Consider the following 144,179-nt stretch of genomic DNA (forward strand, 5'->3'; position numbering starts at 1 on the left):
GTCTACAACACAGCCCTTTCAACAGTTCCAAGAAGGCTCCACACCTATTTGCACCACTTGGGTGACCCCGATGACACAGGTAAACCTCCAGGTGACCTTAACAATCTGCTAAAATAATGCAAATGTCCAGCTGTCTGCAAGGAGTATAAATCCTTCCATTCCCCACCATCCAGTCAGAGCTGAAGAAGCTCTTTGGGTGAGAAGCAAAATGTCTTCAAAGAAAAACCAGAAAGTCCAGTTGCCTCTTGAAAATAAAGCAACTTTGGGACAACTGTGACATGGATGACTGAGAATCTCCATAGACAAACTGAAAATCAGTTTTTCTGAGAATGATACTTGTAGCAGATTATAAAGGGATATAATTGCATGCATCTACAGAATCATGCGGCAATTACCAAAAATCAACAGAGGTTGCTCCAGAGGAAATCTTGCCAAATAGATTATGGTAATGGAAAATGATGATTCCATGAGAGCCTTGAAGCTGCAGAAAGTTCTTGCTCCAGATTTAGGCATACTCCGTGGAAGGATCCATTTTATTTGACCGAAGGGCCCAAATGACCACTTCTAACTCTGTAGTTCTATGATTCTAAATATGCCACGGGAGAGCACGTTCACCTTGATTTTCAGGGAATGTCACATTTATCTTGTGTAATCCCAAATGAAGTTTATTTATACTTCTGCCATGCACTTTTGTCCGTCTCGTCTCCACTCTTCTGCCCCTCCAAGTGTGACAATAGCTTATGACTGGAAACCCAGTGTTTGAATTACACGAGTAATAAAATGTGTCTTCTAGTTCTTATTTCGGTATCTTTTCTTACAATTTAATTGGTGCTGGGCACAATCTGACAAGGAGCATTCCCTAGCACTGTGCCCCAAATTTAGCCAGGTTTATTTATTTATTTTATTTAATTTGATTTCTTAGTCGCCCCCTCTCCCCCCAGGGACTTGGGGCGACTTATGTGTTAAATTTGTGGTAATGGCGGTAGTCTTAGACACCCACAGAAGCGCATTTCACTGAACACAATATAGGTAGTCCTCAATTTATGACCTCAATTGAACCCAATTTTTGGGTTGCTAAGTGAGACAGTTGTTAAGTGAGTTTTGTCCCATTTCACAACCTTTCTTGCCACAGTTGTTTAGTGAATCACTGTGGTTGTTAAGTTAATAAACACAGTTGTTAAATAAACCTGTCTTCCCCATTGACTTTGCTTGTCAGAAGTGATCACATGACCCCGGGACACTGCAGCTGTCATAAATAGGAGACAGCTGCCAAGTGTCTGAATTTTGACCACATGACCATGGGGATGCTGCAATGGTCGTAAACGTGAAAAAGAGTCATAAGTCACATTGTAACTTCAAACAGTCACTAAATGAACTGTTGCAAGTCTGTCTACTGTATAGATGGGTATCTGACTGCACTACGACTACATTTCTTTCTAAATGCCTATTTAGGGTTTGGGCTTTAAGCCCCAATGCAATGGTGGCTTTCAAATGATGTTTAGCTTGCATCCACAATGTGGATTCCACATGCCCCAAACAATATGATCAAGGATGAGAGACGCTAGGATGCCTTCTTCACAGCATCAGCAGGGCCACATGTTCCCCATCCCCGCTTTATGCCTGCATTTAAGACTCCACTGGAACTATGAGATTGGAAGTATTGAAGATGGTTTGTTCCATTATTTTATTTTTTAATGTATTTGCAAAATGTATTAGCCACATGGTCAATCTGGGCGGCTTACAATATTATTGCAACTGCATCTGTGGTCACTAGCTCACCCAAATCCTCTTATGTGCCTTTTTCCTCATTCTGTGCTTTCCTCTTTCATGTTCCTCAGATACCGATAGATGTTTTGACAGCAGCTGGATTTAACCAAGGGGGAAAAATGTGCTTTGTCAAGCTAGCAATAGCGAAGGCCCGGCATCTCTGACGGAAGCTGGAGGTAAGCGGCGGTCTCTTGGGCAGGCTTGATCTCTCCGTGTGTTCACACAGTTCTTAAAAAACCTAGACGATGTGACTTAACATATGGCAAGAATGTTTTTTTATAATCCAAGCAGCTCTTAAAGAGACTTTGGGGAGGATCAGCTTACAACTCCAAGCGCAAGAGAAATCTTGCCTCCGCACTAATCGGATTTTCAAAACTTCATGATCGGAGTTGGTCCTTTTCAATCATTATGGGAGCTGCCCCAACTATTTGATATGTACAATTGAGAAATATGTTTGCTGAGATGATGTATGTATGTATGTATGTATGTATGTATGTATGTATGTATGTATATGTGTATACACACACACACACAAACACACACACACACATACATATATACATACATTTAATATATATACCAGGCTGATTGCCAACATTTTCTGTACGTCAACAAAATGCACAGATAGGAAGTTCTCTCCACTCTAACAAAGGCTGTCCCAAAGATGGGAAATGAGGATATCCCCCACTTAACTAAGTCATAGTTTATTGCTTAAAAGACCCATCTCTGGTTTGTGAGAGCTCTTCAATTGGTTCTATATATAGATTAATAGCTACCCATAAATGGGAGGAAAGGGCCAGCAGCTATCCTTTAGACATTATTTTTGTTTTCCCTTGACCAGAGCTGAGCCAGACTGCCTTCCACTCAGCTCTGCAGTCTTGACATCTAATTAAGTAAGTAAGCTTTTCTTTTCTAGAAAATATACATATATTATTATTATATATAATATAATATAATTGTGGTCCAAATGAGGAGACAACACAGGTTGTCTAAGGGGATTTTTTTTTCTGTTTCTTCATTGAGTGACTTTTTTTATTTAAGGGTAGAAATAGAAAAACAACAACAACAACAAAAACATAATGTGTGTGTGTACCTATTGAGGGCTTAATTAAAGCCAATGGGATGTGAGGAGCTTTAGAGCTGCTACCCAAGAGTCCATCAGGAATTTAACAGGCAAATCCCTGGAGGAGCCTTGAACTCTAGATCTATTAGTGAAGCAAGCAAGCAAGCATGCAAGCAAGGAGAAATTGTTTTTTTTGTATCATGGAAAAGCATGGCATTTATTAAGTGATTCAGCACTGCTTCATTCACCATTCCTTTATTCAATCTACAGACCTTTTAAGGCCAAAGTTAGCAACTGAGTGAAGGCATAATTTTTTTCCCCATTTGAATTCATCTAGGAATCCTTTTCAAGTAACAAGTGAAACTTATTGAAACTCAGCAACAGTTTCCCACAGAAACATCCCGATTCTTCCTCCATCGCATTTGAAGTCTTCTTTTTGAAAAGATGGATTTCTGATTGTTGACGTATTCTAGCGTTCACTCCATGATACAGTTTTGTATTTTCTAAAAAAAAAAAAAAAAAACCACCCCAAAACCTTAATCTCCTGATGGGTGGAAAAATTTGATATATTTTTCTTTTTGCTTCTTAAATGATGCCTGCTGCAGAATAGAATTAGGTGGGAAAAAAGGCAGAGGGGCCAATGAAAACAATGCTCTCCTCGTGAGGAATAGTATAAATGGGGAATGTGTGGCAGTGATTTCCTTTGATTAGCACATCCTTTAGTGTCTAACCCAAAGGATGCAGAATATTCAGAGTGCATTTGGGATCTGCATCTTGAACTGCTCTGGGCTTTAAGCCTATTTTTATACATGGGATTTGATGGGTCGTGTTTTCAGCTGAATCTAAATTATGTTGCCGGGTAGCCTAGTTCCAGGGCTAATTAAAACACATGAGTATGGTTAGAATAATATTGCCTTTTGTCAGCATGTTTAAGTTTAGTGGAAGCGTTCTAAGGGTGTCTATCCATTGGTCATAATTCTTAAATGAAACTCCCGGGATATGATGAAAGGGCAGCTGCATAACTTTTTCCTACAGATGTGATTAAAATAAAGTGCCTCTATCCATGAGTTGGAGGCAACGTTGGGTATACCAGACTTGCATGGTTATTGTGCAGCAGTGACAACTTCATTCCACAATATTCTTTTCCATGAGATAGTAAGCATTTCATCCTCATTAAACGTACCCTGTGGTAAGATGGGCGGCCAATAAATTTAATAAATAAAAATAAATGGCAATTCAGCAAAATGTATCTAATCGTCATCTATTCGTTTATCTGGGCCGGTGTGTTGGGTGGAATAGGTGATCATTTAAACATCAGGAACAATTAAGAATCCATACCTGTGAGCACCAAAATGTGGTAGGGAACCATCCTGCCCCATTCTATGTAGCTGGTAGAGTTAGAAGGAGGGTTTGATTAGGATCCTATTCAGCGGTGGGATTCACTTACCTTCCCTACCGGTTTGCAAATGTGAGCGCATGCCTACTCCGTTCACATGTGCCACATCTGCACATGCACAGGAGGTCGCGCATTATGTCGGGCAGGTAGGCATAGCCTCCTGCAGCCACTGCTAACCATTTGCCTAAACCGGAGAGAACCGGCTGAGTACCACCTCTGATCCTACCGATAAATATTGGGACTGTGACCCACACTATGTTTCCAGGGCTCTTATCAATCCTCTCCCTGGCCATCTTGTGAATCTAAAAAGTTTTATTTATTTATCGGTAAAGGAGAATATTTGTAGCACAGGGTCGAACTGTGGGGTCCTTGGTGCTCTCTGAGCTTGGCTGTTTACTTGCAGAATTTCATTACCCAATTAAGCAACATCGTCACTGCTAGCGAAGGATAATGAAAGCTCTCCAAGAAAACAAACAAGCTCAGGGAGCACCAAGGACTCATTTATTTATCACCTTATTCACTTACCACAAATTTATCATTTTGGAACACCCAAAATCCCACGGAGAGGGATTCTGGGTGGTATACAATAAAACATTAAAAAATAAAAAGAGTATGCAAAAGTTAAAATTTAAAAAGAGGCAAGGATAAGTAAAAATAATGTTAAAATTTGTTTAAAAAGCAAAGAGAGGGCACTCAGGTTATTAACCAGCCCCATGAGGGTGTGCTCCTCTGGGCTCCCCATGTGAGGCCACAGAGGCAGTCATGTTTTCACACTTTTCTGGAAGGCCAGGAGGGTCAAGGGCAAAGGTGGTATTCAGCCAGTTTTGACCAGTTCTGGAGAACCAGTAGCGGAAATTTTGAGTAGTTTGGAGAACCAACAAATAGGCTGGCCCCACCCCCACTGCCTCCCAGCTGATCTTCTTTTGTTGCCCTGAACAGGAGAACGGAGCTGGAAAGCAGGTTAGTGGGGTAGGGAGGAAATGGGGATTTTGCAGAGTCCTTCCCCTGCCACACCCACAAAGCCACACCCACAAAGTCATGCCATGGCCAGCAAGCCACGCCCACAAAAGTGGTAGTAAATTTTTTTGAATCCCACCACTGGTCAGGGGGCTGCCTCACCTCTGGGTGGAGAATATTCCACAAGGCGGGGGCAACGGCTGAGAAGAGTCACTTCCTGGACTCTGCCATTGGAATTCTTTAAATGACGGAGTCCGTAACATACCTTCTCTGCTTGGCTGGTTGGTACAAACCAGTGTAATGTGACAAAGTCGGCTGCGTAGATAACCTGGCCTCATGCTATGTAAAGCTTTAAAGGTCATAATCATCACCTGGACTTGGAAGCAAACTGGCACCCAATGTAGCTTGCACAGCAGAGGTTTTCTTTGGGAGCACAAAATGACCCATGGGATCACATTCTGTACGAGCGGAAGTTTCTGGCTACTTTTCAAGGGTAGCCCCATGTGATGTGCATTGCAAGAGTTCATATTCATGGTAAAGGAACTGAGTTCCCTCTTTGATTCAGTTTTTATGTACTGAAACATGGCAAATCTCTCTCGCTCCCTAGGTAGGCGTGAATGCATAAAATCAATGAATATTTAATCTAATCTCTTTTACCAGAAAACATACTTTATGCATAGTGCATTTTTCGGGTGCATTTATATGTGATCTGATTCTTGCATTTTTACATGCTTTCGAACTACTAGGTTGGCAAAAGCTGGGACATGGCAGGCCTGGGTCACTGCCAGTTCCAGCAACCGAGGCTGCTAAGTTACTACCAGAATTTATAATCCAAGAAGTAACCAATGACTTGTTTAGGCCATCACACTATTAACTTAAATGTTTTTAAATATTAAAAAGAACAGTTTAAAGAAACACCCCAAATGGCCACTAAACAGTTGCACAGGAATTAATTAACACTGTTTTGGTAAGATTCCAAGCCTTGGCATCTGCCCAAGAGAAGCTGTTTTATAAAATGGTCCCATGGATTTCCTGCACTGTGTTCCTCTTTTGAAAGAGGTTTTTGTTCTCAACAGTTTTCACCATTTGTAAGTTTAACAATCATTCTTTTGGTTTTAATTCATTCAAAATATGGACTTCTAAATGCTGCAGGATCTCTGCCTCGATGGCCTCTATTGATAAATATCTGGATTTGATCTATTATAATTTCATATTTTTTCACTGTCATAGCTCTTTAAAAATCAACAACCTAGGACTATGCTTTTTCCTCCCACTTCCTCAGCTTCAGTCAACCAAGTGGATGCAATGCATGATGAGCCTGTATTTTTTTAAAAAAAATATTTCATCAAGATGTGGGCAGATTAAAGTGAAAAATCACTGTGTTTCAACTGTCCCTGAAACTGTGTCACGTTGGCCCTACATAATTGGCCCTTTCAGACATGATCTGAAAGTACCAACTGTCTATCAGCTTTTCCTTGCATTAGGAAGAGTAACTTGCATTTGGCCATGTTTGGTCATAGCTGGTGGGATTCATTGCTTGAAGACACAAAGGTTAGCATCACAGCAGACTTCTGTAGTGAGAATACCAAACATGAATTCTTGGTTTTTATCTACGTTTGCTGAAACCTTCTCTCCCTTGCTAATTGTCAACTTGGACTGTTGCAAGGGAAAATGCCTGCAGGTAACTTGCTGGTGAACATTGTAGAACGTTATACTCTGCATTTTAACATCAACTTCATCTTTGGATTGTGGCATGGCAATTAGAGCGTCCCTTGCAATTAATGCCACTGGATTTAAAGACTTCCATAATACAGGTAGTTTTCAACTTGCGATTGTAATGGAGCCTGTGCATCATGGCCATAGGTTGTGACGGTTGTAAAACAAGTCACCTGTCCCAATTTTATCCCTGCCAAAACAAATGCTCCAGTCATTAAGCCAAGCGATGGTTCACTATGGGCTGTTTTTGCCATCATCCAGAAATAAATGCCAGGTTTTTTTTTAGCAAAAGCATCCTAAACCATGGTCACATGACTGTGGGATGCTGCAAATGACCATAATTACTGGGTTGGTTGTTGAGTGTCCAACATGAGGTCATGTGACCGCAGATAGTGTCTGGCCATCAGAACTTCGAAACCAGGTTGAACGTGCCCGTTGAAAGTTGAACGTACTGAATGGGAGATCCATTCAGTGGTGGGATTCAAATTTTTTTACTACCGGTTCTGTGGGCATGGCTTGGTGGATGTGGCAGGGGAAGGTTACTGCAAAATCCCCATTCCCCCCCAATCAGCTAGGACTCAGAAAGCAGGGAATAGATGGGGGTGGGGCCAATCAGAGGTGTTTTTTTCTGGTTCTCCGAACTACTCAAAATTTCAGCTACCGGTTCTCCAGAACTGGTCAGAACCTGCTGAATGCCACCACTGGGTCCATTGTAACTTTGAACTAAGTGACCAGCTTTAAATCAAGGACTATCTGTATTTGAAATATTTCTAGATATTTTCCTACACTAATACCAACTGCATAACAGAACCCTTTGTTTGCATGACATTTTCTCCAAGACTGTGTTTTTAGATATGATAATTAACATCAATACACCAGGTCCATTCTTCTCCTAGAATAAAAAGTTTAAATGTCTAGGTAGTAATTCCTTATCTTTTTCCAAATTAGGTAAGGGCTGGATAAATATATGTTGTCCTGAAGGCTTGCATAGAGTTTATTTGTCTCTCAAAATTTAGAATGAGTCAGTGGTGTGGACATTCTATTTCATTGTCTCCTTTACTTGGTGGTTTGTAGAAGACTCAGAGAAACATCTGGTCTTCTCTTTTCCTCAGGTGAACCAATAGGAATTGTCGTTCATGATCTCTTACTGCTTGGAAATAAAATTAGCCTTTGTCTCTCATAAAGAGGAAGTCAATTATTATGTTCTATCAAAGGGACTAAGTCTTAATTTTTAGTGGGAACACGATCCAGCTCCAATATCTTTGTAGAAGCTGATCTATGGAAAGCTTCGGCAGCCACCGTAATTTGATCACCTTAAGTGCAGAATGTAATGTATGCCATGCTGCTTGTGGCAGTACAGTCTAACCATTTAGGACAGGAGGTGAAGTAGTTCATCATTCAATGAAACGTACAGGTTGAATCTGGAGAGTGTGATGGCATTTGCAGGTTCTCACTGCTTTGCTGGCAGAATGTAAGCGGAGTCTCATCTCGGTTTCCATATTTTTGGGAGATGTGGGCCACACCAGTCTGCAAATAGAAAAGAGGTGTGGCCTGTGTTTTGATATGCAATGCTGCTTATGTCACCATCCTTGATCTCATCTGCTATCAAAGCTGGAATAGCAGCTCGTGAGGAAGTTCAGAATAATATAGTTGGAAGGGACTTTGGAGGTCTTATAATCCAATTCCCTGCTCAAGCAGGAGACCCTTCTTCAGACAATAAATCCAGAAAAGAGGCACCAACCATGAGTACTACTATTACTTTTAGTACTCAGAGTAACAGAACCTTGCAAGTCTGAAAGTACATTCCCCCTCGCTTACCTAGTTAGAAAACTAGGAAGGGTCCCTTTTAAGGTACTTATTCCATTCCAACCATTATTTCAGGCAGGGGTCCTCAAACTATGGCCTGGGGATTGAATATGGCCTGCTGAAGCCATTAATCTGGCCCGTGAAGGACCACAAGGTTGTCCAACCCACATCACCCCACATACCCACCATTCCCTACCCACCTTCTGGAGGCCCAGGAGCCCGAAAATGGGCCCATTTTTGGCTTCCCCAGCCTCTGGAGGGAGGGAGGGAGGGAGGGAGGGAGGGAGAGAGAGAGAGAGAGAGAGAGAGAGAGAGAGAGAGAGAGAGAGAGAGAGAGAGGCAGCTACATCCCTTCACTAACCAACTTTCCACATCCAGGAGTGTATTGTTTAATAGACTGCTAAATTGGCCATGCACACCCAGTCACATGATCACCTAGCTATAGCCACCCACCCAGTCTGGCCCCCCAACAATCTGAGGGACAGTGAATTGGCGCCCTGTTTAAAAATTTGAGCACCCCTCGTCTAGGCTGTGGCTCTTCCTCTTGTCTCCCAAGGCTGTTCTCATACACCATTACAACAGCCAAGATCTAAGTTGCTCTCTGCTTGAGATAATGGCAAATAGTACTCTTTTTTCTAATTCAAGGTGGCTGGTATTCATAGCTGGTCATGTAAGTGAAGCAGAATAATCCTCAGGTGCCTTTATATCTTTCTGGAAGTAAATCTACAACAGCAGCAAGTTAAATAACAAATATTTTGCTATAGGTTTGAGCCATTCCTTCTGATAAACAGTAGAGCTGCTCTTGTTATCTGGGATTTGGTGATAATACCACATCCTTAATCTTCCCATAGTATACATATATATATACACATACAGTATGAAAGTAGGTATGCAACATTGGATTTGACTCTACAGAAATAGGACTCATGCTAGCAAAGTGAATTCTTCTAATGCTTGGGAATTAGCTTATGTCTAATTCAGTGAATGTCTGTCGTCAACATAAAACAGTAAAGTTGCCTTCCAGATGCTTCCCCATCTTAGACATGATCACATCCAGTCATGCTTGATGCTAATGATGACAATGATGGTGATGAGTTATACAATATTTAAAACAAGCCAAGCAAATATTTTACAAGCATTTCAGAAGACAAGGTCCATCATCTTAATCCAGATTAGATATAAGTAGGAAAGTTTGGCAGCAGAATATGTGAAACGTTTCATTTTTTTTAATACTATGAAGACTTATCTAGATTTATAAAAAAAGATTTTGCTTTATAAAATACTTAATCTGTCCGTGAAACAAATGATAGATTATAGGGAGGTTTTGGAAGAAACAACTTTTAAGGGACCTGCCATATATCAATAGATGAGAATGTTTATAGCCCAGGTTGAACTGTGAGTCCTTGGTTCTCTTTGAGCTTGGTTGTTTTCTTGAAGATGTTTCAGTACCCAAGTAGTGTCAGGATTCCAAATAGCATCCAAAATTAAATCAGAGTCCAAGGCAAAGGATTGCTCAAAGTTCCAATTTATTGAAAGAGCCATGTTGGCACATCTTGGAAAACCCAAATCTGAAAGCTTCCAGGTTTTCCCACCCAGTTGAAAGTTCAAGATTCTGCCCCCACACACTCAAATTCATCACATGGTCCAATCTTCCACTGCCTGGCTGGCAGTTTCCACCCATTCAGTTCCGGCCAGGTGCAGAGACCAAGATGACCTTGATTTTCTAAGAAGAATGTTATTATGGCTATATATCACCCAACTCCGTACAATCCCCCCTCCCATTTTCCCAGAATAGAAAATAGACAGTAGAAAGTGTGACAGGCCTGAAGTCCAAAAGAAAAGATGGCTTGCAGGCATGACACATAGGAACTTCATCAGTGATGAGGATGATAATTTTCACTGATGATATTATCTAGTTCGGTAATGAAAAGTCTACAAAAAACAACCAAGCTCAGAAAGCACCAAGAACCCCACAAATCAACCATGTTTTTCTAGACATTGGTTGTGGACCCCATCTAGCCAATGTACCTAATTCCTGCATCCAGTAGGAGAAAGAATTGTAGATGCACTTTAGATATAGGACCTCTTGGTAGAATAAAGCAAAACAGTATTTATTGAAGGGCTGTGTATTGGCACACTTGAAAAACCTTTTGAAGGTTCAGAAACTTGTGGATATAAGTAAAGGGATGAAAGGAATCTTAGCTATCCCATCAAATACATTAAAAAAACACAGTAAAATAAAAATGACAAAATGATGTTGATGATACATCTTTTCATTTTTACAGTGATTACAGAAAGATATGTCGGTTATTGTTTGGTGACCATAACTAAGTGAGGAATTCTTTAAGTGAACTATATAACATGTAGATGCCATGTTTTGCAGGGAAAGTGATTGAGTGACAGTTATACAGCAAACCACACTATTTCGAAAATTGTAAGGAATAAATCTTGTGCAACTGTGAATAATGATTTCAGTTCTATAATCTTGGAAAAGATTATATCGCTCCTACATGGAAATTAATTGTGGACAAAAGTACAAAACTTGTAAAGAGGGATTTTTGACTGTGGATATCAATTCCTAGGCCAAATTTTGGGGACGGTAAATATTATATGATTAAATGGTGAAATGAAGTAGATTGGACCTAAGACATCACTATTATGCTATGTCAGTTGAAGATCAGCTTGACTGATGGATTTATAAGCATTCTGAGGATTGAAATGCACATTTCCTAAAAAGTGAAATGAAACATTTAATCTAATATATTTTGATGGCATATTTTAATTGCTGCAGCCACTGGCATTCAACAATGAATGTTTTTACATAGTGCATTTCAGTTTGAAGGATGTGATGAAGTGGCCAGAAAGCTCTGATCAAATTGAAATGTAATGTTTTTAATTTACAGGAATAGTGAACAGTGGCAGATTCCATCATGTCGTCTAAGAGAGTACCATTCTACCAGAAATCGCACAAGCATTTTGATCTGTCTTATCGCAACCGTGATACTAGATACATGCTCCAGGAATATTCAGCAAGGAGGTAAGGAGCATCACTGTTGTTCCCATATGAAAGTAATTCACATCTGCATACCTTTTGATTTATAAAACTAATCAAAGTGAATAATGACAAGAGCTATGGTATTATTACATTCTACAATCAGTTTCTTGTTCCGATGTCTTTCATGGGAGCATTGAAATTGACTTCCCAAAGATATAACCGGATGCAACTGACAATTGTGAGCTAACTTAGTCTTGGAAGGTTCCAATCAATTTATTTACTTCCCATATGTGTAAGGTTTAACCGTAACCCACTTTCTCTTCTGACTCTGAGTGCATACAATCTTGAAAGCAAGTTAATAAGAACAGTAAAAGCAAATGTGACACATTCAGAAACAGTAATACCAACACTGTCTCAATTCACAACATTCTCACCAAGGACCCACCACCAACTTAACCTTAACTCTAACCCTAACTCTGGGGGAGTAGCCAGGTTTTAAGAATGAAGGTCCAGGGTAGGGTCCATGCATTTACCCAACAATTCATAGTATTGTCAGGTTTACATTTGTGCCCAAAAAATAATAATAGAATCATAGAGATAGAAAGACATAGTCCACTACAACATCTCTGAGAAATAACTATCAATTCTGTAGTTAAAGATTTCTCCCGAGAAGAATGCACTACTTCAGGTAGCAGCCTGTTCTACATTTTGCCTTATGATGGAAGGATGACATTAGGAGATGTATGTGCTAGTATTGGGGCCTAAAAATTTCAGGGTGATGAAGTGCTGTCATAAGAACAATACAACATTTTTTTTTAAAAAAAGGTTTTTTTTTTAAAAAAGCATATTTTGAAAAGGATTTGCCCCTATTTGCAGTCTGACTATCATTTTGAAAGGGATTATCAGCTTCGTCCTTCTACTATAACAAGGAATTATTTTAGCAAATTGAATAGAGAAAACGAAACTTGTGTTTTCTTTTGTAGAACACAAACTTTACCATTTTCACCATAGAGACGTTAAACTTATTGTTTTTAGTATAGCGAAGTTATTGATACATTATTCTGAATGTTCATGGATTTTCCTATTACAGTGATACCTCAATATTTATCATTAATTGGTTCTGGCAGGTGTGATGATGTTGAGTGCCAAAAATGTTGAGTGCCAAATATTTTTCCCCCCCATAAGATATAATGTAGTGAGTCACAAGTAGAGGTGTATCCTCACTATATACCCTTGACTGCATGTGGGAATTACTGAGCCTGAAAGATTCCTTATATTCAGAAAATCTGAGACATATGGAATAAGTCTTCTGGGGGATATGAACTCCAACAAAAGAAAGAAATATGCTCTGCCAGTTTCAACCTTCACAAGTTACTCTGCTTTAGGTGGCAGTTCAAGAGACCCCAGGGTTTCAGCTGATTTGCCCCTCTTGGCCAAACCTCCATGCAAGCACCACTTGGGCTATTGCAAATTCCAAGATGGAGAATGTTATTCCAGATCCAGAATTATGCCTTGAAGAAAGCTCATGGGAGATACGTGAATTATTCTCTCTGGGAATGATTTGCTTGAAAAGAGGAACAAGTTGGATTATCATTTCAATCAAAACGAAACCTGGATTTGGGAAAGTGTTGTTTCAGATTCCTACAACTTTCTTTATAGATTTTGAATATTAGTGTTTCTGACCTCCTCCCTCTTCCTCTTCCATATCAAAGCTCAAATTTATTATTTGAAATAATTTCAGTACCAATTTGATTGTTGTGGAGTAGGTCAAAGACTACACTCCCCAAAATAGTAGCTGGTGCTAGGGCCAAACTAAAATGCAATTTACTTTAAAATTTAATTAAAACTAATACGATTGAAGTTGTGCAATTATTATTCTCTTTTTATCAGAGTAAACTTGGTAACAATTTTGCAGACATGTAAGAATTATATCTAAGACCTTTGAAGGATGCAAGATTTCAGTTTCTACCTTTCTGCTCTATGTGATCTAGAACCTATCCATGTCCTAGATTAGGATCAGACTAAAACATTTTATTAGATTATCTTCTCCTGCTTAAAAGATGTGAAATGTAAGAATAGGTGATATATACAAATTTGTCAACCATCAGTTTTTTCTTTGCCTGAAAAGTTATAGAAAGCTTATACTTGTTCAGCGCTTTGCTACCATTGTTATTATGATTACTGCTACTGGAAGTATCATTCTGTATTTTGAAGGGCTGCTTCTAGACAGGCCTACCAAACATCATCATCATCCAGCCTAGGCAGAACAACATGCGTACTTTGCGCCCGAAAAGTCCATACGACGTCGGAAGAGGCCTCGCAGGAATACCAGGAAAGGTAAAACTTTCTTCAGCTACAACCATAAAGATATCCAGGGTCAAACATTTGTCTGCTGATTGGTTAAGCAACTTTAGGGAACCAGTATGTGATTGAACTGCTTAGTTCTAGCAAGGGTGGGTGAAAAAGAGGAAGAGTTGGTCCATATGAAGTAGAAAGCCAGAGGGGAGGAACTGGGAAGGACATCTGGAAAAAGAAACAAGACGGATCTTTATTGTCAAGAGTTGCTGAAAAAGCAAAGGTCACGTTTACATGTTGAGTTGGAATACTCAACTGGATCTTGGACAGCTTTTTTTAAAAAAAAAATTCTTGTAACATTCATGGGGAGTGATGCTTATCTCTATAGCTTTTTAAAAAATTTCTTCGAACATTCATGGGGAGTGATGCTTATCTCTATAGCTTCATAGACATGGAGTCTGCTGGCTGAGGAATTCTGGAAGTTGAAGTCCACAAGTCTTAAAGTTGCCAAGGTTGGAGAGCCCTAGCTTAGAACATTGTTATAAAAACTGGCTAGGGCCCTCTTGCTCTTGCTCTTGCTCCTAAAGGCCTTCAGAAAAGAAAGAAAATTAATTATCTTGATAATTTTCAAATCCTCAAAGCTCTGGTGGATTGGCTGGCGAGAGATGTCAACACACGTACATATGCAGCATAGCAAGTTCTTCATTAATTTATTAGATCGAGAATACCAAAGCATTGGGTGTCTCCTAAATCTCATACTTGATACGTTCCCATGCTAGAAATAGATTTTAAAATTGGGTTAAATGCAAGTCAGTTTTTCGGTTTAAAACAAACATGCAAGGTTTTAGCTAAACACTGAAAGGTTGAACAACTTACCTTGAGTATACCATGTTTCCCTGAAAATAAGATAGGGTCTTATTTTCTTTTGACACCCCCTCCCCAAATAAGAGCTTGGCCTTATTTTCGGGGAGGTCTTATTATTTATGAGGTGCAGGAAGCTGTGAGGGTGGTCACCTCATGGCTGCTGCTGTGTTGTGCATCACTGGGCCTGCCGCTCTTTTTGTGGAGGCCATTAGCGTGACAGAAGGGGCCCGGTGGCTAGGGTTGTGAAAGCGGCTGTTAGGTAAGGGCATGTGGGGTTCATGGGGCATGTTCCCCTCCCTTTCCCCCCTCCAGCCTCACCTCCTCACCTTGTGTTGTTTCTGTGGCAAGCAACCAGAGGAAATGGTGGGGACTGGCTGCGCATGCGTTTAAATATTTTTTGGGGGAGGGCTTATTTTAGCGCATGCACTCAGAAGCTCAATTGGGCTTATTATCCGGGGAGGTCTTATTTTCAGGGAAACAGAGTAGTTGTCTCTTAATCATTGGGGAGGCTTAAGGTGATCTCTCAGTTGAAGCAAGGAGATGTCCTCCGGCCAACTTTATTCCTATTTGTAGTGAATGGCTGTTTGCCCACTGACGTTCTGTAGAGCAAATATATCAGTGACCTGCTCCCACTGTGTTATGAAAAGTAAAGTTATGGCGATCCCTTCATCCCGTTCCTTTGCAGTTCAGTTGAGGATCCTCATGTTTCCTCTTGGCAGTCTTACTTATGCAAGGAAGGTGAATGCTGACCTTGGTTCAAGTGACCAATCTATAGATAGTGATTTGGTCTACTATGAGGAACTGGGTCCAGAATGTACAAAAATCGGCTGGTATTCCACATGAGGCAAAATTGTTTCCATGACAGGGAATGTTTAGTTCTCATACTGCCTCGGTACCACTAGTATTAGAAAAAAGAGAGCTGGCATTCATATTAGGAATACCCCAGAGAAGAAAGTGGTGTGTGTATGTGTGTGTGTATGTGTGTGACTTATCTGACCACCTCACCTCACCTCGCCAAATCATATTAGCACATCTGTCATCAATCTTTTATATTGATAGCCATGACAGTAGGGTAGCATCAGCTCTTCAAATATGCTGCATAACTAACTACGCAGTAGAAAAGGTGACAATGTTGAAGATATTTTCCTCTTCCTGCCCGCCTTTTGCTCATTTAAATTCATATTTCTTTTAGAGATGGTTAGGCACACATGCACACAGGGTATGGCTTAGAAATAAGTTGGATAGGCTGGGCTATTTTTCCAGATATCTGAATCGTGTCTTGCTATTTGAGAAATCTGAAATGGTATTTTTAGTACTGAAAATACCCCTCCAGTGCTTGAAGCAATTCCAAGTTATTTATGTAGGTGTCTAAATGTTCTTCTTATCGGTTTCATTTCTTTAGAGATGGAACAAGGTCCCCTCCCTCCCTCCCTCCCTCTCCCTCCCTCCCTCCCTCCCTTCCTTCCTTCCTTCCTTCCTTCCTTCATTCCTCACTCTTTCTTTTTCTTCTCTCCCTCTTCTTCCTCCCATAGTCAGTGATGTCATGATGCAGGTAGTGACATCATGACATTATTGGAGTAATCAGCTTTGAAAGGATGTTAGAAAACTTCAGGGGTAAAATAGATGTACCCCTCTTCTCCCCTTAAATATATTTAACCCCTACCCCAAACAGGCTCCCAGAATCACCAAAGAGATGCTGGACCTGTATTTTATTCCATTGGAAAGAAGCTTATTGTAGACATTGATGTTATCCCAATCCATTTAGTCCTACCTAAAGTTGCCCTAGTCTATTGTATTTATCTGTATATTTGTTGTTAAGTAAAGCAGAGGAAGGCTGCACATAGGTTTTTTGGTGTCAAGAAAGATGGTAGTGTGGGAGATAGGAGGAGTTGTTGCCTGAAAGCTGTTTTGTGTAAACCACTCCTTAAAGACAATATAAAGCATCTTTGTTTAAACTAGGGACTTTTTAATGAATTCCTTCCCTGTGATGGTGGATTCTCCACCAAAGAATGTCAAAATGGTCTGATGTTAGTTAGAGCTTTAGATTAAATCTGGACAATACTATGTCCACCAGATGGATTCGTAACTGGCTGACCAACTGCGCTCAATGTGTAGTCCTCAATGGAACTGCATCTATATGGAGGGAAGTATGCAGTGGAGTACCCCAAGGCTTTGTTTTGGGGTACTCCAGTACCCAATACTGTTCAACATCTTCATCAATGATTTGGATGAGGGAATAAATGGGGAACTCATCAAATTTGCAGATGACACCAAGCTGGCAGGAATAGCCAACACTCCAGAAGATAGGCTTAAGATACAGAAGGATCTTGACAAACTTAAACATTGGGCACTATCTAATAAAATGCAATGCAATGGTGAAAAGAGTAAGGTTCTACAATTAGGCAAGAAAAACGAAATGCACAGGTACACTATAGGTGGTACCTTGCTCAATAGTAGTAACTGTGAGAGGGATCTTGGAGTCCTAGTGGACAACCATTTAAATATAATACAATAATACAATAATACAATAGTAGAGTTGGAAGGGACCTTGGAGGTCTTCTAGTCCAACCCCCTGCCTAGGCAGGAAACCCTATACCGTTTCAGACAAATAGCTATCCAACATCTTCTTAAAGACTTCCAGTGTTGGGGCATTCACAACTTCTGGAGGCAAGCTGTTCCACTGATTAATTGTTCTCACTGTCAGGAAATTTCTCCTCAGTTCTAAGTTGCTTCTCTCCTTGATTAGTTTCCACCCATTGCTTCTTGTTCTACCCTCAGGTGCTTTGGAGAATAGTTTGACTCCCTCTTCTTTGTGGCAACCTCTGAGATATTGGAACAATGCTATCATGTCTCCCCTAGTCCTTCTTTCTCTTAAGCTAAACATACCCAGTTCCTGCAACCGTTCTTCATATGTTTTAGTCTCCAGTCCCCTAATCATCTTTGTTGCTCTTCTCTGCACTCTTTCTAGAGTCTCCACATCTTTTTTACATCGTGGCGACCAGAACTGAATGCAGTATTCCAAGTGTGGCCTTACCAAGGCATTATAAAGTGGTATTAACACTTCACGTGATCTTGATTCTATCCCTCTGTTGATGCAGCCTAGAACTGTGTTGGCTTTTTTGGCAGCTGCTGCACACTGCTGGCTCATATTTAAATGGTTGTCCACTAGGACTCCAAGATCCCTTTCACAGTTACTACTACTGAGCAAGGTATCACCTATACTGTACCTGTGCATTCTGTTTTTGTTGCCTAAATGTAGAACCTTACTCTTTTCACCATTGAATTTCATTTTATTAGATAGTGCCCAATGTTCAAGTTTGTCAAGATCCTTCTGTATTTTAAGCCTGTCTTCTGGAGTGTTGGCTATTCCTGCCAGCTTGGTATCATCTGCAAATTTGATGAGTTCCCCATTTATTCCCTCATCCAAATCATTGATGAAGATGTTGAAGAGTACTGGGCCTAAAACAGAGCCTTGGGGTACTCCACTGCATACTTCCCTCCATGTAGATGCAGTTCCATTGAGAACTACACGTTGAGTGCGGTTGGTCAGCCAGTTACGAATCCATCTGGTGGTGATGCTGTCTAACCCACATTCTTCTACTTTATCTAGTAGTAGGTTATGGTCTACCTTATCAAAAGCCTTACTGAAGTCCAAGTAAACTATATCGACGGCATTCCTCTGGTCCACTAATTTTGTCACATTATCAAAGAATGCAATAAGATTAGTCTGGCATGATCTGTTTTTGACAAATCCATGTTGGCTTTTGGCTATTACTTTGTTTGCTTCTAGGTGTTCGCAAATTCGTTGCTTGATTATTTTTTCCAGAATCTTTCCTGGTATTGAGGTTAGGCTGATAGGTCTGTAGTTTCCTGGGTCTAATTTTTTCCCTTTTTTGAAGATGGGAACCACATCAGCTCTTTTCCAGTCCTCTGGTAGTTCCCCGGTGTTCCAGGATCTCTGAAAGATATAATTCAGTGGTTCTGAGATCTCGTCTGCTAGTTCCTTCAGAACTCTGGGGTGTAATCCATCCGGTCCTGGTGATTTGAACTCGTCTAGGGTAGACAGGTGCTCACTTACCATTTTCTTCCCTATTTCAATTTGAGCCAGCAGCATGCAGCAACTGCCAAAAAAGCCAACACAGTTCTAGGCTGCATCAACAGAGGGATAGAATCAAGATCACGTGAAGTGTTAATACCACTTTATAATGCCTTGGTAAGGTCACACTTGGAATACTGCTTTCAGTTTTGGTCGCCACGATGTAGAAAAGATGTGGAGACTCTAGAAAGAGTGCAGAGAAGAGCAACAAAGATGATTAGGGGACTGGAGACTAAAACATATGAAGAACGGTTGCAGGAACTGGGTATGTCTAGTTTAATGAAAAGAAGGACTAGGGGAGACATGATAGCAGTGTTCCAATATCTCAGGGGTTGCCACACAGAAGAGGGAGTCAAACTATTCTTCAAGACACCTGAGGGTAGAACAAGAAGCAATGGGTGGAGACTAATCAAGGAGAGAAGCAACTTAGAACTGAGGAGAAATTTCCTGACAGTTAGAACAATTAATCAGTGGAACAACTTGCCTCCAGAAGTTGTGAATGCCCCAACACTGGAAGTCTTTAAGAAGATGTTGGATAGCCATTTGTCTGAAACGGTATAGGGTTTCCTGCCTAGGCAGGGGGTTGGACTAGAAGACCTCCAAGGTCCCTTCCAACTCTGCTATTGTATTGTATTGTATTATTGTACGTCCTCATTGGATGTTTCATTGTTTGCTGTATGATCTTGATCACAGTATTACCACCCACAAGGGATTTTTGTGAGGATAAAATGGGATGTACATAGATGCATCTTAGAGGAAAGGTGCAACTTACCTGTAATTAAAGAGAGCTTGCAAAGTTCTCAGCCACTTCTATAGAGTTGATTTATTTATTAGATTTTGATCCCGTCTTTATTATTTTTGTAAATAACTCAAGAGGGTAAACTTACTTGATACTCCTTCTCTTCCTATTTCCCCCACAACAACAACCCTATGAAGTGGGTTGGGCTGAAAGAGAGAGAGTGACTGGCCCAAAGTCCCCCAGCCGGCTTTCATGGCTAAGGCGGGACTAGAACTCCCAGTCCCCTGGTTTCTAGGCCAGCGCTTTCACCACTATACCAGAATGCAGTTTTTCCAACTTAATACTTTCAAAGGGATAACTTTCATAACTTTCCTTAACCTGCTGCAGTATTTTGGTAACTTCGATACTAGGTGAAACCTAATTAGTTTTCCCTCTGATGTTGCAGGAGTCAGGAGCAAAAGTCTCTGCACTGGAGTGAACAGAGGAGGATCCGATATGTCAAGAGTTTGATTGCTTTAGAGGAAGAGCTTCGCATAGCCCGTCTCCTTGCTAGAGAACAATTGGATAAAGTTGCCATACAGAGGATGGTATCTTATTTTCATTTCCTTTCAATTAGTAGAAAATAATCTCCATCCATTACCTGTTTTCCTATCAGAACAGGCTGAACACCGGGGTTCATAACTCACATTAAACCGTTATTTATTTGAACCATGATTTGTTGAATAAGTCAAAAGGGCTGGATTGCCATGTTATACTGTGTTCCAGGGTCTCCCAACTTGGCTACTTTGAGTCTTGTGGACTTCAACTCCCAGAATTCCCCAGCATGCCTGGCTGGCTGGGGAATTCTGGGAGTAGAAGTCCATGACTCTTAAAGTTGCTAAGTTGGGAGAACCCTGCTGTATTCCATAATTTATAAAACATCATTGCTAGCATAACATCAAGGCAAAACGAAACAAGCCAACCTCTTTATGACAACAGTTGAAGTTGGCCTGAAGTCACACCTGCCATTCACAACTCTGGTTAACTGACACCATTGCTTGATTCTTTCTGGAGAATATTCCTTTCCAGGGTCTGTGGAATTTGGAGGTTTTAAATGCGTTTATTAACATTCTAACTATTTATTTAGCAATGGTTTGAATTAAATAAACTAATTTCGGTTAATAAATAACACATCTTACTTGAGTCATGTCCTTGGGGATTATTAAAAAAAAACATGAACGTGTGGGCTATAGATTTTTCAATTTTTTTAAAAAATGCTACAAGATTGTAACTTAGCTTAATGCATGAACTCAAGTGTTTTCCTCACAATTACTTTACAGGTAGAGGAAAAAATGGCCTTGGAAAGGTATGCGGTTGAAGAAAACATCTGCCGAGCACCGGAATTTTTAGTGCGGCTGAGATCTCATACTGTGTGGGAAAAGATGTCCGTCAGGCTTTATTGTACGGTCCAAGGATTTCCCACCCCTGTTGTACAATGGTAAGCCTTTGACTCTTTCCAGGAATCTCAAGATGGTGCTAAGTGTTATTCATGTAATAACCCAGCTATTAAATGTCACTTTTATATTGGCTATGTTTAAGAACCTTTTATAATCCTCAAAGGCATTCTGGATGGATGCCGTTGCTTTGACATGAATGACAGAGAAGCTTCCGACTTTATCCTTGAAGGCATCGATTGGAGACTTCAGAGCTTGAAATGGGTTGCACTCTGAGATGTTCATTGAGAAAAGTTCAGGGGGGCAGAGTGCTAGATGTCCTTCTAGACAAAGCTGAATAACTCTTCAATCAGCCGTTAAGTCCCAAAGTGATTTTAATAGCATTTCTTCATTAGGATATGAAAATATAAAAGCTTGAAACTCAACAGAGAAAATGATATTCAACTGAAACTATGGGCATATACAGCAAGAATCATACTGTAAATCTAATCTCGGGGTACCTCAAATCTAATCTCAGAGGACCTCTGTGTGTAACCTTTGCATAGCTCCCAATGAAATCCCACAATGTCATCCATATTTGGCAGCTGATGTAATTTACTTCTAGCTCAGGTGAAACTAATGGAAAGCTAGTTTAGATTTTGAAACACTGCTCTGGGAAGTTATAATTGAGCTACTTCCCAATTTATGGAAATGTTAGCTTCATCCCACCTCAGGTGTCTGGGACACAGCTTTCCTAGCAGGTCTTCAAGAGAGAAGTTAACTTAATGGCTTTTCAGAGTGCCACCTTCCCTTGTGGAGATGTATGTGTGTGTGTGTGTGTGTGTGTGTGTGTGTGTAAGTATGTATGTATGTATGTATGTATATATGTATGTGTGTGTATATATATGTATGTAAATATGTATGTAAACCCCAAAGACAAAATCCAGCTAGAAAACCAAGGAGTCTACAAAATACCATGCAAAATCTGCCCAGCAATATACATAGGACAAACAAACAGGAGAATAAATGCACGCATCACAGAACACAAAAACGCAGTAAGAAAAAAAGAAAAAACTTCTTCCCTTTTCCAGCACCTTAAAGCTACAGGACATGAAATCAACTTTGAAGGAGCCAGGTTAATCTCCAAAACAGAACACCTCCACAAGAGAATAATCATGGAAGCCATCGAAATAGAGAAACACCCCCACAGCATGAACAAACGTGATGATACCTCCCGCCTACCAAACATCTGGAAACCAGCCCTAGCCAACAAACGAACACCACCCACCACCCAAGCCGTTATAATACAAAACAACAATGCACATACAGCCTGCACCAATCAGCACCAATCTACCAATCATGATACAACCACACAACCAATCATTCCACTTACTGAAACAAAGCCAGCACCCCATCCCCTCCCACCAAGACTTACAGAAAGACGGCAGCTCCGATCACATTTTAAGCCCACAGCTTGAAGATGGCAGGTGAGATCCTGCCGAAACGTTGCAAAGACAATCTCAACCTTACACGGGAAAAGACCCGAATACAACAAAAGTGTCCCTTTATTTATTATCAGTACAAATACAACACACACACACACACACACACACACACACACACACACACACACATATATATATATATATATACATACATACATACATACATACATACATACATACACACACACACACACACACACACACACACACATATATATATATATAGCATTTGTGCTGATAAATAAATAAATAAACAAATAAAGACTAGTATAGATCTATTTCAAGCTATTTAGCTCTCATCAGCTAGCCATACCCTTACTAGGATTCGAACCTGGGCTGTTTTTACATGTTATGCAGTTGTATTAGCCTCTAAGCCACAAGTTCTCCTCCCTTATCAGCTGAACCAAGGGACCTAACATGTAAAAACAGCCCAGGTTTGAATCCCAGTAAGAGTATGGCTAGCTGATGAGAGTTTGAAATAGATCTATACTAGTCTCCCTTTATTTATTTATCAGCACAAATGCAACACAAAAATGGTTTTCTGCCTGAAAGGCTCCTAGGGTGGAAATGAAAGGCAAAAGGGAAGCAGGATGCTCCCTCCCATATTTGGGCATACCAGGTGCTTTGACATAACACTTAATATATACTTATCCCAGCTTTTGCTAACCTAGAAGTTCGAAAGCACATTAAAAAATGTAAGTAGAAAAATAGGGACCACCTTTTTCTGGAAAGGTAACAGCTCTCTGTGCGCCTTCAGCACGGGGACGTCTTTGGACAGCATTGGCTCTTTGGCTTAGAAAAGGAGATGAGCACCACCCCTCGAGCCAGAAACGACTAGCACACATGTGCAGGGGAACCTTTACCTATAATAGATCAAATCCCAAGACATGCTGAATCTTGTAGTTTTATCCAAAAACTTATGGTGATTTTGATATTTTGCTTGTTTCTGCAATAGTTTTCTAATACCACTTCTATTTATGTTGATGGTCATCGAAAATGAAGCCAGCAGCGAGTGCCTTTCCTGTCAAACTATGGAGTGCCATCAATTTTGCCTGAATTACATTGCAATTTGCTTTTCAGCATAAGCTGAGAGCTTTTGATTTTTGTGTTTTTGGTTTTGCTTCTCAGGTACAAAAATGAAGAATTGATTACTCCTGCAAGTGAGCCTGGGAAGTACACCGTCGAAAGCAAATATGGAGTGCACATGTTGGATATAAACAGGTAAGGTGTCTGTGATGGAGCAGTTATTAAGGCAATTTTGATACTTGTTTTACAAAAAATAAGTTCCATCAGAATCCACAGGACTGATTGCCAATTACAGAGTATGGGATATCTGCCTACAGTTGAATGCATATTGTGGTTTGGATTCTTTATGAAAATTAACTTTCTGGCCAACTCTTTGGTCTACCTAACTCTTACATCCAAATGTTTATCACCCATGAAAAAGGCACCATAAGAAACGGGGATCCTGACTGGGTCAGATCTACCCACTCTGGACAGCAGTGTTTCCTCAACCTTGACAATATGAAGTTTCTCAGTCATCCAGGTAGAACTGGAAGTTGAGTAATGGCAACTGGACATCTTTTCTTTTTGACTATATGATAGTTTGAGAGGGAAGTGAAAGAACTTTTTAAAATGCCAAATGGAAAATCCTTCCGTCAATAGAGGTGGAGCCTCAGATGAAACTTGTCCTCGTTTTATAGGCTACTTTTGCATCAGTTCCCAGGAAGATCAAGATCACATTATAGGCTCACCAGGAAGGACACACTTAATGACCCACTTAGGAGAAAGGACTCTTAAAGACTTTCTGCCTAATCACCTAATGAACCTGTCCAGAAATGAAATCAACCTGGAGCAGGAGAACATATATAGGGTCCTCCTAACCAACTTATTCAGACTGAAGAAGCTTCTTGGATAAGCAGTGAAACATTTCAAACCAAAAAGAAATGATGTCTAGTTATCATGACTCAACCTCCTATCAACCTTTGCCACTTCAAGATATGTGGACTTCAAACTCCCAGAATTTCCTAGCCAGTACAGAGTTGCAGTCCACAAATCTTAAAGTGGCCAAGGTTGAGAAACTTTGATCCACGGTATATCCTTCCTCAGGTAAGCTCTGGAAAAAGGTCTTTGTTTGGTTCATAGGGAGGGTGGGTTGGAACTCTTCCTTCACTTCTTTAGCAACTTTGGGGATGAGGAGAGGTGCTGCTGGGAGGCCAAAACAGGCCTATAAATTCACAATGCAGATGGCACCGACACACATTCACAAAGTGTACACCACGTCCCAATCCATTAAACCAATCATTTACATTCACTTTTGTGAGATTTATTTATTTATTTGTAAAAGGAATCCCTACGTATGCCCATGTGTGTGCGCGCTAGTTAATGGCATTCATTTTTTCAATTCAAACCTTGATTGTCAGAGTACAACATTTGTACAATGAGATTGGCTGAGCCTTCCTTTGTGCATCCCAACACAATGCAACTCACAGTGAAAGACAAAAAAATCCCTAGCCCAGTGAATCCTACTAACAAACACCCAGTTCTATTGTACCGTGTGAACTTTTTGCTCGTCGCGCTGGCCCCGCAAGTCAATCGTACTACGTTGTTGTAGAGTTATTTTTCATTCCGGAGTCTGACAGCCCACGGATAAAAACTGTTCTTCAGCCTGTTTGTGCAGCTGCCTATGCTTCTATATTTCCTTCCAGATGGTAGGAAGGTAAAGATTTCACCTGGGATTTTTATCAGAAAGTGCCATGATTTCTCTTGCGCTTTCTATTCTCTCTTTCATTATTTCTCTTTCCCTTTCCGAGTTTAGTTTTGACTGCCTTTTATTATATAAAAAACAATAAAAAACAATAAAATATATATCTTAAAAAAGGAAGTGCCATGCCTCGAGATTGAGTTCTCCCTGTTCCAGTGCAAATCTGATGAAAATCTCCCTATCTTTCCCATATCAGAAACCCCAAAGAGACGGGAGTGTGCTTTCCTTTCCATAGGGACAATGGGCAGTCTGGGAGAGGAGACTTTGAAAAGCATGTGATTTTAAAAGAGTTTGACCTGCTCTCCCGAGCTGTGCATTATATGATTCTGAAGTAAGTTGTCCTCCCTTTGGCCCATTATTACACTCAAATCCAGTTGCAGCTTGCTACACATTTCATGGAGTGGCATTCATCCCTGGATCTTTGCCACAAACAACTTGGCTTCCAAATGCCCTGCAGAAGAAAAAAATGGATCCTAGATGCGACATTTCTTCTACTTGGTCATTGTTTATTAATTATTATAAATCAAGGTCCCTGGAATTAGCTGCCAAATCAGCTAATCAGCTACAAATCAGAGGACGTGATTTAGTTGAATGCTAATAGTCGAACGACTTTTCCTTTAATGGGGCTCTTTTCCTTTTATGCAAACTTGTTTTGGGGGCTACACCGAATGCTCCTGATCCCCCCCCACTGCACTTAACAGAGGGTTATTAAATATCTGAATAACGGCCTGATATTTTCAGGATATCTAACAGTTAAGATTCTCCACGTATTTCAGTATTCTTCTCAGCTGTTCATGCCACTGAGCTGAGTTTCAAGTCATCTGATATGTAGCCACTTAAAGCCGCTGAGCAGTTTCTTGGCTCTCATCTTCCCGGGTCTCTGAAGCTGAGGCTAAGAAAACCTTTCCATCTGATGTGAGAGTGACATTCATTCCTAGGAACATACAAGTGCTCCTTGGCTCCAGTGGAAACATTCTTTAGGAGCCAAAGAGATGGCATCGTCTCATCATTTTAAAGTGGCAACTGGGTACCTTTTTATCTGCGCAATTGGATGTCTCAGTTGACTTTTACATCTGCCCCAAAGTCTAAAGCTTTTAAACTTTGGTCAGTCTGATTTTATGTATCTGTATCTATCTCTATCTCTATCTCTCTACCATCTATCTATCTATCTATCTATCTATCTATCTATCTATCTATCTATCTATCTATCATCTGTCTATCTATCTATCTATCTGTCTGTCTGTCTGTCTGTCTGTCTGTCTATCTATCTATCATCTATCTATTTATATATCATCTATCCATTTCTATATCTCATCTCTCTCTCTCATCTCCCTCTCACACCTCTCTCTCTCTCTCACACACACACACACCTACAGTATATTTATCTATCTATCTATCTATCTATCTATCTATCTATCTATCTATCTATCTATCTATCTATCTATCTATCTATCTCTATCATCTAGCTTTATCATCACCTACCTATCTACCTATTCTCTCTCTCTCTCCCCTCATTTTCTCTCTATCTATCATCTACTTCCTACCTGTTTCTCTATCTCTCTCCTTTCAAATATGGGATCTTATTTGACTCTCCAAAAATGTTCATGTACTTCCTTCTTGAATGTAAGCAAGAGGACAGAATGGCTTCCCAACTCTTACTGTAATTCTTCCTTGTTTCTACAGAAGGGACACTATGTGTATAGATTCCAGTACAATTTCTTTTGCCCTGGTTTATAAATCTCTGGCATCCATTGATTTCAGCGTGCATCTCATTATATGGTTGCATTTCAGAATGGAACATATTTGCCAAAGCAACATACACTAACAGTTGCAACTGTAGAAGTTCCCTGGTTATAAATTGGATAGCTGCCATAAAAAGAAAAAGATAAAACTATTTTCTAGCACATATATGTTTGTGTGTATGTGTGTGTGCATGCATAATAAAATAAGTGGGCATGGAGCCTAACAATCACCAAGGAGGGTGCCTATAGGTACATATATTGCTGTTGAACCATCTAGTCAGATCCTCATAGTAACTATATTTACTGAATGACACAAGTGGCACGCGGAGCCATTTGTCAGGGCACGCGAGGTGCTGCCCTGTCAGCTGGCCAGCGTGCATGCGCGCGCTGGCCAGCTGAATTCACCTTTTTAAAGCTATTTTTCGCCTTCCCCAGGCTCCAGAGGCTTTATAGGAGCCTGGGGAGGGCGAAAAAAGCCTCCCCCGCCTCCCGGGAGGCTTCAGGGAACGTCCGGAGGCTTCCCTGAAGCCTTCGGAACACTTAAAACCACCCTTCGAGCAACCCGGAAGTGACTTCCGGGTTGCTCGGATGGTCGTTTTAAGCGCTCTGAAGGCTTCAGGGAAGCCTCGGGACGGTCCCTGAACAGGTACGAGACGTGCGTCTCCATCGCCTGGGCCCGGATCGCCTCCGCCGCGCGGCACCTCAGGCTCGGCGTCCTTGTGCCTTGACATCGCTGTCCTTGCGTCCTTCACATCGCTGCCGCCGCCGCTCAGCGCTCGGCGCTCGGCATCCTTGCGTTCGGCGTCCTTGCGTCGCTCGCCGTCCTTGCGTCCTTCACATCGCTGCCGCCGCCGCTCGGCATCCTTGCTTCGCTCACATCGCTGTCGCCGCCGCCGCCGCTAGGACGGGCTCAGCCGAAGGGAAGTCCGTCAGGCCTCGGCCACGCCGCCCTCGCCTCCTCCTCCTCCTCCTCTAGCCGCGCCATCGCAAGGATTAAGGCGAAAGGATGGGGAAAGCGAAGGGGGCTTTGTTGTCCTCCTTCTCCTTCTCCTCCTTTCCCCCTCTGGCTCGAACGCGGCGCCGGGGCCCGGCAGGCAGGCAGCGAACGAGTCGGAGCCTGCCGACTGGAGGAAGAGGGTGAGAGGGGGGTCCTGTGAATGGCGGTCGCAACTCGGCTGCCTGCCACCTTTCCCCTCTTTTGTCTGCCAGCCGGGGTGGCCCGCCGCCGAGTTGCAACTATTGCCGCTGCTGCTGCCACTGTTCACAGGATCCGCCTCTCACCCTCTTCCTCCAGTCGGCAGGCTCCGACTCGTTCGCTGCCTGCCGGGCCCCGGCGCCGCGTTTGAGCTGGAGGGGGAAAGGAGGAGAAGGAGAAGGAGGACAACAAAGCCCCCTTCGCTTTCCCCGTCCCCCCCCTTTCGCCTTAATCCTTGCGATGGAGCGGCTAGAGGAGGAGGAGGAGGAGGCAAGGGCGGCACGGCCGAGGCCTGATGGACTTCCCTTCGGCTGAGCCCGTCCTAGTGGCAGCGGCGGCGGCAGCGATGTGTGCGAAGCAAGGACGCCGAGCGGCGGCGGCAGCGGCGGCGGCAGCGATGTGAAGGACGCAAGGACAGCAATGTGAAGGCGCAAGGACGCCGAGCCTGAGGTGCCGCGCGGCAGAGGCGATCCGGGCCCGGGCGATGGAGACGCACGTCTTGTACCTGTTCAGGGACCGTCCCGAGGCTTTCCTGAAGCCTTCAGAGCGCTTAAAACGACCATCCGAGCAACCCGGAAGTCACTTCCGGGTTGCTCGGAGGGTGGTTTTAAGTGTTCCGAAGGCTTCAGGGAAGCCTCCGGACGTTCCCTGAAGCCTCCGGGGGGGCGGGGGAGGCTCTTTTCGCCCTCCCCAGGCTCCTATAAAGCCTCTGGAGCCTGGGGAGGGCGAAAAAATCATGCAAAAATGGGCGCGTTGTGCGCGCATGCGCACTGGGGGCGCGTTGCATTATGGGTGCGGCACGCCCGCACATGACCCCCCCGCGCTCCCCCCACTTGTGGCACGCGAGCCAAAAAAGGTTCGCCATCACTGTTCTATACTGTCATGGAATTCAATTATTCTCTCACATGAATAATCTGATTTCCTTCCTTCCTTCCTTCCTTCCTTCCTTCCTTCCTTCCTTCCTTCCTTCCTTCCTTCCTTCCTTCCTTCCTGCCTGCCTGCCTGCCTGCCTGCCTGCCTGCCTGCCTGCCTGCCTGCCTGCCTGCCTGCATATTCTATCTCACTAATTTGCTTTTATGAATGTAATAATTTAGGGAATTAATGTTAGAGAAGCCCTGTGCTGTTTTCCCAAGAGAAACCCCCTCCCCACCTCAGTTCTAGTAGTTCCACTTGGAAGCAAGAAAAGACAGAAGCTCACTATGAGAACAACGGTGCCCACGGAATAGACTTCTGGAAATCCATAGGAAGTCTCTGTGGCCTAGTGTGGACAATTGAAATCTATGTGGTCTTTTTCATATTCTTCCTCTTCTGATACACATTCTTTACTGTTCTACTCCTTTAGCCGCAAGATGTTTCAGGTGTGATAACTGCAAGAACTGCTTATCATCAAGGCCATTAGTTTTTCCTCAAGGAAATTGGAAATTTAACATGTCTAGGCTGAAGAGAGTTGGCAGTAAAAAGGGCTCTAGAAATATTGATACCGTAACCACATGAGGCTTTCTGTTATCCTATTTTTAAACCCCAGAATCTCCTCTACCTTCTACCATCCCGGCAACATTAAGTTGAAAAATTCACTCCAAATGGAGTAAATGTAGCACAAGGCAGCCCCAGGCTCAGGCTTGGATTAATTCCCAGCTATGTTGAGTCTCCTGGACAAGATTTTTTTAAAAAAAGAAATCCTTTTAATTCAAACTTTATCCCTCATGCTTTTTTAAAATAGCGATCGTATCATGTACTTTTGTAACATAAAGACACTTTTTCTGAGGTTTTGTGACTTTGAATAGAACGCAGTGCAGTGCACAAGTAAAGATTTGCCCCTAGGGGGAGCTGTAGTCCTTAGATATAACTAAAGCGAATCAAAAATGAATTCTCAAAAATGAAATGAATATGCCATTTCTGAGTGGTGTCATAATGCCTAAATCCTCTGACTATGTGGTCTTTCCTCAAGTTTTTTCCCCCGTCTTCTTCCTCTTCTTTATGTGCCTTCTTGTCATTGAAAATAGGGCTGTGTTAAGCCTTCTCTCTCTTGTAGAAAATAACCTTGCCTGCGTCATAAAATCTCCAACTCTGTGACAGACTCTGTGCTACTTTTTGTCCTTCAAACAATTTTGCGTAACATCCCCAGTCAAGTATGAAAGAAACATTACATTCGCTTTCCTGGACGTTCTCAAAAGTCCTTTCCTCCCTCCACTTGAACTTTGGAGAGGAAATCTGATGCTTAAACTTTCAATCAAAGGGGCGGAAACTTTAAAGAGGCACCCACAAAGATGATGCCTATTACCCAGCAAACAATTTAGTAATATGATTCCAGATGCGCCCACATCTTCTCATTTATATCAGTAGAAGAATTAAGGAGTTTAAAAAAGTATTATTATTATTTTTTTTGCAGGAGATTAGGTGCTTGGAGGTCCACTGAAAATAGAATTCTAATATGAGTCTCTATCAGCTTTTGCTATTGCTTGGACCTATATTTTATATTATTCTTAGCAAGTCACTTGTTGCAGTGGACAATTTTGATTCTAATATCAGATGTTAAGGCACCGGATGAAAAGGCCTTGCCTTTATGAATAGAATTCTAGTGGGTCTATACAGGATTCCTAATAAAATGGTTTCATTCAGCCATTAATATGTCTGGGAGGTAAAAAAAACTTCAAGACACTTAACTGTCCCACGATGCTAATTTAACAAAGAACAGAGTCCCCCCCCCCCCCCTGGTGCTGATATTTCTGGATGCCATCTTGTACTCTCATCAAAACTGTTTTTATCTGTACTTGCAAGGTTATTTTAAGTTGCTGGGTGGGGGCAGGAGCTACAGTAACTCACCGCCCGAGAAGTAATAGCTTGACCTACGGCTGAGCCGGTCCTGCTCAAAGGTGACTTGAACCCATGGCCTCTCATTTTCAGAGAGAGAGAGGGACTGACAAAGGACAAAAGGGAGAGTGATGGAAGCAATTGCACTGGCCATTTGTGACATACTTTTATTGAACAGAAAGAACCAGGGGAAATGACAGGAAAGGGAGAGGATAGATCTCATTTACTCTGACAAAGGGAAAAAAACACAGAAGAAAACGTAGTTCACACATTGCCCACATTTCTCTACTATTATAAAGCAAGCATAGTGTTTTCCTTTTCCTTGGTTTGATGAAAGCCTGCTCTCTGGTAAATTGAATCTCAGTTATGGAACTAATGTAATAAAATACAGAAGAAAGCAACTACCTGTTAGCAACCAACACAATCACAGCCACTAAACACTAAATTGTCTCTCCAGATGCTTGACAATTGTCCCTCCTGCATGCAGACCACAGAAAGGCTCTGTTGAGTCCATAGTGGGATTGCATAGTGGCAAAATCCTGTTTGCCTCCTAGATTAACTCCCCCTCCCCAACTCACATGTATCAGCATTTGAATGGATATGTCAATTATTTTCTTTGATACGATCCATCGTTTGCTCTTTTTGCTGTTTAGGGCTCACTATGATGACACTGCTACCTACACTGCAGTGGCAACAAATGTACATGGACAAACCTCAACCAATGCCGCTGTGATTGTGAGAAGTGAGTAAAGCCGCACTGATGATGTGAAACACATACAAACGTGGGGATACTTGAATGACTTGGTTCACAATGTTGTCGCTTTCTTCTAGGATACAGAGGGGATGAAGAACCGTACCCTGTTGGAATATTTCCCTATCGCTGTAAGTTCTCCTTGTAGTTCAAAGCAACTCTACACCTGTCATAAGACGCAAAGATGTTCCTCCCAGGGGTCACCTGGTACAGGTTCACCCGGGTTCGGGAGAACCTGTAACTAACGTTATGGCAGGTTCGCAGAACCGCCAAATCCCACCCCTGACTGCCCCCACAGGAGTCTCCACGCGGCCCGTTTTGGATGTGTAAGTGCAGGGCCCGCGTGGAGGCTCGAGGAGGGGGAAAAATGGGCCTCCTGGAAGTTCCAGAAGGGCCTCCGGAGCCTGGGAGAGGCAGTTTTCGCCCTCCCAGAGGCTCAAGGAAAGCCCAGAGAAGGCGAAAATCCCTCCCCCCCTGCCGCCTTGGTACAGGAGGATGACTAGGCCATGCCCACTATGGCCACACCCACCCAGCAACCGGGCAGAGAACTCATTGCTGAATTTTTTGAAGCCACCCTGGTTCCTCCCCCTAGAATCTTAATAAAAGACGAGCAGAAAAGTTCACTACAGTATTAGACTCAATTCAAGGTGTTGGTTTTAACTAGACACTCAAACCAGTGGATCAGAAGCACTTGACCTGTTGTTAACTTGCACTCTGCTTTCAGTTTCAGATGGCTCTCTCTCTCCTGGAGAGAGGCTCTTTCTAAATAATGTCTCTAAGGATTAAGAGCAGGAATGTCTTATCCACTTGACTGTATTTTTTATGCTAAACTTTTTCCCAATTCTGAAAGAGGGTCTTGTGAAATTCCAACCTCCCAAACCACTTATTTTTAAGCACTTAAAAGCAAGTCTTACATTTCAATTAAAAAGCAAGCATATGGTCTTTAGAATCTATCTATCCCCCCTCTCCCCACTCTCTCTCATCCATTCACCCGCCCATATAGAGAAAAAGAAAGTCTACAGCCGTGGTGGCGAACCTATGGCACGCGTGTCACAGGCGGCACGTGGAGCCCTCTCTGTGGGCATGCAAGTTGTTGCCCAGCTCACCTCAGCTCCTCTATGCATATGTGTGCGCCAGCTGATTTTCCGGTCTCAGGAGGCTTTAGAGACGCCTACTTGGCCCAAAACAGCACGCCCCATTTTGTGCCTCCCTGGCCCATTTTTGGTCCCAGGAGACTTCAAGGAGGTCTGTTGGGCCCAAATCGGGCCACGGGGTGGTGGTGGTGGTGTCGTATGCATGTGTGAGGTGCATTGCATTGTGGGTGTGGGTGTGGGCACATATTTGCATGCTATTGCACGCATGCATGCGATTTCAGCACACAAGGACAAATGGTTTAGCCATCACTGGTTTAGAGTTTCTAGTATTTATTTGTGATATTACTTCAAAAGGAAATATGCATATTTAATGCATTTTAATCTCTGGATTCAAACTTGAAAAGAGAGATGGCATTTTTACATACCAGTAATCTTTAAAATGGCACATATTAGACACATGTAAAAATCTTTGGTTTCCTGAGTTCATTGTTCTAACCCTGGCTTTGGGGTCATTGGTGCTCCCTGTGAATTGGTTGTTTTCTTGCAAACATTTTACTACTCAATTAGGTAACATCTTTTAATCCAGGCTTTGTGCATATCCCTTTGAAACTCCAAGCATATCTGACATAGTCTGCAGGGGGGATACAGAAATCTCTTTAGACTAGACAGGTAAAGATATTTTCCGGGAGTTTATAGGAAAGCTTGACTCCTAATGCTAACCTATCTCGCCTATTGAATCCATAGGCTGGAAATAGAGCACAAGCAATAATCATAATAAAAATACAAATGACTGTCAATCTTTCCAGCTCAAGCACAGAATAAAAATCTCCTTTCAAAAATCTTGAAAGAAAGAGGATTTTAAAAAACGAGGGCTATTTTTTTAATATTAACTTCATCCCATCTGTCCCACAATGTAGCAGAACCTGGCCAAGTGTATAGAGTAGAAAGCTGCAAGTATTGAACTACCGTATTATTCGGAGTATAAGACGCACCATTCCCCCCCAAAAGAGGGTGAAAATCTGGGTGCATCTTATACACTGAATACAACATTTTAAAACCCCTTCCCCTTTGCAAAAATGGACATGCAGAGGATTTGAGAGACTTGCAAAGTGCTCCTGAGGGCAAAAATGAGCAAAAAAATGGGCTGTTTTTGCCTCCCCAGCCCCCAGGAGCACTCTACAAGCCTCCCAAAGCTCTGAATTCCCCCCCCCCTTTTGAAATAAACAAGGCATGCAGATGGTTTGGGAGGCCTGCAGAATGCAGAAACTTTTTTAAAAAAATTACCTCTTCAAAATCGTGGTGCATCTTATAGTCCAAAAAATACGATATGTAGTTACATCAGCTATTTAGGTGTCCATGAGTACTGTGACAATAGTGTTGTGTCTTGGTAATTCCTGCTGCCATCACCAATTTTCCAGGGGTGTCTTTCTCCTAACCCTGGAATTAAGGCTCTCGTAACAGTATTTTGAGTAGTTTGGAGAACCAGCAAATAGGCTGGCCCTGCCCCTCTGCCTCCCAGCCTCCCAGCTGATCTTCTTTTGTTGCCCTGAACAGGAGCCGGAAAGCAGGTTAACGGGGTGGGGAGGGAATGGAGATTTTGCAGTAGAATTCCTCCGCCATGCCCACCAAGTCATGCCCACAAAGCCACACCCACAGAACCGGTAGTAAAACCGGTACCTGCTTTCTGGCAATAAAAAGGTAAATGAATGAATGCAAATAATTTCTGTAATGCAACCTCCTGGCTATGTAACTTAGAGGTCTCTGAATACATAACCCTTCCTTTGGAGATCATCAATCTCACAAGAGATAAAGTAAATCAAGTGTTATTGTTTAAAAAAAGAAGAAATAAAATTTCAAAACAATGTAACATTAACTGCCCCAAATACACAATTCTAGTAATGAACAAGAGTAATTACCAAGCTATTCAGATGGTAGAAAAACAGCAAGTTGATTAAAATAAAATTTGCAAAAAGAAACATTTCTTGTAGATCACAAGTCTAACACATTGGTCTAGTATACATAACCGATAATAACACAAAGAAAATGATTAATATTATAGATCACAAGAAATTTAAAGGAAAGAGAATGTCTTCATGCATATCCTATTTACACTATAAGGCTGACATAAAACCCAAGTTCTTAATCTATGCAGAGAAATAGAAACAATCTATATCAGTGATGGCGAACCTTTTTTGGCTCGCGTGCCACAAGTGGGGGGAGCGCGGGGGGGGATCATGTGCGGGCGTGCCGCACCCATAATGCAACGCGCCCCCAGTGCGCATGCGCGCACAACGCGCCCATTTTTGCATGATTTTTTCGCCCTCCCCAGGCTCCAGAGGCTTTATAGGGAGGGCCTGGCAGGCAGCGAACGAGTTGGAGCCTGCCGACTGGAGGAAGAGGGTGAGAGGCGGATCCTGTGAACAGTGGCAGCAGCAGCGGCAATAGTTGCAACTCGGCGGCGGGCTGCCCCGGCTGGCAGACAAAGGAGGGGAAAGGCGGCAGGCAGCCGAGTTGCGACCGCCGTTCACAGGACCCGCCTCTCACCCTCTTCCTTCAGTCGGCAGGCTCCGACTCGTTCGCTGCCTGCCTGCCGGGCCCCGGCGCCGCGTTCGAGCCAGAGGGGGAAAGGAGGAGAAGGAGAAGGAGGACAACAAAGCCCCCTTCGCTTTCCCCGTCCTTTCGCCTTAATCCTTGTGATGGCGCGGCTAGAGGAGGAGGAGGAGGAGGAGGCGAGGGCGGCGCGGCCGAGGCCTGACGGACTTCCCTTCGGCCGAGCCCGTCCTAGTGGCGGCGGCGACGGCAGCGATGTGAGCGAAGCAAGGATGCCGAGCGGTGGCGGCAGCGATGTGAAGGACGCAAGGACGCCGAGCGACGCAAGGACGCCGAACGCAAGGACGGCGAGCGCCGAGCGCTGAGCGGCGGCGGCAGCGATGTGAAGGACGCAAGGACAGCGATGTGAAGGCGCAAGGACGCCGAGCCTGAGGTGCCGCGCGGCGGAGGCGATCCGGGCCCAGGCGATGGAGACGCACGTCTCGTACCTGTTCAGGGACTGTCCCGAGGCTTCCCTGAAGCCTTCAGAGCGCTTAAAACGACCATCCGAGCAACCCGGAAGTCACTTCTGGGTTGCTTGAAGGGTGGTTTTAAGTGTTCCGAAGGCTTCAGGGAAGCCTCCGGACGTTCCCTGAAGCCTCCGGGGAGGCGGGGGAGGCTCTTTTTGCCCTCCCCAGGCTCCTATAAAGCCTCTGGAGCCTGGGGAAGGCGAAAAATAGCTTTTAAAAAGGTGAATTCAGCTGGCCAGTGCACGCATGCACGCTGGCCAGCTGACAGGGCAGCACCTCGCGTGCCCTGACAAATGGCTCCGCGTGCCACTTGTGGCACGCGTGCCATAGGTTCGCCATCACGGATCTATATCATACATACACAAAAAAGAAAAAAAAAACCTAACACAAAATCCGACTTTAATACTATTCTTCCAGAAATAATACAATCTGAAGCATCTGTTCTTTTCTTTTGAGCTAGATGCCCATCCAACTTCCTGATGGACCCAATATTAATAATTTTCAGTTTTCTGTATCTCTTTGCTGCCATCTAATGGTCATCCAATTTTGGCAGCTCTGATGTCTGCACCCATTTTCCTTTTTTTCTTACTTCATAAAAAGAGGAAGAAAGCGGTCAGCACAATTCCCAGAGAAACTGCTAAGCTAAGCCCTCGGAGGGCTCTGCTTCTAGGTTTTATATTCCTGTAGCAGTGAAGTGTCAGTGGACTATCAGCAGAGGAGGAGATTGTCCTAGCAGCAGCAGCTGTTTTCACACATGCTCCTTTTTCTGCACCATATTTCTGCTATAGATGCTCTGGGTACTTCATTTTGAGTAACCATAGGAGGCTGCAAAAAGCCAGATGATCTTAAAAGACAGCAGGAACAGATTCAAATAGTTCCAACTACTTACTTCCCTCTAAATGGAATCTGGATTTTTGCAATCCAGCTACGCCAGTACCAAGGCCATGCTATCTAGTTCAGGGGTGGGTTCTGGCAGTCACTACTGCCAGTTTGCTCATGGCTGCACCGCACGCGCAGGCGCAGTGCAATAAAAATTGTTCTGCGCCTGCACATAATAATAATAAAAAAAAAGATGGCAGTGCCGTTGGTGCTGCCGGGAGAACCGGTTTGGGGGCATGGCAGGCCTGAGTCTATGCCGGTTCCAGCGACCCAGGCCACCAAACCACTACTGGTTCAGGCGAACCGGTCTGAACCAGTAGGAAACAACCACTGATCTAGTTGCTGAAGGCTTGAGAGAATGAGGGGTCTGCTAGGAGGAATCTGTGGTCGCTTTTGCTGCCTTGAATTGGCTTTGAAAGGGAAGTAAGGAGGAGGAGGAAGTCTATTTTCAGCTTTAGAGCCAATGCATTAATATTGACTCCTGTTGTTTCACTTCAAAGACACCTAAACATATCAAGGCATGTTGATGGATGTTAAATAATTTCCAAGGCTGATCTCAATAATTGTCTTTTCAATTCACCTCATTCTTGTTTGCTTCCAGTGCCACTGCCAGATGAAATCTGTTTCACACATTTTGAAGTTCAGTTTTTGGAGAGGTTTGGAGTCACCTTTGGGACGGAGGGGGAAACACTTACTTTAAGGTGTAACATCTTGGTCACACCAGAACTGAAGCGTCTCCATCCTCGGGTTGAATGGTACAGAGATGGTAAGAACCTTAATTATTAATGTGATTTGCAAAGTTTCCTTTACATTTCTGAATTTTCCAAGGATTGCTGAAATTCGTGACAACTTTCCATGAGCTCTGCATCCCAAATACAATATTTGTCACTTAACCAAATAGGTTTTTTATATTTCTTAAACAGTTTTGCATATTTCGTTTAGTATGACTGGAAGATGTCTGCAGAGCTCTGAACCTAAAATTTAAGGCTCATTGATTAAGTGGTATCTAAGCAAAACAGTTGTTGGGGATAAAAACCCTGACCTCCACAAAAGACCTAACACTGACTTTAAGTCATTTCTTTTGCCTCTTTCCAGTTTTAATGTGATGTATATTGCAGTTAGCAAATTTTATTGGAAAGGATCAAAGTCGTGTAAAAAAATAATTCTTGATTCTGACTACAATTTGAAACCAAACCAAACGTATTTAAATCCTGTTGACTTAAGTGAGGAAAAATAACCAAGTGATCTATCCCATCTCTGTTAATCAATAGAGATCGGAAGGTTTTAATGTTGGCTGAAACAGGTGCTTGACAAAATTTCTTGTGACGTGGCTTCAATAGAGTCCCCCCAATACACAACTTGTAAAGTTTCAGATTAGGTAACATTAATACAGATTAGTGGATCCCTCACAATGTCTGAGGACTACACCAAACATTACAAAACTAGCCTACAGGTGCATATGTTATTAGAAATAGCATCTATCTGAAACATGATAGCTTTTTCCTAATATACTTGCTCTAAAATGGCTGATTTGGAGAGTCCAATGCAGAATACATCTTTATCGTTGCTATCTTATTAACATGTACTGAAGTGCAACCTGTCTTCCAGATGTGCTAATCAAAGAATCCAAGTGGACAAAACCCTACTTTGGTGAAGGACAAGCAGCACTGTCTTTCTCCCATTTGCACAAAGATGACGAAGGCTTGTACACCCTGCGCATAATTTCCAGAGGCGGAGTGCATGAATATACTGCATTTCTGTTTGTCAGAGGTATGAACAGCCTTGCTATTTAGGAGCTGATCTTGCTTGATTCTTTCTGAGGGATGATCAGAAGGGGTAGGGAGTTGGGAAGTTCTGGCTTTCCAAAAAGGTTGAATCTGTTCCTTTGAAACGCTTGACTATGTTGCTTGCAATTGTTCTGGTGATTGTAAAACAGATGGGCAAAAGTTTCGGGTCGACAACTTAAAGAGGGCACTCATAGTTAGCATTCATTTTGTCATATTTGTACCATGAGAATGAAAAGAATGGTTGTCTTTCTGGTTTGACAAATAAAAAAAGGGAAATGACTATATAAGATGGAACAAGGGTTGTAATTTGATCTCATCCTAACATTGGCAAATCCCTAGCAACTCTGGGATGGATTACACCAATCGTTAAGGCCAGAAGTGCAGCTGAAACATCTTCCTGTACAGACTTTTAGTCTGAGCTAAATAATGTTCAGCTAGCGTTCTCAGCAAATGAAAGCTACAGAGGTGAGCTGATTTATATTCCTTGACATTTTGACTCCAGTGATAAGCTCACCATCTTGTAAATAAGTCTAGTTGGTTTCAGTGGAATTTACTGAAGCTCACCTACTGACACACAGTGGCTTGTACTTGCAAGCTTTCCATGCTGTTCCATTTGTTTTTGCATGGGTGAATGGTAGGACTGTATTTTGTCCTTTCTCGCTCTGCCTGAAGCACCAATGTTCTCAGTGAAAAAGCTCAACCGTTCTTGTTTCTGCCTTCCCTGGAGCTATGCTGTCTTTCTCTGCAATATTGCTCCATGCTCTTCAACAACAGGAAGAAACCAGCCTTGGCAGGATAAAGATGGCATCAGGAGAATTCAGCCAGGGAAACCAGAGAAAGCTAACATTGCCCACTGTTAACTTCAGTCAAATGTTTGGTAACACAACTCCTAAAATATCTTCCTATTAGATCTATTGGCCTGGGTTAATGGGCGTTGGAATCCAAAATATCTGAAAAGGGTTAGTGTGCTAATTTCACATATCCATCCATTAATCCTTAGACTATTGGTATATGAGGCCAATATGAGTTGTGAAAATGCTTTTATGTTATGGGCATGCAATATGGAAAGTGGTGGATATGGAGGCCATTTCCTGGTATATGTAGATTCCTCTTTATGATATTATCATTGTTTTAATGTTCTGTATTAGCAGCCTTTTTGATTCTGCTGAATAATTCAGACTGAACCTTCAGCAAACTTGGCTGAAGGCAACTTAATTTACATAAAAAGCCACTGAGAATTTAAGAATAAAGTTTGAATTAGGATATAACATCTTTTAAAAATGTCCTGCTGCTTACTTCCATAAAGGAATCCTCAGGTTTTGTTAAGAAGATGCCTCACTAAATATTTTTAAAGGACATGTCCTTATAGGGACGCGTGGCTCCATGGCTAAGACACTGAGCTTGTTGATCAGAAGGTCAGCAGTTCAGTGGTTCGAATCCCTAGCGCCTCATAAGGGAGTGAGCTCCCATTACTTGTCCCAGCTTCTGCCAACCTAGCAGTTTGAAGCAGGTAAAAATGCAAGTAGAAAACTAAGCATCACTTTGATGGGAAGGTAACAGTGCTCCATGCTCCTTGGTGTTTAGTCATGCTGACTACATGACCACAGAGGCGTCTTTGGACAGTTTTGGCTCTTCGGCTTAGAAACAGAGATGAGCACCGCCCCCTAGAGTCGGGAACGACAAGCATGCATGCGCGGGGAAACTTTTACATTTACCTTATATAATTACTTTTGTCTCATCTTCAACCTACCATGGAGACAGTAATATTTAACTATTCCAATTTGCAGGTCTCTTGCAAATTTCCAGCAACAATTATTATTTTTTTAAAAAACCTCACATGCTTCTTGTTCCTATTTTCACCCTATACCTCAAAAGGAACAACTCAGTCAAGAAATCCAAATGATTTTGACAATTAGGAGGATAGAAGGTAAATTTGGGATAGAATTTTCACTATACTCTGCAACCTTCTTTTCAGCAATCCTCCATTTTGGTCTCTTTTTAAACATGGATATGGAGTTTTTTCAGAATACCACTGCTTTGGAACAGAACTGTTCCAGAATTCTATTTCAGAATAATGTTATTCCATACACATAACCTAGAGCAAGATTTGATAGATGGCTAAATTCACTGATGTAGCCATTGGTTAGAACTCACCAACTCTCCATTCCCCCAACCCGGTCTTTCCTTTATAAAGGAATGAAGAGTCGGTGATGAATGTTTTTCGTGAGAACCTGTGACATTTGGTAGAAAGGAAAATTCAGTCTGGGGAATCCCCCAATCATTTCCCCTCATATGACTCACACTAAAACAGTAAGGACAGTATTATTCTGTGTCTTTATTACTAAAACTGAATAGGGATCAGCAATGAAGACAGTGAGAGGTCTTTGGTGCTCTCTGAACTTGGTTGTTTTCTTGCAGATGTTTCATTACTGAAACTAGATAACATCATCAATGCTAGTAAGGCGTGGAGTTTGCTCTTAATTTAAAGTCTATTGGCTTGCCATGCCAGTGTTGGTGAGAGTGGTCTTGAAGGTTCTTAGGTTCATCTGGGTGTTGATCGTTCAGACAAATTGGCTATCAATGGACACATGTACATAAACAACATCTACATACTAGGGAAAAGAGATAATCAACAAGTCAAAAGACCTTCTCCGTAGCAATCACATGAGCATAGACTAACACCAAGATCAATATCAGACCAATAATCAAGAAGTAAACAATATCCAATCAAGGAACTGCCAAGCAAGCCAGCATTAAACAACCCAACCAAAAAGCCTCCAAGACCACTCCTGCCCAAGAACCAACCAAGCTCAGAGAGCACCAAGGACCCCTCAGTTCAACCCCACCAAGCTACAAATATTCTCCCTTAATGAAGACAGCACAATCAATAAATTATTAATTATTATAATAATTGATGCTGGTGTGCTTTTCTCCTAGCTCAAGAATGGAAAAAAGTGAATTCACTTGTTTGTGAGGGAAACTCCACTGTCTCCCACTAGTGTGTCATATTTATAATAGCTGAATTATACAAGAGTAATTGTATCTGCGTTTTTCTTGGGGTTTTAGATGCTGATGCCCTAGTGATGGGGGCCCCAGGGGCACCAATGGATGTGAGCTGTCATGATGCTAACAGAGATTATGTTATTGTTACTTGGAAACCACCAAATACAACCCATGAAGCTCCAGTGATCGGCTATTTTGTGGACAGGTATATATGGAAGGAATAGCATTTGATTCTTCTATATTTCAAATAAATTATCAGTGCTCAAAAGACAGTTTTTTGAATTTGATGCAAGTTTTGCTTTCTGTGGTAAGTTAGTATAATATTGTTTTTCAGTTGATTCAAAATGTAAAAGAGAAAAGGTGAGTGCTGAGGTGAGGCTTAAAAAAGCCTCTAAAAAGGAAGGACTGTGACAACTTTGATCTTTGCAAGCGTGCAAGCAAAATACCCCAGGATCACGGTGGCAGGGACAGCAACTCCTTCTGCTGCGCTGCGGAGAAGAGCCATGCTGTGCAGAAGGCTCCTCAGCGCTAGCCTCAGATCAGTGTGAGTCGCGGTCCCCTTCATGTTGGCTGAGGAAGGAGGGGAATGGGACCGCGGCTCACGCTGATCTAAGCTAGCACTGAGGAGCCTCCTGCACACGCGGTCCCATTCACCTCCTTCCTGAGCCAACATGAAGGGGACCGCGGCTCGCACTGATCTGAGGCTAGCGCTGAGGAGCCTCCTGCACAGAGTGGCTCTTCTCTGCAGCGCAGCGGAAGGAGTTGCTGTCCCCACCACCGTGATCCTGGGGTATTTTGCTTGCATGCTTGCAAAGATCAAAATTGTCACAGTCCTTCCTTCATGATGATCATTTGATGATGTCAGTGCCTCACCAGCCATAAACCTCACCGTACGTCACTGCATATGTATATATATATATATATAAAGTGTTATGTCAAAGCACCTGGTATGCCCAAATATGGGAGGGAGCAACTGCCTATCATGTAAAAGCAGCCCAGGCTCGAATCCCAGTAAGGGTATGGCTAGCTGATGAGAACTAAATAGCTTGAAATAGATCTATACTAGTCTCCCTTTATTTATTCATCAACACAAACACAACACAAAAATAGTTTTCTGCCTGGAAGGCTCCTAGGGTGGAGCTGAAAGGCAAATATGCTCCCTCCTATATTTGGGCATAGTAGGTGCTTTGACATAACATTTAATTATTTCCTTGGCTCAGCTGGTAAGGGAGGAGAACTTGTGGCTTAGAAGCTAATACAACTGCCTAACATGTAAAAACAGCCCAGGTTCGAATCCCAATAAGGGTATGGCTAGCTGATGAGAGCTAAATAGCTTGAAATAGATCTATACTAGTCTCCCTTTATTTATTTATCAGCACAAATGCAACACACATACTTGTGTGTGTGTGTGTGTGTGTTTTTGTGTATTCCAGCATAACTCTGGAACTCCTTGAGCAATTTGAACCAAACTTGGTACACAGATGACTTACTCTCTGGAAAAATATACTGTGGCAATAAAACACCACTAACACCCCTCAGGGTGTGTGTTCTGTTAAGATACAGCCTGTTGTGCCTTAAGATGGCTTCTACTGTACATCGCAATGGAATTGCCATGGTACTTCACATACTCCACAAGGGGTGGGGGTCCCTTCTGGTAAGGGGGAAAATCCAACATTAGAAATTACATTTGGTCCAGACATTTTCCCCCTAAAAATAAATACCCGGGCAACACTGGATTATTGGCTAGTAGGTGATAGCACTAAAAATATTATTCCATTGAAGAATCTTTTAGCAGAGATGACCAGAATGCCTGTTCTGGGTAGAATGACCACACATCTTTAAAAAAAAAATAAAGGTCAGTTTTTTATTTCTGAAAGCTGTCCTTCTAGCTTTATTTATTTTTTAAAAACTCATTTGAGTCCTTTATTTTGGTCATTTAAATTTTACCTTGCAAATGAGACCACTTAATGTACTCATGTGAAAACTATAGAACCTGAATTGCATTTTTAAAAAATAAATTTACACGTACTGTTTGATTTTAGATATTTTTCATTCGAATATACATTTTTGTATTTTTTTGTTTTGTTTTGCTCTTGAATTATCTTTCATAAAACAAAGTTTAAACAATTACAATTCTTACCTAATGCATGTCTTTCAGATTTACCCCTGTTTCAGGTCTTTCTTTTATTCTTTCTGAGAAAATACAGTCACTGTAATTCTGCATTAATAATTCATAACGATTAATAATTAATAATAATTGGGCATGATCTGCACTACACATCCCTCCCTGCAAATTGCCACAATTGCCCAGTGAATCATTTCGTTCCTTACTTCTTGGCTTACTACTTGTTCGGTTAATATGTTCATTTCCCTTTTTTATTAGGTGATAGTGGGATTATTTTAGTTCATTTATTTGATTTTTTTATCCTGTCTTTATTATTATGTTTTTAAATAACTCAAGGAGGCGAACACACCTAGTACTCCTTCCTTCTCCTATTTTTTCCCACAACAATAACTCTGTGAGGGTGGGTTGGGCTGAGAAAAAATGACTGGCCCAAGATGTCCATTCCACATAATCCTATGGGTCAAATTGTCAAATATTCCTGAGTCGCATTCACTTCCTGGGAAATATGTCATTTTCAATTTATGTAACAGTGGTCCTACTGTTCGGATCAAGGACCAATTTAGTTTAGCATTTTGCCAAATGCCCGAAGGGCCAAGTGGGACACGGAAACATACCCCTCTCTTGCCATTGCTGCCCTGCTATTATTATTTCAAGGCACACAATCCTTTATCTTGAGTCTCAAGACTCCCATCCCTTGGTGGATCATCCATTAAGTTATCCAAATCCCCTTTAAAGCTATTTATGAGAATGCCTAAGCTAGTGGTTAAAGCACCAGTCTGGAAATATGGAGACCTTGCTTTTAGCTCCATCTTAGGCACAAAGCCAGTTGGGTGACCTTGGGCCAATCATTCTTCTGGGCCCTAGGAAGGAGCCAAGGACAAACCACTTTTGAACTCTTGCCAAGAAAATTTCAGGGGCTTGAAGGAGGTGTGTCAGATGCACAGGAGCCCTGGTGGCCCAGTGGTTAGAACGCAGTATTGCAGGCTAACTCTGCTCACCGCCAGAAGTTCGATCCTGACCAGCTCAAGATTGACGAAGTCTTCCATCCTTTTGAGTTCAGTAAAATGAGGACCCAGATTGTTGGGGGCAATAAGATGACTCTGTAAACCATTTTAAGGAGGGCTGTAAAGCGGTATATTAGTCTAACTGCTATTGCTATCCAAAGCAATAGTCACTGGCCAAACCAGTCCGAACTGGTAGGAACCCATCTCTGAAGCCAATTAACATCATTGTAGTTGCCCATATTCATGAGCTATTCACAACAATTTCCTTTTTCCTCACTGTATATCTGTGAAGTTACAGTATTTTATCCTACTGCCTATTGTTTTATACTTACTTCATTTCAGCTCTATTTGGCACCTGATTCACAGTCAGTCAGTTTAAAGAAATCATTCTCGCAGCTAGACTAGATTGATAGAAAATCTTGAAAATAAAGTTTCTCTTTCCGTCTTTCTGTTATTTGCAGATGTGAAGTGGGTACCGAAAACTGGGTGCAATGCAATGATGCTCCTGTAAAAATCTGCAAATATCCGGTGACTGGATTGTTGGAAGGGCGTTCCTACATGTTCCAAGTGAGGGCCGTCAACCAGGCAGGGGTCAGTCGGCCCTCAAGATCCTCTGATGCCGTGGCGGCTCTTGACCCCGTGGACCTGAAGAGGTCACAGAGTAAGAAAAAAGAATCACCATATTTCTTCAGGGGAAATTATAAGCAGACTCATAAAAGAGGAATCTTGCTACAAAATGAGTGGGGCAGACTAAATTTTGTTTCTGAGCTGGCCATAAATCGAGTTTGCAGGCAGCTTACTTATGGCTACTTAAAAGAAGTGTTATGATTTCAGCCTATGTATGCTTGCATGGCAATTTGTATGCATCATCATCATCATCGCCATCATCATCATTTTAGCCATTGTCTACCCACTGCAGGATGAAGGCCTCTTCCTTATCTATCTGTGTATGTATGTATACAGAGAGAGAGAGAGGGAGGGAGGGAGGGAGAGAGGGATGGAGGAGAGAGGGAGGGAGGGAGAGAGAGGGAGCGAGCGAGCGAGAGGGAGAGGGAGGGAGAGGGAGGGAGGGAGGGAGAGAGAGGAGGGAGGGGGAGAGAGAGGGGGAGAGAGGGGGTGAGAGAGGGAGGGAGGGGGAGAGAGAGGGAGAGAGGGGGTGAGAGAGAGAGGGGAGAGGGAGAGAGAGGGAGGGAGGGAGGGAGAGAGAGAGGAGGGAGGGGGTGAGAGGGAGGGAGGGGGTGAGAGAGGAGGGGGTAAGAGAGGGAGGGAGGGGGTGAGAGAGAGGGAGGGGGTGAGAGAGGGAGGGAGGGAAGGAGAGAGAGAGGAAGGGAGGGAGAAGAGAGAGGGAGGGAGGAGGTGAGAGAGAGAGAGGGAGGGGAGAGAGAGGAAGGGAGGGAGAGAGGAGGGAGAGAGGAGGGAGAGAGGAGGGAGCGAGGGGGAGGGAGGGAGAGAAAGAGAAAGAGGGAGGGAGGGGGAGAGAGAGGGAGGGGGAGGGAGAGAGAGAGGAAGGGAGAGAGTGGGAGGGAGGGAGAGAGAGGGAGGGAGGGAGGGGGAGGGAGGGGAAGGGAGAGAGAGGGGAAGGGAGAGAGAGAGAGAGAGAGATGTGGCAGTCCCATTGTGAACTATTATGGCTAATAACTTTCAACAGTTATCCTACACTCTGTGTACAGCAGGGGTGGGTTGCTGCAGGATTACTGCCGGTTCGCTTCTGCTTGCTTCACTCGCCCGCAGGCGTTGCTTACGCATGTGCATTTGCCTTTAGATTGTTCTGCGCATGTGCAGAACGTTATAAAATGACTAAAAAACATGCTGGCAACAGCATGTTTGACTGGGGAATTGGTTTGGGGGTGTGGCCAGCCTGCTGTCCCTAATGGTTTGGCGACCCAGTCCCAATTTCCACTACCGGTTCACTTGAACCGGTGCGAACCGGTAGCAACCCACCTCTGGTGTACAGGTAGTCCTCGACTTACAACCATTCGTTTAGTGATTGTTCAAAGTTATAACAACACTGAAAAAAGTGACTTATGACCATTTTCCACGCTTAACGACCATTGCAGCATCTTCATGATGAAAATTGAGGCATTTGGCAACTGGCATATATTTTTGACAGTTGCAATGTCATGAGATCACTCTTTGTAACCTTCCTAGCTGGCCTCCGACAAGCAAAATCAATGGATCATTAAGCCAAATTCACTTAATGACCGCATGATTCACTTAGCACCTGCAGTGACTTGTTTAACAACTGTGGCAAATAAAAGGTGATAAAATTGGGCATGATTGACTTAACAACTGTCTTGCTTACCAGTGGAAATTTTGAACTCAACTGGGGCCATAAGTCAAGCATTACCTGCAGTAGTCCAGCTCTTTGATATGTCATAGATACGTATGGAAAAGATTCCACTAAGAACTATATTATTATGCCTAACACCGGCTTCCTTTTTGTCCTGAGTGACGGGGATTTCTGGTCAGATGATGAATTTGTTCAGAATTAAAAGGTGATCTTTTAAGGGTTTGTTCACCTTTAGCATCATCTGAATCAACACATGTCAGATACTAGAGCTATCAACATCTACCTTTACCTAATGTTGCTGATATAAACACCCATGATAGCTGAGAAGCAATCAAATACTACAAAGAAGGTGATTCAATGTAATTTTCAAAAGGTTCTCTTAGTACAGAAACTTAAATATAAACAATGTGTTTTTTTCCCCACCTTCAGCTATTCACATGGATGGAGGCAGGGACATTATCCTCCATCATGACGACTTGGAAGGTACGTGACTTCTACAGAGACAAGATAATAACCATACCCACAGTACTTCTGTGACTGTTACTAAAACTTTAGTCTTCTGGACGACATTCAAATTTCTTTTTCTGGCTAGACTCCTTTCTTTATGCATTTAATATGGAGTTAAACATGTGCATCTCTCTTGCTACCTACATGAGGAATTTAGTTAGGAGGAGAACCCGAGAACTAAGTTAATACATTCTTGAGTGATTATTGTTTTGAGTATCGGGAAATTCTATTTTCATTTTGTGCATGTAAGCATTCTACGTGTTTGCATTATCAGGCTAGTTCGGTATTGCTACTTTAATTTTTCTGATTTTTCCACCAGAATCTTAAGAACTGTCATTTGTTGAAGCCCTTTAGAGTTTAAAGCACAATAAATCATACCTGCTGATTAAGATCCCAGTGTAAATATATTTGAACATTTGTCTTCCCAGAGCAGAAACACCTGGGTTTTTTTGCTCTTTTGAATAGGGAATTTAGAGAGCCAGAAAAGTGTAGTTAATCAATACGGAGCTTATTTTCTTCCAAATTCAAATTGCAGTGCAAAATGCATAGGTAAAAGGTAAAGGTTCCCCCATGCATATGTGCTAGTCATTTCCGTCACTAGGGGGCAATGCTCATCTCCGTTTCTAAGCCGAACAGCAGGCGCTGTCCGGAGATGTCTCTGTGGTCATGTGACTAGCATGACTAAACATTGAAGGCGCACGGAGCGCTGTTACCTTCCCACCAAAGTGGTCCCTATTCTTCTACTTGCATTTTTTACGTGCTTTCGAACTGCTAGGTTGGCAGAAGCTGAGACAAGTAACGAGAGCTCACTCTGTTACGTGATGCTAGGGATTCGAACTGCTGAACTTCTGATTGACAAGCTCAGCGTCTTAGCCACCAAGCCACTGCATCCCTAAAAATGTATAGGTACAATGTGCTAAAATGCAAAGTGATATTTCTTTTGGTGCCTGGACAATGCTCAACAAATCAAGTCACAGGTTTTATCCCCCCCCCCTCCTTTTGTGATAACCCGTTTTGCCTACCATTTTGCTTTTGAAGGAAAACAGGTGTGGAGAGCCTACAAGAGCGGCCCCAGTAGTGATAATATTAAAAAAAAAAGTGCTGGGGATTTTCTCCGACTAGGATTAACATTAAACCAGCTCAGGCAAGCTGAGCCATTCCAGATGGGTCTTAAAACTCCCATCCTCTCTTTAAACTGCTGATCTTCGATGAGAAATGGAGGGCAGCCACAGTTGTTACAGGAAAATGACAATTCATTCCTGTGTCATATATTACCCCAGTTCTCATTGTCATTCCTAAACTAGGATAATATTTGACACCATCCCCCCCCCTTTTTTTTCTTTGGCTGGTATGATTTTATATTTAATTGCTGTGATCCTCCATGCAATTTTTTTTTCCCTTGCTCATTTTTCAGAGGCAGAAACTTTCGGGCTGCACACTTTGATCAACCTGTCTCCTATTTGCATAAAGCATAAAGACTTTATCAGGGCATTTAGTACTGCGCATGAAAGCGATTCAAATATGATCAAAGTAAAACAAAAATCTTAGGAGATGAATGCAGAATTTCCTCCTTCCCCCCCTTCAATTTCTTTCTTTCTTTTTTTAAAGCCAGCTGTGAAAAATAACTGCTAGTGCTCTTGCTTGGCTTTCACAAACTGGAAACAAATTAGCTTTGATAAATCACAAAGCTGATGCAGAGCCCTTAATAGCTGAGCAATGCGCTCTAATGAGATATTTTGGAAAGACAACTTTTTGCATCAATGCTAGCCTGGGAGATTAATCTGGTGCTGAATAGTTATTGAGTGTATTGCTCTTCTAGGTGATGTTAAAATCCCCGGACCTCCCACCAATGTGCATGCTTCAGAAACCAGCAGAACATATGTCGTTCTCAGTTGGGACCCATCTGTTCCTCGTGGCAGAGATCCATTATCATATTTCGTTGAGAAGGTACCATGCTTTATAATGACATTTGGCCAAGCTGAGGGGAAAAAAAAAGCTCTGCCAGGCAGGGGAGCGGGGTGGGTCACTCCATGATCGGAGCCTTTTATTATTTTTTTCTCTTCCCCTCAAGAGAGCAGCGGCAGGAGGAGCAACAGCCTGGCGTGCGCTCCCGATCCGGGCTGCCTGAGGAACAGGAGGGGAATTCGTCTGTTTAAAAAGCCCCGCGTGGAACTCCTCTTCTGTTCCTTCTTTTGCTGTTTGAACAGCTACATGGGGCATGCTGCCTTGTCTTTCACAGCCCCCTTGTTTCGAATTGGGGTGGGGATCCATGCAGAGGGACAGAAAAGATGGATTTCTTCCTCCCACACCAATTGGAAATGAGGCGGCTGTCAAAGCAAAGGAGCGCGCCCCACATGGCTTGTTCAAACAGAAGAAGAATTAACAGGAGGGGAGGATTCATTGGACAAGCCAATGGGAGCGTGCTGCCCTCTCCTCTGACAGCCGCCTCGTTTCCAATGAAGGGGGTGGGGAATCCATGCAATTTCCTACCTCTACATGGATTCCCCACCCTCCCTACATGCCCCTGCCAGCCAAAACCTCCCGGAAGGCTTCTGCTGGCAGGCGAGCAGGGGGGGAGGGGCAGGCCAGGGGAGGGTCCGTTCCGGTACCGAGCCCCCAGAAGCCCCAGTATGGAAAGGCACGCTAAATTCTTTCAACGTTTACCGGACAGAACCGGCTGAAACCCACCTCTGCCCTGAGTAGATAAATTAGTGTAACCCCATAGACTTAGAGGAGTGCAGATTTAGGAAAGGTCTTTAGACATGCCTATCTGAGACAGAGTCCCCATGCAGCTTTTATATCTGGAAAAATATACTCAGGATTGGCCTCGAATGAACTAATGACATCTTCTAGAACAGCGGTCCCCAACCTTTGCAGGTTGGCAGCCTGGCAGGGTGTGTGTGTGTATAGAGAGAGGATGTTTCTGTGTGAGTAGCAGTCACACACACGAGTGCATGCAGCTCCATTTAGAAAAACAGCAGGCACATCCCCCCACCACTCACACAAATGGAGCTTCATGTGTGAGCACAAGCACCTAATCTGTGCCCCCCAAAATAAGACCTCCCTGGATAATAAGCTGTGTCAACTTTGGCCACTTTAAAATGGGTGGACTTCAACTTCCAGAAAGCTGCCTGGGGATTCTGGGAATTGAAGTCCACCCATCTTAAAGTAGGCAAGGTTGAGTATCACTAATCTAGAATAGCTAGGCTAACAAAAAAAAAATCAAATAATAACCAGAATTGAGCAAGACTCACAATATATTTATTTTTCAGATAGTTCTAAATCAGTGGTTCTCAATCTGTGGGTCGGGACCGCTTTGGGGGTCGAATGACCCTTTCACAGGGATTGCCAAAGACCATCAGAGGAATGTATTGTCTTAACTGATTAAAGTCAAACACAGTCACCAACTAGAGCGGGCAAATCCATGCTCCTCCCTACCACGTCTGGCAGATTATCTAAGAAAAAGAGGAATGTGCAGCTATTGTTCATTAATTCAAGTACTTTGAGGACATTTGCAGCTCTGTACATGCGGTAATGATCTTGTTCTTTTCTTTACAGTCTGTTGTTGGCAGTGGGACTTGGCAGAGGGTCAACGCACAAGTGCCCGTCCGATCCCCTCGTTATGCAGTATTTGATCTTGCAGAAGGGAAATCCTATGTTTTCCGAGTTTTGTCAGCCAACAAGCATGGGATTAGTGATCCTTCTGAAATAACAGCACCTGTTCAAGCAAAAGAGGCCATTGGTGAGGAATGTCCCATGTTGGATCACGGCTAGGGTGACTCACGAACAAATCTATCTCAAGTTCTGGCTGACCTTGGGGCAGTCCCCCACTACCAGCATTGCTTAATTTTTCAGGATTATTATTACAGAGGAAAATGGAAGGAAAATGTTATTTACAAGGCCGTCTGTAGACATGTTGGCACCCTAGACAGAGTCATAAACTGACTCATCCTCCCATTTTGGTCAAAAATTGCCCTCTTGTTTATTTCTTTTTTCCCCCTCTCTTTTGAGTTTTTGAATTTTATGATTTTCAGGTTTGGAAAATGGTTTTATTTTTCTTTTCTCAGACATTTCCACCCTATTATTATACAATAAATAACAGAATAAGAGTGTGGGAGGGGACCTTGGAGGTCTTCTAGTCCAACCCCCTGGGTCAAGCAGGAAATCATTTACCATTTCAGACAAATGGTTGTTAATATTACATCAGTGCCCATTTTTATCTTATGGTAACAATGCTGTGAAATTGCAGACGTTGGCTACTACTTGGTGGTTTGTTTGTTTTTTTGCCTTTTTTCGATTGTGATTTTTGGAAGTCTTCACCATTTTTGGTACTCCCCTTATAATTTGGTGCCTCTGGGCTGGTGCATACTCATCCTTAGCTTAGAGCCAGCCCTGGTTATTTGAAATCTTGGAAGGAAGGCAGCATATAAATCTGTCAAATAAATGCAAATATACTCAAAATATGTGATAGATAGAAAACTCTTGGTGGCCAAGGCCAGACAGTTTGATTGTTTTTGAAGGGAGAAAGAACACAGCTGGGCAAAGCAGGGGTATAAAGTGCAGAAGACCTAATTTTCCAACTTCTCTTTAGGTTGAAAAAGTTTGGAGCTTTCCTTATTTTTTAAAAAGCTCTAAACTTAGTTACATAAAATGCAGATTTTGGATGTTTCCCATTCAAAAAGATTCTAAACTACCTGATTTTCAGCTATAGGTTTCAAATGGGGTTTCAGAAACCATGAAAAAGAGAGTAGGGGAATATTTCATCCTGAGCCCTCCAGATGCCTAGTTCTCGTATAGAACAAGAAACAATGTTGAAAAAAACCTGGCTCTGTGAGAATTCATCTAGTAATGAACAGCCTTGTGTTTTCCAACATAAAATTGACTGAGAAACTTTGAGATAACTTGTCAAAGCTCAGAGTAAAAATCATGTATTTTTACTCGTATTTCCTAGGAACTATTGCTTTCCAAAACATATACTTGATTTGCTTTGACTTGTGCTATACAATGGCCAGTGAGTGCGTCAGCCACCTAATGAGGAAGAAAGAGTCACTGGAGAAGAGCCTAATGCTGGGATTAGGGCAAAAGAAGAATGGGACAACAGAGAATGAGGTGGCTGGATGGAGTTACTGAAGCAGTAGGTGTGAGCTTAAATGGACTCCAGAGGATGGTAGAGGACAGGAAGGCCTGGAGGAACGTTGTCTATGGGGTCACGGTGGATCGGACAACAACATCCAATGGCGTTTCACAGGGACTTTGATTAGTGCATTCCTGTGTGGGAGACATGGACATTAGCACAATGGGTTTGAAGATTTTAGGGAAGGAGACATACGCTCCAAATGTGTCTCAGACATTAGCACTTTTGAAACCAATAGGACCCATCCAGCTGCCACTGAAATGGGTATTAGTTGTCATGGAGAAGCTCCATCTTCTTCTCCTTCATCTTTCTTGTGTGCAAACAGAAGCAGATCCCAGTGAATGAGGGAGGAGGAATTTTAATGAGTTTTCCCCCCCAAGATCAGCCTTGTGGATTTCTCCAAAGGTCACATTTACATAATTTACATTTTAGTGCGATCCTGGACTTATTTTCAACTTGGAAATCCCTAAACCAATTGATAGTTCAAAGATTTTTTTTTGAAAATTACATCCCCCTACCTTAGAAATGTTTAGACCAATTCAGGAATCTAGTAATAGGAAGCACTTGATAGGTGGACAAAAATGCCAGATCCAGTCTAAACATCTAGCTAAAAGTACAACCAACTGTAAAATATTATTATTTTGAATTTTCTTCTAATATTTGCTAGGAAAATTGCATGTAGACTTGAGAAAAATTAGTTATATTACTTACTTATTTATTAAACTTATATGCTACCTATCTCGTCTAGAGAGACTCTGGGTGGATTACAAACATATACCAATGCGTTCATTGTTATGAAGAGAGTAAGAGAGTAGGAGCAGAGCCTTCTCTGTGGCGGGCCCAGCCCCGTGGAATGACCTCCCCCCGGATATTAGGACTACCTCTGACCTCCGCTCCTTCTGTGCAAAGCTCAAGACCCACCTTTTCCAAGTAGCTGGCCTGGCTCAACCATAGTTTGATCATATCACTCCTGACGGGTTTTTAATCTTGTAATTTTATTTAGGGGATTTTAAATTGCGATCTTAATTTTGTTTCCATTTATTTGTCTACCTCCTCCATGTATACGTCTATATTTTTGTGTATGTATTGTCTATATTTGTATTTTATGTGTTTTTTACTGTACGCCGCCCCGAGTCCTTCAGGAGAGGGTGCGGCTAACAAATAAAATATTATTATTATTATTATTATTATTATTATTATTATTATTATTATTATTATTATTATTATTAAGTGCCTTTCTTTGTGCTGCAGTGGCACCATCAGCCCCTGGACGTGTTGTTGCGACAAGAAACACAAAAACCTCTGTTATTGTGAACTGGGACAAGCCAAAACATGAAGAAGATCTGATCGGCTATTACGTTGATTATTCTGTGGTAGGATCAAATCATTGGGAAGCCTGTAACCATAAGCCAATCAAGTATAACAGGTAAAAGCAATATAATATGTTTAACAAATTCCTTGACCTTTCGCATATGCCTGCATATATTTTGGTTAGTCCTTTCTACAAGCATAGCTGGTGGGGAATTCCTAGAGTTGAAGTCCACAGAGTTGCCAAGGTTGGACACCTCTGTTCTAGGATGAGGATAATCCATCGATTTAAAGGGTCCATCATTGGAGCAACCACGAGATTCTGAATTAATAAATAAAGAAAGAAAACAGCAAAGAACATAGCAGGAGGGCTGCATAGGAAAGTGACTGGCTGCTGGTGGGAAGGAGTTGCCAGCTTTGCAGCCAATCAGAGGTGGGCCTCTTACTGAAATGGAATGACATGCTAGGGATCATCTACATCAGGAATGTCAAACTCATGGCGCCATGTTGTCATCACGTGACGTATCAAGACTCCCTCCCTTTGCTAAACCGGGAGTGGGCGTGGCCAGTGCATGATGCATCTGGGCTGCGGGCCATGAGTTTGACACCCTTGATCTATGCTAAAGGGCTGAAGACAGCGCAGGTGAAAAAACAGTAAATTACATTGAATTAAAACAGGAAAACAAAGGCATTTGCAATGGTGTAGGAGAGGCAGAATATCCCTGAAAAGCGGTGAGTGAATTCCCCGTATCCACAACGCAAAATTGTGGGTCTGTCTTCTGTCCCAAAGACAGAAATAAAGCAATCATCTCTGAAAAAACCAAGTACAGTTTCTCTAACCGTCCATTGTCTGTGTAAGCAGGAACCTGATCAACAGTCAAAAATCAGAGTGTAAAAATCCCAATGGGCATATCAGAACGGACAACCTGTTCAGGATTAGGGTTAGCATGGGCAAGTTTCTAGATTCATAGTTTTTCACCTCACGGCTGTTTTGCGCAGATAAATTGTTTGTTGCATGGATAGGAGAAGCTTTTCCATTTTGTAACAGTTGAAGCAGATGCCTTTAAATTAAGCAGCAATAGCAGCTCACTTCCCTGTTTCTTCAGGTTCACCATGCATGGCCTGACAACAGGAGAGAAATACACCTTCCGTGTGAAAGCAGCAAATGCAGTGGGGATGAGTGAAAATTCGCAGGAGTCTGACCCCATCACAGTACAGGCGGCCCTCAGTAAGTGGGACTTGGTCAAGCATACGCTTTGAAAGGTTAAGGAGGAGTCTGATCCATTAGAAGCCATTTCTCCATAGTAACACCCAAGTAACCTCATCCAGTAGCAACAGTCATTATGGGTAGTAGTCTTACTTACAGCCATTCATTTAGTGACCATTTGAAGTTACAACAGCATTGAAAACAGTGATTTATGCCCATTTTTCACACTTACGACCATCACAGCATCGTCCTAGTCACACGATCAAAATTTCGGGTGCTTGGCAACTGGAATGTATTCATGACGGTTGCCGAGTTCTTTCGTGAACTTCCTAGTCGGTTTCCGACAAGTAACGTTTATGTGGGAAACCAGATTTGCTTAACAACAATATGATTCAGTTAACAATAGTAGTGATTAACTTAATAAATGTGACAGAAAGGTTGTGAAATGGGACAAAAATCATTTGGCAACTGCCTTGCTTAGCAACAGAAACTTTGGGCTCAATTGTGATAATAAGACGAGGAATATCTGTACTCTTAAAATGTAAACTTTTCCCATCTTGATGCCACCATACATTGCCAGCAGGGGGACTTTTCACATAATTGTAAACTTCCACATGATAAGACATTGTTACTAGTGGTGGGATGCTGCCAGTTTAACAACTGGTTCGGTGAGCCGCCACTTTGCACCTGCATGCGTATGTGCCTAAAGCGTTGGTGCAGAACACTGAAAATGGAGCATTTAGAAGCTCAGCTGCTTACTTTCCAAGTCAGCAACAGTAAGTAGAACAGTGAGGGGGGGGGCGGAATCAGCTGTGCCGTGCGATTGAGATGAGCTAGAAAGCAGGAAATAAAGGACAGGATAGGGCAGGGGCGGGGTCAACTGATGATCGGAGCTACCGTTTTTCCCAAACCGGTCCAAACTGGCTGAATTCCACCTCTGATTGTTACATGAAAATGTGAGTACCTGCTATGGGGAAAGGACTTGGCTTATAAAAGGAGAAGAATACCAAAGAAGAATATGTAAATTGAAGTTGGAGAAAACAGCCTTATTTTGGTATCTACAACTTTGGGGTGAATTATTTTGGCAAACAAAGTCATAGACACAGAAGGAAGAAAATATTGTTCAGAGAAAGGCACAAGTAATGTTTTGGTTAAGTTTTCTTAACTTCTAATATGCTTAGATTTAAAAATGCTGCTCTGTATATTTATTATGGATAATCCCCATTGATTATCAAGGGTCCTAACTCTTACAAAACATGCACTGTAAATAATTTTTTTTCTTAGACTAGTCAGTCTATAAATTCATCATAATGTAATCGAAGTATAAAAGAAAACAGTGTGATGTTATTGCTTTGTATGTGAACTATTTAGATATTTGCTTGACTTTTATAGCTTGCCCGTCCTATCCTTATGGAATCACCCTTCTCAACTGCGATGGCCAATCCATGACCATTGGCTGGAAGCTTCCAAGATACAGCGGTGGATCAAATATTCTGGGTTATTACATAGACAAACGGGAGGCAGAACACCACAACTGGCATGAAGTCAACTCTTCTCTTGTTAAAGAAAGAATTTATAAGGTCTGTATTGTTGCATATTCTAAATACTTGCAGCCAATATTGCTTGATTCATTCCCAATTGCTTGAATATTGCCAATTTCATATCAGCTGTGATGAACCGATCCAGACCAGATTCCATTATATAGACTAAGCAGCAGAGGTGGTATTCAGCCAGTTCTGACAGGTTCCGGAGAACCGGTAGTGGAAAGTTTGAGAGTGGGGAGGGAATGGGGATTTTGCAATATCCTTCCTCTGCCACAACCACAAAGCCATGCTCACAGAACCGATAGTAAACATTTTTGAATCCCACCACTGCTAAGCATATCTTATTTTGGTGTATCTTTCACACTATACTTTTTAAAAACATATTTAACAATATTATTTTTCTTTTTTTAAGTACAAATCCAATATAAACTATATTGATGAGCATACCATACACATAGAAATAATATTATCACTAGTGCTGCACGTCAATCTGTTACACTTTTTTTTACAAACTTGTGTCTTCCCAATGGTTTAACTGTCACATCAATGTGGCAGTTGTGGTGCATAGCAGAGAAGTTCAAAGTGCAGTGGTCTATTTCATTATTATTATTATTATTATTATTATTATTATTATTATTATTATTATTATTATTATTATTATTATTATTACTATTCTTATTACTCATGCTTTGAAGTATTTTGCAGCACTATCTTATACTTTGTCAGCTAATACGAAACTTTTTAATGTGTAAATGCTGTAAGACTTTGTATATATTTCAGTTGTTACGAGATCTTTAAGAAAAGTGTTATGCTAATAAATAGCTATTGTTGCAGCTAAAAAAAAAGAAATAATATTATTACAATAATGGCTGTTTATGTGCATACAAACATGCACACTTATTTTAAGAAAAAAAATGAAATGTTCGACACTTATTTCTTTGCTTATTGATTTGTCTGAGTCTATTCTATTCTATTCTATTTTCTATTTTCTATTTTCTATTTTCTATTATTTTCTATTATTTTCTATTATTTTCTATTATTTTCTATTATTTTCTATTATTTTCTATTATTTTCTATTATTTTCTATTATTTTCTATTATTTTCTATTATTTTCTATTATTTTCTATTATTTTCTATTTTCTATTTTCTATTCCTGTTCTTTCATTCAATGGTATCAGTTTATTTTGCAAATAATGAATTCATATTGGTTTGATCTGAACAAAGTGGACACTTTGCTTGTGGGAAAATGCAAGGAAGGAAAAAAAACACACCCTATAGAAAGTTAACATAATGCCATTTAATTCCTGCCTGATTTGAAACTAAATGATAATTATAGGTCCTATGATGACCTAGATTATCAAAATTGTCTCTCATGTATCAACCTTCCAAATTAGCAACCTCTCATTGAAATCTTGGGTCATCTGAGTGTAATATAAAGCAATTTTAGGTTACCATCTATAAAGGCTCATGATGCCAAAAGCTATCTGACCCATTAAGGAAGGAGTCCCCAACTTCCAGTCCATTGACTGGCAGCAGTCTGTGGCATGCCAGAAACTGGACCATGCAAACAAATAAAGCTTGTGAAACCAGGTTCCCTCTGGAGAGAAAAACCTCTCTCCATGGACCTGGTTCCTGGTACCCAAAAGGTGGGGGCCACTGCACCACAGCTCGCTTTTCCATTATTACTTCTGAGTTGCAATCAATCTTCCCTTTTAGGATTTGTATTTTATTTTATTTATTTTTATTTACTGAGCGCTTGTAGACCGCCCCCTCTCCCGAAAGGGACTAGGGGCGGTGTACAGTCCATACAAGAAACACATCCTACAAAAACTAAATAATTGAAACAGTTAAAATTGTTAAATAAGAAGATAGATATGGAGGAGGTTAAAAAGAAGGTTAAAAAGAACTGTACAGCTGAGTAAAGTATATAAATATAGTTTTAAAACCCCTAAAAATATCCCATAAAATTAAATTTAAAAACAATTCCCCTAAAATACCAGTTAAGAAATATGTCTGCCAGGAGGTAACAGTTATGATTGTGCCAGGCCAGCCAATCGGAACAGGTGAGTCTTCAATTTTTGTCGGAAGGAGCGGAAGTCGGTGGTGGTTCTAATGTCGGGGGGGAGGTCATTCCAGAGGGTTGGGCCCATCACAGAGAAGGCCCTACTCCTTGGTGTCGCCCGTTGGCATTGCCTAGTGGACGGCACCAGGAGAAGTCCCTCCCTGTGAGAGCGAATTGGCCGCAGGGATGTGTGTGGGAGGATGCAATCCTGCAAGTAACTAGGTCCTGTGCCATGGAGCGCTTTAAAGATGGTGATCAAGACCTTGAAACGCACCCGAAAAACCACAGGCAGCCAGTGCAGCTCGCGCAGGAGAGGTGTTACGTGGGAGTACCTAGTACTCCCGATGAAAGCCCGCGCGGCTGCATTCTGGACTAGCTGCAGTCTTCGGGCGCGTCCCAAGGGAAGCCCCATGTAGAGAGCATTGCAATACATGGGGCTTCCCTTGGGATGATTCCCTTGTAATCATTTTTATTTTCTTTTTTTAAAAATCTTGTTTATTTAGCTTTGCAGGAGTTAAGTCCAAGTGAAATAAACAGTTCTCAATTGGTTTGCTCTTATTATGAGATCATATGGTTATTACCTACATTAATTTTGGATTCTTTTTTTTGGGTAACGCTAACTCTTTTGTAAAGGTAGAGGATTTGCAAGAAAATGCATACTATGAATTCAAAATTGCTGCTGCAAATATTACTGGTGTAGGGAAATCGTCTGAATCCAGCGAGCTTTTCAAATGTGAGGCTTGGAACATGCCAGAACCAGGTAAGTAAATTGGATATGAAAATAATTACCATCTTTAAAATCGATTAGTGTTCGAACATGTTTGCATCTTAGTAATAATCTAACATGTTTTGTTTCTTAACCATGCTTCCTATGTCTTCCAAAGCTGGACAAGTTTTCAGGATTCTGAAACTTAGAAGCCAGGGGAAGATACATCTGGTTTAGCATCTGTACAACCAAGGAAGTTGGTTTTGAGGAGCAGCCTTTATGTTCCAAACAGAAGTGTCTTGGGATAGGAATGGGGAATTAAGAAGTTAAGATGGCACCTATGACTGCATAATTGAAACTTTGCCTCTTTTTTACATGTATCACATACATTAAGAAGGGGCAGGAGTTCATCCACAGCAGTGGCAGATTAAGGCTCACTGGTGCCCTAAGCACTGACAAATCTTGGTGGCCCTCCTTTGTACATACTGTAGAAATCTTCATTGTTTTTTTCTTCCTTTCTCAACTTTGTGGTGCCCCCTTTGGGCCTGGTGCCCTAAGCATGTGCTTAGTCTGCTTACTGGTTAATACACCATTGATCCACAGGGTCACTGCTGTGTTCTTGAGTTCTTTAACCTCCCACCCACAAATGCCCCTGGTTCCAAGTTTGCTTTGGATTGACTCAAAATCAACCTACCTGCCTACCTACCTTCCTTCCTTCCTTCCTTCCTTCCTTCCTTCCTTCCTTCCTTCCTTCCTTCCTTCCTTCCTTCCTTCTTTCCTTCCTTCCTTCCTTCCTTCCTTCCTTCCTTCTATTTCACCATTCCTTCCTCCCTCCTCTGATTTCACCTTTCCTTCCTTTCTTCCTCCTCCTCTGATTTCACCCTTCCTTCCTTCCTTCCTTCCTTCCTTCCTTCCTTCCTTCCTTCCTTCCTTCCTTCCTTCCTTCCTTCTCCTCTGATTTCACCTTTCCTTCCTTCCCCTCTGATTCCTTCCCTCCTTCCCTCCTTCCTTCCTTCCTTCCTTCCTTCCTTCCTTCCTTCCTTCCTTCCTTCCTTCCTTCTTTTCCGTTTCTCTATCTTTATTCTGCTTTTACCTTCCCAAGCTCAGTGAGCCAGTTCTTGAAACCCCAGAGCACACACTTGGCTTTCAAGTATGAGGAACAGGAGGAGGCCAAGAAGAAATGTTTGTTTCAAGGTTCAAAACACCAAAGGAACATGGGAGATATAGTTTTTGAAGGGAAAAATTATCCTCTGTTTCTGCTTTGTTTTAAAAGGTTGAAGGTAAAATTTAGATAATTTCCAAGTTTAATCCAAGTTAACTTTGGATTGCTTGTTTGTCTCTATAATTAAGCAAAGTACACATCAATTTATGCTTAATGTTTGCTTGTTTTGTTTTGGGGAAATATTCCTTCAGGCTCCAGTTTTTGATCCAAAACGAATGAAGCTGTCAAGAAAACAACAATTCTCATGCTGATAGGGAAGGAATTGTTGTTTACCTCCCAGAATCCTTTCTCTCACCTTCTACTATAGATTATTGCCTTTGTACATGTTTGCAAGGCGTCTGTTGAATTTCAAGCAGTCCCTTTGTCTACAATGGATGCATCTGGAACAGAGAAAATGTTTGGTTTATATACAGCCCGCTTTGTCCTGCATTATTTGAATAAAAGTGATTGAATAATGAAATAGAGAGATTGGCACAAATCTGTTCTTGTTCTTTTAATAGGATGCTATTTTAATGCTGAGATATAAATATTAATATGGAGAGCTGGCTGCAGTGGCATTACTAGGTTTGCAACCAGAAAGACTCAAAAGATAGTGCCAGGTTCTTCCTTCCTTTTAAGGCCCCCTCCCTCTGTCAATGGCCTTTCTACCAATCAGCCTTGCATGTGGTAGGAAGGAAGGAAGGAAGGAAGGAAGGAAGGAAGAAAGAAAGAAAGAAAGAAAGAAAGAAAGAAAGAAAGAAAGAAAGAAAGAAAGAAAGAACAATATTGTTCTTCTACCTTGGCAGTGACACAGCTCACAGTGCAGAAGTTTCACGTAGCAATTTGTGAAGTTAGAGTTCCAAGGCTTTGGCAACAGGAAAGTTTCCCATTTGCTGGGACTCTGGTTTTATGTTGTCTACTGCTACATGAGCTGGAGTTTTTCAGCTGGATTGCACAGGCAATCTTGTCAATGTCTTCATAGTATGGGCCTTCCTTCCTTCCTTCCTTCCTTCCTTCCTTCCTTCCTTCCTTCCTTCCTTCCTTCCTTCCTTCCTGTCATTCTCTCCCTCCCTCCCTCTCTCGCCTTCCTTCCTTCCTTCCTTCCTTCCTTCCTTCCTTCCTTCCTTCCTTCCTTCCTTCAAGCAGGAAATCCTGAAACTTTTCAGACAAATGGCTGTTCAATCTCTTCTAATCCTAACATCTCCACATGGAAATGATTTGAAAAATGCTGGAATAGCTGTACCACCCCTTTTGTAGCTTACAACGAGGTGGTCACCTTTAGTTGTCTGCACTATTAACCCAAGATACAATCTAATTATGACATAAAACATGCAAACAAAGATTATGTAGTTGTGGAAATAATGATGGGTGCTGAAAGACCATTTCTGCAAAATTTATATATAAGATCTAAAAGATTATACAATGCTCCATAAAATTCATATATCTTCTTTTTGGAGAAAAGAAACCTTGGTGGTTTTTTAAAATTGTGTCCTAATATGTAAATTACTCTCTTCTTAGATCTGGGCATTATAACATTTAATTAACATGAATTATTTAATTGATATTAAAGTGAAGTTAAGCATTAGCCATTTGTCCAAAGTAAGGAACTGCTTCTATGATTTGATGGGAGATTTAGATCTAGATCATCCATTAAGATACTCCACATTTACATACCAAAATTGTGTTTGGATTAAAAATGGGTCAATATATACTTTTGATCTCCCAAACTGAAATTGTAATAAAAAGATCATATATCCTATGTACCAGTGGTGGGTTGCAGGCGGTACACCCTGGTATGGGCGTACCAGAGCCTGCCCGGAGCACTACATACCATTCCAGTATGGTGCTCTGGAGGGCCCACCTGCCTGCCCAAGTTCCTTACCAGTCTTTTAAGTCTTCGGCGCTTCCGCGTATCCGCAAGGCATGTACAGCGCCTGTGTGACGCTCCGCTGAACAGCTGGAGCATCGCGGAGGCACTAAGACACATGCACGCACGCTCCGTGCATCCATGTGGACACCGCCGGGCTTGTTTCAACCATACTGGTTGGAACGGGATCCGGAACCCACCACTGCTATGTACCATCTACAATATGACAGCCACATGAACAGATTTCAAGCTTATGCATATTTTAATTTGAATCTACTGATTGGTGCCTAGTGAAAAAGTCTCAAGTTAAGATTAAATAATTTTTAATGCACTGGAGGTTTTCAGAACACCATTCTTTTATGCAAAGATGTGTTTTATCATTCAGCCATATTGTGGAGGGTGGTAGGTATGAAACATTTTGTGACTTGGATTGCTAAACCAAAGGTTGGCATTCAGATGCTCAGAGGCACCATTTTCCTGCAGACAATTTCCTTTGGTAGCTAGCAGATTTGTGCTTTTAGTTGGCTTAATTTTTTTTTATAAAAAGAATAAGATGCACTATCCTTTATCTGTTTAGGTCCTCCCTATGATCTTACATTTTGTGAGATTAGAAATACCTCCCTTGTAATGCTCTGGAAAGCTCCTATTTATATTGGGAACAGTCCTGTTACTGGATATTTTGTTGACTACAAAGAGGAAGAAGAGGAAAATTGGACCACATTCAATGAGAAACCAACACCGCACCATTACTTAAAGGTACAAAAATGTTCTGTTGGCTATAGTTTTGGTTTAATTTTTTAATTTCACCAGAAATAAGTATATTGACAACAATTTGCTTGTTTTGGTTGGGTTCATTTGAGCTCCAGGGTTTAGTAATTATGATCTAAACAACAGATTTCCTGACATTTCACCAAAATTATGCTTAGTATCATCAGAAACAAGATGGTCTGCTATGATCCCAGGCAGTTGAATAGGGGCTGACTGGGGTCCTATCTTTGTAACCAGATGTCCTAACTTTGATTGGTCTTCGCTGAGCTATTTTCCAATTGGTGCAGATGGGTGAAGGCTCATCTCTTCTCTATTGATTATTTCTTTGTGCCCAATCCTGATTGGTCACTTTGATAGTCTTGGTTCCTGACTGGTCCTTTGTTCATGGTGACTTCTAATTGGTCATTTTTGAAGTGCAGATTCCCGATTTTTTTCTTTTGTACATGCTGGGTTTTTATTGGTTAATCTGAGCAGCTGCATCCTTAATGAGTCCTTGTCCAGGCAGGTTTCTAATTGGTGTAGCACAGGAGTCCCCAACCCTCAGTCTGTGGCCTGGTGCCAGGCTGCAGCTCAATTTGGAATTGGGCCATGGAAGTGGTGGGCAAGGGTGTGTGTGCATGCATGCAAAGTGGCACTCATGTGTGTTCGTGAAATCATCCCCTTTCCCCCTGCCACTGTCACCAGCGCCACCTCCACCAGTCTGCTGAGCCGGAAAGGTTGGAGGCCGCTGTATAACAGACCATCTTGCTATGGAAGAGGCAAGACACAGTTCCTAGTGAAACATCAGGACATCTGCAGTCCAGAACATGGTCACTAAACCTTTGAAACTCAATACTGTCTAACAGATGCAGCCCATGAAAGCCAATGTCAACTGACTTTTTTATTTGTTATTTTTTAAACAATAAATTTAACTGCCAAATATTCATTATTTCTCCTTCATTACTATGGCTCTCCTAACCCTTTGTTAATCAGCATTGTGTTTGCTTTTTCTTGTTACAATTTTTTTTTTATGTGCAAGATAAAGGAAGGGAAGATTTTGGATTTCCAAGTTTGCAAAAATGCATTTGATGGAGGCCCCAAATCAAGAAAGACATGTGGTGATTGTTCCAAGCAGATTCCTTTACTGTTCCACACCTGCAGACAGAATCTTGCCAAAATGAACACCATCTATCTGCATCTACTGCATATACTCTGAGAATTATTAAAGAGGGGCTGTCTTCACCCTCTTTCTTTCACATAAAACATATGGACATCTTACTCCCCTCCCTCCTGGGAATCTAGCTCCTCACTACATTCCATTACAGTACAAGAGGAAACTCTTCCACTATCTCTTAAGTTTTATCGACTACATATGTGTCCTATTAAATTTTCCTTGTGTATCTTCTTTCAGGTCACAGAGTTACATGAAGGCAAACGCTACTTGTTTCGAGTTCGCCCAGTGAACAATGCTGGCATAGGGAAGCCGTCTGATATTTCTGAAGCTGTCCTTGTACAGGCTAAGCCTGGTAAGAAATAGGTTCTTTTTTTCCTGAAATGTAGAGCTCACACTGTCAGATTTGTTTTCTCCTAAAGCAGAGTTTTAAAAATCTTTCATTCTTTTCCAGCCATTTAAAGTTTGCAAACGTTGGTAGGTTGATATCAGAATTGATCAGGACCACATTCTCACCCAGATGTTCCCACAGCCACATATAGTAGAAACAGCTAATCATGTAAAAGACCATAAATATGACCACCTGCCATGGAGTACCCAAAGTTGAGGAGTTTTCCAGAAAACAGAGCTGCTACCCAAACTTTATCACCTAAAACATGGCTGAATATGCAAGGATTAAGAAATCCAAAACACGGTATTCAAAAGCCTCCATCTCCCCTTCAGCTTTTATTTTAACCTTGGGTTCCTTCTGTTCCAACTTATCAAGAGATTTGTGGATCCATTTCAAAGAAGAAAATTACCCATTTCCCCATTCAAATTTGTCACAGGGCACATTAGGACAGGGAATTTGCTGGGAATGATACCTTCAAAAGGATGAGGAGCCACAGCAAGATGCAAAAATCCATACTGTGTAGCACCCATAATTTCTTCTACCTGCACAGATGATGAGATGATGGGTCACTCGGTATGGCAGCGGGTTAAGCGTGCTGGTAACTATGGCAGGCACTGAAGCTGTTACGAGGCTAACAAGACTAGGAGTATTGCAAGGACACTGAATCAAGCAATGTCACAATTCTTTGCACTCTGCCTGTCTCTGGCATTTGATTCTGTGAATATGCTGGATGAAGTATTACCAGCTTCAGCAGCTCTGTGTTTTATTTATTTTTCTGTAAAGAATTCTAAAATTAAGTTGCCTTTCTTTTTTGATTTGTGATTTCTATGAATTCTTTCAGATTACAGCAGGAATGTGAAAAAATTTAGAGAAAGTTTGGACTAATTAAAGTCAATAAGGCCTTCATGGATTCAATACAATACAATACAATAGCAGAGTTGGAAGGGACCTTGGAGGTCTTCTAGTCCAACCCCCTGCCTAGGCAGGAAACCCTATATCATTTCAGACAAATGGCTATCCAACATCTTAAAGACTTCCAGTGTTGGGGCATTCACAACCTCTGGAGGCAAGCTGTTCCACTGATTAATTGTTCTAACTGTCAGGAACTTTTTCCTCAGTTCTAAGTTGCTTCTCTCCTTGATTAGTTTCCACCAATTGCTTCTTGTTCTGCCCACAGGTGCTTTGGAGAATAGTTTGACTCCCTCTTCTTTGTGGCAACCCCTGAGATATTGGAACACTGCTATCATGTCTCCCCTAGTCCTTCTTTCTCTTAAGCTAGACATACCCAGTTCCTGCAACCGTTCTTCATATATTTTAGTCTCCAGTCCTCTAATCATCTTTGTTGCTCTTCTCTGCACTCTTTCTAGAGTCTCCACATCTTTTTTACATTGTGGCGACCAAAACTGAATGCAGTATTCCAAGTGTGGCCTTACCAAGGCCTTATAAAGTGGTATTAACACTTCACGTGATCTTGATTCTATCCCTCTGTTGATGCAGCCTAGAACTGTGTTGGCTTTTTTGGCAGCTGCTGCACACTGCTGGCTCATATTTAAATGGTTGTCCACTAGGACTCCAAGATCCCTTTCACATTTACTACTGTTGAGCAAGGTACAATCTATACCTGTGCATTTTGTTTTTCTTGCCTAAATGTAGAACTTTACTTTTTTCACCATTGAATTCATTTTGTTAGTGCCCAATGTTCAAGTTTGTCAAGATCTTTCTGTATCTTAAGCCTATCTTCTGGTCTGTTGGCTATTCCTGCCATCTTGGTGTCATCTGCAAATTTGATGAGTTCCTCATTTATCCCCTCATCCAGATCATTGATGAAGATGTTGAAGAGTACTGGGCCTAAAACAGAGCCTTGGGGTACTCAAGATTCAGATTTGGGGAAAACAAACAATACTTACAGTATATTCTGAACTACAATCCTGCCTTATAGGTACAAAGGAGATCAATGCTGGTGTGGATGAGGAAGGCAATATTTATCTTGAGTTTGACTGCAAAGAAATGACAGATGCTTCTCATTTTACCTGGAGTAAATTCTATGAAGAGATAGATGATTCTGATAAATTTAATATTGACACTATTGGAGATCAGTAAGTGCATCAGATCCTTTATGAATGTTTTTAAATGTATGGTTTGTTTTAGAAAAATTACTAATCTTGCTTTTAAAAAAAACACATATATTTCAGCTCTAAACTCTATTTTAAAAATCCTGACAAAGATGATTTGGGAACTTACTCCGTTGCTGTTAGTGATACTGATGGGGTCTCATCTAGTTTCATTATGGACGAAGAAGGTAAAAACAAAATTTATATTTTCTTATTAACCTGCACATTTGAGTAAAGCTGCCATCTGCATTTTCTTGTTTCTTTGCCTGAAAGGATTTGAAACTTCTTTAGAGGAAAAAAAAAACTCTTTACAAAATAAATAGCCTATGGAATTGGCATTTTTGCTTTGTAAATATGCCGTAATATTTTACAATCAAAGTCTTCCATAGGGTTTCCTTGTTATAACCACAAAGTTTTAAAGGATTATTCCTTCAAGACATTACTGTATTGAATAGAATAGAAAATAGAACAGAACAGAAATAGAATAGAATAGAAAATAGAACAGAACAGAAAATAAAATAGAATAGAATAGAACAAAACAGAACAAAGAATAGAATGAAATGGAATAGAATAGAATAGAATTCTTTATTGGCCAAGTGTGATTGGACACACAAGGAATTTATTTTTGGCATATATGCTCTCAGTGTACATAAAAGAAAAGATACATCTGTCAAGAATCATAGGGTACAACACTTAATGATAGTCATAGGGTACAAATAAGCATTCAGGAAACAATCAATATCATTATAAATCGTAATGAATGCAAGCAACAAAGTTACAGTCCTGCAGTCATAAGTGGGAGAAGATGGGTGATAGGAACGATGAGAAGGCTAATAGTAATAGTAATGCAGCCTTATAGTAATAGTAATGAAAGCCAACCTTTACCAACTTCTGTATCTCAGAGGGAGTAATATCTCTCTGTTCCTATAGATGAGTAAAACTTTTAAATGGGCTGGCTTGCTTCTAATAAAGATAGAAATGAGAGCAAAACATTTGTGTGTTTCACTAGTTAATTTTGTCATTTCTTTGTTATTTGAAAATTGGCACACCCTGCAATTGCTTCCATTTCCCGAGACTTGATTAGCAATTCTAATATGTTAAGTCTTGCTAATCCTGGTCTCCGGTGCTTTGCACAATTTTTGTGAGAGCTTACTGACAGTTACTACATATACTACAAAAACATTTTCTCTCCACCAGATTCCATGTTTTTGCTGGAATGAGACCCCCTTTTAAAAAAATGATACGCTATGGAATTATGCTGGCAGATAAAACAAGATATAGATAACATTACTGAACCTGTGGATATTTTACCTCATATTTACATTTTAGTGCATTTCTTTATAATTAAAATATGGGTCATTATTTTTAAACTCTTTGTGTTGCCTTTGACTATTATGATAAGCTATGATTTAGCACAAGAATGTGTCTACATTTCCTGGAAATGGTATTTTCTTCACTTTTTATTGGAGCTGTAAGAAGTTCAAAAATTATTGCTTCGTTATCTGAGCTATAACCAACATCAATTATAGTTGCTTTAATAACCCAGTTTTGAAAACAGTGGTTGAATGGTAGTTTGTTTCTATTAGACCATAATTAAAATAAAGCATTCAGTGGTTGGTTGATACAACTAAAATGAAGTCGTAATGGTAGTGCTTCTTTAGGTTTTATCCAAGGGGATGGCTACACATTGGGGATGCAGCTAAGCTGGATTCTATTGCAAGATAGTTTATCATGAAGGTTTGATCCTTTCATAGGATGGTTTGTCATGATATCAGAATCCAAACTTTGCCTCTTTTTCAAGACTTGAATTTTCACACTTGTGTTCCTTTATTGAGCTAAAGTTTCTTGGTATTGCATAGATTCGTAATTTTTTAAAACTAATGTTTAGTTTGACGATCTACATATATTAAAACAATAGGTTAAAATTTGCTCTTCATTTCAGAGCTTGAACATTTGATGACACTAAGCCGTGAAATCAAGAATCCAAGTAAGTAGGAGGCTTGAATCTAATGTGCAGTCCCCGAAGTAATGCATTTGTACACGGTGATTGAAGTAAAGCAATAAAAACCTTTTTGGTAGAACAGCTTGCTTATCCTTCTATTAATTAAATGCAAATATTAGTTTCTATTTAAAGGAGATCTTCTTCACTATTGCAAATGTATTTGGATGAATGGAGTCAGATGGAATATATCTAATATTTGCTAGATTATGTATTTACCGTAAGAGCCGTAAATGGCGCAATAAATGCAGCTGGAATTTGTGTCCTTAATCATGCAGAACTTTTCTTAATACATACCTGTGATACAGATAGAAGAAAATATTTGTAGCTCAGGGTTGAACTGTGGAGTCCTTGGTGCCCTTTGACCTTGGTTGTTTTCTTGCAGACGTGCCATTACTCAACTAGTTAACATCATGAGTGCATAGATGATGATGATCAATGATGATGTTACCTAGTTGGGTAATGAAACATCTGCAAGAAAACCACCATGCTCAGATAACACCAAAGAAACACCATAAACATGTGAAAACACATTGGAAATGTTCTAAAGCTTTCACTGTATTTCTATTGTGTGTTGATTAAGATTTTTAGAAGTGCCACGCTACTGGCACTGACGTTTTGGATAGGTCTTCATGGAGTTGCTTTATATATGCTGTTTCCTTCTAGCTATTCCTTTGAAGTCTGAATTAGCCTATGAGATTTTGGACAAAGGAGAAGTGCGTTTCTGGATTCAGACTGAGAGCCTTTCATCTGAGGCCACCTATCGATTTATAATCAATGATAGTGAAGTTTCCAATAGTGATGTAAGTTTAGAATTTGGATGATATAAAGCAAAACTTGGGAAAAGTAGTCCAATTCGGTCATGAAAGACCGAATGCAATGCAATATTTTATTGTGTGTGTATATAGTGACAACATTATAACTCAACAAAAAAAACCATACTTTTTAAAAAGGACAATCACATGTTAAAATGTTTTAAATGAAATGGCAGCATTAAAAAAAAAAACTCTTCTTACCACCACAATTGAACTCAAAATGTCCATTCCATTCCATTTCAATGCCTGGAATTAAATGTACAAATAGGAGTGGTCTTAGCGGCACCAATATATTTAAAAATGCACATACATTTCCCCCCTTTTCTTTACGGAAAAGGTTTTATAATGCTAGTTACATGAAAAGCTTTTTAGGTCTCATGAAATATCCTTTCATTTCATTGCACTGTTCTATTGTATAGAGACAGGTCTAAAGAAGAACCATTCTGCATTATAAAATTGTAACTTGCTTACTTTTCATACCCTTAGTGGAGTCCTAATCCTGACTGACAGTATTGGTTGATTTTTGTTGTTTGCATTTCCAGTGCGAATAAACTCTTTCATTTCTCCCTTCTTTTCTAACTTCTATATTTTTTTGCAACACTACAAAAGCTTTGGCATCAGAGCCACTGCTTTTCTTTTCAAAGTGCCTTATATTATTTTACCTCTTCAATTAACACACCTTAAGGAGATATTTGCATTTGGAGATGAACTATATTTTTTGGGTAGAAATTCACATATAAGCTTGCATTTGTGGCTGCCATAAAACCATTGAATTTCCTCTTACTTCATAATGGCTGTTATCAGAAACCTCATTCTTTGTAGGTAGTCCTCAATTACCACCAGAATTTCCATCATAAGCCACTGTGTTCATAAATCATGCTGGACCCAATTTTATGACATTTTTTTGTAGTGGTCATTAAGCAAATCACTTGTGAAGTAAATCACAAGGCTGTTAAGCGAATCCAGCTTCCCGTTGATCGCAATCCACGATTATGCGATCGCAAGAGATTGTGACTGGTCATAAATGCAAGATGGTTGCCAATGCCCGAATGGCAGTCACATGATCACAGGGGCGGTGTGACAGTTGTTAGAGCAAGTATAGGACATGCCACTTTTTCCAAGGCTGCTGTAACTTTGAACTACTGTTAAATGAACAGTAGTAAGCTGTGGATATTGTATCCTACAGATAGCTCCTGATTACTTTAGATTAAGAATTCTTCTTAATAATAATAATAATAATAATATATTTATTTCTTAGCCGCACCCTCTCCCGAAGGACTCGGGGCGGCGTACAACGAAACATTCGAAATAAATATGTAAACAAAACAAACATCTAACAAAGGTACACTAAAACATACATACATACATAAGGAGGAGATCGATTGATAAAAACAATTAAAATACTGTATTTAAAACCCCTAGAAATTAAATATAATTAAAATACCCAGTTAAAAACCCGTCAGGAGCGATATGGTTAAATCAAAGTTGCCATTGGACCAAATAGATACTTTTCAATAAGATTCTAAGTGGAACACAAGTCTTTTGCTTTTCCTTTGAAATATATTTTTTAAATAAAAATGTATCGTTAAAAGAAGATGAATTTTATTAACATCTCTAGTTAGTAGTTTTCATCTTGTGAACTGGGGCTACAAAACAGAAGAAATGCTACATGCAAACATTACATGAACAATGAATTGTGTTTCTTTTTGGCTAGCTTGTTGAACTACAGCATTCCACTTCATTGGCTCATCCAACAAGGACTATTGGGAATTTATACTAGTCAACTATAACTAGTGGCCCAAACTTTCCCCATCCCAATGCAGAAAGATTACAGTTAAAGTTAGAGGCTCCCATAGAGCAGGGGTGTCCAAACTTGGCAACTTAAAGACTTGTGGACTTCAACACCCAGAATTCCCCAGCCACTCTTAAAGTTCCCAAGTCTGGAGGCCCCTGCCCTAGGTCAAAGTTGTCATAACTGTGGGTGTCACCTGGCAATGTAGCCCCACCGTCTTTGGTATGCTTAGAAGATGTTTTCAGTATCTGTTAAAAAAGGGGATGAACTTTGATTACCTGGTTATATTCACCATTTTGACTTCATATCTCTCCCCAATGAATATTCCTGGTTAATATTTTTCTTTTCTATATGAATTTAAGGACAGAATAGCTTTTCTGGGAGTTTGGTAGAATTCTCTGCTTTTTTTTTTTTAATGAAAAGCAAATTTGGTCCAAGCACTAAATGCTACTTCTATCCTACACCCAACATCATCTGAATATTCAATTTTGATTTGGGTAGTATTTTATCCTATCACTAGAGGAAAGAAATTGACATTTGTTCCCAGCAGGATTCCTGACAGATTTTTTTTTAATGCCCTTCCTGGGAACAGTTTTATGTGGCCTTAATCTAGTCATGGATTTCTTCCCCTGTGGACTAACATAGCTACGATTGTTTTTCACATAGATAAGATTAAACAAAGGCCGTACAGCATGTGCATAAATCAGTTCCCTGCTGTGCAAGTATCTAAAATGGAGCCTGGGGCCTTATAAAATTGCAATAGCCATTTGAAGCAGCTCTCAATTCTCATACCGTCTAAAAAAGGAACGTTTCGAGATAGTGAAGGGGAAAACCTGATAAGTAAATTTGGTGGGATTTTTTTTGAAAAAGAGAGAGAGAGAGAGAGAGAGAGAGAGAGAGGGAGAGAGAGAGGGGGGGGAGAGGGGGAGAGAGAGGGAGAGAGGGAGAGAGAGGGAACGAGACCCCGACCTCGTTTTTACAGAAGTGGCAAATAGGGTGGACAGATCCATAGATGTGATCCATAGGATGCCACCATTTTTAACTTCTGTGGACCTCTCTTCATATTTAAGAGGTCCCTAAGGGGATGTATGTAAGTGCACTAATGTGCCTATTGTCCCTATCATCTTTTAATTCTCTTCTTTTGCTTGTTCAAATTTGTAATTTTTGTTGGATGAATAAAAAAACAAATAACACACACCCACACACACACACACACACAAGCTCCTTAAACTCTGTCTACTCCTTAAAAGAGATTAAGGTACTGTAGTTATAATTCCCACCGATTTATTAATTTTGTCTCCGAGATTTCAATCAGTCTGCCAGCCCGTTTCATCCTGTGACAATTCTCGGCTGTAGCTATCCTGTGCCTGAGATGACCTTTCACCTATCTAATTTCCAGACACATAAGATTAAGTGTGACCATGCAACGGGCACGATTGAGATGGTTATGGACCACTTTACTCTTGAAAATGAAGGTACCTACACGGTTCAGCTCCAAGATGGGAAAGCCAAGGGTCAGTCCTCTTTGGTTCTCATTGGTGACGGTAAGTTGCCTGAATTTTTTGACCTGGAATGTTATGTGATAAATTTTCTGTCTTTTGGAATATCTGATGGATCCATTTATTCCTTCTCTTCTGTCCTTTTTCAGCTTTTAAGGCTGTTTTGGCTGAGGCCCAATTGCAGAGAAAGGAATTCCTGAGGAAACAAGGTAAAATGAGATCAGCTGAAGAATAGTTCCCCCCCCCCCCATTTTTTTTGGATGGCAGGAACATTCTGTAAAAACAATGCATATCCTTAATTCACTCTGGGATTAGTGAGGTTTACACAACACTTTATAGTAATCAATGCTTCGCACAATTGGGCCTACAAAAGAAAACAGTAATGGCCCACATGCTGAATTTAATGTGGTTGGATTATATCCTTTTGTCAATTTTATGTTTCTTATGATTCATTTCTAATGTATGCCCATCCTATAGTAAATAAATTCAGTATCCTTCTGCTTCACCCGAAGCATTTGCCATTGTTACCATAAGGTAAGCAGTTTAATAGTAATAACATCGGATTATGATTTGCTCCCAAGCTCTTTTTTGGGAAGACAAAACTAAAAAATAATATAGGAGCTTCATGCAGAATACAGGAAATATAATTCCAAGTCAATGTGTGTCAGTGCAGCAAAAGATAATATTTGGCACTGTCTTTTTGTTTACTTGTCTCTCATGCATTTAGTTTTCCTATATTTTAGAAATTTCCTTCCTTCCTTCCTTCCTCTTACATTTTGCTTAGAATTTTGTGTTTAAAAAGCCAATATTTTATTCATGGATACTGAATAGAATAGAATAGAATAGAATAGTCCAATTTCTTCTTTAAAACTTCCAGTGTTGGAGAATTCACAACTTCTGGAGGCAAATTGTTCCACTGGTTAATTGTTCTAACTAATGTTTGTAAAGAGAAATGTTAAATTACCATAATTTAATCCAAGACTGTGCATTTCCGCCCCTCAGAATGAGGACCATCTTTGGCCTTTGAGTAATATGGAGAAACTGCTGGATGGAACCAAAATAGAACTTTTTCTGGTTTCCTTAAGCTTTATAATTTACTCATATAATTATTCTCTAGTCCTGTGTTCACTAACTGTCCTGCCTTTTCACGCAAAACATTGCAAGCTATTATCATTCCAGGACTTCTGGGAATCCAGGTGAACCTGGAACCTCAGAGTTTGCTCATCTGCTTTATTTTATTCCCATTCTAAAGCCTACCCTGAACATCCATCTGCACATTTTTTTCTGTTCTTATGTCAATAACAGGGAGCCTCTTATTTCACTTGCGATCTGTGGCTGATCTCCATTGTCACCCTAGACACAAGGAGCTCTCAGATATGTTATTCCAGTGGTTCTGTTTCTCCTCTAACAGAATCTCTTGCAAATTACACAGGGTTTCTGGCACACAGCATTTTGATACACCCAACTGCAATAATGTGTGCACCCCAAATCCAGAGAAAAATAAGACAATGAATTCTGATTCTTTGGATTCTGCCAGAGGGACTTTCTAGGGTACAAAGGAGAGTCAAAATTTCCTCAGTTCATAATTCAGAGCTAACTTGGGTGAGCTTAGAATATGTTTATGGTATAAGGAAGGAACGAAGGCTAACATTCCTACGCTGAGCTGTTTTTCTAATGCGGAACAGTAATGCCTTTATTACCGTAGGAGCTTTTAAAGTTGATAATCAGTATTCAACATATGATTGTTTCTCCTCAGTGGACTCAGTTGCTGAAAGGCACATGGGTTGTGGGATTGCAGTTTTAACATCTTAGTTTGAAATTGGAATAATGAACTCGGCTATCTTTTTCCTTAGTTTTTATAGAAAACTAGCATTTCTCAAACATTTATTTGTTTTTGCTGAAGAACTGGATCAGTCCGACAAACTTTCTCTACTCACAAATTCTAGGATTCTTTTCATTTAATAAGTAGCTTTCCTTATGTGGCCATTTATGTAAGGACTAGAAACTAGGTGTGTTCACTTAATGAGCAATCTCTTTCCAGTTTTATTTTTCCTGTCATATTTATTAATTCTCTGAAGATCTGAATATGGCATATTTACCATTTCTTCTTCTAGGTCCTCATTTTGAGGAGTTTTTGCACTGGGAAGTTTCTGATGAATGTGAAGTCCGGCTGCTGTGTAAGGTGAACAATTATTTTTGGATGCATTTTAACAAAATTGCTTTCCAAAGGGGCACAAAATATGTCATGTCTTACAACCAGAGTATGAATTTAAAACAAAGGTATGCTCTCTCTTTATGAAACATTTTGTAATTTGGGACTGTTTTGCAGAAACCACAGAATGAGCTAACACACTAAAACAAATGAACTCCTGCTTATGCTAATCAAATAAGCTTAAGCATATTTGCAGTATAATCACATGCATATTATCTCTGAATAAATCCCATAAAGTGCAATAGAATAATGAAAAAAAAAAGTATTCCGGATTGCAGCACCAAAGTATTAATTCTACCCATCTTTAATGCTAAATATCTCTTCAAAGTATGCATGCACACATGTACACATACATACAAACACATACATATATACACTCTAAAATACGTTATAACTTTTGAAAGGGGCCTCATTTGATTAACCGAGATACTTACTTGACTCCTGTATTTATTTTGAAGTTAAGAAGGTACCGTTTTTGTCAGATCTCCAAATTATTAGAATTTGGGGTGTTTCACTTTCTGCCTGCTTCCCATCTTCTGATAGTTTGCCTCAGAGCCATGGTTTTATGCCAGTGACGGGCTTCAAAAAGTTTAGCAAGGGGTTCTCTGCCCAGTTGCTGGGGGGGGCATGATGGGCGTGGCCTACTTGGCCTCCTGCCAATGTGGGGGGCATTTTTGCCCTCGTCAGACTCCAGAGGGCCTTTTCTGACCTTCACGAACTTCCGGTGGGCCTGCTTTTTGCCCTCCCCAAGCCTCCGCACATGCCCTGCACTTACCTGCATCCAAAACAGGCCATGTGGGGACTCCTGGGAGGGGAGGGGTGGGTGGGGCCAGCCAGGAGCGGGATTCTGCACAGAATCTTAGCTAGAGGTTCTCCCGAACCCCTGCAAACCCCCAGTAGCCCAACTCTATTTAAATAAAATTGCTGATTGCAGAGCTATGTTATGGAATGCAGAGGGATATTATCCATGGCCTTTGTAACATGATCAAGTGCACATATCAATGGACTAAACCCTAATTATGAGACAAACAGATGATCCTTGAAAGACCATGTGTATCCTACTATTTGTGGCACTACCACAAGCCACAAAACAGTATTGTAGTTGGGGAGAAGCAGGAGCACACCTGCTGATTCAAATATTCTTTTTTTTTTTAGTCTGCTAGCTACAGACTCATTTATGCAGCGATGCAGGTATATTGTATTTTTAAAATAAAGATTGCACAGAGCAAACCTCACAACCTGGCTGCACGGTTTCTGAAGTTTGCTGTTGTTTTTGGAGAGGGGCAATTCCACACACATCTACACAACTGAGCAAGGATTCAGTTTTTAAAATAAAAATAGTGTCCTTATTCACAGCTACACAGATATCCCTTCCCTTTCACCTGAACACAAAATGGGGGGAAAAATAGGCTTTCTTTTGACTTATCAAGACCACAAGCCACAGAGAACTAACTATAGTCTCTGGCTCTTGGGATGGGATTTTTCACTGTGTTTCCTGTTGTCCTTATTCAGGTGGCAAATACCAAGAAGGAGACTTTTATGCAGTGGTACCGAGATGGAGCTGGGATGGATCTCAAAGAGCCACCCGATTTTCAAAAAGGCGTTTGCTTCCTGACTATTCCAAAGGTATGAATACAATGGACCTAATGGTGCCTCTAGATAGCTCAAAACCATAGAGTTGTATTTCCTGGATAGTGTAAAAGCAAAAGTTGCATTCTTGCTAATGTTCACTACTTCCTCTCCCCGTGTGTGGCAGGTGCAGGTTATATTTTAAACAAATGTCAGCCAGCTTACACGACACCTTTTTAGTCATTAATAAAAATATTGTGTTAATAACTTAAGGAAGTTAATAGCCTCCATAGTGAAGGCTTTAAGGATGAGCCTCAGTGTGTTATTGCAGCTGGCAAAAAAGCCACTGCAGTCCTGGGCTGCATCAACAGATAACATCATCAAGATCTCAGGAAGTAACAGTACTATTCTATACTGCACTGGTGAGGTCGCACTTGGTATACTGCAACCACTTATGGTTAAGATAAAGTTTCCCCTGCACATGTGTGCTAGTCATTTCTGGCTCTAGGATGGTGCTCATCTCCGTTTCTAAGACAAGGAGCCAGCGCTGTCCGAAAATGTCTCCGTGGTCATGTGACCAGCATGACTAAATGCTGAAAGTGGACGGAACACTGTTACCTTCCCACCAAAGTGGTCCCTATTTTTCTACTTGCATTTTTTTACATGCTTTCAAACTGCTAGGTGGGCAGAAGCTGGGACAAGAAATGGGAGCTCACTCTGTTACACGGTGCTAGGGATTCAAACTGCTGAACCTCTGATTGAAAAGCTCAGCATCTTAGCCCCTGAGCCACCGCATCCCTAAAAAGGGAAAGGTACAATGTGCTAAAATGCAAAGTGATATTTATCTTGGTGCCTATCCCCCCCCCCCCCTTTTTGTGATGAGCTATTTTGCTGTGCTTTCAAACTGCTAGGTTGGCAGAAGCTGGGACAAGTAACGGGAGTTCACTCCATTATGCAGCACTAGGGATTTGAACCGCTGAACTGCCAACCTTCTGATTGACAAGCTCAGCGTCTTAGCCCCTGAGCCACTGCATCCCTTTGCCACTTGTGGTTACCACAATACAAAAATGATGTTGAGGCCCTAGAACAGCGATGACAAACCTTTTTTGTCTCGTGTGCCATAAGTGGGGGGAGCGCAGGGGGGATCGTGTGCAGACGTGCCGCACCCATAATGCAATGCGCGGCCCCCAGTGCGTATGCACGCACTACAGGCACTCCCCCTCCCATTTTTACATGCTTTTTTCACCCTCCCCAGGCTCCAGAGGCTTTATAGGAGCCTGGGGAGGGCGAAAACAGCCTCCCCCGCCCCCCTGGATGCCCTCCGGAGGCATCAGCGAAGCCTCCGGACAGTCCCTGAAGCCTTTGGAGCACTCAAAATGATCCTCCGAGCAAACCGGAAGTGACTTCAGGGACCGTCCGGAGGCTTCCCTGACGCCTCCGGAGGGCTTCCGGGGGGGTGGGGGAGGCTGTTTTCACCCTCCCCAGGGTCCTATAAAGCCTCTGGAGCCTGGGGAGGGCGAAAAATGGCTTTAAAAAGGGTGAACTCAGCTGGCCAGCAAGCACATGCGCGCTGCCAGCTGACAGGGCAGCACCTCGCGTGCCATAGGTTCGCCATCACTGCCCTAGAAAGTGTTCTGAGAAGAGTTACAAAGATAATAAAGGATCTGGAAGCTAAATTGCTAAGAGGAATATATAGCCAAATCAAGAAAAGGCTCAGCGGAGGCCTGATAGCAGTCTTTCAATACTTGAAGGATTGGCCCAGGGAATAAGGGATTGATTTATTGCCTGTGGCACCTGAGGGCAAGATAAGAAGGAATGGGTGGAAGCTCATAAGAGGGAGAGCCAATATGAAACTAAGGAAGAATCACCTGACAATGAGAAAGATTAATAAATGGAACAGCTCATCTCCTGGAGTTGTCTGTGCTCCATCACCGAAGGTTTTCAAGAAAACAATTGGACAATCATTTGTCCTGGGTGGTATAAGGACTTCTGCCTTGGGCAGGAGGTTGGACTAAAAGCAGTGGTGGGATTCAAATAATTTAACAACCAGTTCTCTGCCCTAAGGATTTCTTCCAACAACTACTCAGAAAGTTAACAACCGTTCTCCTGAAGTGGTGCGAACTGGCTGAATCCCATCCCTGACTAAAAGACTTCCAAGGTCTCTTCCAGCCCTATGATGTTACAATTCTATGGAGGCAGATATATAAAAACATGGACAGTCCTCTTGTTCCACCTGTGGATAAAAATGTTGCCCTCAGTGCAGACAGAGAGTGGTTGGATTTACCAAAGTTTTAGTAACAACAATGTACTTGACTATAGAAGCCACAACTAGACTTGGAGAATCATGTTTTAATTGTGTCAAAATGTTTGCCTGACTTTTTGAAACAACAAACATTCTGAAAGTCTATTTAAAAGAGGCAAAAGAGCTCCATGACACCTCTTTCAACTCTCTGGAAGTATGTCTCCGGGCTTATTTGTTCTCCAGCTTTGTTTTTACGATACTCTTTCTTCAGTGGTACATAAGCAGTTTTATTTGCTTTATGATTCCCTTTTAACTTTAGTCAATTTTTACAACCTACACCTTTACTGACTTCTAGCTTTCTCATTATCAAAAAGGTATAGCTACTGAAACAAAATAAGATCTTTACCTTATTTAACAGACCACCAAATATTCCCAACCTTTTAGATTTCTATTTTTGTTCAATATGCACAGTTTCTTTTGATTGCAGGATATTGTAACTCCTGCATAACATTGCTTTAAAGACCTCATTTGAAACATTTAACATTTTGGGAAGGAAGGACGGAAGGACGGAAGGAGGAAAGGAAGGAAGGAAGGAAAGAAGGAAAGAAAGAAAGAAAGAAAGAAAGATAGAAACGTGCTCTTCATGTATTCTCAGATCAGTCCTAATTACAGATATGATCAAATCAAAGTCACATATATTATCAATGATTTCTCTGGAAAAATAAAATTTATATTCAAGTCCAGAACTGAAATCACTGGGGCTAAAAGTTTTGACTGGATTATAACTGAAATTTATTGTTGATTTCAAGGCTTCCAAATGACTATGCTTACATGGATACTTTCTCTACTTCATTTTAAAGGTGGCAATTGCTAGATAATTTCTTCTGTTTTAGATGAAAATGGATAATAATGGATGTAAACAGAAAATGAGAAGACATGTTCAGAAGTGCTTCTGTATCAGCATTTAATACCTGATTGCCTTTCTGTCAAAATGAGTAAATCCCTGAGCTTTATCAAGTCATTTGTGATTTATATAGATTATGCTCATTTAGGATGCCTTTTGAATTAAAAAGTGTGATCGGCAGCTTAGTTCATTTTAAGCGGAAGGTGTTAAATAATTGCCTCAGCTCGCTAGGCCCACATTGGGAATCTACTCATGTCATTTCTGCTGCGGCAAAATTCCAACTAAATTTGCTTTCTGATAGAGGAAATGTAACCTGACTGTAAATGGTTTTCATTAATTTTCATGTCATAATAATGTTACTGTATTTTTCCTCCTAGCTGTCCAAAAAGGACCAAGGTGAATATAAGGCAACGCTGTCAGATGACAGAGGCCAGGATATATCTGAACTTGATGTATCAGGGAAAGGTAAGGCCACATTTTGAGCAAGTGAAAGGTTCATTATTTAGCCTGAAACATGAAAAAGGGTTTAATTTAGCTACCGTTGACCGGAAGGGGGACATCCAGTTACCTTCCAGATATTTTGAATGCCACTGGCAGAAATGTCTTTCCAATGGCCATATAGGTTGGCCTGGAAAATCCTAAAATGGAAGATCACAGGAATGAAGTAGTATTTTCCCTTCTCTTAAAGTATACAATGTGAATATTCCTCTGTGCTCCATCTAGTGTAGACAGGTCCCACAAAATATTTCTCACGGCTCTATAGCACTTTACCTCAGACCATCAAGAATGTTTCTTTCCTTTAAAAGTGAAGGCAGTAGCCTTTGGATTTTTGACTTGGGATGGAGAAAGGAGATTTACCAAGCACAGAAGAAGCCAGAAATCCAGTAGAAGCTGCTTCAGCATTGCCATTACCATCCTTTGTATGTTGAACCACATAGAACCACATAGAACTGCTGACATTCATGCATCTGCAATTACCCACAACCTCTTTGGCAATTCCCACAATTCAGGAAAGCTGAAGAAGCACAACGTATTTGGTGATCCGAAATTCTTCGTAATTGTCTTCTCACATGGCACCGCAGCTTTCCATCTGTTGTGGTTGTTCTTATATGAGCACCTCACAAGATTTAGGGTCTGTTTTCTCATGCCTTTAAATCTAAAATACAGGTTTTAGAAAAGTGTGGCATCTTTCAGGTCTGTTGGGGTCTGTAATTTCCTCCTGTTGCTTGCAACAACCTCATGGAAATATTTACAATATTTCAGAGTGGTATTCATGTGGTGTCTGCTGATACACACAAACTAAGATAGTTCGAATTAAAATTAATCAAGTTATTGGAGAGACTCAGTCATTGTGTCACATTATTGTGTGAACTAGATAGTTCATGAAATATAGAGTGGTTTATTGGACAACCTATGGCATGGGAACATGGGAAGTGGATTAGTTAATCCAGAGATTTGCATACATGACATGAACAATGCAAGAAGAGAATACCGCACAAAAATATTTTTCACCGATTTCCATTTGTTAGCAATTTCCTATTAAAAAAAAAACTTTATTGGTAGCCTCAGTTTGTTCTACAGGACAATTACAACCTAACATCCGCCATAGCAACCTTTGGTGGGAAGAGGAATGTCTGTGGAAGGATAAGCCATTTGACCTTTGTCATCCCAGAGTGCTTTACTCTGGCTCCTGATAGGTTCACACAGCCACAATAGAAGTTTACTCATCCATGAGTTGTATTTGTCACTCACAAATGCCAATCTCTCCCTTCTCTTGCTGACATCTCAACTCTCCTGAGGGTCCGGTGACATCTGCTACCTAATTTGGTGCCAGCCCTGTGATTCTTTGCACAGTGGCAAACTTGGAGAAAAACAGGATGGGGGAAATTTGTCATTCTTTAAAAGAAAAAAAAAGATAATTGGAAAATTATAATAAGTGTCCCTGGGATGCCAAATAACGAATAGGTATGTGAACACATTGGGACACTGAGCTTTTTGATCAGAATCCCTAGTGCCGCATAATGGAGTGAGCTCCCGCTACTTGTCCCAGCTTCTGCCAACCTAGCAGTTCAAAAGCACATAAAAAATGCAAGTAGAAAAATAGGAACCACCTTTGATGGGAAGGTAACAGGGTTCCATGCACCTTCGGCATTTAGTCATGCTGGCCACATGACCATAGAGACGTCTTCGGGTCGTGCTTGCTCTTCGGCTTTGAAACGGAGATGAGCACTGCCCCCTAGAGTCAGGAATGACTAGTATATATGTGCGAGGTGAACCTTTACCTTTACTTCTGTGAACACACCTTTGCAGTCATCGACCTTTCTACCTTTGCGATATTGATATCCAGCAGTAGAAAAACGCCCATTGGAAAGCTCCACTTATTTCCAAACTCTTCCATGTTTCCAAATGGCAGTTCTATTCTTTTTGCAACTAAGTGTCCTGCTGTTGTTTGGGCGAATATACTTCCTACTTAATGAAAACAGCAGCAGTATTAGCAGTAGCAATTAAAACTTGCAGCTGTTGTCCAGGTTGCACTGCCAACTTTACAAAAGCGGAGTATGAAAAGGGAAAAAAAAACACTCCCCAGAAGTGTTTTTTTTTTTTTTTTTTGAGGAGGCTGTGCTGATGAGCAAAAGTTAATTTAGGCCTTTGTTCTCTGAAGCAGCAATTGCCTTGTAGGTATTGTTACCTGACCATGTCCAGTCAGTGGTTCTCCGAAAATGGTTTTACTTTTGTGCTTGATAGTTGGCTTCCAAATGTTATGTTCCTTCAGCAGTTGATCCAACCGCTGCCATTTACTCCTTTTAGGATCTCCATCTTGCTGCCACTTTAAATGTATACCCTTCTGTAAAATGGCAACACTGTTGATTGGCAAGGCAACAAAGGATGAACGAGATTTATCAAAATCGCCAATGAGACACAGCCGTACCAGTGGCAATGGTTACATTGGTCTCATTAGGCTTATCTATGTGCTTTATCTCTATGAGGACTACAACGGGTAAATGCAAAAGGAAGAGATACAATACAATACAATACAATACAATACAATACAATACAATACAATACAATAGTAGAGTTGGAAGGGACCTTGGAGGTCTTCTAGTCCAACCCCCTGCCTAGGCAGGAAACCCTATACCGTTTCAGACAAATGGCTGTCTAACATCTTCTTAAAGACTTCAAGTGTTGGGGGCATTCACAACTTCTGGAGGCAAGCTGTTCCACTGATTAATTGTTCTCATTGTCAGGAAATTTCTCCTCAGTTCTAAGTGGCTTCTCTCCTTGATTAGTTTCCACCCAAACTGTTTTCTGAAATAACTCTTATGGTATTTTTGATGTTTACCTTAATGTTTTCTCATATGAATACCACATAGCAGCCTGTTCTGTGCTGATTGGATATTGTTTCTCCTCTTCTCCTCAGTATATGATGATATAATCCAGGGATTGAGTAGAATCAGTGGTGAGTAAATGTCACTTGTATTTGTTTTATTTAGATCTGTAGGCCCACCCATCGGTGGGATTCAAAAAATTTTTACTACCAGTTCTGCGGGCATGGTTTGGTGGGCGTGGCTTGGTGGGTGTGGCAGGAGAAGGATACTATAAAATCTCCATTCCCTCCCAACTCCAGGGGAAGGTTACTGCACAATCCCCATTTCCTCCCGATCAGTTGGGACTCAGGAGGCAGAGAATAGATGGGAGCAGGGCCAGTCAGAGATGGTATTTACTGGTTGCCTGAACTACTCAAAATTTCCACTACCGGTTCTCCAACTATGTTACTCTCTATTTCCATGTTTTAGAAAATAACTATAAAATCTATATTCACTAACATAGAAGATACTACATAGCAATATTTGTATCCCCTGAGTAGCTAGCATTTGATTAGAATCCAAGTACTAGAAAATGCAATTGTGCTTAGCTTGAGGTGACCCAGAATCAGCAAAGTGTTACTCTCTGGCAGAAGTAAAATATTTTCCCATCTGTTAGGTTTTGCTTCATTTATTGAAGTAGGCTTAGGACAATTCAGTTTGTTATATCTGTAAATAAGAATTTATTGGGCATTACAACATCCTTAGTCAATGATTCAATACTAAATCATTTTAAATTTAGTATCTCACTCTTAAAGAGAAGTGTATGTCTAAGTTGGCATTTGCTAGCACTTTATAAGAATAAACAAACAGATGATATAAGAATAAACAAATGATGTTTTCTTGTTTTTGACATTTATCATCATTGCATAGTAAATGTTCTTAATCTCAGTACATTTGGTAATGAAGATTATACTTTGTAATTTGGAGAGAGGACATTGGACAGTTTTTTGATGGCAGCATTTTTTTAAAAAAAATTGATCAGCAATGGCCAGTAACAACTTTTGAAATGAATGTCATTTATTACATATAATAAAATACTTTTGTACTACAGTTTTAAGGTGATGCATATTTTATGGAAAACTTTCAGCAGAAGTATTTGGGGGTTCAAAATGTGAACTTTGAGCATAATATCCATTGTATTAAGAAACTGCTGTTATTTAAGAGGTTAGACCTTATAATTTTTTTAAAAAAACTGATTATAAGCAACATTTTGTTTGGCTGCAGGTAAGTCAGCTTCTCCTTTGAAGATCCACTGCACTCCGGAAGGAATAAGGCTGCAGTGTTTCTTGAAATATTACATGGAGGAAATGAAATCAAGCTGGTATCACAAGTAAGACAGAACAAAGTTTTGAATCCTGCGTGATTGTTAACTGGTATTCAGTAGCTATTGAAAACTCATTTTGGGAACGATGCTCATAATGCAGGCAGGAAAATTACAGCTCAGATGGTCATTTCTAAGTTTTTTTAAAAAAAGGAATAAATTTACATTCCCCTGCCATAGGTTTTGCATGACAAATGAGCCAATCTATGTTTTCATACTGTCATCAGCACAGCTGGCAGCTTTGACAGCGAATCCCCAGTCACCCCTGAATCATCCTAGGACCTTGCAAAGCAGGGAGCCTGGAACAAATCTTCAAGTCAGCAGCCACCCACAGCAGCCAATCCTCCACCCACTGAAAAGCAGAGATCTGTCAGGGCTTCAAGTTACAGATCTGTTTGGCTGAGGACGTTGATGCTTATTATTTATTAATTTTTTGTCCCGTCCCCCCCATGATTACTTTATAAATATAACTCAAGGTGATAAAACACTTGGTTGGAAGAAATGTCCATCTGGGTTCAATTCCAAGTGGGGAAAAAGACACTGGAAAAATGGAGACTGTTTGGAAAGATGGTTTTAATGGTGGACAGGACCACATGCTTTAAGATCTTGGGTGAAGAAAAAAAGGGAAGGGATGCTGAAAGTGCCTGAGTTTTATACCCTCTCTGGGCTTTTGAATTTGAGCTTGTGTTCTGACTGGTTGTCAGACTCCCATGGGGCCATGCAGGGGCAACTCTGTAGGCTGTCCTGAGTCCCAGCCTTGGTTGAGCCTTGCTGGGTAATGTTGCAATGAAAAGGCTTTGGGATTCCTATTATGGCTCTGCCTGGAGGAGGTAGATCTTTGTTATGTAGAATAGACTGGCTCAGACCTTAATGGCCCATTGACAAAGGTGGGAAGGATGAGTTTCTGCCTCCCTTTTAGGGGAAATATTCTGTCCTTTTAATATTTCCTAAAATATCTCTTCCTAGGAGAGGAATGGATGCTAACTTCCTACAACACTTAATACTCTTTTCTCCTCCTATTTTTCCCATAACAACCACCTTGTGAAGTGTGTTGGGCTGAGAGAAAGTGATTGGCCCAAGATCACCCATTTGACTTTCATGGCCAAGACAGGGCTAGAATTCACAATCTCCTGGTTTCTAGGACAATACTCTATCCACTACCTCTTTAACCATCTTTTTTTAATATACATCAGTTTCTTGTTAGGTCAAATCCCATCAATTTGGATTGCTCTGTTCTGGGCACCTATATTACCAGATTTTGCAGTGGAAGTGAGCTGGTTCTTTTCCTGATTTGATCTCAGATAGTACTTGGGAGCTATTGAGTCCTAAGCATTAAATATGCAAAGCAATACTGTATGAAGGTCATCTTACCTCAAGTTATCAGTTAGCAAAAGAACGAAGTTAAGGAAAATGTCTTATGATTCCCAGAGACTTTTTTTTTAAACTTGAAAACTTCAGATAAAAAATCAGGTTTCCTTTGAATTTTTCATGGCTGCTCCATATGCTTGAAGAAATGCCTCTGATTCTTCAGCTAGGTATCTCACAGCGAGCACCTTACTTCTGAATTTAGCTGCAGTTCTATAAAGTTCAGAATTACCTGTTACAGGTGTTAGTAGTTCTACGAAACTTCAAATGGGGTTTTTCCCCAGCCTTATGTGCGGATATTGGGGACTGTGCTTCAAACCAGAGCTGAAAGTCTCGTTTTCTTTGCCTCTCTTTCTTTCCTGCTTGTGACTCACAAAACTTGGATTAACCAGTCATATAGCTGCGTGCTTGCTTTCCTTTTGAGCATCTCTTTAATCTCCTCTATTTCCCCTTAGAATATTCAGATAGTCTTTCTTGTCTTTTCTCTCTCTTTCTGAAATGCAAGATACATCCTGAAACCACTATAAATGATAAACAGCAGAAGTAATAGAAATCTCCCTAGGAGAGAGATGCTTTTCCTTAAAAAAAAAAAAGCAAAAGCAAAACAAAATGAAATGCTTTTAAGCTTCATGTAGATTATTACATTGAAATACAGATAGAACAAAAATAAGTATGAAATAAATTAGAAATGAAAGAGGAAAGAATTTAAAGGAAAGGCCAAGTGGAAATGTTATTTTCTGAAAAAGGATCTTGCTGATTTTTTAAAAATTATCTCCAAATTTCCTTCTCTTTATAGGTACAGAGGATATAATACTTCAATGGCTTTTTGGTCAAAGATAGTCCTGATTGAAGTCTGCAAATCCCCAACCTTTTGCAAGATTGTATTGAGGCTGCAAGAAAATTCAGCTTTTTTACTTTTATTAGATTTCTTGATATTTAAATAACTCACATACCTCCAATAATGAAAGTGTAGAAAACTTTTCTGAACAGCAACTTCAGTACAATCTTGAAACAAGTGTATTTTTGCAGCTTTAACTATAATGCATATGCTTGTTTAAGATACACCTAGGGATTTGAACATATCTGGTGGCATTTATTGTTACTTTTTTGAACACCAGCTTCCCACAGACACCTTTTTGGGGGAGTCACGTGGCATTTAAACTTTTGCTTGAGATTTTCTGGCTGCTTAAAACTAGCTTTAAGACAATCAGGAACATCCCCGTCAGCTGCCACCTTGTGCTTCCTTGTGCTTTGCTGTTATGTGGTGACAGACTGCTCTGAATTAATTTTACTGTCTCTGAACTGGTGGGGGGGTAGAATGAAGGAGGAAATGCTTTGGGAAACTAAAATAAGTGCTACATCTCCTTCAGATGCTGCCTCAAAGCCACCCAGCTGGAAGAAGGAGGGGGCCACATAACAAACTACACTTAGACTGACTGTTAAGAAAGCATCTTGTCTGAACCTGATTGGCTATACTGACAGGGCAATGAAGTTAAGTTAAGGGAGGAAAAAGTAGAACTTAGGGAATGTCTATGGAGATTCTTAGTCAATCAGATCATGGTTGTCCCAAAAGTGCTTTTTCAAGAGGCAACTAGACTTTCTGATTTTTCTTTGAAAACGCTTTGCTTCTCTTCTAAGAAGCTTCTTCAGCATTCTTACAGGGATTGACCCAGACCTGAAGAAGCTTCTTGGATGAGAAGTGAAATATCGTCAAAGAAAAAGCAATTGCCTCTTGAACTTTAAACTTTTAAACTTTTATTTAATTTATAAACCGCGCCCTCTCCCAGAAGGGACTCGGGGCGGTGTACAGTCATATTAAAACACAATATAAATACATAAATAAATAAATATAGATGGAGGAGGTAACATATAAACTGTGAAATAATAGTTAAAATTAGAATTAAAATTGGAGATACATTAAAAACTACCCCTAAAAAAGCTACCCCGGAATAAAATGTTTGCCAGGAGGTTAAAAATGGGACTATAAATGGGCCAGGCCAGCTAATTGGAACAGGTGGGTCTTGAGCTTCTGTCGGAAGGAGCAGAGGTCGGTAGTGGTTCTAATATCAAAGGTGAACAAGCACCTTTGGTAGAGCTTAGGGATTTGGGTGCATGGTTTTCAGTTCTGGTTTTGCAATACTGCAATACACTCGATCGCCAATGAACTATGCCTTTCAACAAATGGAGCCATGGATCATTTCTATTTAGAACATAGGTGTCAAACTCATGGTGTGGTGTTGCCATCACGTGACGTTTCATGACATTTCTTCCCTTCATGGAACAGGAGTGGGCGTGATCTGCGTGTGACGCATCTGGCCTGCGGGCCGCCTATTCGACACTCCTGATTTAGAGGTTTAAGTTGTGGAAGGTCTGACAATCTCTCTCCTGTTTTGTAATGTCCAAGTATAGCAAAACGGTGCGTGTTTGCTTGAATGCAGTCTCTTGGTTTATCTAGGGAAGTTAAGGTTTCTTCAAGTGAAAAGATGAGAATTGGTGGTAGTGATGAAGTCGCATGGATACAGATATGTGAGCCTACCGAAAAAGATAAAGGAAAATATACCTTTGAGCTGTTTGATGGCAAGGAAGCCCACAAGCGGACCCTTGACCTATCTGGGCAAGGTAGGAATCTTTACCACCCGTGCAACATTTTAGCCCCGTCAAACATATTTTGGAAACTGCCCTATTTCTCTTTGGTTTATTCATAAGCATCAATTCTGTGCTCAAAATGTTCCAGGAACATGCATTATCTTTATTCATTCCACGTCTCATCAAGACTGACTTTGATCCTTGCTTTTAGATTTTGTTTGATGTTTCTGTACCACACTGTAGGCTGTGGGTGGGTGGGGGATAGCAAGGCAAGTACATATGCTCCCATTTGTGCCAACTCATAAAGTCAACTTCCTAACATGCTGAAATGTTTCACTGCAGCTTTCGATGAGGCCTATGAAGAATTCCAGCGGCTCAAGTAAGATTTTAATTTAATTTATTTTTTTTTGCTTTGGACATAAACTTTGCAATTAGTTTATTTTGGCTATCAGTGTCATTATACTGGGATGTTAATTTTTTCCCCCATTTTTTGTTTTCAACTTTAGGGCAGCTGCTTTTGCTGAGAAAAGTAAGTATTTGAAAGTAAATAAACAAACAAAGGAATATTCAGTATGAATATGGAAGAACAGAAGATAGCATTCTAATAAAAATGAAAAGGGTAGCTTTGACAAAATGATGAAAAAATCGAAGTCTTATACAAAGAACTGTTGTCATCAAACATGTTGAATGATTGTGGTAGAAATACGAGATGTGTATAGATAAACAGATTTGCTTCTTTGGTTCAGTGAGTTGGCAAACAATTTGACTCACCTTAGACTGACCGAGATTCTCCCTTTTTCCATTCAGTCAGGAAACACGAATACAAATCTTGATTCAGAAATTGCTTTCCCCTCTTTTATCTAGTTAATTATTTTATATTATTGGCTGGCTGGCTGGATCGATTAATTCTTTATTATTGCCCAGGGCCATCCAACAGTCTAGAACTAGAATATCCGAGCGATAATGTGTATATAATAAAGCAGGCGTAGACAAACATAGAGGCGATAGACTATAGGACAGCAACTGGGGGAAGTGATGGATTATCAGTTTTGCTGGTGCCCCGTCAGCAGAAGATAATGAGAGGTCGCCAACAAAAACTGATAGGCAATTTCTCTCAACATGTCTAGTTGACTCATACAGTCTCCTGTTGCTTTAATGCTACACTCTCTCTTATTATTGTATTATGGTATGGATGGTTACTGCAAAAGGCTATTTTAACTTCTAGCCATTGGCTATAATAAAGAATTCATTCGTTTGGTAATTGAGCATCAACAAATAACTAGATCCCCCCCACATCATATTGATGGAACGGAACAAATGAAATAAAAATAGAAATGGCTTATGAGGCATAAGGAATGTCAAATACTAAGTGCAGAAGTGCTCTATCATTCATCATGTTTTGTTTTAAAAAATGAAATTTCAGATGACATTTTTGTTTCTTAGTGAATTGGAAATTTGTACACAAAGTTGACCTACTGCAAGGATCAAACTTGACAACTTCCATATGATTAGGCTGATGTATTTGTACACAACAGAATTATTTCCATTAGGGAATCCTCTAATGGTGGCAAAGTGGTTAAAATGCAGTATTGCAGGCTTATTATGTCAACTGCCAGCAGTTCGATTCCCACTGGCTCAAGGTTGACTCAGTCTTTCAATCCTTCTGAGATCATTAAAATGAGAACCCAGATTGTTGGAGGCAATATGATGACTCTGTAAAAACTGCTTAGAGAGGGATGTAAAGCACTGTGAAGTAGTATATAAGTCTAAGTGCTATTGCTATTGTTATTCCCTCCTTTGAAATAAAAATGATAAGGATTAGTGTGTGTACAAATGCATATAGTATCAAGATTGCCCTTGCTAAGAAGCTCATAATATTTTAGAACAGTGGTCCCCAACTTTTCCGGCTTTGCTCACTGCAAAAGGGGGGGGGTAGGAGAGGGGATGGTTTTGTGTGAGTGGCAGGCATGCGTGCGAGCACATACTGCTCTACTTGCATAAGTGGAGCTCTATTTGCACAAATGGAGCTGCTTGCACATGCACTCGCCCACTGTTTACATAGTTCGGTTCTGGACCGATGACCCTGGGATTGGGGGCCCATGTTTTAGAAAGATACATGCATTAGTTTCTTGGATGGCAACTTTCACATTGGTCTGGATAGACAATATTTGTGGGAAGGCATGTTTTAAACTTGCTTGTCTATTTTTCCATAGGGGTATTGCTGGTTGGGCAATTTATTTTAAAAAAGTTTCCAAAGAAAAGAGTTGCCCTGATGCCGATAAATCTGGAAAATTATGGAAGTTTTCAAAAGGATAGTGCAAGGATTACAATAGGATAATATTAACCCCTTTTTTGACACCAAAGAAAATTATAATGGCAGATCACCCCACTTTCCAAATGGATATTTAAAGTCCCCTTCTCCCTATTCTGCAGCAAAGCAGGGTACACTGAGATACAAGCAATGTGCATTGAGGATTAGAATATTGCTATGATATTTCACTATGATATTTCACTTCAATGCCTCTGCCCTAAAGTAGGTTAGGCAATCAGTCTGGAAAACAATTCACCATAATTTGAAGTTAGGGCTGTAAGTTGCACACTGTGACTGTCCTCTCGGTTCCTTTCTCCATTTGCTGTCCTGGTATTATTCTTAAGTGGGGATAAATATATCTATTTCCTCCCTGACAAACCACTTGTGACACCTCAGGGGGTTCTGTCAAGTTTATCTACAGTTAGGTACCGGTATGTTTGGGGAACCAAATGAATACACCTAGTTGGGATGAAATTCACTCCAGTTTGAAAGGGAATATGTAGGTATGCCTTTGGGGAGACCTACATAACTCAATGTAAAGCAAATATGATATCTTCCAGGGAACAATAAACATCTGGTTTTTGCTATGTGTATGGAAGTGCAAAAAAGCTGGTGGGTGATTAGTAATGTGGCAGATAGAAATCTAAATACTTGAATAATTTTAGGAAGTGAATTAGCAGATGAAAATAAGTATCAGGGTTAATCCTCAAACTCAATAGCTATCTTAATTTGTGTTTAAGAACCAATAGTGCTGCAGGTAAATTTCTGTAAAAAGAGCCGTGGTGGCTCAGTGGTTAGAATGCAGTATGACAGGTTACTTCTGCTGACTGCCGGCTGCCTGCAATTTGGCAGTTCGAATCTCACCAGGCTCAAGGTTGACTCAGCCTTCCATCCTTCCGAGGTGGGTAAAATGGAGACTCAGATTGTTGGTGGCAATATGGTGACTCTGTAAATCACTTAGAGAGGGCTGTAAAGCACTGCAAAGTGGTATATAAGTCTAAATGCTATTGCTATAATGCTTATTAGAAACAAGGGGCATGGTGGCTCAGGGGTTAAAGACATTAGTGATGGGGAAGAAGCAAAATGTGTGCTGTAATATCAACATGTGAATTCCATCTTGTTTGTACTTGTGTCCTGATGTTAGTTTTGCTACAGTTTTTAATGAAACATCCATTTGCTGGTCCATAGGACATCCCGGGAAGCTCCCAAGAAAGAGACAGGGGTACTAAACTCTGCTGCCCAAATGTCCTAGCAATTGATATTGAGAGGTATACGTATACCTCTCAATATCAATTGCCTCTTATAATAGTCTATCTATCTATCTATCTATCTATCTATCTATCTATCTATCTATCTATCTATCTATCTATCTATCATCTATCATCTATCTATCATCTATCTATCTATCTATCTATCTATCTATCTATCTATCTATCTATCTATCTATCTATCTATCTATCTATCTATCTATCTGTGTGTTCCAGTATAACTCTGGAACGCCTTGAGCAATTTCAAGCAAACCTGGTACACAGATGACTTACTCTCTGGAGACAAATACTTTAAGACAACTCTAACACCCCTCAGGGTGTGTGTTCTGTTAAGATACAGCCTGCTGTGCCTTTAACTGGCTTCTACTACACTGCCATAAAATGACTTCTATTGAACATCACAGTGGAGTTGCCATGGTAACGGCTTCACAGTACTCCACAAGGGGGCTCCCTCTGGTAAGGGGGAAAATCCAATATTAGAAATTATGTTTGGTCCGGACATTTCCTCCCTATAAATAAATACCTGGGCAATGCTGGGTTATGGACTACTAGATAATAAAGAACCAAATTAATCAGTCACCAGTGGCAATCCTACCTTCTAAGAAGCACAAAGCCACCAAAGTTAGTAGCCATCACTGCATCTTGAGTGAGCAAATTTTCTTGTTTACCTGTGACGAAGGAATTCATATCTCTTCAATCTTTCCTCATTCGGCTTCCTCAAAGGTGTTGTTTTTATATGGCTATATCAGGTTCCACTTATTCATCCTTTTCCCCCCTACAAACTGAAACTTTCCTGGTGAGCAGCTCCTTGAATCCAGATAATGTTTGTTTCCCTTCTTTGCATAGTTTCTACAGGCTCAGAATTGAGTGCCATATTCCAAACTGAGTTGTGTCATTGACTTAAAAGCAATAAAAGCTTGATTGCAATTCTATTTTAGAATTTGCCATTTCACAGCCGCCACATCTGGGGTTTATGTTGCCATCCAGCTATATATCATAACTCTCCAGGATGCCTTTGCTAAGCTTCTTCTTTTTTAAAATTCTAATTACTTTAAATAATTCCAGATTGCCAAGCAAACATGGCCATCTCAGTGCTCCTATCTGACTCCAGATATCTGTCTGTGGTTACTGTATAATGTGTTTAGTATTGTCATCTAGCATCAAGCTTTCAGTAGTGTGTCTTATTTCATCATTGAGTTCTGGGCATTTTTGAATGCAGTCTGTTGCCATTTTGATGAAGCATCCTGATGACCTTATGGTCATTCCATTTCTAGTCACGGCTATATCCAGTCATTTCAGGTTTCCTGTAGCAACGCTTTACTCCTACTGAATGAATCAATCAACGACACCCCCCTCCCCCCGCCCTATTATCTGTACAGAAAGCCTGCTAAATGGATAGATGTAAACTTTCAGAGATGGCCAGCAAAGGTAACCACAACCAAGTCTTTTGAGGGCTGCTTTGGATTTAAAGCACTGTTAGAGTAGGACAGAGTCCTGATTTGGAGTGAGGTTTGGAGGGTAGCAAAGGTTGCTGGTGTTCTTCGGGATGCTGGATGCTGCAGACTTACTTTCTTTCTTTCTTTCTTTCTTTCTTTCTTTCTTTCTTTCTTTCTTTCCTTCCTTCCTTCCTTCCTTCCTTCCTTCCTTCCTTCCTTCCTTCCTCTCTCTCTCTCTCTCTTTCTCTTTCCCTTCCTTCCTTCCTCTTTCTTTCTTTCTTTCTTTCTTTCTTTCTTTCTTTCTCCCTCTTTCTTTCTTTTCTTTCTTTCTTTTTTTCTTTCTTTCTTTCTTTCTTCTTTCTTTCTTTCTTTCTTTCTTTCTTTCTTTCTTTCTCCCTCCCTCCCTCCCTCTTTCTTTCTTTCTTTCTTTCTTTCTTTCTTTCTTTCTTTCTTTCTTTCTTTCTCCTTTCTTTCTTTCTTTCTTTCTTTCTTTCTTTCTTTCTTTCTTTCTTTCTTTCTTTCTTTCTTTCTTTCTTTCTCCTTTTTCATATTTTCTAATTGCCCATTCCCCTCAGAGCCATAGGAGTCTTCTGTAGAGCCATGCTTCACATAAAGCACAGAATCAGGGTAGCTGGGCTCCTGCTTGAGAAAGACCGGGTGCTCTTTTATCTTGGTTTGCTATTGTTGCATCTTTTCTCTGAGGTAGCCAGAGCACTTAGACAGAGCATAGTAACTTTATATTTGTATGTTCACAGATCGTGGTAAAGTGGTTGGTGGTTTGCCGGATGTTGTGACCATAATGGAAGACAAGGTATGGATTAAAACCTCTTGGTCGGCTTAGTTATTTTTTAATAGGAGCTTTTGTGTATACAACAAAAAGGGCCTCCTTTGAGAACATTTGAGTAGTACGAACCCATTGGACTGGGTTCAGGATAGAAAGCGTATAGATGCTTTTAAATTTGGTATTGGAGAAAACACCTGAGAATACAATGGAGAGCACAAAATAAATGAAGATAGATAGATAGATAGATAGATAGATAGATAGATAGATAGATAGATAGATAGATAGATAGATGAATCAGCAAACAAATCAACCAGAGTCCTCTTGAAGTGCAAATGACCTGGCTCAAATCATCATACTTCAGACAAATTGTGAAGACCCACTTCTTGGAAGAGAAAATGATGATAACCAAGATGAATGAACCAAGTTATGGTACCAATGGGTATCCCATTGGAAGACCCAAAGAATCAGGTTGGGGACAGACTGTCTTGGGGAAAATCCATCTACCTGGTTACTGAGAATTTACATCGATTCAATAGTACATGATCAGCCAATCCCTAAATGATACATCCCGTACAAATCTATAATAGATGCTAACTGGAAGGTATATCTAATGCAAATTTGTCTTTGAGGAATATGCTTGACGCTTTTGCTATTGCACCTAAGACAAGAAGAAATTTTGAATAAATGCTCAAGTGATTTAATGAACTGCAGCATGGAAATATGTCTTCAACCAGTGCCAGGGCAGAGTGAGGCTAATTTACAATGGCTTGAGTCTGAAGTTAAATAAATGGAAGAATTTTTTTTTCTCATCCTCTCTTGGATTCTCTTATATACCAGGGGTGCCCAACTCCAGGTCTGTGGACCGGCATTGGGCTGTGGCATGCCAGAAAAAGGGCTGCGTAAACATGTGAAGCTTTCCCCCTCTGGTCCATGGAAAAACCTCTCTCCATGGAACTGGTCCCTGGTACCTCAAAGATTGGGGGACACTGGTACATATGATCTGAAATTCTGGAGTGTTCCACATTCTTCCCCTTCCCTAAACCTCTCAGTAGAACCTCTGGTCATGAATGCTTCAGACCACGGCCAAATCAGGTTCTGACCAAAAAATTCACGATATTTTTTTCATGGCCAGTTTCCCCTTCTGTGCCATATTTTTTGTAAATGCCAAATTTCCAAAATTAGGTTCGGGTCACGACCAAATAGGTTTGTGACCAAAGTTGTTCAACGAATTATGGTTGTGACCAGAGCAGTGGTGGGGTCCGGCAGCTGCTACTGCCGGTTTGGTCAGGGATGTGCCATGCACGTGTGCACTTGATGCACAGTACAACAAAAATTGCTCTGTGCATGTGCAGAAGCAAAAAACAAGATGGCGCTGCCATAGGCGCTGCTGGGAGAACCGGTTTCGGGGCGTGGCATGCCTGGGTCGCTGCCGGTTCCAGTGACCCAGGCTGCCAAACTACTACCGGTTCGGACAAACCGGTCCAATCCGGTAGGAACCCACCTCTGGATCAGAGGTTCTACTGTACTTCCAATTGTCTAAAAACACTGCATAAGTTTTCTTGTTCTTCTTTTTGTTTTAGACCCTGAATTTGACCTGCACCGTGTTTGGTAGTCCCGATCCTGAAGTGATCTGGTTTAAGAATGACAGGGAAATCGAACTGAGCGATCATTACACAGCTAAACTGGAACAAGGGAAGCATGCCAGTTTGGTCATTAAGGGGGTGTCATCAGAAGATTCTGGAAAATACAGCATCAGTGTCAAGAACAAGTACGGGGGAGAGATAGTCGATGTCACCATCAGCGTGTATAAGCACGGGGAAGAGATCCCGGATGTTAAACCTCTCTCAGGTGAGAGAGTAAAGGAGATACCTGCGAAGCCAGCTAAATAAACATACATGGCAAGAAACATGCTGGAAAACGAGTGTGCTTGATGAAGAAAAGGCTTGAGAGAAGCTGTAGTTTTGTTTGTGTAATAGTTCTGCAATGGAAAACTGGCGATGTTTAGGAGACAGTTATGTTTTTTTTTTTGAAGGCTGCATCTTGGTCTCTTTTTCTTATAACATCATCTTATAATGCCATCACAATTGACAGTGACATCACTCTGACAGTGACATCACTCTGATTAGGAGCATCCCATGGCTTGCCATTAGTAAAAGACCATAATCATGGGAGCTGTCACTAGTTTCTGCATATTTCAATCATGGTTTGTTCTATCCATGAAATGCAATTCTGTGTCTTGCAAGTGGAAACTGGGAACTGCTTAGCTATAGATCAGGAACGCTGCTTCTTAATCTGAGCTGTGAACTCTCGTGGCTTTTTGTAAAACCCCGCTGAACTCAAAACGCTGCAGCGATGTAAACGAATCGAGGGCTGCAGCTGCAAATAAATCAGAGGAGTTGAACACATGACCTTCTAAGTTATCCTTTGTGGCATTGCAGTTTTGTAGTGCAAGCAAATCTTTAGTCATACTTTACAATCACCGCGGACTCATTTAAACCATAAGTTTCACAGTTGTTTGTGTCCCCACCCCTTGCTTTGTGCTAATAAAAATCCCCAAAAGTCACCTTGTGGTTTTCTCTCTCTGCACCAAATGACTCTTAAATTAGTTGTGTTTCCTCCCTTTGGCTGTTTAATTATGGTCTGTTGCATCTTCACAGCTGGCAGAAGGCAGACCATGGACTCACAATAAAACAAGTGAATGATGGATACTCGGAGTCACTCCATTTTACTTAGTCACATTATTTTTCTTTTTTTATAGTGTGGCCAACAAGAAGTTGGAAATTAGGAACTGGTACTTGGTAGCAGCCTAGGGTGATGCAGTATCGCAGGCTAATTCTGCCGACTGCCAGCAGTTCGATCTTGACAGGCTCAAGGTTGACTCAGCCATGTATCTCTAGGGGATGGGAACATTCCCTGCCTCCCCACTCTAATGGGTCAGAAAGTTGTGCCTGGCAAGAGACTGTCCCTTAGATAACCTGGTCCCAAGCCATGAAGGGCTTTAAAGGTGACAACCAGCATCTTGAATTGCACCCAGAAGCAAATCAGCAGCCAATGCAGCTCCTGCAGCAGAGGTGATTCATGTACACACTGGGTTCTGCACAAAACCATGCGGGCTGCTGCATTTTGCACCAACTGGAGCTTCCGTATGCTCTTCAAGGGCAGCCCTATGTAGACTGTGTTGCAATAGTCAAGACGGAAAGTGACTAGGGCATGAGTGACTGTGAGTAGGGATTGTTGATCCAGGAAAGGGAAGGGCATAACTGGCACACAACCTGCAGTTGCGCAAAAGCCCTCCTGGCCATGACTGCCACCTGCTCTTTGGTGTAGTTGTGAAGATGCTGGCCTAGGAACCAGGAGACTGTGAGTTCTAGTCCCACCTTAAGCATGAAAGCTAGCTGGCTGCCTTTGGATCAGTCACTCATGCCAACTCACCTCACAGGATTGTGATTGTGGGGAAAATAGGAAGAGGGAGAAGTATTAGGTATGGTCACCACCTTGAGTTACTTATATAATAATAAAGGTAGACTTTTTTTTAAAAAAATCAATTAATCGAAGAAGCAAATTGGATTAATCTCTCCTTTAATGTTTTTCAACCTCAGCAACTTTTAGACGTGTGGATTTCAACTCTCAGAATTTCCTATGCTGGCTGTAGGGAGCTGAAGCTCTCAAATCCTGAAGTTATGAGGTTGAGAAACACTGATCTAAGCAGTCAAACCGGCGGCCCCAGGGCCAGATCCGTCACAGCAGGCCATGCCCATCCCAACTCCACAAAGGCAAAACACATCCGTGATATGTCACAATCCGGCCCGATCGAGTTTGACACCCGTGATCTAAAGTAATCCAGATTCACTGATGATATTCTTTCAGCGAAGACACTCGCCTACACGGAGGGAGGTGAGGTGGGGAGAGAAGCAGAGACTCCAATTATTATTTTGCATTCCAGCAGCCATTGAGAAGTATCCTTGGGCCCTGAAGACAAGGTTAAACTCATCTTGACTATGCTGTTAGCTAGCCCACGTTAGCTAACTAAGCTTCAGCCATTACCTTTCAGGTGTGAGGGAAAGAATTTATGGTGACATTTAATCTTTTGCTGAAGTAAAGAAATTAGTACATGCCGGAATGCTATTTTCAAAAGGTTGATGATTTTTATAATAGCCACTTAGATCCCCCCCCCCCTGTTTTAGAATTCAAGGAAAGTACTTTATTTGGATTTTTAAAAAAAAGGTTTGTGAAGAGAGAAGGCATACTGTAATAGCCTGACTACAGGTACTCCTCGACTTACAACAGATAGGGACCATTTGAAGTTACAACGGCACTGAACATCCCCCACCCATGGTCACGTGATCAGGAATTAGGAGGAGAAATTTTGGGCTCAATTGTGCTTGTAAATCGAGGACTACCTGTAATCTCTACCCCGTTTCTCCGAAAATAAGACCTCCCAGGATAATAAGCCCAATCAGGCTTTTGAGTGCATGTACTAAAATAAGCCCTCCCCGAAAATAAGCCCTCCCTGAAAATATTTAAATGCATGCGCAGCTGGTCCCCCCCATTTCCTCTGGTTGTTTGCTGCGCAAACAACATGAGGTGAGGAGGCGAGGCTGCCGGGGGGGGGGGGGGAAGGGAGGGGGGAATATGCCCCATGCACCCCACATATTCTTACCTAACGGCCACCCTGCTCCTTCTATCATGCTAATGGCAGCCGCAAAAAGAGCGGCTGGCCAGTGATACGCCTTGCATCCCACTCCTTACCTACTGCTGCCTCCAGTAACCATGACCACTTTTGCCACACACGTCGCTGGGTCTCCTTGTTGCTTGCCCCACATGCCCTAATGCCTGTTCCCACAACCCCAGCCACCGCACCCCTTCTATCATGCTAATGGCCACTGCAAAAAGAGCGGCCGGCCTAGCGATGTGCCTTGTGCCCCATTCCTTACCTACCGCCATGTACTCCTGCAGCTGAGGGGTGCTTTGATTGAAAAGCGTCCAGTTGACAAGCAGCTGTGTTGTCCCACTCAGCAGGAGCCATGAGGTGACCATGCTCGCCGCCTCCTGCACCTCAAAAAAAAAAACAACAGACCCCCCCGAAAATAAGGCCAAGCGCTTATTGCGAGAGTCAAAAGAAAATAAGGCCTCCTCTTATTTTCGGGGAAACACAGTAGCTGTATATTAAATGGGATTTTTCCCCCTATTACTTTACATTGAAAACAGGCAACATGGCAACCAAAATGAACAAAAGCTAAAATGTTTGGGATTTAGGAAACACGTGGTTTGACATGATTGAGGTGGATAAAATCATGCATGGCATGGACAAAATGGACAAGGAGGAAAATGGTCAAATATGAGGCCAGCTCCCGAAGGCGATGATCTAGCACGGACCAAAGCAAGCATTTCTGCAACCTTCTATGAATAATCTACGACTTTATTATCCTGAGACGTGGCTTTTGTCTCTAACCAGGACAGGAGGTCAATTCATGGAGGACACGTGAACTCTTGTTGTGCTTTCAAATAATAATTGCAAAGAAACAATGCCAAGAAGTGGTACAGGTAGTACTCGACTTACAACTATTCATTTAGTGTTGAGAGTTAAAATAGCACTGAAAAAAGTGACTTACGAGACCATTTTTCACATTTACGACCATTGCAGACCATGATCATGTGATCAGAATTCAGATGCTTGGTAACTGGCATGGATTTATGATGGTTCAGGGTCCCAGTGTTATGTGATCAACTTTAGCGACCTTCTGATAAGCAAAGCCAAAGGGGAAGTCAGATTCATTTAACAACCGTGTTATTAACTTAACAACTTCGGTGATTGACTTAATAATTTTAATTTTTCTGTGGTAAGAAAAGTCATAAAGCTCATAATGCCTCACTTAGCAACATAAACTGTGGTCGTAAGTCGAGGGCTATCTGTATATTCACACGAACACAGAACTGCTGTTGTGGGAAAATAGGTGGAGGGAATCTGTTATAATTGCCTTAAGCTCCTGAATGAAAAGCCAGACGTGAATCGAATAAACCCAGAAATAAAATACGGGACTAACCTGAATGTTGGCTTGATCCAACATGGCTAATCCTATGCATTTAAAATTCTAATTTAGCCGTTTGCCAATCCATCCAACTAGGCTGATGCACCTAATCAATTGTGGCTGGTTTTGAAATATTAAATAGAGTTGGACCTGTTTATATTTGGATTGGAGACTACCAGAAAATCATGGAGCTGCGCATTAGACTGAGAAGTCAAATCCCAGAAAAGGCCAATGGCAAACTAGAGTAACATTGCCAAGTAAAGAGCACAAATATTTTCCATCCAAAGTTGAGATTTAAAGGAATTGGGCTTTATTTTAATCTTTAGAGCTCACCAAGGGTGACGCCCGGATTTTTGCATGCCAGCATAGAGCAGGGACCTCCAAACTCGAGAACATTAAGATTTGTGGACTTCAACTCCCAGAATTCCTCAGCCAGTAATTCTGGGAGTTGAAGTCCAGAAAATCCTAAAGATGTCCAGTTTGGGGACCATGGCATAGAGCCGTGATGGCGAACCTATGACACACTTGCCACAGGTGGCACACGGAGTCCTCTCTGTGTTCATGTGAGCCATCGCCCAGCTTAGTTCTACCACGCATACGTGTGTACTTCCCGCAGCAAGGTGGTTTTCGGGTCTCTGATGCGTGGGTAGTGTGTGTGTGTGTGTGTGTGATCCACATATGATATGTGCATGGGTAGGGATGGGGGGGGCATGGGGGTCTCTGTTTTTGGTTTCAGGAGACTTCAGGGAGGCCTGCTAGGCCCAAAATGGGCCACTGGTGGGGAGGGGGGAGGCGCCCCCCGCAACCCATTTTTGGTCCCAGGAGGCTTTATGGAGCTCTGCTAGGCCCAAAATGGGATGCGGGGGGATGTGGTGCCTTTCCCTGCAGCCCATTTTTGGTTCCAGGAGGCTGCAGGGATGCCTGTTAGGACCAAAACAGGGCATGAGGGGGTGGGGGGTGAATATGCGCAGGGGAAGCACGGGGCGGGGCGTGAGTATGCAAAGGGTGCGGGAGTAGCCCAGGGAGAGTCATGCACACATGCACAGGGGAGCGGGATGCATTGTATTATGGGTGTGGGCACATATGTGCTATAGCGTATACACATGCAGTTTCGACATGGGAGGAGAACAAGGTTAGCCGTGACTGGGCCTCCAGCTGTGCACTCTTCTTTGTGACAGGCATAAAGATTAGTAGTCAATCTTACTTGGTAGAAGGTAGAAAGAGGGGAGGGGAAGGGGGAAGAGGAGCAGAAGAGAAGGAGGAAAGGAGGAGGTGGAAAAGAAAGAAAGAAAGAAAGAAAGAAAGAAAGAAAGAAAGAAAGAAAGAAAGAAAGAAAGAAAGACGTAGTCTTTTTTCTTAAAGGAGGCTTTAATGGAGAAAATAAAGTGGATATTTCCAAAACTTGTGAGAATGAAACCTCTAGGTGGCACCGAAAGAACAAAGTAACAGAAGAAAGCTTCAGGAAAAACAGTCCAATTCTTTTCACTTCGATCGTTTTGATGCAAATGTGTCATTTGGGGAATGGGAGATTATTAAAAGCATTATACTTTTGCCAGAAAATTATAGCTTCCAGGAAATGAGTAGTCTTTTGTTTTTGTTTTTGACAATGTGACTGGATGAGGACTTCACCTGGTGAAATGCAAAATGTGGTCCATGAGGCATTACCTATGTCTTGTGATGCCATGCTTTTCAGTGGGGATGAGACTGTAAACCCAATGCAGCTGTTGCAACTGGTCATAAGAAACAGGAATGTAAGTGATTCAGGGGTGGGTTCCTGCCAGTTCTAACCTCTTCTATAGAAGAGGTTCCACAAATCTACAGTGCCGTTTAGAACCGGTTCCAGCTCCCTTCCCCCCCCCCCCCCCCGTCCGCACATCATCAAGATGAAGAGCGAGAGGAGGAATTCTGGGAGTTGAAGTCCACAAGTCTTAAAGCTGTCACGTTTGAACACCCCTGGGGTTTTTTTCCTAAAGGGTTAGGGGTGCAAGGGTCTTGTAACTTGTAACTTGACAGCTTTAAGACTTGCGTGCTTCAAATGCCAGTTTCTGAGCCAACATTTTGGTTGCTAAGCAAGAGCGTTGTTAAGTGAGTTTCACCACATTTTACAAGTTGGCCACGCCCACCCAGTCACATGGCTGGCAATCCACTCCCACCCGGTCACATGGCCGGCAAGCCACTCCCACAAAGCAGGCCACACCTACAGAAGAGGTTCTATTTTGTTTTTGAAATCCACCACTGAAGTGATTGCTTTACATGCCAAACCAGCCCAAAGTTGCTTTCGCAAGAGGCAACTGGACTTTCTGGTTTTTCTTTGAAAACATTTCACTTCTCATCCAAGAAGCTTCTTCAGCAGAGTTCTTTCAGCAGAGCTGGAGAAGCTTCTTGGATGAGAAGTGAAACATCCTCAAAGAAAAAACAAGAAAGTCCAGCTGCCTCTTGAAAAAGCCTCTTTGGGACCATCATGACCTGGATGACTGAGAATCTCCATAGACATTTACATTTACATAGACTTTGTGGACTTGGAAGTACAGGTGGTCCTCAATTTACAAACATTTGTTTAACGACCATTCAAAGTTATAACTGCACTGAAAAAAATGACTTACAACTGGTCCTCACACTTACGACTGTCACAGCATCCCCACGGTGGTGTAATCAAAATTTGGGCACTGGGCAAAACCAGCATTCATTTACAACAGTGGTGGCCACGGTCCTGGGGCCGTGTGATTGCCATTTGCCACCTTCCCAGCCAGCCTTTGGCAAGCAAACTCCAAGGGAGGAGGGAGCCAGGTTTGCTTAAGGGCTGCAGAGTTCACTTAGTAACTTTAGTGATTCATTTAACAACCTTGGCAAAGATGTAAAGCTGAGCCTCGCTTAACAGTCACTTTTTATTACTAAAAATTCTGGTGCCAGTTGCGGTTGTATGTCAAGGACTCCCTCTATCAGTGTTCTGTCCCGTGATTCTAATGAATATGCAGACACAGGCTTGGCTGTCTGCCACGACTAATGACGGAGATAAAGCCACCCCTTGGCTAGGAGCCTAGAATGCTATCTTCAAGAAACCAAGATTAGACTTACGGAATGCTTTCCCAACGGCTAGTAAAGTGGATTGTTGTTTCCTGCAAAGATTCCCCTCCCGTCGCTCCACCTATAAACTCTTTGGGAGGGGCCGCAACAGTAGCCACCTGTCCCTATTTCCTTCTATGATGTCTTCTCCACAGCTGCTCCCTTCTCTTCTCAGCTCTACACACAGGCATATCAGGGAAACCTCCCTCTGTTCCTCCTCACTGCTCCCTGACTCAAATGTTACCTGGTGGCCAACAGGCCTCTCTAGTCCCTGCTCTGACTCCAAACACCCTCCAGAGTCTTCCTCATCCTCCAGAGCAGTCCCATAATGGTCATCGCTGTCAGAGTCCACCAACAGCTCAGCTGGCCGCTGCTGGGCTATAACAATCAGTCTACAAATTTTATAGGAGAGAGGATAGCACGAAACCTATGGGAAATAAGGTTTTTCAGATTGGGAAAATATATGTGTGTGTGTGTGTGTACGCGCGCACGTGCGCACACTTATTATTCAGATTCATGCAGCAATTTCATATATATATATTTTATATATTTCATATATTATATATTTTATCAGCACAAATACAACACAAATATAAAAAGGCAACATTAAAAATAAAAATATGGGTTTCTGCCTGGATGGTTTTCTGTGATGAGCCGAAAGGACAGAAGGAGGGAGGAGTGAGCTCCCTCCCATATTAGGTCATACCAGGGGTTGTAACACAAACATATATATATATATATATATATATATATATATATATATATATATATATATATATATATATATATATATATATATATATATATATATATATATATATATATATATATATATATATATATATATATATATATATATATATATATATATATATAGCTTTGAGCATTCACGAACAATTAAAACAAATTTAAAAACAATAGGAAAACATACAAGAAGTCATCACAAAATTCATAAAACACACAGCTGAGGTATTCCCATTTATCAAAACCATCTGTCCAGCCATTCCACTGACTCTATCACATTTTTAGATCCCCATACCTATTGGCAAAGAATAGTAGCAATACTACTTAGACTTATATACACAGTGCTTTACATCCCTCTCTAAGCCGTTTACAGAGTCAGCCTATTGCCCCCCACAATCAGGGTCCTCATTTTACCCACCTTGGAAGGATGGAAGGCTGAGTCAACCTTGAGCCAGTGAGAATCGAACTGCCAGCAGTCAGCAGAAGTAGCCTGCAGTACTACATTCTAACCACTGCACCACTATGACAAAACCGGGTCTTCAAGGCCTTGTGAAAAGACAACAGAGTTAGGAGCCTATTGCCTCTAACAATCTGGGTCATCATTTTACTGACTTCGGAAGGATGGGAAGCTGAGTCAAGCCTTAGCCAGTCAGTATTGAACTGCTGGCAGTCGGCAGAATTAGCCTGCAATATTGAACTTTAACCACTGCCACACCATGGCTCTGCTAAATGCTAAATACTAATTCTCTCCAAAAATCAATGTTATTACAGGTTGTCCTCAACTAGCCACTATTCATGTAATGACCATTTGAAGTTGCAACAACACTGAAAAAAGTGACTTATGGCCATTTTTCATACTTATGACCATTGCCTCATTTGGTCATGTGATCAAAATTCAGGTGCTTGGCAACTCTTATGTATTTAGGACAGTAGCACTGTCTTGGGGGTCACGTGGTCACCGTTTGTACCCTTCCCAGCCAGCTCCTGCCAAGCAAAGCCAATGGGGCAAGCCAGATTTGTCTAACCCCCCACCTAACGATTCACTTAACAACTGCAGCGATTCATTTAATAACTGTGGCAAAAAAGGTCGTAAAACAGGGCACAGCTCAATTCACACCTGCCTTGCTTAACAGCAGAAACTTTGGGCTCAATTACCTAAGTTGAGGACTACCTGTATTGTATCGGTCAGTTATGTTCGTAAGTCGAGGGCTACCTGAATTGATCATCGGTCAACCTGTGATTCCCACATCACCTGAAATCTACGATGTTTTTCTTAAGTGAATCATCATCGTTGAGTTCACTTCATCCCCCCCTTTGGAATTGGGAGACAAAACTTTCACGGCATGTGGAGTATTGCTGAGTAGCTTTTCCTTTCACAGGAATCGTCAAGAATGTTCCTTTTTAAAAAAAGACAGAAAGAAAGAAATCCATTTACCGTTTTAGTCACTGGTACGTGTGATTGCTATCTTGCCTGCTCACTCAGTGCAGATGGTAAATTGATCTCTTCCACTGTCGGAAGATGGGAAAGAAAGTGGGGTGGGGGGGAGGAGAGAAAATGATGAAAATACAACACTAGGTATGACTACTTGCCTCCAGAAGTTGTGAATGCTCCAATACTGGACGTTTTAAAGAAGAGATTGGATGACCATTTGTCTGAAATGGTATATGGCAGTGGATGCCAACCTTTTTGGCACCAAGTTCCCAAAAGGGAGCGTGGACGTCGTGCTTCACGCTCTTCTCGGCCGCAACCTAGAAGAGGAGCTGTCCAGGGAGACATGCGTGTGCCGGAAAATGAACTTTCAGTTTTTGGCATGCGCATGCACGCACTGGCCAGCTAGTCTTCCGGTTACTGGTACACATGCATGAGCAATGATTAACTGGCCGACGTGCATGCTTGCGGCGGTAAGCGGAAGACCCTCTCTTCCAGTTTGTGGCATTGCCGCACGCACAAAAGCCAGCTGATGGTCACATGTGCATGCACGCCAGGAACCCCAAAGAGGAACGGGCTACACCGCATGTGCCAAGTGACATGGCTCCACGCATCACTTTGGGCACTATCCTATCCTATTCTGAAAACTCTAACCAGGGATCAGAAAGGGCTTCTTTTCTGACATAGACAGAGTAAAGTATGTTGCAGGCAATAGCAACAGGAACAACTCATTTTTCAAAACCCGTCAGAGATAGAGGTAGTCTTCGACTTACGACTGTAATGGAGCCCAAAATTTCCACGCTGTTAAGTGAGTTTGGCCCCATTTTACGACCTTCCTTGCCACAGTTGTTATGCGAATTGCTGCAGCAGTTAAGTTAGTAACACGGCTGTTAAGCGAATTTGGCTTCCCATTGTTCTTTGGAAAGGTTGCAAAAGGTGACGCCTGGGACAGTGAAACTGTCATCTGTCCCTGCCAGTTGCCAAGCATCTAAATTTTGATCACATGACCAAGAGAAATGCTGCAATGGTCCCTTTCCTTTCCTTCTCTTCCCTGTCCTCTAAATCTCAAGATAACACAACATATCCAAATTATGAAATGCACTGTAATTGAATTTGCCTTATCAAAGCAAATAAACTCTCATAATAAAGCTTTCACTTATACCCATATTGGTTTTCTGGTCACAAAAATATCTTTCCAAGGAAAGATTATATGTGTGGGATCATTTTCCTGCTACAATGCGCCAGACAAAACAATGATATGATATACAGCTTTAATGACATGCTTTTATCTTTAGGCTGCAAACTCATAAATAAAACCCTCTTTATCCAGACAAACGTGCTGCCCTTTCTATTCTTCCAGCATTTCTTGGCAGGACTACAGAACAAATTACTTTGCACTAATTAGCATAATTATCAATGTTGGTGTGTATCAGACATCTTGAGTGGGAAAACCCATCAGATTGAAGCTGCCTCTTTTCATGTCAATACAAATGAAAAACCTTCCCACCACAGAGCCAAGGATAGGTATATAGTAGTTGAGGTTCAGCATTGCTCAGGGAAGCTACCCACAATGTCTTTTGGCTGTTATAGTTAGAATGGAACAGGCAACTTTGTCGTCGCCTGCCGAAAGCGGGCGTATGCACCTGCACCAGGAGTGGCTTCTGGCAGGCACTACTGCTGGTTCACTCGTGAATGCACACGCACATGCGCAGTACAATAAAAAACTGTTCGGTGCATGCGCCGAAGTGAAAAACAAAATGGCCACCCCAGTTCCAAACCAATACCAGTTCGGCTGAACTGGTGGAAACCCATCAATTGCCTGCACCCATAATTCATGCCCCACCACCCACGCATGACTCCCCGTGCTCCCCTGCCCCCCTCTGCATGTGCCCCACTCCCCCTTTCTCATTTTTGGTTTCCAGGTTGGTGCAAAAGGCTTTCCAGATCCAAAATGGAGTTCACCCCCACCCCCAAATGCAATGTGAGTGCCTCCCACACATGCGCCACTCCACGCATGTGGGCCTGTTTCCCAATGGTGGGTTTCAAATTTTTTTAGAACCTATTCTGTAGGTGTGGCCTGTTTGGTGGGAGTGGCTTGGTGGTCATGTGACCAGGTGGGCGTCGCCAAGTTGGAAAATGTGGTGAAAGTCACTTAACAACGCTCTTGCTTAGCAACCAAAATTTGGGCTCAATTGTGATCTTTCTCTTTCTTTCTTTCTTTCTTTCTTTCTTTCTTTCTTTCTTTCTTCCTTCCTTCCTTCCTTCCTTCCTTCCTTTCTTTCCTTGTTTCTTCCTTCCTTCCTTCCTTCCTTCTTTCCTTCTTTCTTGTGTCTCTCTCCCCCACTTATTTTCTTTCTCTTCCTTCATTCCTTCTTCCTTATCTTTCTCTCTCCAACTTTCTTTCTTTCTCTTTCCCTTTCTCATTCTTTCTTTCTCTCTCTCTCTCTCTCTCTCTCTCTCTCTCTCTCTCTCTCTCTCTCTCTCTCTCTCTCACACACACACACACACACACACACACACACACATCATTTCCCTCATGTCTGCCACTGACAGCTCTCAAAGAAAAGGTAGTATAAGGACTTGAGAAGGGGTTGGACTAGATTACCTCCATGTTCCTTTGCATCCATCTATGTTCTATGTCCCATTTAGTCACAAACAGCCATATTCACTTTAAAGTTGATCGCAAACTCCACTCACCCTGCGCCGGTGCTGGTCTCACCCAAGGAGGCGAGCTGTGAGGCGGGGGAAATGGGGGAGTCTGTGGCACCACATCTCTCAATATTCTTCCCCGCTTCGGTTCTGCAGGCAGGAGGTGCTGCTGCTGAGGTGGCATGATGGTGGTGGGAGAGTCAGGGCACTGCCCGCTGAGCAGCGTGACCCACAGTAAGCCCAGCAGTAGCTGCTGCTGTCACCAGCCGCCCCATGCCGCCATCACTCGCTTCCCTTCAGGCCTGGCAGCCCAGCATGCAGAGGGGGAGCAGTGGCAGCGAGGGCAGCCGAGCACTTTGATGGGCGCTGAGGGAAGGAAGGAATGAAGAAGAGCTGAGCTGAGGGGGAAAAAAAAGCTCTACCGGGCAGGGGAGCAGGGTGGGTCACTCCATGGCAGACCAGTCCCGCTGCTGCAGAGTCTTTTATTGTTTTTTTCTCTTCCCCTCATGAGAGTTGTACTGACAGCAGTGGCAGCAGGAGGAGCAACAGCCTGGCGTGCGCTCCCAATCCGGCCGGCCTGAGGAACAGGAGGGGAGTTCGGCTGTCTGAAAAGCCCCACATGGAACTCCCCTCCTGTTCCTTCTTCTGCTGTTTGAAGAAGCCACGCAGAGCGCACTCCCTTGTCTTTCACAGCTGCCTCATTTCCAATTGGGGGTGGGGAAAAAAGAAACCCATCTTTTTCCTCCCTCTTCATGGATCTCCGCCCCCCCATTTGATGCCCTCTATCAAAGAAAAGAGGGCAGTGCATGCTACATGGGCTTGTTGGGGCCTCCAGACGAACAGGTATGGTAAGGCATGCTAAATTTCACCAACCTGTATGCCCGTACCACTCCGTACCCGCTAAAACCCACCCCTGATGCTTCTCTTGTATGTGCCCCTCCCTCCACGCATACATGGCAGAAACCTGAAGACCAGCTGGCTGGTGGGAGGCATGCGTGCATGCGTAGTGGAGCTGGGTGGGAGCGACAGCTGGCGTACCCCCCGAGAGGTCTCTGCGTGTCACCTGTAGCACACATACCATAGGTTCACCATCACGGCTCTATTAGAAGACCTTCAAGGTCCTTTTCAGCTCTGTTACTCTGTTATTCAGTTATGCTATATTTTTCATGGAGTTCTGAAATATAACACTGCTGATTTTATATCAACACAGTGCTGAAAAAAAACAATGCAGTGTCCTGAATTTTAGCAGGAAACAATGCCCTGATTTCTGGGGAAAAAAATCCTCCTGTGGATGGAAAAAAAAAAGGGTCACCGAATCCAAAATATCATCTTGCTTTCACCCATACCATCATTTTACCACTAAGCTTGCACACTGAAGCCATTATTAAAAAAAAATAAGAGAGCCCACTTTGTTCTGTGGTAAAAGTGTCGGACCAGGAATGGAAGACTCAGATCTTTCTCCAATGCTTCATCTCAAGTAAGAGCAGCACTTGTTTTTAACAGGAGACCTGCCGAAATATACACTGATTTTGAGATTGTGGAGAGAGGGCAGAGAAAACAGTGACAATTGCCCCTATGCTTATACAGTTAAGGTGCTGGTGTGCTGAAGGGGAATCTGAATTCTTCCTTCTTCTTCCTGCTTCAACTTATTCTCCAAAGCATCTGAAGGCAGGACAAGGAGCAATGGATGGAAACTAATCAAAGAGAGAACCAACCTAGAAAGAAGGAGAAATTTCCTGTCAGTGAGAACAATCAATCAGTGGAATGGCTTGCCTTCAGAGGTTATGGGAGCTGCATCACGGGAGTTTTTTAAAAAGAGATTGGACAACTATTTGTCTGAAATAGGGTGGACTAGAAGATCTGCAATGTCTGATTCTGTTATTCTGTATCCTTTTTCACATGTTCATCCCAGCTTACAATGTTGAGCAAGATTTGGAAACCATGACTAGCTATCAAAAAAAGCAATCACGTCAATTCCACTCCTCCTTCATATATTCTCGTCAAATGTCCAGGTGATTCACATTTCTATTTCTTTTATTTTACAACCCTATTCTCCTTTCTACTTGTGGATCAGAGCTCAGTTGTCAAACTTCCTTTAATGATATGTTCTGAAGATAGAATCAAGAAAAGGGGTGAAAGCCAAAAAACTTTATTTATTCTGTTTTACAGGCTGTTTTTTTTTAAAGCACAGATTTGTGATCAAATTTCTAAATTTATTTAATCTCAATGATCTGCAGAAGGCCATCAGATTAGAACCTTGGGCCTCATCATACTGAGATTAGGCCAGGGGTGGGTTCCTGGACCAGTTGGTACTGGTTTGCTTTGCGCATGCTTTGCTTTGTGCGCCCGCCGTGCATTGCTTGCGCATGTGCGGTTGCTTGTAAATTGTTTTACGCATGCGCAGAAACATACCAGCAATGGCAGAAGAGACTGGGGAACTGATTCGGGGGCGTGGCCAGCCTGTGTTGCTGCCGGTTCTGCGACCCGGGCTGAATCACCACTTCCTGTTGGGCCAAACCAGGCCAAAAAGGGAGAAGCCCAGCTCTGGATTAAGCCCTTCAGCAAGATAGCCCAGCAGCCCTCTTTCTAAAAGTTTAAGACAAAAATGTACACAGTAAGTTCAGTCATTTTGAACTGTAAGGCCTTCTTTTCTAGCACTTCCTAGAATGGCCCTGTAAACATTCTTCCCTCAGACAAGTGCCCAATTTCCATTTTATTGTTCCAGTGGATCAGTGGTGGGTTCTGGATCCCATTGCAACTGGTATGCTGTGATGGGGCTGGGCTTCCACCACGTGCATGCGCACTGCACGTGCATGAGTACCCACTGCCCGTGATGCTCCAGCTGCTCAGCGTTACATCGCGCAGGTGCCATATGCTCCGTGCGTATGTGCAAATGGCCCGGTTCCGTCAAATACAGGTAAGGATGGAAGGCGGGCGGGGGGGGGGTAGCCTCCAGAGCACCATACTGGAATGGTATCTGGTGCTTCCAGCAGGCACTGGTACGCCCATACCAGGGCACACCGGGTGTAACCCACCACTGCAATGGATGCATCTCGGGAGATCTTCAACTGTAGAGACTGTTGTTTCTTCCTAAATGCTAACCATTGCAACATTTAGAATGGAATGGTCCAGTGGTGGGTTTCAATTAACCTTCCCTACCAGTTCATAAATGTGAGGGCACATGCCGCGTCTGCGCATGCCACTGCTTTCTGTGCATGCACAGTGCTCGCACATTACATTGGGGTGGGTGAGCGGAGCCTCCCACAGTCGCCGCTACCGGTTCGCCGAACTGGAGAAAATCAGCTGAATACCACCTCTGGAATGATCCATGGATTGGATTTTACAGTGCCATCATTGTTGCCATGTGTGTAGCCACGAAAATAAAACCAATGGATGATGGAACAAATTAATCCAGAGTTCTCACTTGAAGAACAAATCACCAGAGTAAAATGATCACATTCTGAACACATTAGGCAAAATCCCACCTCCTTTGGGAAGTGGGAAGAAAGAGAAGAAGTGGATGACTAGTAGCAAGGTGGATGTATAGGAGATGACCAGGCTGATTCCGAGGGCAGAGTCAAGCAGGTCATCCATTTGGAGTCTCTACGCTCCTACAAGAGATCTATGTCCAGCCCCCCTTGAAGTCTATTGCTTTGACTTTTAGTAGATCAGATTAGTGTAGGAAGTTACCCCTCATACCTCTCCTAGGAAAATGAGATATTTTAAGAAATATTAAAAGGGCAGAATATTTTCCCTAAAAGGGAAGCAGAAACTCAGCCACCCAACTTTGTCAATGGGCGATTAAGGCCTGGGCCAGTCTATTCTACATAACAAAGATCTACCTCCTTCAGGCAGAGCCATTTAATTGCCCTTCATTGCACCACCCACCAAGTTTCAACCAAACCTAGCACACAGACAACCTACAAAGCTAGCTATGACCTCTGACAGCAACCAATCAGGATATTCTTCCTGTGCCCCAGGAAGTGCAAAGCCAGAGAGGGTATAAAACCCAGGGACTCTCAGCATCTCTCCCTTGTTTTTTCTTTACCCAAGATATTGAAGCATGTGATCCTGCCCACCATTAAAACCATCTTTCCAAGCATGTTTCCCCATGTTTCCAGTGTCTTTCGCCCTCTTGGAACTGAACCCAGAAGGACATTTCTTCCAACAATAGCATGAAATAAACTTGAAGTGATTTGAACTAAAGTCCTGTTTTGGATAAATTGTGCCTGATAGCATGATTATAATTACAGTGGTGGAGAAGTTCACCATTGATAGATCTGAAAGCTCAAATTGGGGACAGATCATCTTGGATAAAATCTATCAGTGTGACTGCAAATAATCAACATTTACTAAATGGCACATGATCAATCAATCAATGAATCAATAAATTACTGAAATCACATTTCTATTAATACATTTTTATGTAGTGACTATGCAAGAAACAGAATGATCACGGGATAGTGCTTGAATGATTAGGAATTCTTTCTCCAGTCTACCTCTGCCTGAGAGTTTTATGTACAGTATCATATTTTTCTTGGTTCCATACAGGATTCCTGTTGTATATTAGCCACGCGGCCACGCCTTACCTGGAAAGACCACTGACTAAACTAATAGTACATAGAAAAGAAAGCCAAGCCTCTATTCTTAAGATTATAACTTTAAAAAAAGACATATCCAAATAAGGAAAAAGTTGATTGGAAAAATAGAGAACAAAAACATACAGGGACTTTAAGTTTGCATCCTTCTAAGACTGATATCCTACCTTTCAACCAGTAGATGGCACTCAAGATTATAAGGTTCTTTTAAGGACCACTTGTGATACATTTTTAATATTGTACTGTAATCTTATCTGGAGCAGCTTGAATGGATAGAGCTGGAAGGAAGAGGAATCAGATATTGTCACTGGCCTTGACGTCTGGGGCTCTTGGTTGTTATAATCCAACACATCTGGAAGGCACGTTTGGCGCTGCTGTTCTGTTATTTTCTATTGCCAGTGGAAATGATAAAGCACATTTCTCTCCGAGGATTATCTGGTTCCATCAGTTCCTCTGAGACATCCTGCCATGTAATGATCCACCCATTATGATAAATATATTGGCCAGCTGTCTCTCTCTCCCCCCCCCCCCATCCCTTTGAAGTGCCCTTCTGCTTTGCTTGGTAAAGCCCAAGAGCTAATTTTGCATTAATTGTGAAACCCTGATCCAAGAAAGTCCCTTCAGCAGTATCAAAGCCTATTCATTGCAAGGAATGTTTTATCAAAAAGCCCAATGTTATTACAGAAATCTTCCTTCAGCAAAAACAGCTTCCTCCCTTCAGTTTTCTTCGTCTGATCACATTATTACATGTAGTAGCCGGCTGGCTGTTTAGATGTCTGTGTTTTGATGATAAATATTATTTATTGTAGCACAGTTTTCTGTCAGAGTGGTGTATGTTTTTGCAGCTTTCCAAATGCATTTCAAGATCTTAACTTGTGTCTTTATCTTCTGAGGATAATTGCTATAACAAACTTGTCGAAATGCATCTAGTAAAAGAGAATGGGAAGAAGCAATGACTGCATCTGGACACATCAGCTTTGAGAAGGCAGCACTGAACTGCAAAGCGGGGAGAAAAGGGAAGGAGGAATCCTTCAGGAAATGTTTCCTCTCTGGGTTTTTTTTTAAAATCTATATTGTTTATGGCAGAGATATAAAACCCCTTAGGATCTGGCACAACTACAATTTACTGGAACAATATGGAGCTTCTGAAAGTTTATGCCAGCCTGCCTCTCTTTAAAACCTGATATACTTAACTGCAGTAGTTGTTTAAGCAGGCAATTTCTGAAGTTTCAGCTAAGAAAAGATTTCTTTTGACCTGGTCTGGTATGGAAAAATTCTGAAAGGCTCAAGACCCTTGGAGATTTCGTTATGCCACATGGAATCACTAATCCAAACACTGTCAGAGGGTTAGGAGCAGAATTTGTCTGAGCCTTTTTACAGATAAGCAAAACGCTGCTCAAATTTTTGTGGTGGATAAGAAGAGATTGAAGTTGTCCTCCTCCTCAAACAAGTATGAGCTCCATACTTTTCCTTCCTTCCTTCCTTCCTTCCTTCCTTCCTTCCTTCCTTCCTTCCTTCCTTCCTTCCTCCCTCCCTCCCTCCCTCCCTCCCTACTTCCCTCCCTCCCTCCCTTCTCCTGCTCCTAGAGGTTGAGAGAGCATACCCATGATCATCCCCCAACTTGATAGATATGCTATCATCTCTCAGTGATTGCTCCACTAAACTTGACATTGGACAAAGCCAACCAGTCACTAAATGAAAGAAAAGAAAGAAAGAAAGGAACACAGGTTTAATACAGAAAAGGCAACAAAATTATTGCAGAGGAAGCACTGCAGTTTTCAAACATACTTATAATAACTGTTTTGGAATGACTATTTATATGAAGAGGGATTTTTTTCCCTCTTGAATTTAAGGAGTATAGCTTCTTATCACAATGTAAAAATTCTAGCTTTTAGAATCTGTGTTTTTAACTTTCCTTCATCATCCCCTCTCTTCCCCTAAACAACTGATTGTATAAGCATATGCCTCTCCTAGGATAATAAAAGTCACAATAATGGATTTACTGCCCTTTGAGGAAACATAAGACTCTTGGTAGCTCTCACTGAAAAGGTCTGACAGAGACACTTCTCTGGAAAGAGGATTCTTTTATTCTCACTATTATTCACGATTAGCATCCTAAGAACTTGAGCTTCAGCCTTTTCAGAAATTCAGGCTCTTCCCTTCAATTCTTCTCTCTGTCTTACCTTTTTTCTCCAAGGCTAACATGATCTGTGCATTTAGAACCCCACCCCCCCACCCCCGGTTTATAAAACTTCTGTCTTTACTCTATGAATCTAATAAAGTGGTGGAAAACCACAAAGCTTATATGAAACCAAATTTGTTATGGTATTTAATGTATGATGCTTTTAGCCTTCCTTCCTTCCCTTCCTCTCTCTCCTTCATTCCTTCCTTCTTGTCATTCCCTCTCTCTTCTTTCTTTCTTTCTTTCTTTCTTTCTTTCTTTCTTTCTTTCTTTCCTTCCTTCCTTTTTTCTTTCTTTCTTTCCTTCCTTCCTTCCTTCCTTGACAATTATCATTGTTTCATGGAGGAATAATATTACATTTCTTACCAATATTAGGTATGTCAGTTATTTTTGTTTATGTTTTTCAATTGTGCCTAAAGATTTCTCAGTGATATATGATTCCAGTGTTCTGAGATAGGCAGACATTATTATTTTTACCGAACCTTTATGATACCACAGATATTTCCTTCAGGGCTGATTTCTACAATCCGTACATTTGGATGTTTCCTTTCCTTGAAGCTTGAACTCTAGGTGTTCTTCTCTTTGACAGGCTTAATACATTGGAATGTTTTCTCATCCGTGTTTGAAGTCTCTATACACATTGTAAAGAAATAAAGAAAAGAAGAAATTGAAGAGAATTATATTTATGGCAAAACTGTTACATCTCACTTCGGGCCCAATCTTCTGTATCACACCATAGGAGACATACTAAATTACTTCAGATATTTTGTTTCCGTGTGGATTTTTTTTAAAGCTTGCTCTTATATGAAAGTTGTACTCTATGACATTTTATCCTTGGAACTGTATACTTCCCGGTGGTTTAAGGTTTAAGATTTAGTACACCTTAATGAAGCTCAGACAAACAAATCAAGTACAACTTTGTAACCCCCTTTATCTTCAGGTATTCCTTGACTTACTACCATTTGAGCTGTGGTTATGCAGTGGTTAGAGTGCAGTACTGCAGGCTACTTCTTATTTTTTTAAAATATATTTTTATTATTTTTACATTTAAAAACAATGCAATAACGCGGAGTCGGAGTGACCATACATTCACATTATATACAGCTAGTTTCAACCATTAACAGTTAAACTACTTGATACATTGTCTGACCTTCTGTCCAATCACAATATATACATTTGTTCCCGTCTTGTCATCTTGTCTTATATCAATCATAAAATCTGTTCCATACTTCAAAATATTCTGATTCCCTTTTATTTTTAAGTTCAAGAGTGAGCCTATCTGCTTCTGCACAGGCCACCACTTTTTTTTAAATATATTTTTATTATTTTTACATTTAAAACAATGCAATACCGCGGGGTCGGAGTGACCATACATTCACATTATGTACAGCTAGTTTCAACCATTAACAGTTAGTCTACTTAATACATTGTCTGACCTTCTGTCCAATCACAATATATACATTTGTTCCAGTCTTGTCATCTTGTCTTATACCAATCATAAAATCTGTTCCATACTTCAAAATATTCTGATTCCGCTTTATTTTTAAGTTCAAGAGTGAGCCTATCTGCTTCTGCACAGGCCAACACTTTTCTGATTATATCAAGCTCTGATGGTGTATTTTCTTTTTCCAATACTGTGCATAGGTTATACGCGCTGCAGTTAGTATATGTATAATTAAATAAAGTGTATCTTTCTTATACCCCTCCGGTATTATGCCTAGGAGAAAAGTTTCTGGTTTAAACATAATTTGTTCTCCCACCATTTGTTCTAATCATGATTGAATCATTTTCCAATATTTTTTGCCTCATTGCATGTCCACCACATATGATAGAAAGTGCCTGGTGTTTTTTTACACTTCCAACAGTTTGGGGCCAGATTTTTGAACATTTTGGAAAGCCATGCTGGGGGGAGATGCCATCTGTAGAACATCTTATAAAGATTTTCTTTATATGCCGTAGCCAATGTTAGTTTCTGATTAAGTATCCAAAGTTTTTCCCACTTAGCCAATTCCACATTGTAACCAAAATTTTTCGCCCAGGCGACCATGGTTTCTTTGACATGTTCCTTCTCTAGCTTATATTCCAACAAGAATCTGTACAGCACTTTGATCACTCTATTTTCTGACTGTATCAAAAGTTTATCTAATATTGTGTAGTCTTTGGCAATACCTTCGTTCTTCCTATCCTGTGCATACCTTGATTGTATCTGTAAATAAGAACACTATTCTACTTGTACTCCTAGTGATGTCAATTCTGATCTAGTTTTGAGCTCCCCCTGTCTGTTCAATAACTCTTTATATGTGACTATATTTTCCATATTGATTAAATTTGGGTGTATGTATGCTTCCATCGTAGATAGCCATATAGGTATTTTGGCATAGTGGTCATGTTTAATTTTGTTCCATATTAGTAACAGAGATTGTCTGATGTAATGTCTACTAAAATATTTGTGTGCAGATCCTTTTTCATACCAGAGAAAGGCATGCCAGCCTGCTTGGAGGTCATGGCCTTCCAATTTGAGTAATCTTTTATTTTTCAGCATTATCCATTCCCTTACCCATGTTAGTATGGCCGCAGTATAATAAAGTTCCCAATCTGGAACACCAAATCCTCCTTTTTCCTTAGTGTCTTGCATAGCCTTAAGTTTTATTCTTGGTTTTCTTCCCTGCCAAATAAATTTTGAAACCAATTGATTCAAATCCTTGAAGACACCTTTTTCTAATTTAATGGGAATATTCTGAAAAAAGAAATTTTGGTAATATATTCATTTTTATAACTGCGAACCCACCCATCAGGGACAGTTGTAGGTTTTTCCACCTTTCTAGATCTTTCTTAGTTTTATTAATCAAATTAGTATAATTCTCTTCTTTGATGGTCACACACCTCACAGATAAATGTATACCAAGATATTTAACTTTTTTGACAATTTGGATACCCAATTTCTTCGTTAACTCCTCTTTCGCTTTTGATGTCATATTTTTAGTCAGCATTTTGGTCTTTGTCATATTTATCTTTAAACCCGCTATTTTCCCATACTCTGTCAATTCTTCAATGAGTTTTGTACCAGACTTTATAGGATCTTCTAACACAAACACTAGATCGTCCGCGAAGGCCTGTAACTTAAATTGCTCCTTTTTGATTTCTAGTCCCTTTATCTGTACCTCTTTACGTACATTCCTAGCTAATACTTCTAGGGTTAATATAAACAGCGGGGGGGGGATAGGGGACAACCTTGTCTTGTACCTTTCTGGATTACAATACTTTGTGTTAATTCACCATTGATTATTACTATGGCTTTTTGATTTGTATAAATTGCTCTAATCGTGTTTATAAATTTATCCCCACAATCCATGTATTCTAATTGTTGGTGCAAAAATTCCCAGTTGACATTATCAATGCAGGCTGACTGCTGGCTGACTGCAATTTGGCAGTTCAAATCTCACCGGCTCAAGGTTGACTCAGCCTTCCATCCTTCCGAGGTGGTTAAAGTGAGGACCCAGATTGTTGGGGGCAATAGGCTGACTCTGTAAACCGCTTAGAGAGGGCTGTAAAGCACTGTGAAGCGGTATATAAGTCTAAGTGCTATTGCTATTTGTTTAGTGACTGTGTAAAACCACAGTCCGGGCTTTGCCATACATGGGGGAGGGACCCCAGCACAGGAGGTGGGTGGTGGGAAGAGTTTTACTGGAGGCTACAAGTGGAGAGGGGTGTGGAGCCAGCTGATGAACAGCTGATCCCAATGGACTACAGGCTGGCCAATGGTCAGCTGATCGGGGCCCGCAACCTGGCCAACAAGCAGCTTATCGAATCTAGTAGCATCCTGGCGAACAGCTGACTGGGTCTGTTGGATGGTCAGCTATTCCAGCATGCGGAAGGGCATGGCTCTAGCCTTCAAAGGGCACTGGGAGGTGGAAGCTCCCAGTGCTAACTTTATTCCAAAGCTTTTGTTGATGGAACTCACTGTGTGCTGAGAATCGGGTCTAATAAACTATTTGGAACCCAGAGCAAGTGGAGTCCTAACTGTGGTTTAGATCCAGAACTCGGACCTCTGAGAGACTGTTCAAAGTTATAATGGCATTGAAAAAAGTGAGTTAGGACCATTTTTCACGTCACCGTTGCAACATCCCCATGGTCACATGATCAAAATTCAGATGCTTATCGATTGACCTCTATTTATGACGGTTGCAGTGTTCCGGGGTCATGTAATTATCTTTTGTGACCTCTGACAAATAAAGTCAATGGAGAAGCCAGATTCACTTGATAATCATGTTACTTACTTAACAACGGCAGTGATTCACTTTAACAACTGGGATCAGAAAGGTTGTCAAATGAGGCAAAACTCACTTAGCGACTGTCTTATTTAGCAATGGAAATTTTGGGCTCAATTGTGGCCAGAGGGCAAGGGCTACCTGCATTGATCCATTTGAAAGATGTGAGATTGAAAAATGAATGAAGCAGAAATGTGGGTCTCATCCTGCAGATATGCTTGCAAAGTTGATGCAAGTAAACAATAACATTTTGCACATACGCCCTGCCTACAGGAACTCTGGATTCTTCCTCCCCTTGTTTCTGTGCATTTTTATCAGTAGCTTAGATATAGCAGGTCCGAAAGCATCCTTGGTTCTGAAAAACACCCATGAATTTGAACAAGTTGGATACATTGGAATGCAGGTTATTTTCTGCATCAAGCAAGGAAGATCTGCCTGTGAAGTCAACTATCGAGTAGGCAGCCTGATAGTTGCAGAATGAAAGATGCAGAATTATTGATAAATCTCATTGCTATAAATTTTCGTGTTTTTATATCCTTAGATTAACCTTACAGCATGTATCCACATGTCTCTAACATATCCCAATGTAGCAATAGCAATAGCACTTAGACTTATATACCACTCCATAGTGATTTACAATCCTTTTTAAGAGGTTTATAGAGTCAGCATACTTCTCCCAACCATCTGGTCTTCGTTTTACCAACCTCAGAAGGATGGAAAGCGGAGTCAACCTGAAGCCGGTCAGGATCAAACTCTTGGCAGTGGGTAGAATCAGTCTGCGAAACAACCTTCACTGTGCCAAGAATTGTACAAATTGACTGAATAATATTTTGAGACAGGCAACGATGTATGTCTCTATTTAGAAAGCACAGCTGCTGGTTATGACCAGTTGCTTATTCTTGTAATTAGGCAAGAGGCACTGTTTTATCTTTGTTTCATTAATAAAATTCCTAACACTCCTTTCCCAAATCCAGGAAAACAATCCAGCTTCATAGCACTGATGATGTTACTTAGTTTGGGTAATTAAATGTCTACAAGAAAACAACCAAGTTCTGAGAGCACCAAGGACCCCTCACTTCAACCCTGAGCTACAAATATTCTCCTTTATTGGTATCAGCCTCATTCCTTTGCATCTCTCAATATGCTTCCAAAATGTAAAACTAATGTCAGCTGCCAAAGAGCTTATCCAGGCCAGTATTGGCTCAGAAATTACATTGGCTAGTTGAGGTTAACTTGGCCTATTAACAATGGAATCAGTAAAAATGCAGAATGCTAAAAAATGTTACGCTGCTTACACACAATGCCCTCCTGATGTTCCCCATTTCTTTGCCAATCTAAAGCTACAGAAGAATAAAAGAACTCGCCTCTCTAAATCATGATTTGTTAGCCTATATTTTTGCTTTTGCAGAAGCAGCTACATACTAAATTAATACTTCATCTTTTCTTAAATGGAAACGTTGAAAATGTCATTAAAATTGAGCTACGCATTTTTCATTTTGAGGGAGACACAAAGAGCTTGTTTCATTTCTCGGGAAAAGACATGGAGATCAATTAGTCCAAGTCCAATTAATACTGAATTGTATCCCAGATGATTTATTTGGTTTAGAACCTGGCTTTAAACATACTGATAGCATGTGGCATAGATTTTTTTTAAAAAAAGTTCTTAAACTGCTGCTATCATCCTCCTAAATTAATGTTAATGTAGGAGTGTGGATGATGTTATGTCCAAAGCTTCTTAATAGTGAGTCAAACAGTTGATCTATCAGCAAAATTTAGTATATTCTGGAAGCAGCTTTTGCATAACCTTTTCAAGTCAAACTATTTCAACTCCTTTATCCAAAAAAACTGATGAAAAAACTGATTCTAGCGGCATGATAATGGACTAGATTTACTCCTACTCGCAAAACCATATAAATCCAAATTTTCAAATAAGATATAAATATTTATATTTGTGAATAAGGGACGTGGTGGCTCAGTGGCTAAAACGCTGAGCTTGTCGATCAGTTCAGCGGTTTGAATCTCTAGCTTCACGTAACGGAGTGAGCACCCACTACTTGTCCCAGCTTCTGCCAACCTAGCAGTTTGAAAGCATGTAAAAAATGCAAGTAGAAAAAATAGGGACCACTTTGATGGGAAGGTAACAACATTCCGTGTGCCTTTGGCTTTGAGTCATGCCGGCCACATGACCACGGAGACGTCTTCGGACAACACTGGCTCTTTAGCTTAGAAATGGGGATGAGCACCATCCTAGAGCCAGAAATGACTAGCACACATGTGCGAGGTAACATTTACCTTTACTTTATTTGTGAACATGTGTAAATATAAAATTACATACATATAAATAACATGTATTTATTGATACCAATAAGAGTAAAATGTACAGAAGCAAAACTGTAAAGCAATACCTAAGCCACGCAATTGATGGAATTCATAAATGTATAAATTTATTCATTTTGAATCAACCTGAGCTCCTTTTTTATAATCAGAGGAACATGGTAAACATCTTGACTTAATCAAAATATTTAACAAAATCTCCTATGAGACTTTGGCAATCCTTATTTGGCAACTGCCTTGTTTAGCAAGTGGATGGAGTTACGACAATGATGGGAAAACCAACCTTCATGAGCAATTCTCCCAATTACATCCTTCTCAGATCTGTAAAGCAAAGACAAGCTGAAGTAACATCACAAGTATGACACAGTTTCACTTAGCGATTCCTTTTCTTAACAACTACGTTTGCTGGTCTCTAAATGAGGACTCCCCATTCTAGAAGTCGCTAATCTGATGGAAAGTTGGTTGCACAATCTTACACAGGGAGTGTGCCTCAATAGCTCCATGTCAAGATGAGTGTTGTGTGGTTTGAGTTGTTGACTTGTATATCCCAGGACTCTTGTCCAGGCCTTGCTGTGCTCAACAGATTTATAGCTTGACTGAGGGGTTAGAAAATACAGATTCTGTCCAATTTGCAGATGAGAGAAAGAAAGGAGGAAGCGATATATCTTAGAGGAGACTACCAAGATTCGGGCATATCTTAACAAGCTGGAAAAATGAGCAGAAACCAGTCAGAGGCATTTCGAGAGATATGCAAAGTCTTTTATTGGAAAATCAAAGGCCTAAGTAGAGAATGGGAGGACCACCCGGACAGCAAAACATGCCAAAAGGGTTTCATTATCTTGGGGGTAATGAGATAAATAGGACACAACAGATGGGCACAGGAATTATGGGCTGCATTAAAAAAAAGTTTAAAAAAGATAAAGGAGTCCCTGCAGATTTTACTCTGCTAGTGGTTGCTGACTAGAGGGGACAGTGCTCATCTCTGTTTCAAGGCCCCTGAACCAGCAGTGTATGAAAGCATTTCTGTAGTCATGTGACCAGCGTGATGTCACAGAATACTGTTACCTTGCTACCAAAGTTGTACCCATTTATCTACTCATATTTATCTACTTGTGTGCTTTCCAACTGCTAAGTTGGCAGGAGCTGGGGCAAGTAATGGGAGCTCATCCCGTCATGTGGCACTTGAGTCCTGAACCTGAACTGCTGGCTTTCCAGCTGACAAGTCCAGCATCTTAACTGCTGAGCCACCATGCTGCCCTATGTCAAAAGAAGACTAGAAGATTATTGGCCAGATTATTTGATTGTTGCGAAAGAGTGAAAATGAAAACAACTAATGCTAAAACAAAGGTGGCCTTCTTTGGTAGAAGCAGCACTAAATACAGATAGATAATCAGTGCCCAACACATAGAGCAATGCCACTTAAGCTTGATTAAGAGTTGGCCAGAACTGTGCTTGGGTGTCGTTGCATACCTACACTGCAAAGGGATTAATGGCAGGGGTGGGATTCAGCCAGTTTGGATCGGCTTGGGTGAACCGGATGCTAATTTTACATTTTACATTTTACAACCTGCCTGTTTCCAGTCTCAGCAGGCCCTCCAGAGCCCGGCGGAGGCCATTTTTGCCCTCTAGGAGGCTCAAGGAAAGTGTGGTGCAGGAGGCTGAGTAGGCCACGTCCACCATGGGCGCACCCACCCAGCAATCAGGCAGAGAACCGGTTGCTAAAATTTTTCAATCCCATCCCTGGTTGGTGGGTATGTATAGGTTGCAGATGGCTCAAATTGGGCCAGTGCGCAGACCTCCCAAATCCCAACTGTGTGTTTTGTGGAGGTGTCCGTCTTGCAGGTTGATTTGGTTGATCAACTTCCTGTTCTGTACTTTGCTATTTTAACGCCCCTAGCTGCGAAGTTAACATTTGGAGAAACATAAATGGAACACCTATGCAACCCTCCCCAAACAATAGATGTTCCCTGATGTGTAGTGACAAAAAAATCTAATTTCAGGCTTTAGGCTTCATATTTCCTAAGTCTCTTCTACAGAAAATGCATTTGGCTGTTTTAGCAATTGCTCAACACACAGAGGGCACGATTCTGAAGTTTTTCTAGTCCAAAGGAGTTCAGCTAATAGCCCCTTAAACTTAAAATATTCTAGGGCTATGTGATAGCCCAAATGTGTTAACAGAGAGCTTTTATATCTAGCTTGTTTTTGAGATTACTAGTGAACTGCTCTTTTTTTTTTGAATAGACAGATGATAGGTCAAATTGGTTGATTGATAATAGTTTTCCAAATTGGTTAATCTGTTATTCTTCCTCTCTACTCTGCAGTGATAAGGCATATAAAATATAGTTTTCAATTCTGGGCACTGCATTCTAGGAAGAATATTGACAAATTAGAAGGATTGCCCAAAGAAGAACAATCAAGATAATTTGAAGTCTAGGGGGAAAATCCTATGAGGAATAGTTGAAGGTTTCTGGTATATTTAGTCTAGAAAATACAGCAGGAATATTGTTGTTTTTCAATATGTGAAGGACTGCCATGTAGAGGAAGGACACAATTGCTCCCAGTTGTCCCAGAAGGTAGGACAATAAAGAAATTACAACAAAATACATTTCCTTTGAACATTTCCTAATCATCAGAGTTAAATAGAATAACAGAATAACAGAGTCGGAAGGAACCTTGTAAGTCATCTAGTCCAACGTCCCACCCAAGCAGGAGACCTTACACCATTTCTGACAGATGGCAATCCACTCTCTTCTTTAAAGCCTCCAGTGATGATGCTTTCAAAACTTCTGAAGGCAAGCTGTTCCATTGGTTGATTGTTTTCACTGACAGCAAATTTATCTTCATTTCTAGGTTGAATCTTTCCTTGTTCAGTTTCCATCCATTATTCCTTGTCTGGCCTTCAGGTACTTTGGAGAATAGCTTGACCCCTTTCTCTCTGTGGCAGCCCCTCAAATATTGGAACACTGCTATCATGTCTTCCCTGGTCCTTCTCTTCACTAGACTAACCATGCCCAGTTCCTGCAACCGTTCTTCATATGCTGTAGAACAGATTGTTTTTGAACAGGCCTGTTAAATTGGTGACCCACTGGCTGGATACATCATGCGTAGGCCATGCCCACCCCCGCTTCGCAAATGGAAAAAAAATGATACGATCTGGCCCGTGACACAATTGAGTTTGACACCCGTGTCTTAGAAGGCCGTGGACTTTCCTACATTGGAATTGTTTAAAAAGAGACTGAATGATCACCTTTTGGGGATGTCGTGTTATTTAAAAAATTACAAAATTACAAATTGTTTATAATAGTTATAACAAATGTCTGAGGCACAGTGTCCCAATCAGATGCTACTTAAGCACCCTGTCCACATTGCCCATGTTTATCAAGGGGATGAAGTAAAGCAAATGGATGTTGTGGGTTTATTATTGTGCCAAGCTTTTACCTCTTCTCTTGGTGTCAGCTGTGCTAGGCAAATCCTGCTAATTCAGGAGCTGCCTCTCTGGATGATTCAAACCAGCTAATCTGCTTCAAAGGTCAACCTAGGATCCAATTAATTGTAGATCCAGGTTTACCTGGAAGAGACATTTTTGAAATTGTCACATCAATATGGTTTGTTTGGGCTTCCAAACCATATTATATTATAAGCTGCCCAGAGTCACTTTGGATAGTGAGATGGGCAGTGTGTGTATGAATGAATGAATAAAGTCTTTGGCAGTAGTGGTGGTGGGCAGAAATATTGGCCATTAAAAAAAATCTTGTTAGAAGCCATCAGATAGTTTTCTGTTGTACAGTAGGCAGTGTTATTGGTGTGAAGCAGTGGTGGGATTATTTTTTTTTACTACTGGTTCTGTGGGCGTGGCTTGGTGGGTGTGGCATGGCTTTGTGTGCGTGGCAGGGAAAGGATACTGTAAAATCTCTATTCCCTCCCCACTCCAGGGGAAGGTTACTGCAAAATCCCCATTCCCTCCCAATCAGCTGGAACTCGGGAGGCAGAGAATAGATGGTGGCAGGGCCAGTCAGAGGTGGTATTTACCAGTTCTCCAAACTACTCAAAATTTCGGCTACCAGTTCTCCAGAACTGGTCAGAGCCTGCTGAATGCCACCTCTGGTGTGAAGTCATTCAGATGTTTTCAATTGTATCAATTGGTTAACATTCTCTATCAACAACTCATTTGTTGAGTGCTTATAAGTTTCCACTTGTGTCATCAGTGATAAAATCTAACCACTTGTAAACCTATTTTCTGATTGCCTTTATTCTAGAAAGCATCAGGTCTTCTCCAGTGGCTCTTTCCTTAACATAGTATGTCTGAAGTACCAAGGTTTTAGCTTCTTTTATTAGTACTTCCATTGGGCCTTCTGGATTTATTTGTTTTCTCATTTGTGGTTTTCCTTCAACTGATATTGAATGATTTGTTCTTCTTGTGTTCCAAGGAATTTTCAGCAATTTTCTCAAGCACCAGAATTGAAAGACATCAATTTTTATTTTGTTTGGCCTTTCTGATGGTCCAACTTTCACAGTCATATATTGTCTCTCAGAAAATCATAACCTTGGCAATATTTACCTTTTGTGGTCATTGTGGTTTTTTAATCGTTTGTCTAGATTTAGATGGCGTACAAAGGTAATAAACATATGTGTATTTGTGTATGTACTTATGAAGGTGATGTTTGAGTATCATTTTACCACAGGTATCTACATCTTTAATTTTATTAAATTCATACTTGGAAATCTATGCTGAAGGAAAAAAGAAGAAGAAATAAGTATATATGACTTGATGCTTAATTAATAGATATCAGGTCATTTTAATAATAAAGAACCTGACAAAAGAGGTTATGGTTTTGAACATTGTAAAACTGAGTTTGAAATGAAATAATTTACAAATGCTGACCATGTAATTGTTAAAATATCTATTGATATTTGAAACAGAACAAATGAAAGAATGTATGATGAATTTATATTTTAGAAATTTGTCTTGAAAGCGAAAGCTTCTGGATTGGGGCTAAAAGGCAAAAGCGCAAGCAGTATGCTCTATCCCATATTTGGGTAGACCAGGTTGCCCTGATAAAAAACACTTAATGTATGATAAAGTGGGCTAAACTTTTTGGTTATAATATAGGGCACAATGGGAAAATATGTGGTTGAAAGAACTGAAATTTACACCATGTTATAGAGAGAAGTCTATAGAACAATGTATTATTGTATGTCACAAGAGAATTTGCCTAAAATATTTAAAGGCGCTTCAAATACATGTTGGAAATATGAAGAACAAGAAGGGGTACTTCATTATGGCTGTGTAAAAAAGAAAGAAATATTTGGATTCAAATACAGAGACACAGATTCAGAAAGTTTTAAAGATTAATATATAATTGAGACCAGAGGTCTTTTTGATGGACACATAGTTGGAAAAAAGTCATAGAACATTGTTTTTTGCATATGCTAACTGCAGCCAGATTATATGCACAAAGATGGAAAGGCTTGAATACCTACAATGGAGGTTTGGTTGGTAAAGATGGTAAAAGATGCTGATTTGGCCAAACTGACATTTTTGATTAGAGAACAGACAGTATCTATATTTATTTCTGAGTAGAGATCCCTTATGGACTTTTTGCAGAAAACAGAAAAAAATGAATTTAAGATTTATCATATTGATGATTAGATAGGATAGTTTATAGGAAAAAGAAAGCTATGCTGTAACTTTAGAGAAATAAAGTTAGGTGGCTAGATGCCTCAATGGCTAAGACTCTGAGCTTGTTGATCAGAAAGGTTGTTCAGCGGTTCGAATCCCTAGTATAGGTCTCCTGAGTAACCTCCAAGGTTCTTTCCAACTCTGTTACTGTGGAATAAATTTATAATTGTACCGAAAATTGCTGTAAAAAAACCCAGAAACCATTCCTTTATATATTGTTTTCCTTCACCCCCTTTCCTTAATACTTTTAGATTTCTCCTTGATTCCTTTCACTTTCTTTTCTTTTTCTTACTTTTCATTAGTTTGCATTAGTTTTTCTCTTTTTAAAAACACTTTTAATAAAATAATTTAAAAACAATAATAAAGAACCCTGCAGGTTACATATCTGAGTTTCTGGCTAGAAAAATTGCATCTTTTCATCGCATTTTTCTTTGCTAGTTCCCTGGCTAATAGCATACTGACATAAATGTTTTCAGGTATTAAAGTTCATGTGGAAGTGTAACTGTATTACTTGGTAAACACTGGTTTAAATGTCCAAGCTTCTAGGCTACTCTAAGATAAGTCATCATCCTGAAATAATGATATTTCAGAACTGAAACAACGAAGTGCTTCTCAGTTTCCAATGGCAGATACTTTCTTCGCTAGATACCTTGACTTAAATAGCATCAATTATTCATCAATTTGAATATTTCCCCCCTGAACAGTAGACAACAGTGAGGCAGAACTGAGGTTTCAGTCTTGGATTCCTTGTCCCCAGTTTTTAATTACTGCATATTTAATTTCTGCCAATAGAAGAGAATATTTGTAGCACAGGGTTGAACTGTGGGATCCTTGGCGCTCTCTGAGCTTGGTTGTTTTCTTGCAGACATTTCATTACCCAACTAGGTAACATTTTCAGTGCTTAATTTAGATATGCTCTAATCAAATATGGGAAGCTTGCTCTTCCATGAAAGCCTCAAAAGAGCAGAAAGCACCCTCAGTAAGTTACCTATGGTCCACTTTGGTGTTCTTTCCTCTTATTTGTCTTCCAATGCTCCAGAAATTATGGACAACCACAAATGACAGAACAACAAATCATCTGTATCATTACTGACCTTCTGTCCTGGGCATAATTCTATCCATCCCAATGCCAATATGGAAATTAATAAAGAATATATATAGAAATGGTACCTCACAATATAAACATGAAGGCCTGGTTTTGCCATCAGGCCTGCGCCCCCCCCCCCCCCACGACCGAATGGGATGTAGCTCATGAAATGGCTCATTTGATTGTTGTCACTGGGGAGAGTGATATGTATGTGTGTGTGTATGTGTGTGTGTGTGTGTGTGTGTGTGTGTGTGTGTATGTACACATACATACATATGCCCAAATATGGTATACCCAAATATGGGAGAGGGCTCACTACTCCCCCTTTCTGTCCTTCGGCTCATTACAGAAAACCATCCAGGCAGAAAACCATATTTTTATTTTTAATGTTGCCTTTGCTATGTTTGTGTTGTATTTGTGCTGATAAATAAATACCAGTAAGGGTATGGCTAGCTGATGAGAGCTAAATAGCTTGAAATAGATCTATACTAGTCTCCCTTTATTTATTTATCATCACAAATACAACACACACACACACACACACACACACACAAACACACAAACTAAACTTTTCTGTTTTGAGAGATTCTTAAAGGTTTATGCCCAGTGCACTGAAAAACCTGTAACCAGCCAGACAAAAAATGATGGCTGTAGAAAAGAAAGGATGCAAATAAAAATTCTGAACTATACTTCACTTACAATAGAATGTTTGATTAGTTGAACCTTTCATTGAACAAAGGTGGCACCAATAAAATGCAAGGGAGACGTGGAGTAGAAACTATGCCACTTTTCCTGGGAAAATAAAGCATGTCTCACTTTGGTACAATCATAGATAAATACAGTATTAATACAATATCTACATTTAAGAGCTTGTTAACATCTGTAAGGAGTGATTTCCCCTCCCACTTTATGAAAAACATCCTGTGATACAGCGGACACTTCAACAGGAGAGTCGTGTAACTGAGCAAATGGAATTTCGCCCCCTGTCTTCATTTTCTAAACTTTGTTGAATTGTGCAGCTCATAACACATTCAGAATGTACTACCGGTTCAGTGAGATCTACTGCAATTTCATTCAAATGTCTCTTCATTTCAAAATAATTTCATTTCCTTTGTAAATACGCCTTGCAGGTATACCCAGAAAATAGGATTTCTTTGTAAGGATTAAATAAGAATGCTGCACCTTGTTGCTTGTTTAGACAAATGTATTGGTTTAGCAGATTTCGGAGCCAGAAGAATGTAGAGGTTTAAGGCAAGAAGCTTCAGAGCCACACCTTTATTAATAATAGCAAACTCCAGTCTGTCAGAACTGAAGAAGCTTCTTGGATGAAAAGCAAAATATCTTTAAAAAAAAACCCAGTTGCCTTTTGAAAAAGCACCTTTGGGACAATGATGATCTGGGTGGTTGAGAATCTTCAGGGCCATATCCCATCTTCATCCAATTTCCATGCCTTGCCAGCCACTTTCTCAGGCAAGAACTTTATATAAGGAATGATTGATTGTGAGGAGACTAGAAGGCGACCAGTCTCTAGTCCACCTGCCACTCTCAGGGTTTGCGAAGAGGGGGGGGGCAGCCTTCAGTTGGAGGTGGTAAGATTTGCCGGCTTTCCTACCTATCTATTCTAACTGTGCCTCTGGTATACTTTCCTAATTATCAGCTGCAAAATTGTGATACAAAATCTCTTATACCATACTAGCTGATAATCCAGCGTTGCCTGGGTATTTATTTATCCCAATCCGATATTAGGCAAAAAAACCAGAATGAATTATATGCATAGTGTCAAATCAAAGTAATTTTATTTACAGGCGTTTAGAATAATCAAAGCCTTGTTGAAAATGTCCGGACAGAATGTAATTTCTAACGTTGGATTTTCCCTCTTACCAGAGGGAGCCCCTTGTGGAGTACTGGGAAGCCGTTACCATGGCAATTCCAGAAGCTGTTTTAAGGCACAACAGGATGTAACTTAACAGAATTCCCCCCCCCCCCCAGGGATGTTAGCGGTATCTTACCCCCACAGCATTTGTCTCCAGAGAGTAAGTCATCTATGTACCAAGTTTGGTTGAAATTGCTTGGCCTGGAAGGCTCCTAGGGTGGAGCTGAAAGGCAAAAGCAGTATGCTCCCTCCCATATTTGGCCATACCAGGTGCTTTGACATAACACACACACACATACACACACACACACCTTGCATTAGCATTTACATTTTGACAGGTGGATGGGTGGATGAGGAGATCAGATGACAAGAGAAGAGGAGGTGGCCTTGGCTACATTTTGAACAATCTGGAACTACTTTTTCCCTTCTTCAGCCCTTTTTCACCTGATCTTATATACCAGCATATAATGAAAGAGGTGACAATTCTCTCCCTTACTGACATATTTTCCCCTCTTGTCCTCTGAGCTCCACCAGGCAAATTCACATCCGGTGATTCAGACTTGGGTCAGTGGTTTTGTTAAGTGAAGCATCTGTTCCTCCCCCCACTCTGTGTGTTCCCCCCACTTTGTTGTTCTCACAGAGAGCTAATTTATTTGCCTTTTGTTGGATTATAGATTTGAGCTTGCTGTATAGTTTAAAGTGATCAGGGGAATTCATGACGGGAGTTTAATTTGTAGAGTTTGTAGAGTTTATGCATCTCTGTCAGCAGAAGGCAGGATGCCTGAGCCCCTGCAGCTAATTAATAGAGGTGAAAAGAACATTTGAACCATTCCTAAGGCTGAGCGACTTGCTGATAGCACACAGGAAGTTCGTACTACAGAATTGTGTCCAGTACCTTTGAAATGATAGAGTTTGTTGTTATAAATTATTTGCAACTTTAAGGATCAGTTCTTTACCTTTTTTAAAGAAGTTCGCTAAAAGCAGATACACAAAGCTAAATTTATTTATTTTTAAATTAAATTTGGGCCATGATTTAAAAAAAAAACAGGAAAGGAATTTGGAACTGATTTGAAGGAGTTAAGTTTAACTTGTTACAGTTGGAAGGGACCTTGGAGGTCTTCTAGTTCAGCCCCCTGCTCAAGCAGGAGAACCTATACCATTTCAGATAAGTGACTGTCTGGACTCTTCTGCTGGAAGTTAAAACCCACCCCTTTCCTAGATAAATGAAATATTTTAGGAAATATTAAAAAGACAGAATATTTCCCCTAAAAAGAGAAACTCTAGAGAGGCAGAAACTCAACTGGAACTGAGCCCAGAAGGACATTTCTTCCAACACTTCTTAAAAACATCCATTGATAAAGCACCCACAACTTCTGAAGACAGGCTGTTCCACTGGTTAATTGTCCTCACCATTAGGAAGTTTCTCCTTAATTCCAGGTTGCTTCTCTCCTTGATTAGTTTCCATCTATTGCTTCTCATCCTGCCTTCAGGTGCTTTGGGAAACAAATTGACCCCCTCCTCTTTGTGGCAGCTTCTCAAATACTGGAATACTGCTATCATGTCACTCCTAGTCCTTCTTTTCTCTAGACTAGCCATACCGAATTCCTGCAACTGTTCTTCTTATGTTTTAGAATCAAATTGGAATGATCAGAACTTTAGATGCAAACTGAGTATTACTCCAGATATGTATCAGACAGCTTTTAATATTGTGGAGCAACATGTTTTAGTGTTTAAATTAGCAAGAAAAAAAACCAGAAGTTGTTAGAAAGATATATTAAAAAAGAATCAGTCTGCAAGAGGCTTAATTAGCTCATCAGTTTTAAGTCCCCCTTTTCCCCAGTGAGTTTGAATTGCAAAGGAACTTACAGTTTTGATTAGGAAGGAGAAAACAGATCTCAGATCTTCTTGATATGACAGAGTACAGAACAGTATTTAATAGATGGTGATTTAAAGTGCAGAACAAACATTATAATTCATGGCGGCGTTGCTGTTATTTATCAAAATGTAGTATTTGAATTAATAAAGGTCGTAGTTCTTTATAGATGAGAAATTTATATTCTTACTCTGCACTGTTCTATTACCACAATGCAGAAATGTTTTTATTTTAAGTAAAAAGAATTCCTGTTAGGGCACTGTAGATCTCTGATGTGATAGCTTGTAGTTTTGTTTGCATTTTGCACAATAAGGTGTATAATAAGGCGCACTTATGGAGCTAATGAACCCTTGGCTTTGGTTTCTATAAATTTTGGAAGCACCAAATATAACATTTTCATTTTCTTAAATGCCAGAAACACAAGTAGTTTGTAGGTTAGCCAAATGTTTATTTCTTTTTCAAGACATTATTTATGACACCTTTGCTTTTTCAAGCACAGAAGACAGCCCTCCGCCCAGGCCCTTTTCTTCTTTTTATTTTTTAACATATGCAAAGAATCCTTTTGGTGGTGGTTCCTCTACTAATCTCAGCTCGCTCTGAAGATTATTTTTCCCTGATAACATCTTTACAAATCCCAGCTATCTATAAGCACTCTTCCTTTGTGGCAATTTATCACCTGGAGTAAATAATGTAGGATCAAGAGAGGGGAGATTATTTTTTGGCAATGTTTTGGCTTTTAAGGGTAACATTAACTTATTCTTCTTATCCTCAGAATATTTACACCAGTCTTCTGATTTTAGCAGGAAATGTTTTGGTTAACTCATTGCAAAACATTGTAAAATTAGACAATTTCTAAGGCTGATTACAGTAAAACTGTAAATTGATTGAAAGAGATTGAAGATAGGTGAACTAGAAATGTTATAAAGGGGATACGTTAGTAAAAATTGGCTACTACTTTAAAGTCAGTTTTGCAAATCTGAGTGAAGTGATTTGCAAGTTTAATTTAAAAAGGAAAGTATTTTCTTACTTTACTCAGTAGAATACAACCCAACAATCACGCATTTTCTACTTATTTGCAAAGATAGGGTAGGATTGGAGGAATCGTTGATTTCCTTCAGTTAATGCTGCACCAGCTCATTTTGAATTTGAAATAAAATGTTATCAGCACATCCACTGAGAGACAATGCTGATTACCACTTAATACTTCATTAATTATTAGTACTTAATGCTGATTACTAACTTAAATAAAAAAGAGTGATTTAGTACTCAGTTGCCATTTCAAACAGGTGAATTATCTAAAAATGCCAGTTTACTCCGGAGAAAGGAGAAAATAGGAAACATAAAGAAAAGCTAGAATTATCAGGTACAGAGTTCTAAATAAAATCAGTAAAGTTTGAATGGGCCTTAAATTTCAGAACAGTGTACATTTCAGTGCAAAGGAATGGTTTGGTCCCTTGCTTGTCCTTGCCTTTTTATAGTCCTGTTCTTTCTTTTTGTTCTGGTTTCCTAAAGAACAGTTTTGTTACATTTTTCTTGGATCGAAGAGAGAAATAAAATCCAGTCTCTTAGGGATGGATGTGAGTTTGTTCAATCTAATAGTGTCCTTCACTCCATGTATTACAGGCCATCACAAAATTGCCTAGCGGCTGAAGCTACCTCCTAGTGAGTCAATTACAGAATTATGAAGATACTGTTTAGTTTTCACCAAATAAAGCATTGTGCAAAATGTATTAGGTATGATAAGCATTTTCTTGAGGGGGGACGGATGGACGGACGGAGGAATATGATCTATTGAAGTCTCACAGCACGGAGATAATAAATTGGGCTCTAAGAGCCATGGCAAAATGTACTGTGTACACTAAACTGTGAGACAGTATTACCTAGTGAGTTTCTTAGCTCAGCAGAGATTTAATTTGGTCAAAGTTTAGCACTTGATTTAAAATGTCACTCCAAGTTTCTTTTTGATCAATTTGAAGGTCCAAAGAAGCTTCCATAGTGTTCAAAAGAGCTATGGATCAGAGCTAGACCAAGCTATTTTACTCTGTGATACAAGGTAGAAAATGGTAGACTTTTACTGTACTAAGCCCATTTCAAATAGGCGAACTGTCTAAAAATGCTTTATTTACGGAAGCACAGATAGAACTTCATAGCACTCCTTGTCTTCAAGAGTTCATGAGGGCATTCATGTTTCTTAGCACATTTTTGCCCTCACAACAACTTTGTTAGGTTGTTTCGAGACATCAAAAGCTTTATATGCTTGAACTGACCGCTTCATTCCGCCGAATAGTAGGACTGACCTTCTAATCAATTCTGGAAGGCAGAAAAAAAAAGTGGTTATTAGAAAAGTACATGAAGATTATATCCCCTGTGGGGGAAAAGGGTTCAAAATTTATATCCAATAAAAAAGAATGTCTTAATCCCTTCAAAATCTGCAGGATGTTGATGATGTAACATTAAGTTATTCCATAGCATTCTTTTACACAATTGAATATATTACAACCCTATCCATAGCCGCCTCTCCCAGCACCCTCTTAGGGAGAGGGAAAAAAACTTAAGGAGGATAAAAGAGATTAAATAGCTTGTATTCCTGAACTCAGCATGTACCTTACAATATATTCCTAAAGAGCAACAATGCTGTACTTCGAAAATAAAGGATTTCAAAAAGAAATCCAACGGATGCTTTTCCATTTAAATGGGGAGCATCTCAAAAAGAAAGCTGAAGCCAGGTGTGAGGTCCTAGAAACAAAAACATAATTATTGCACGAACCCGGCATCGGGAACACGAATCAATTGGCTGCAGTGTAGCAGAAGTATTCTGATGCAGCAAAACACGGGGGACTAGTGTGAGATTTGCTGGTCTTAAAGATTATGCCTCACTTCTGCCTCTACTATTTTTATGTTGTTGCTAATGTGGTTCATTGGGAGGATGAAGAGGCATTTGACATTCACTCCAGAAGTGGTATTCATCAGGTTCTGATCAGTTCTGGAGAACCGGTAGCGAAATTTTGAGGAGTTCGGAGAAGTGGTAAATACCATCTCTGACTGACCCTACCCTCATCTATTCTCTGCCTCCGGAGTCCCAGCTGATCGGGAGGGAATGAAGATTTTGCAGGAAATCCCCTGCCATGCCCACCAAGCTATGCCCACCAAGCCATGCTATGCCACGCCCACCAAGCCATGCCAACAGAACCAGTAGTAAAAAAAAAAATGAACCCCACCACTGGTCCACTCCAACAACTATGTAAAACCAAGATCCTTCTACTTTTATGTTCTTTAGATTCATCAACCAGCATCACTTCTCAGATGAGAAGTTTTCAGACTACAATGCTGGAGAATTTTCCCTTGATGATAAACATTTTTATAAATCCCAGCCATCTATTTGCACTCTTCCTTTCTGGCCAGTCCTCATTTTCACTGTAATATGTATTTTTGTTGATATTCAGATCTTCTGTTAGCTTTTATAAGGCCACATTAGCACCTTTTGCAATCGGTCATTCCCCTCCCCCCACCCCCAATTAGCCTTATTTTTGAGTCTATGTTTAGTGAAGGCCGGCTTGGTGTACAGATAGTCCTTGACTTACAACTGTTCATTTAGTGACTGTTCAAAGTTACAATGGCACTGAAAAAAAGTGATTGATGACCATTCTTCACACTTACGTCCATAGAAGAATTCCCATTGTCACATGATCAAAATTCAGATACTTGTATTTAGGACAGTTGAAGTGTCCTGGGGTCACGGGATCATCTTTTGCAAACTTCTGACAAGCAAAGTCAATGGGGAAGACAGATTCACTTAACAACCGTATGCTGTTATAACTTGCATGCCATTGCTAAACTGGTAGATTCGAAGACTGAAGATGCATCTGACATCCACTCCAGCAAGTATGCAAAGGCCATAACCTTCTAGGTTTATGTTCTCCAGATCATCAACCAGCGTGGCTTCTCAGATAGACCTCCAGATTTTCAGACTACAACGCTGGAGAATTTGGCACCTATGGATGCCAGGCCATGTCTCCTGTGTAAAGAAGGATTATTTCATCAAAATAATTTAATATTTTGCAAATGTTAAAGTCACAGACGGACACTTTCTAAAGAAAAAATTCTTGCTGACTTTTTTTTTTTTTTTTGGCTTCATCAGGTTTTGTTTTGAAGGATTTTCTTCTGAACAAGAGTTCTGTAAATGTTAACAACTTCAGGAAGGTTCTTTTGAAGAACGAATTTCATTGTTGTTGACATTAAGAAGATATACACCTGAGTGTGGACACAGCACAGCCAAACTTGTGTTTGCTTTTCTTGCCATTTGGTTAGATGTCTTGCAATTTTTATTGCTTCATTGTCAATTTTTGCAGCGTTGTTCCATCAAACTTATTTTGACATCTTATTTGAGGTACATTTTGATATCTACCTTTTCTTTCCTCTGACATTTGTGTGAACAGAAAAGACTTGTAGAGCAGTGTTTCTCAACCTTGGTCACCTGAAGATGTGTGGACTTCAACTCCCAGAAGTCCATGCATCTTCAGGTGACCAAGGTTGAGAAATACTGTTGTAGAGTCTCTGTTTGCCAAATCCAAATGAGCAGCGAAAGAAAAGGTAAGGCATGCTGACAACCTTCCTATTTGGCAGAAAAACATGATTTGTCCATTGGAGAAACTGAATTTGCACTGGAAATGCCTTATTCCTAGGAGTGCTTCTAATAAAAAGTCATTTTTATGTTAAAACAGCCATGGCTTTTTTGATCTGCTGCACTTTTCTTGCGATATAGAGCAATTCCCATTTGCCCCATAAAACAGTATCTTCTTAATTATCTCAGAAATCAAATCCAAATGGTAGTATGTCAGGTAGCTGTTAGTGGTTTGTCATGCACTGAATTAAAAATCAAATTATGGCTTTGCTAGTATTGGGACATCATTGATTAAAGGCTTGGTGGCAAACATTTTTTTTTCATTTAAAATGCACCACTATAATATGGATAAAGCAATCTCCTTCTCTTCTGGGTGCTGTTGCTTTCATTGAATTAGAAATATGAGTGATACATTAAAATAAGCAGTCTAAAAGCTGAGCTTTTATTCAAATATAAAATATGGTGATCAGTGATGAAATTCATTTTTTTTACTACCAGTTCTGTGGGCATGGCTTGGAGGGCATGGCAGGGGAAGGATACTGCAAAATCCCCATTCCCACTCCACTCTAGGGGAAGGATATTGCAAAATCTCTATTCCTACCCCAGTCTGAGACCAGCCAGAGGTGGTATTTGCCGGTTCTCCGAACTACTCAAAATTTCCACTACTGGTTCTCCAGAACCTGTCATAACCTGATGAATTTTACCCCTGATGGTGATACAGTTAGTACGTGACTTACAACCAACATTGACCCAAAGTGAGACAGTTGTTAAATGAATTTTGCCCCATTTTATGACCTTTCTTGCTATTGTTGTTAAATAAATCACTGCAATTATTAAGTTAGCCACATGGTTGTTAAGTGAATCTGGATTCCCAATTAACTTTGCCTGTCAGAAGGTCACAAAAGGTGATCATATGACCCTGGGATATTATCATAAATCTGAGACAGTTGTCAAGTGTCCGAATTGTGGAGGCTTGCTTGCTTGCAATGTGACATAAACAAATTTCAACCTTTGCAATATTTTTTTTCAGCAGCTTAGGCCTCCCCCCCCCCCTTTTTAAAATCTTTAATGTTTTCTATACTTGATTTGTGTTTTAGGTAGTTTTACTTCCGCGATGCTTTCAAGACTCTTTTTTTTCCTGCATGATTTTGAGATCAACCAAAATAGCTTATCAAATATCATCAGAGTTACTTATTTTAGCCTCTTCTGCTTTTAATTGATGTCTGCCTTTCATGGAGTGCTTTATTATGCTGCTTTTGATTTGCTTTATATGGCTTTCAGATTTTATTTGCCCTTTTACTGCATGTTGCCCTGAGAATTATTACTCTGGGATAATTAATTGACCGGACAGACTGAATAAATAAATAAAACTTGCAACTGGATTCTCAGAAAGAGATTATAATAATGAGTACTTAGGCTATCTGCATTCATTCCTAATGGAGTCAGTTGTTACTATGGTGATATCTGCCTTATGCACACCAAGACATAATTATTTCTGGTTAGCTATGAAGAATCTTTGGAAACTGCAATTGCCTCATAATGGACAGAGAGAATGCTGATTGGTACTTACTGATATTACACCTGCAGTTGAAAGGGCGTATCAGTTACCAATTTATTCTTGGTATCATTCAAATGGTGGGTAATGGCCTTTGAAACGTTACATAGTTCAGATTTAGGATAGTTTAGGCAGGAATGGCAACTAGATGATTTAGGATAGTTGGAGATGATGATAATGATGATCTCCAAAAGTTTTAGTGATTCGGTATATTAACTATGTTGGCGTGGCCTTCTCTGTCTCTCTGTCTGTCTCTCTGCCTTTGTCTTTGTCTCTCTGTCTCTCTCTGTCTCTCTGTTTTTCTGTCTCTGTCTCTCTGTCTTTCTCTGGGAGTTCTGATAGACGAGGGTTTCGTGGTAGGGATTACATAAAGGAGATAGCTTAGGCCCTCAAGAAGCTTAAGGCATTTATTTTTAGACTAATTTAGACTAATGAACCATGAAAAAGTTACACCACTGAAATAAATCCCCATTTAGTCCTGAATGTTGATGTCATCAGTAGCATACTATTGAGCAGACAGGAGCAGCAGATGTCTTTGGTTCCAGGTTCTGCCAATTTCCTTCTTGCTACCATTCCTTGTCTCCAACAAATATGATTAGTGTGAGTAGGGATACTTACCTGGGCTGCATCAATCTGTAAAATTACTAGCTCTCAACTGAGAGTTCTGTTGAGAGTCACTGTTGGGACTTTTGCAATCCTGACATGGGGAGCCCAAGTGCAGGGTTCCCTCCAGGGCCTCAGAAAATCAGTAAAGATAGGAAATGGCAGTGAGTGTGAGAAGAGTCAACAGTGCAGGGACATCTAACTCATGTGGCATTGGAACTTTTGTGTCAGGTGTTAGATTGGGTATTGATGTGGCAGAGACAGGCTTAACGTAACAACAGCTCTTTATTAACAAGTAACAGTATGTACAATCCAGCAACTGCTTGGTCTGACAGCAACCCTTTTATAGGGAGCTGTCAGACCTCTCAACCAATAGGATTGAACCTCTGTTCCTTGGTGGAAACCATGGTAGATAGATTGAATATCTAACACCTCTCCCCTCTTAGTTGGGATGTTCCTATTGGTCACATAATCTCGCAGGTAGGTGGGTTTTTGTTTAGCTATACCAGACCTGCGCAGTTCATTTGGAACCGGTTCTTTGGGCAGGTCAGACGGACTTGTCTGCTCTCCAGCTCCGCTTTGTGGAACCTCCTGGAACTTTCCCCAGGCTGCGGCTGGAGCTTCTGGGATTTGCTCGCTTGGAACTCACTGTGGGCATGTAACAAATTCAGATAAGTCCCCTGGTACCCTCGGGCTTGAGTTGGCTGTAGAAGGAGTGAGCGTTTGCTCCTTTTGGGTAAGGCTTTGGCTGATTTGTTCAGGAGTTTCATTTGGTGTTCTAAGAGTGGAGATGGAGAGGCGACCATGGAGTTGGTAAACATGCCTCCTCCAGTTTCTTCTGTCCTCGAGCTCTAACAGATAAGAGCGAGGCCCGGTGATGCCTATCACCATGGCAGGGATCCACAGAGTGCCCCCAGCATAGTCGTGGGTGTATACCGAGTCCCCTACGCTAAAGTTTTGAATCTTGCTTGTGGAGTCAAGGGGCGATGTGGCAGAATAGTTTGGGTGTAGTCGGTCTAAGTGGGACCTTAGGCAGCGACCCATGAGAAGGTCGGAGGGGCTTCTCCCAGTAGTGGCACTTGGCGTGATATGTTGGATTAACAAATAGTGATCAACCCGTGTTTGCCAATCCCCCGGGCCCATCCTAGCGAGGACCTCTTTTGCAGATCGCACCATTCTCTCTGCTTGTCCATTGGAAGCCGGATGGAATGGCGTGACCAGCGCATGCCTAATTCCCTGACTTGCTAAGTAGGTCTCGATTTGTATGGCCGTGAATTGGGGCCTGTTGTCAGAGACCAAGACATCGGGCAGGCTGTGCATGGAGAAAAGTCTCCGTAGCACCTTTATGACCACTTCTGCCATGGTGGAGGTCAGCAGGACTACCTCTAACCACTTCGAGTAAGCGTCCACAACTACAAGGAAGGTTTGGCTATGAAATGGGCCAGCAAAATCAATGTGCACCCAAGACCAGGGTGCTTGAGGACACTCCCACTCCTTAGCGGGTGCTTCTGGGGGGGGGGCTAGTCTGGATTCCTGGCACGGTGTGCAGGTAGCCACCCATTCTTCTATCTCCCTGTCCATGTTAGGCCACCACACATAACTCCTATCCTGACAATTCCAGGATGCCCCACATGCAAAGCTTCCAATACTGCCCTGCACAGTTTGTTTGGAACAACCACCCGGTCCCCCCACAGTAAACAGCCTTTGATTACCGACAATTCATCGCGTTCGGTAAAGTACATTTTAAAATCAGCCCCAACAGGCTCCTTGGGCCACCCACTCCACACCCAGTTCAAAATTTGTTTGATGGTGGAGTCCTTAGTAGAATGACGGGCGACGTCATTGGATGAGACAAATCCAGTGTCCAGGCAGTCAATGAGCAGGACCGCTGTCTCGGGAGTGGGGTCAGCTAGCAGTTCTGGTAGGGGACAGTGGATCAATGCATCTGTGTGCCCCAACGTGGAAACGGGGCAGTGGATTACTTTGTAGGAGTAGGCAGCCAGGAAAACAGTCCACCTGGTCATGTGAGGTGATAAAGACATAGGGGTAGGTCGGTCCCCAGCCAGTAGTCCCAGCAATGGCTTGTGGTCAGTCACAAGTTCGAAATCCCGGCCATACAGGTACTTGTGGAACCTTTTAACTCCCGCTACTACAGCCAAAGCCTCTCTTGGCTGTAGTTTCTTTCTGCGGAAGACAAGGTTCTTGAGTAGAAGGCAATAGGGGCTTCTGTGCCATTGGGCATGCGGTGGTTGAGGACAGTGCCGATGCTGAATGGGGATGTGTCGCAGGTTAACACCAGCGGCAGGGTCTGACTGGACCAGAAGGGAGTCAGCTGTCAGAAGGCGCTTGACCGTGGCAAATGCGGTAGCCTCGGCTCTGCCCCAGGACCACTTGGCGTTCTTGGCAGGAGACTATACAATGGTTCAGCGACAGTGGCTCTCTGTTTAAGAAAGATGCTGTAGAAATTAAGGACCCCAAGGAATGCCTGCAGCTTGGTTTGAGTGCGGGGTGTGGGGGCTTCCTGGATTGCTTTTATTTTTTGTGATTTCGGGTGAATCCCAGAGCCATCGATCATGTACCCCAGGAATTCAACCCTTGGTACATTAATTTTGCATTTTTCTTTTTTGAGCCGGAGGCCTTTTTCTCGAATTCTGGCCAAAACCATTCTTACTCATTTTAAAAGTTGCACCTCGTTTGCAGATGATGCCAAGATGTTGTTGAAATAGGGAACTACTCCTGGTATCCCCTGCAAAAGCCGTTCCATGATGCTTTGGAACAGTCCAGGGGCAATACTAACACCAAATTGCAGGCGGTGGCATTTGAATACACCCCTGTGTGTCACAATGGTTTGAGCCTCCGCTGTAGCGCCATCTACAGGCAACTGTTGGTATGGCTGCGCCATGTCTAATTTTGCAAAGATTTTCCCTGGGCCTAGCGAATGTAGTAAGTGCTGTACAATGGGTACAGGGTATGCGCTTTGTTGTAGCACATTGTTTATTGTACACTTATAGTCTGCGCAGATGCGGACTGACCCATCAGGCTTGACCGGGTTCATGATAGGGGTCTCCCAGCGTGCATGGTCGACTGGTTCTAGGATTCCCTGGCTCACGAGCTTGTCAATTTCCTGTCAATTTTAGGGCGGAGAGCGAAAGGTACTTTCCTGGGTTTTAGCCTAATTGGTGCTATGTTGGGGTCTAAGATACAGGAGATTGGCGTCCCCACATACTTACTGAGACCGGTACCGAAGACGTCCTCGAACTCCTTAAAGATGGTCTCCGTGCAAGGGGGAGCGGTGGTGACAGGAGAGTAGCATATGCCAGCTCGTGGCTTTCACAACAGAAAGCCTTACGCTAGCCTCCCACCGCTGCCCCCCTTGCACTTAGTTGCTTACCTGAGGGAAGTAGCAAGCTGCTGGAAGACGAAGCGAAGGGAGGACCCAATCAGCAAGTGTGATGTGACAGCTGCTCGGGATTTTGACCATTAGCACCGCGCTTTTAAACGGGTATTAGAGGCGGATGGGTCGACTCCAGCCCGCTCAGTGATTGGCTGGACTCCAGCCAATCAGTGAGCGGCAGGCTGGGCTAGTTTAGTGCAGATGGGCGGGGGAGTGAGTGAGCTGCAATGGAATGGGCGGGGCAAGCGAGCGACAGGTCCGGGGCAGGCGTTCTGGAACTTACTTCTGGGTCCACCAGTGGAACCTCTTCTAACCGATATGGTAGATTTGATGAACCTCTTCTACTGAACCGGTTAGAACTGGCAGGAACCCACCTCTGCACTGATGGCTACTCTTTATATCATCATCCTCATCCTCATGGATCGGTATACCATATATGAGCTGCAGAAATCCAATCATCCAGTAGATTGGGATAGATACGGAGAAGTTTATTTCTTTGCTCCCATCTAGAAGCTAAGGTAATTTTGTTGCCCTGTATTCAGTGGTTGTATTCAGCCAGTTCGCACTGGTTCAGGAGAACCAGTAGTGGTTACCTGCGGGACTGCCCACCTGCACTGGCGCTATGCCATCCTATTTAGTCATATTTTCTAAGCCACGCGCATGCATGCAAGCCACACGTGCGAGCAAAGTATATGTGCAGAGGGCTGCATGCATGGAAGGCACACAAGCAAAGTGAGCATGTGCGCATGCTCACAGTGTTGGTGCACAGCGAACCGGTGGAAAATTATATGAAACCCACCTCTGCCCATCTTGTAGAGTTAAAAAAGAAAGGCTTTTAGGTAGGGGAATCTTCTGAGGGGAGGATACATGAATGAAGGGAAATGGGTGTTTTGGGTGATCAAAGGGTTTAAGGGAGAGCTGCACCTGATGGGGCCACATAGCCTTCCTTTCCCTTTGCTACTCAGTTCCTGTTACCTGAGGGACTAGGTATCTGAGCTCTCTTACCCCTGAGATGTCCCAAGTGTGAAGTTTGCCTTGGAGTCTAGAGCATCTACTCCGGTTCTTGGTGGTCATGGCCCATGGGTTTTTGGAACTTGGACCTCTAAAATGGGGTCTGGATTACACATAGCCTTTAGAATTTTGGTTACCTACCTCTTCTAAGAACTGTGTCATTCCAAAACTATCAATCCATAAGAATGTCTGCCATTTGTATTGCACAACAATGATGTAGAATACAAAAAAAAAAAAGCTTTCTCTAAATTGTGCGATTATTTGCCCTGGTAGGTTTGGCTGCTTTCTTTTTCCTTTTTTCTATGGTATTTCATCATTTGGTGCTATCTGTCTTATTTAGACAGGCTTTTGTTTCATCAGTAGATGCCTTGGTTTTTATCTGCTGCATCTGTCTTGTTTTATTATTGTACTTTTTCTTCATTTCCCCCCCTTTTTCTCTGCTGCAGTCACTAAATGTTCCACCCTGGAGTTGAATTAAAACAAAGTAGTACAGTTTCTAGGACCACTGGGATACATAAGACTCCAAAACCATGGTTTGGCTCCTAGGATTCTCTTTATCAAATTGTAACATTTAAGATGAATAGGAGGTTAAATGGAATGGAGAATAACATCTTTTCCAGATGTGAGAACAATTAAATTGTTTTGTT

At 41.3% G+C, this 144,179-nt stretch overlaps 1 protein-coding gene across 1 annotated transcript; it reads left to right on the plus strand.

Moving 5' to 3' along the window:
* Positions 1-2,587: 2,587 nt before the first annotated feature.
* MYOM2 (myomesin 2) lies at positions 2,588-97,102 on the plus strand. Its single transcript, XM_081942328.1, has 37 exons — positions 2,588-2,660; positions 11,609-11,742; positions 13,915-14,037; positions 20,140-20,281; positions 21,014-21,171; positions 23,740-23,832; positions 31,777-31,865; positions 31,955-32,005; positions 37,508-37,672; positions 38,515-38,676; positions 41,760-41,901; positions 45,287-45,486; positions 47,545-47,598; positions 49,442-49,569; positions 51,181-51,364; positions 54,008-54,182; positions 55,171-55,292; positions 56,664-56,851; positions 59,511-59,637; positions 63,229-63,407; positions 64,810-64,924; positions 66,900-67,056; positions 67,153-67,259; positions 69,014-69,058; positions 69,737-69,873; positions 73,077-73,221; positions 73,326-73,385; positions 75,291-75,358; positions 76,901-77,014; positions 80,481-80,568; positions 83,522-83,560; positions 84,693-84,798; positions 88,610-88,773; positions 89,083-89,119; positions 89,247-89,269; positions 94,511-94,566; positions 96,120-97,102. The coding sequence occupies exons 2-37, from the start codon at positions 11,636-11,638 to the stop codon at positions 96,426-96,428; spliced, it is 4,359 nt and encodes a 1,452-aa protein (XP_081798454.1). The 5' UTR covers positions 2,588-2,660; positions 11,609-11,635; the 3' UTR covers positions 96,429-97,102.
* Positions 97,103-144,179: the final 47,077 nt, after the last annotated feature.

The sequence above is a fragment of the Natrix helvetica genome, assembly GCF_964273705.1.
Source record: "Natrix helvetica genome assembly, chromosome: 2".
NCBI lineage: Eukaryota > Metazoa > Chordata > Lepidosauria > Squamata > Natricidae > Natrix > Natrix helvetica.

Bases quoted from the DNA above. Each gene is read 5' to 3' on its own strand.
- MYOM2 (XM_081942328.1), top strand. From the start codon at position 11,636: ATGTCGTCTAAGAGAGTACCATTCTACCAGAAATCGCACAAGCATTTT. The intron at 69,059-69,736 runs GTAAGTAGGAGG...GTTTCCTTCTAG, and splicing joins CCGTGAAATCAAGAATCCAA to CTATTCCTTTGAAGTCTGAA. The intron at 80,569-83,521 runs GTAAGGCCACAT...TCTTCTCCTCAG, and splicing joins ACTTGATGTATCAGGGAAAG to TATATGATGATATAATCCAG.